Genomic DNA, 144,179 nt, shown 5'->3' with positions numbered 1-144,179 from the left:
ATAAGCTTGTAGGAATGACTTTCCATAAGGTTCATTTATTTCATTGTCAGGTTTTGTACATGCTAGATGGATCATATAATTAACTCTATGGGTATTTATTGATAACCTACCATGTGCCAAAATTTTTTCAAATACATCATTTTTTATATATATATGTGTGTGTATATATATATATATATGTGAGTGTATGCATAGTACATATGCTAAATTTACCTATTTATCTGCACATAATGGTTATTCATATATAATATATAGTGTATATTCATATATAATGTGTATAGATAGTTAACTATTTTCTATTTATCAGCTAGGAGAACCAAAGCTCAGAAAGGTATGATTACTTGTCTAAATAATAACAAAGTTTAGACCGGCGCCACGGCTCACTGGGCTAATCCTCCGCCTTGCGGCGCCAGCACACCGGGTTCTAGTCCCGGTCAGGGCGCCGGATTCTGTCCCGGTTGCCCCTCTTCCAGGCCAGCTCTCTGCTGTGGCCCGGGAGTGCAGTGGAGGATGGCCCAAGTGCTTGGGCCCTGCACCCCATGGGAGACCAGGGCAGCACCTGGCTCCTGGCTTCGGATCAGCGCGGTGCGCCGGCCGCGGCAGCAGTCGGAGGGTGAACCAATGGCAAAGGAAGACCTTTCTCTCTGTCTCTCTCTCGCTCACTGTCCACTCTGCCTGTCAAAAAAAATTTTTTTTAAAAATTAAATAACAACAAATTTCAGACTTTCCCATCTCCACATACATATTTATTTTATTTTATTTTATTTTTTATTTTTTTTTTAAACTTTTATTTAGTAGATCTAAATTTCCAAAGTACAGCTTATGGATTACAATGGCTTCCCCCCCTCCCCATAACTTCCCTCCAACCGCAACCCTCCCATCTCCCACTCCCTCTCCCCTTCCATGAATGAAGTTTCATTCCTGACTTCACAGCTTCTTAGCTGTGTGACATTATTCAAACTGGTAGACTCTTGTGATTCTGTTTCCTCATTTATAAAATTAAAGAAAGCAGATTCAGTTGGCTTATCTAAAAAATCATGCCCATTTACATGAAATAATGAATATAAAGCGCAAGCAAGGAAATTAATCACATTCACCACTACCAGAAGCAAAATCCATCTGCACTGGGAACACACTGAGCCAGCGTAGAAGGAGAAGCAGGGAAGACAGATTACTGGAAGGTCCTGGTGCTGTTTGCGTCGCTGCATCCAGTCACTCCTGAAGTCATCCCTAATCCTTCCTTTCAGCCACTTTAACTAGTGAATTTCCCTGTTTGACTTCAACTGGCAGGGTAGCGAGGCTCACTCTAGAAAGTGGCAGGGCTAGCAGTGAACTCTGCATTGACCTCCTTGGATCCCCATTGATGCAGGTCTCACCACACGGGGAGCCCTTGCTCCTTGTGCACCCCATGGGCATTTATGCAAGTGTTCCAGGGTCCAGGAATGAAACCTTGAAAAACACTGAGTTTCCACTTCCAAGGAAGTCCAACATTAATCTGAGAGCTAACATCTTAAAGACATGTGTGTGAAGTGCTATGAGGGACCAGGAGAGGAAATTAAGTTTGAAATGAGACCTGAAGGGTAAGTATGAGTTCTACCCCACCTCCCACCTCCAGTTTGCTCAGGTAGACCTCCTTTTAGAGCAATGCATTTGATACCTTGTAAAAATTTTAGATAATATCTGCAGGATAAAATATAAATGGCATTTCAGGCCAAATGATCATTTTAGGATCACAAATATATTTAAAACATAATAAATCTTCCAATGCTGCCTGTCCACATGTTTATTCCTCATTGCAGTGGTTCTTAATATGGGAGGGAAATGGCTTGTAGATATCTTGCAGAAGCTAGGATAGTCCTTTCCACAGAAAATGTGCTCGTAGAGAGTTTTCAATGCCACAAGTTTTATGGTGCCTAATTGAAATTCTCTGCCAATCAACCTGAACTACAGACCCCTTCAACTGACCTTACTTGGGATAAGAACTCCTCTGCATCCCTCCATAGTCAGGCACTAAGTGTTTTCTGCTCTAAAAATAATGGGAAAAATGGACAGTGACTTGTTAAGAGGCCTTGCACAGGTAATTTACCATCTATACCTATTTGTCCCAAAGTTACAACTCACAAGATAAAGCCTATAAGGAAGACAGGTCTTTGGCTGGAGGCTGCTTCCAAGCCTGAGCTATTCACTAAGGACCCAGTCAGCATCTAGCCCAGGACTCTCTATCTCTAACAAATATGAGTTGTACAGCCTCTACCTGTAGGGCATTGTGCACTTCCTCTCCCCTGCAGCACAAAATACTTCCTAGCCATAGTTATTGGACTAATCAATCAAATTTTATTTTTATTACTCCATTCTGGAAAATCCACTCATATCACTTTCCAGTAATACTGCAAAGAAAAACAATCCATACCATCCAATTAAGAATGAAACATGTCTTCCTGATGATGTCTGTGCAGTGGTGGTTACAATGGTTGTTGGCTCTTGAAGTTACTCAACATTAAAGCCCAGATAGATGACCAGGGTATACCTGTAAGCCAATAAGTTTCATTACAGCCACTAAAAATAGAAAAGAAAAGATTTAAAAAGTAAGGGGTCTTAGATGCCCTAGTGTCTTCTACAGCCAGAAGTGTTAATAACAACTTTCATTTATTGAGCACTTTGCCTTCTAAGAGTTCAAAGAGCTGCACCATGTAATGTTTAATTCATCTCTATCAGAGCTGTCTGATTTATAACTTCTCTAGGGCTCAGGACTTGAGTCAGGAAGATCACTCAGGCTTTCAGCAATGATCTTGGCTGCTTACATTGCTGAAGGCATACATTTCTTAGTATTAGAAGACAGAGACCTAAAATCCAGAATGGGGGAGGGGTGGATGTCAGGTGCTAACACTGAATCATGGCACAAAGTCAAAATGAGGCTGTTCCTGTGAGAAGAGAGCCCACCATGAAGATTCCTGGTAGTCACCGCCATGAGAATCGGCTCAGCCTCAGGGTGGCACTCTCAGCTTTTCAACTCCCTAAATGCCTCTTGTTGGTGGCCCAGAGTTGACTCAAGTCAGGGGACTTGCCTGATTGTCACCCACTTCATAAAGCAGATTCAAATGAAATAAGGATATCTATCAACATATTCAGTAACTCAGCAGCAATATTTGCTCACCAGATATTTTTCTGGTTTCCCAATATCGAGAAACAAAACACATAAACACACACAAAAAAACTTGAAAACCAAAGTAGTGAATTTTGGATAAATGTGGAATCGGATTAAAGGCCGTTTTTTGCTTTTTCCTTGTAGGCAATTACAGTCTTTGTCTTTCTCTTCCTCCTACTTCCTTCCTACCTCCCCCATTTATCTTTCTCATAGGATTTTCACCATGCAATATTCTTTCTTTTTTTAAAGATTTATTTATTTATTTGAAAGGCAGAGTTACAGAGAGGCAGAGGCGGGGGGAGGGGGAAAGGGGCAGGGCTTCTGCCTGCTATTTCACTCCCCAAATGGCCGGAATGGCCAGAGCTGGACAAATCCAAAGCCAGGACCCTGGAGCATCTTCCAGGTCTCTCATGTTGGTTCAGGGGCCCAAGGACTTGGGCCATCTTCCATTAATTTCCCAGACCATAGCAGGGAGCTGAATCAGAAGTGGAGCAGCTGGGACTCTAACTGGCATTCATATGGGATGCTGGCACTGCAGGCAGTGGCTTTACCCACTGTGCCACAGCCCCAGCTCTGCAATTTTCTCTGCTTTTAACACTATTTCTGAATACTTAAGCATACACACACACACACACACACATACACACACTCCCTAGCCAATCCCATTAAATCTTAAATACCAACTTCCTTCAAAGTGTTCTCTGAGACCTGTGTACTAGGCTAAGTTCTACAATGTGCTCCCACAGTGGTACACCCTTCTCTCTCATGCAACCCTTACTCATTAACATACATTTTCCATGAGACTATAAGTTGCATGCAGGGAAAGATCAGTAGCATCTTGTTTATCATCGTATGTGCAGTACCTAACCAAGGTACTTGGCATACTTAGCAAATATTGAGCTCTTACCTATAATATCTAACACATATTGAACACATAACAATATAAATCATAGCTACCAGGCTTGAGCATTCAAATGTGCCAGGCATTGTGCTTAGCACCTTGTGTGTGGTACATGATCTTCCCAAGTAGCATTGTTGTACTACAGTCAGTGTTTTCAGAAAAAGAAAATGACAAACACAGGGATAAAGTCATTTGTGACCCCAGAAACATAATTGGAAAATAAGATTCTAATGCAAGTGGTTTATTTAAGAGCTGCAACCAGCAAGCAAGCATGAGGTTAGAGAGAAAGGAAACTAAAGCGAAAGCAGCCAACAAAGGGTGTACTATCTACCAGATAGTGGGCAACTGGAATTGAATCTGACTTGGAAAATTCCAGTGCTCAGTCACTGCAGAGCACTTACCTGAGAGATATCCCATCAGAGGAGCAAGACAGCTGGGGTATGTGTTTATCCAGCACCTTCCACAGCCATGGGTTTAGATCTACTAAGGATGGGTTTCAGGGGCAGTATTCTCTGGGTCTTCTAGCCTGCTGTGTGCATGCTGGCAGAACAGCCTCCAGCCCTCAGAGGAAGCCCTGGGGCAGCTGAAATGCAGGGGTAGTACTCACCAGTCAGGCCACACAGGAAGAGAGCAGTTACCACAGTTACATACCCGAGGTTCCATTTCCGGTCAAGGATAACACTGAGACATGAGCTTGAGTCTGACTCCGAGGCATATATTTTAATGACTATTTTCATATGTAGTCACTAAAAAAAGTGAATTTTCAAAAGAAGGCAAAAGAAACTAAAGGGAGGCCAAAACATTATCATGAAGGATTTTTTTCATTAGAATCAAGAACGACTGGAACGTTCACCTTTCTGAGTTCAGGGTCTGTCCCCCTGAGAACTGCTGCACTCACTGCTCTGTCAATTTTCTCTCTCGTTATATTTCCTGTGATAAGGGGTCCCCTCCACTTTGGTTCTCTATATTCGTTCTTAAGAAATGATAATACACTGACTTGGCTACTGTCAAGTCTTGACCTATCCTGGGAGTCATGCTGTTGCTATGGTGATCACCTATGCATCAGCTCTCAGCTCTTATGCACTGATTTTTCTGGTCAAAAGCACAGATTACTAACACAGTTTAGGGTTGCCAGAAAACCCTGTATCCTGCCCATATGTTTCTTCTCTGTCATTCTCCTCCTTCCCTCATATTCATCCCCTTATCCCAAGCAGATTCCAAAAATCACTTTAGATACTCTAAGTTACCAATTTACTTTGTTGGTGAGGTACTGGGACACTTCTCACAATGCAATAGCTCTGTGTCAAGAAGTTAATTCAGGTCTTATCAATCAAGTCTTTACCACATTACCTTGTGAAATAAGGACTGACATTCAGTTCAATAAATATTTGTTGAGTACCTACTGTGCTCCTGCTACTGTGGTAGTGATCAAAAGATGCTCCTTGTTCTTAAAGTCTAGTGGGAGAGACAGGCATAAAATTGTACCTAATGATACATGCTGTCATATACACAAAGATGTAAAAAACCATGTGTAAGATAAACCAACATTAAAGAAGGGCAGTGAGTCTGATTACACAGGGATCTAATAATGGTGCTGTTGAGTGAAAAAATCAGCAATCCAACTCACACAAAGGACTAAGGTCTGAGTATATGTATTTCATTCAGGTTAATTCCCCACTGAGGAGCCTTATGGGGTATATGTGGACTCTGTCCCCAGGCAAGGATGCTGATCTTTGATAGGCTAGTGAGATTTCACACTGTGTTTCATAGACTACTTGGATTAGGGAGGGGCTATGAAACAGGGAGACAGGACACACAAGTGCTGTTTGGGTTTGCCCACTCCCACTTCCGTCCCCACTAAAGTAGCTGTGTTCACTGCTGCTACAACATGAGATTTCTGGGGCAGACTTTGAGAAATAGTGTTTTTCTACAACCTGCAAGGGAGGAAGAGACCGAAGGAGGGAACCCATGGCAATTTGGAGACATCAAATTTGAAAGGTTATATGGAGGGAAGTGAGATAGTCATGGTTGTGCTTTATACAGAAACTTCTGGCATAAGGGTAAAAAATTAACAGCAGATATGAAACTGAGGAAGGAAGCCCAGTGAGGATTTTAGTACTGAAATACTTCAGGTAAGAGGGGATAAGGCCTCATCAAGGACTGAGTTGAAATCCAGATATAATTAAGGCATATAGTCAGCAGTACTTAATGAGGCACTGGATTCTGGGACAACAATAATAACAACATGTGCCCATAGGTTTGTTCGAAAGGTCATTATTATGAGATGTGCTTGAAACTACAGAGTAGAGCAAATATTAATTACGAGTGTTATTTCGACTAGATCATAGCTCTCTTCACTCCTAGTCAGTGTTCTTTCCACAAGCCCCTCCCATGACTCATTATAAAGTGAGCTTTTCACTAATTGGATTTGCCAAAAGCGGCAGAGAATGCCATTTGGCTACTTCTTCTCTGGGAAATGTTGATATTCAAATCTCCAGGTCATTATTGAGAATCCCCGCTTCCAGCATGGGAAATTTAAAATTGGATCTCATGTTAATCTCTAAAGCAAGCTCTCCTTTGCCTCCAGGATAAGCAAATATTTGAACTTGAGAAAGCAGATTGTTTCTGCAACCTGTACACCTTTGACCAAATTCTTCTGTGGCAGTAGATTCTGATATTCTGAAGGGGTGTAGAGGAATCTTGGTTTATAATTTATGTGGCGGATAGTGAGGACAGCAATGATGAAGAGGCTGATGATGATGACTGTGATAATCATTAAAAAGCCACATTTCAACCCCTCTTCTTTGGCAGAAAATATGCTAGGCAACTTTGTATATTAATGGTCTTATTTCAAACTTATACCAATACTCCTTATTTTCATAACTTTACCATTCAGGAACTAAAGCTCAAATACTTTATGTAACCTCTCTAAGGTTACCCAAATAGTAAAACATAGAGTAGAAATTTATCCCTAGTCCTGTCCAACTAGTTCCAAATCTCATATTCACTGATCCTGGGTACCCAGAATTCTCTGCTTCTTTACCCAACCCCCACACCTGTCTCAATAACAGACGCCCCTGCTTTAGCTCCAAGCAGAAAGTATTTTCCCTGAATGTTTGGGCCTTGTACACACCAGACTGGGTCTGTCAATACACAGAGCAGGTGTTTCGAAGCAGAGCAAGTGACAGGGTCTTACACAAGACACACAGAATGGTGTTGTCTATCACGCACAGAGTGTTGGCTTCGTGTGTCAGATTAGTCTAACTGGACTGGTAGGAGGTTGGCAAATTCCTCTGGCTTGGTGTGAGTGTGGCATTTGGAAAGAGAAACCTCGTAGAAGAATCAAAGGAGACACTTGAGCTATTGAACTGTGTACTAAAACCCAAACATGCCCATTGTATCAACAGCTTAAACACATTAATAGATCAGCACCCCGTTTCAATACACAACCCTACTTCTTTTAAATTTTTTTATTTATATAAGGTGAACAAGTCTCTTGCATTTCATACACAGATTTAAGAGCATAATGAGACTTGCCACCCGACCCTCCCTCTTGCCCACACACCCACATTTCCACCTCTTTTTTCTTGTTTTTCCTGTAAATTTTCACCATGACATACATGCAGTTTATTTTATAATCACAAGCTTAAACCTCCACTAAATAAATAATTCAGCCAGCAGTAAGTAGAAAAACCACTGTTCCTCAAAAGTATAGAGAAGGGCTATAAGGATAATCAAATTTCAAAATGTCAGTTTCGCTCATACACATTACAATTTTTGTACTCTGTATATATGCTACCATAAATCAAGGAAAACCTATGAACTTCTCTTTTTGAGACTGGCTTATTTAAGCATAATAGTCTGTAGTTGCATCCATTTTGTTGCAAAAGACAGGGTTTCATTATTTTTTATGATGAGTAGTATTCCACAGTGTATATATGCCACATTTTCTTTATCAACTCATCAGTTGATGGACATCTGAGTTGATTCCATACCTTACCTATTGTGAATTAAGCTGCAATAATTATGGGTGTGCGCATAACTCTTTCATATCCTGATTTCATTTCCTTTGGGTAAGTTCCCAGGAGTGGGATGGCGGGATCATATGGTAAATCTAGTTTCAGATTTCTGAAGAATCTCCATGCTATATTCCATAATAGATGTACTAGTTTATATTCCCACCAACAGTGTATTAGGGTACTTTTTCCCACACATCTTCACCAGCACTTTTTTATATTTTTTTTTTTGGATGATAACCATTTTATTTGAAATAAGGTGAAACTTCACTGTGGCTTTTACTTGTGTTTCCCAGATGGCTGGTGATCTGGGCATATTTTCATGTGTTTTAAACATTTGAATTTCATCCTTTGAAAAATGCCAGTTCAAGTCCTTTGCCCATTTTTGACTGAATTATTTCTTTAGTTGTTGAGTTTCTTGAGCTCATTATAGATCAATTAATATCCTTTATCACTTGTAAATATTTTCTCCCATTCTGTTGGCTGCCTAATTGCTTTGTCTAGTATTTCTTTTTTTTAAGATTTACTTATTTATTTGAAAGGTTACACAGAGAAGGAGAAGCAGAGAGAGAGAGAGAAAGAGAGAGAGAAAAAGAGGGGGAGAGAAAGAGAAAGAGGGGGAGAGAAAGAGATAGAGGGGGAGAGAGAGAGAGAGACAGGGAGAGAGAGAGAGAGAGAGAGAAGGAGAGAGAAGGAGAGAGAGAGAGAGAGAGATCCTCCCTCTGATGGTTCACTCCCCAACTGGCCGCAAAGGCTGGAGCTGTGCCAATCTGAAGCCAGAGCCAGGAGCTTCTTCCGGGTCTCCTATATGAGTTCAGGGGGCCATCTTCTGCTTTCTCAGGCCATAGCAGAGAGCTGGATCAGAAGTGGAGCAGCCGGAATACGAACCAGCACCCATAGGGGATGCCGGCCCCCATTATTTCCTTTGCTATACAGAAGCTTCTTATCTTGATGGAATCCCATTTGTGTATCATTGCTTTGATCATCTGTGCTTCTGGGGTCTCTTCCAAGAAGTCTCTGCCTTTGCCAATGTCTTGCAGAGTTTCCTCAATGTTTTCCTCTAGGAATTTGAAGGTATAAGTTTGTAGATTTAGATCCTTGATCCATTTTGACTTGAGTCTTGTATAAGGTGTAAGGTAGGGGTCTTGTTTCATACTTCTGCATGAATAGATACAATTTTCCCAGGACCATTTGTTAAAGAGACTGTCCTTTCTCCATGGATTGATTTCAGTTTGTTTGTCAAAGAATAGTTGCTTGTAGATGTATGGTTTAATTTCTGGGGTTTCTGTTCTGTTCCATTTGTCCACATGTCTATTTTTGTGCCAGTTCCAGGCTTCTTTGATTATAACTGCCCTGTGGTAATTCTTGAAATCTGGTATTGTGATGCATCTGGCTTTGTTTTGTTGTTTAAGATTGCTTTATCTCTTTGGGTTCTCTTTTGTTTCCATGTGATTTTTTTTGACAGATAGAGTTAGACAGTGAGAGAGAGAGATAGAGAGAAGGGTCTTCCTTCCGTTGGTTCACCCTCCAAATGGCCGCTACTGCTGGAGCTATGCCGATCCGAAGCCAGGAGCCAGGTACTTCCTCCTGGTCTCCCATGCGGGTGCAGGGCCCAAGCACTTGGGCCGTCCTCCACTGCCTTCCCAGGCCATAGCAGAGAGCTGGACTGGAAGAGGAGCAACCAGGACTAGAACCTGGTGCCCATATGGGATGCTGGCACCACAGACCAAGGATTAGCCAAGTGAGCCATGGTGCCAGCCCCTCCATGTGAATTTTAACATCATTTCTTTCTGTATCTGAAAAGAATGTCTTTGGTATCTTGCTTGGGATTGCATTGAATCTGTAAATTACTTTCAGTAGTATGGACACTTTGATATTAATTCTTCCAGTCTATGGACATGCAAGATTTTTTTTGTCTTCTTTTATTTCTCTCTAAAGTTTTGCTATTTCCATTACAGAGATGTTTCACATTCTTGGTTATATTTAATCTAAGTTATTTTAATTATTTTTAGCTATTGTGATTGAGATTGATCTTACAAGTTCTTTTTCAGTTATAGCATTGTCTGTGTATACAAAAGCTGTTGATTTTTTGTGTGTTGATTTTATAGTCTGCAACTTTACCAAACTCTCTTATGCGTTCCAACGAAAAAAAGTTGCAGACTATAATATCAATATATGAAAATCTTTTAAAAGTTCTAACAGTCTCTTGGTGGAGTCTTTTGGATGTCCTATATATAGGATCATGTCATCTACACACAGGGATAATTTGACTTTGGCTTTCCAATTTATATCCCTTTGATTATTTTTTCTTGCCTAATGGCTCTGGCTTAAACCTCCAGAAATATATTGAATATCAATGGTAAAAATGGGCATCCTGGTCTGGTTCTGAATCTAAGTGGAAATGCTTCCAACATTTTCCAATTCAAAATGAAGCTTCTGGTGGGTTTGTCATATATTGCCTTGATGTGTTAAGAAATGTTCTTTCCAGCCGGCGCCGCGGCTCACTAGGCTAATCCTCCGCCTTGCGGCGCCGGCACACCGGGTTCTAATCCCGGTTGGGGCACCAATTCTGTCCCGGTTGCCCCTCTTCCAGGCCAGCTCTCTGCTGTGGCCAGGGAGTGCAGTGGAGGATGGCCCAAGTCCTTGGGCCCTGCACCCCATGGGAGACCAGGAGAAGCACCTGGCTCCTGCCATCGGATCAGCGCAGTGCGCCGGCTGCAGCGCGCTACCGCGGCGGCCATTGGAGGGTGAACCAAAGACAAAAAGGAAGACCTTTCTCTCTGTCTCTCACTGTCCACTCTGTCTGCAAAAAAATAAAAATAAAAATAAAAAAAAGAAATGTTCTTTCCATATCCAATTTGCTTAAAGTTTTTATCATGAAGGGATTTTATATTTTATCAAAATCTTTCTGTGCATCTATTAAGATAGTCATATCATTTTATTTTTCAATTTGTTAAGGTGATGTATCATGTTTATTAGTTTCCATGTTGAACCATCCCTGCATATCAAGGATACATTCAGCTTGGTCCAGGTGAATGTTCTTTCTTCTGTGTTGTTGGTTTTGATTAGCTAGCATTTTATTGAGGTTTTTTGCATTTATATGTTGATCAGGGATCTTGGTCTGTTTCTTTGTTGTATCTTTTTCTGGTTTCCAAACAATTATAGGCCCTATAAGTGTATCTGCCTCCTTTTTCTTTCAAATATTTATGAGTTCAGTCTCTGATATCATCCCTGTTTGACTGCTATTTAATTCCAATAAATTTGTTAACTTCTCTAAACTTCAATTTTCTCATCTATTCAATGAAAATGGTTATGTTAGCATGTTAATCATGAGGTATGCAAGCAAATAAATTTTTTTTCATACAAGGAAAACACTAGACCTAATTCCCAACATATATGTAATGAGAGCTCAATAGATGTTAATTACCAATATTAATATTGGTATATACACATAGATATGCACATGTATACATACACATGTACATTGTATATATATATTTTTTTTTAACTTTTATTTAATGAATATAAATTTCCAGTGTACAGCTTATGGATTACAATGGCTTCCCCCTCCCATAACTTCCCTCCCACCCGCAACCCTCCCCTCTCCCGCTCCCTCTCCCCTTCCATTTGCATCAAGATTCATTTTCAATTCTCTTTATATACAGAAGATCAATTTAGTATAAAGATTTCAACAGTTTGCACCCACATAGAAACACAAAGTGAAACATACTGTTTGAGTACTAGTTATAGCATTAAATCACAATGTACAGCACATTAAGGACAGAAATCCCTCATGAGGAGCAAGTGCACAGTGGCTCCTGTTGTTGACCCAACAAAGTGACACTCTAGTTTATAGCACCAGTAACCATCCTAGGCTGTCGTCATGAGTTGCCAAGGCTATGGAAGCCTTCCAAGTTTGCCGACTCTGATCATATTTAGACAAGGTCATAAAAGACAGAGTGAGGATAGTAACCAATGATCCTAAGAGTGGCATTTACCAGGTTTGAACAATTATACAGCATTAAGTGGGGAAGAGGACCATCAGTACACACAGGTTGGGAGTAGAGCCATTGGTGGTAGAGTAGAGGTTATGATTACAAAGGAATGAGGCCCAAGTGCACTAGACAGGGCCTAGAACAAAGGACAGTGTCATTATTAGAGGAGCTAAGAAAGGTGCTGTCTAAGCTACAAGTAATTTTTCTGATTGAGAGGCAAATAGAACCTGATAGAAGGGGCTTGACAATAATCTGGTGGGCTTTAGGCCTTGTAAGTTAAGAGGCCCAGACCTATCTATCTCTTCCCATGGGGTATATCCTAAGGGAGGTGTGAACCTCCTAGGGGAAGGCACTCTGTTGACTTTCATTACTTGGCTAGCCTGGGAGGAGAGCTGGCCAGGTAAAGGCAGGGGGCATCTCTAACAAGAAATGAATTTGATCATTGTATATATATTTAAATAGCAGAGTATGGACAGAGAACATATCAATTTGGAGTCATGTTTTGAAATTCTTCCTATTTAAGTTCCCTAAGTCTTCACTTTAAGCGTTTTTTTAACCACCAATAATGAAGATACTCTTATTATTCTCACTTTATAGATGAGGAAATGGTGACTAAGTGAAGTGAAGGAAACTGGCCAAGGATACTAGTCAGCACAAAGTGAGTCCTGTACTTGAGCACAGGAGCTTTGACTCCAAAAACTGTGGCATTACTCCTTCTATGTATTCTTTTTGCTGTAGAATTTATCCATTCACTCAAACATTCATCTTCCTGTTATTGAAAATTATAGAATGCCAGGTATTGTTCTAGGCAAAGGGAATGCAGGTACTAAAAGAAACAGCCAACATACTGAAGACAAATAGAGTGTTAGAACTACATGAGTCATGTTCTTTTTCAGTGGATCTTTTAACATTTATTAAATACCCATTATTTTAACAGCCCCAAGATAGATGCCAGGAGTATAAAGATGAAAGAACAGAATCTCTGTCTCAATGAGCTCCCAGTCTAGACCATGAAACACAATTATAACACATTCATGAAACCACCATGACCCTGTCTCCAAACCTGTTCCACTCTACAGGGACCTCGGGCAATGTGTCCTTCTGGGTTCTGATTCAGCTTCAGAATGCTTGCGACTCAGGCTTCAGTCATACACAATTGAGTTCTTGAAATCAAAGCTATTTGTTGCCCTTATTTAGTGAAAAGGCAAACATGGGGGTAGAGATGAGCTACAGCAGGAACTCAGGGGTTCGTAGACTTTCAGGGCTGATTCTTAAAGATCACCCTGTCCAACTCCCAACTTTTCAAACAGGGACATTAAAGCCAAGAAAATGAAATGAAAGTGAATTAGGTCCAGAACTCAGGTCTGCCATGACTTTTCTACCACATCCAATGTATTCCCTGTGACAGAAATGCACTGGAGAATGAAGTGGAGGAGGCTAGGCCTGGACTCCCAATGGAGTCAAAGGAAATGGGACCTGCACTGATATTTTCACATATCTGCAAAGCCTTCTGGGGACAGGAGGCCAGATGACGCTGGGGGCTGCAGGAGCAATTTTCTAGAGCCTGATACTGATGGTTTTATGCCACCTCTCTTAACATATCACTTTAATTAACATGTAAAAAAAATGACAGCTCTTTCAGGTCTCACCAAGTCTCTTGTACCTGTAGTGTGGCACACTGGTGCATGAACTTGCAATGTCTGTGAGCAAAAGTTCAAAATGCTAAAGTGGGAAGCATTAATGAGTGGAACCACCGTGTGTGCACTTACCAGGATCAATTTTCTACTTAGACAGCTTTTGCCCAGTTGTGCTAACTACTAACCAATCTATATTCCCTAATGGTTTAAAATGGAAAGGTCAGGAATCATAAAATCATCCATTTCCCACTCATTAATATTCAAGTATAGGTTCCTGAACCTGCCCAAGGCTCCATTACGGTGAGAATTTCTTCATAACCAGGTTACAGGGAAACTAGCAGCCTACACAAAAAGCAAGGACTTGTGTAGACTTTTCTGAATAATGAATGAATGAATGAATGAATGAAACCATTCATGAAGCCCAAATAATAGAAATGGGTCAGGACCAGGGTAAACTGAATGGAATACCCATTCAGATGCCAAATTTAAGAGCACATAAAAAAATAGGTAACTAAGACAAATAGCATTTTCATTCCATATTTTTAAAAAATGAAATGAATGCATAAGTATATGATAAAAAAGCAAAGTGTTAAATAAGACAGATTGGGTATGCTTGTAATGAAGAGATAGACATTTACGTGTTAGGAATATCAAGGGACTTTGAATATGATGAGACATTCAGAGCTAACAGCGCAGCTCTGGAAATCATTAGCTGTGTTGCCATGGGGTTTCATTTACAACTGTTGGTTTCAGTTTCCTCATTATCAAAGTGGAGATAGCAGTCCCCATACCCCAGAATTGTAGTTGGGATGTACTAAACTTAGAGTATAGATCATAAATTTATTTATTTCTGTTATTTAACCAAGTCTTATGCAACATTTACCATGCCTCAAGCATCCCATGCAGGATACAAAAAATCAAGGAAAAAAGAAAATAAAGAAGGACCTAGTTGACTGATCCTGTGTCAGACACTTTACTGAAGTCTTTGGGTTTGGAACAAAAGCAACTGAAGCAGAAGAGACTCTTCTACAGTGGGGCAGATGTCCTCTGGACCCAAGCAGAATGCACAGGGTTATCACCTAGGTGAGCTAGGAGCAGCTAACTCCATCACACATGGGTACTCGATAATCTAATGGAACCCTTGCAGTCCTCTGTGATGTGTCCATGTGACAAGTGAATGAAGAAAAGTCAGAACATTTAGCTAATTTCCTGATACCACACAGCTAATAAGGAGCTAAGCTGGGCTTCAGATTCCCAGTGGCCTGTTCTATCACATTCTTTCTTAAGAGATGGGAAATAGAAGTCTCAAAAGGGAGGAATTCCCACACAAACAGTGGAAATTTATGGAAATACCAAATAGGGAGATATTTGAATAAATACTGAAGATTTAATCCCTTTAACCTCTCTTTATAAGCCCAAGTAATATTCATATGTATTAACTGCTTCATTGAATTAAAAAGCATACAGTCACACCTGCACAGCCAGGACTTGGTCTGGGAGAAATTAAGAAAAAATTACAGAAACAGAAATAAAATGAAAATAAGTGAATAGTATTTCATTCTATAAGGAGGGAAAATCATTACTCCTATTGCAATGATTAAGTAAAATAGTGTGTAACAAAGTAACACATACAGATACTCTCTCTACCTTTGAAAGGCAGAGTGACAGAGACAGAGATCCAAATACCTACGACAGCCAGGACTAGGCCAGGCAAAGCCAGGAGCCTGTAACTCAATCTGGATCTCCCATTTGGGTGGCAGAAACCCAGCTACTTGATCCATCACCTGCACCCTTCCAGGATGTGCATTACCAAGAAGCTGGAATCAGAATCGGAGTTGAAACTTTAACCCAAGAGCTTCGATACGGCATGTGGGTGGCACAAGCAGGACCATTACGACTGCTCCAGGTGCACACCTCCATTCTTAATATTTTTCTTTGGAATCCTAGAACTGTACTTAAAATTTACATGTGTCAGTATATCTATCTGAGTTTTTATGTAGGTTGGGGATTTTTAATCTGCAAAATAGCAAAACATCAACATCTTAATTTTTGTGTATCATTGATATCTGTAGCCATTGGCTAAGTACTGAAACCACTCTAGAGATTCAGGAATTGGTGGCAGTAGTTGTCATTATTGTTGCTGTAACAGGGAAGGGAAAGTATAGCTTCACATAAAACCGGCTGTGACTGGTTTGCTTTCTAAGAGGAGAGGTGGCAGAAGTCACATCAGTGGGAAAGTAAACCTCAGAGTGATTTCAGTATTTTTTTTTTTTTTTGTAAAAAAAAAAATGAGCGAAAAAGAAGCCTGACATTCTAAGCCTCTTGCCATGTTCTGTGAGCAGTTAAAGGGTGACTGAGGTGTGGATGGACCTTTGTGTTAGCAGGGACATTAATGAGTTTGGGATCCACAATGTTGACAGGCAGTAGAAAATTCCTGCTCCAATTCAATGTAACCTTGAGACTGACAGTCACCACCTGAGGCATGTCTAGGTGCACCACGCATCTGGAGAGTCCCAAACATCTGGAGGCTGACCAGTGCTTTTTTTTGTTCACACAAACATTTGGGATCAATATCAGAAAATAGGGGGCAGAATAATGACTTCAGGGAAGCTGTCAAATTGAATGTCTATAATTGAAGTTTGGAAAAGTAACACCCGGATCTGCTATGTGACAGAGGAGCTGAGAGAAGTAAATTGCCTGTGAGCCAATGAGGAAGGCAGGTGTGATTGTGATTATGAGTGATTTTAGTCCCCTTAATTGTTGTCAGGAAACCTGTGAGACTTCAGAGCCAGGGGGAGGGAATGACTGACATCTAAATGATGAGTTCCTGGAGCCATGTGTTAGAGAGACCCCACTAGGGATGATTCATTTCTGGATCCAGCGATACCTCCTGTCTGGGACATAAGTAAATAAGCAACAGTTCAACCATTTGACCTCAAGTCCAGGATTGGAAATAAATGGTAGTATTTAGAATTCAAAATTGGTTGCCAGTGAGACAGGTATCCTTGATAAATAAAGTGACAAAGTCATCTGGAATTACATGCAAACCTTTGTAAGCATCTCATAAGAAAAAAAAAAAAAAGGCATTAACATGGCTGGCAACAGCCATGCTGTGGACAGGCAGCAATACTCCAAGAGCACCTTGGCTCAGACAACCACAGAGTGTAGGAAAGGATTTAAATTATCCCTACCAGGGGTGGCAAGCAGCAGCCACCAGGATGAGTTATTTGGTTAAAATATGGGTTTCCTTTGGTTTGCTTAGTGTTTGAGAAAATAAAAAGTTGTATGAGAATCTCTTGGGGCAACTCTAATTTGCTACCAGCCTCACTACTCTTTCCCATGTTCTAGGTGACTTCCCATGCCTATTTTCACATCACAAGGGCATTCTTTTTTTTTTTTTTTTTTTGATAGGCAGAGTTAGACAGTGAAAGAGAGACAGAGAGACAGGTCTTCCTTTTTCTGTTGGTTCAACCCCCAAATGGCTGCTATGGCTGGCGCGATGCACTGATCCTAAGCCAGGAGCCAGGTGCTTCCTCCTGGTCTCCCATGCGGGTGCAGGGCCCAAGGACCTGGGCCATTGTCCACTGCACTCCCGGGCCACAGCAGAGAGCTGGACTGGAAGAGGAGCAACTGGGACAGAATCTGGCGCCCTCACCGGGACTAGAACCCCGGGGTGCCGGCGCTGCAGGCGGAGGATTAGCCTAGTGAGCCACAGCGCCGGCCCACCAGGCCATTCTAAGCTCTTCAGTTTGCAAGCTTTGCAGCTCATTCCCTTGTTTTACAGATAAGGAATCTGAAATCCAGAAAAGTTGGTATCAACAGCTATTTCTGATCAGCCTTGTGTCAGGCATAAGACTGGATGGCTCAATAAAGCATTTATTCAAACACTTATTTTGTACCTGTTTCATGCCTTGATCTGTGTTTAATTCCTGGCTTTTCAAGATGGACACGATATCTGTACTTCTGGAATTTGCAATCTGGAATGGGAAAAACCTGGAAGGTACATAGTAGACAGCATATCCTTGTTGACAATCAGCTCCTGAAGCCCTGGGCCTCATTTTAGTATTTTTGTTGTTATGTCTGCTACTGGCCATTGTTCCACAAGCAATGATCACTTTTATTGGTATGAAGTTCAGGGAGCAAAAGCACCCAAATCTCTGCACAGATGATCAGAGATGACACTTGTGGCTTCCATAAAAGACCAAGAAATGTGATTGCACACCAAGAATTGTGGTTTTTACCTAAAGTTCACATCTGAATAGTCCGTGACTCTGGAAATCTGCACTGTGAAGGCTTGTGAGCTAAAATAATACTAATTATCACAGTGTTGTCGTCAGACGTGTTCTGAACATTTTTCCATGCACCATCTAATACAGCAACCTCATGTTGTGAATTTATTGGCATTTTCACTTGACAAAATAAAGCAACTGAAGTACTAGAGGCTAAATTTTTCACATCAGAAAGCTAGTAAGTGGTAGAGCTCAGATTTCAATGCAGGTTTGCACGTTTCCATGGCCCTGCCAGGTCTCTACTTCAAGGCCCTCTTCAGTTTTGCTGGCTAGAAGAAATGGCTCCTATAAGAATGGGCAGAACTAACAAGGCTATAGCTTTGTCTTTATAATACACATTCCAGGACCACACAATATGGGCCATGACAATGGTGTTAAGAGGCTGGTGAATGCTGAGTTGTTCAGTTACATCAAAGAAAGGCTAGAGCCAGAGCCTTGACAGTGTGTTCCCCACCCAGCGTAGCACCCTTTGCCCCGCTGTTTTTGGGGATTGCATCCTCTAGTTATGCAATGAGTAACTGCAAGTGTGGGAGGGAGGAGTACTTGGTTAACTTCAGAAGGAGTACCCCAAGGTACACGGATGAGTACTGTGTTTTAGTGTGCCACAAACCCTGGAGCTGGGCGTCCGGAGAAGGCAGTGTGGGGAGACAGGCAGATCTCACATGACCTTGGAAAAGTAGGACTTCTCAGTTTCATGAAGCTCAGACTGTCAAAGTCACCCATTGCCCCTTCCCCACGATGTATAGAACTAGTGATAGGCTTCTCCGTGGTGAAAACCTTCTACAGGACTCTCGCAAAAGGATGTTGGTCTGTCTTGGATGTAGGTGGTAGTATGAGCTTTTGTATTTTTTGTTCTAGTTTTGGTAGCTACTTTATTGCTGTGAAAGGAATGAGTAACGTCTGACAAACAGTTTTGGTCTCCTGCACTTTAGGGTACATGGTAGGCTTACTTTCTCTGGCTTCCTTATGTTAGGGTGAGGACAATTTCATAAAGTGAGTTGAGTGCTGATATACAGGGAGAACATTACAAAGCTCTCTCTTCCTTCTGCTGTCCTGAGCCAGCAACCTTAAAAAATGTGGCTTCCCTGTTAACATCAGAACCTGAGTAACTTTAATCAGCAAATCCCATCCCATCAGCACTCACCTGCAGCAGACACATAGAAAGGATACATCTTGATTTCTTTGAAGCCACTGGGACTTGGGAGTCCTTTATTACTGCAGTATAACCTAGCCTATTCTGTCTGATAAAATCAGGCCATTACACGAGACTGAGTGAGACACTAGAAATTCCTAATATGATCTTGAAGAGTATATGCTCTTTAATACATACCTAAATAAATAACAGCCCTGTGCCCTAAATGGCACTTTTATTATGTACGCTTATTGAGTATTACTAACTCTTACTGGACATCTAACTTAGAAGTGATTATCAAAGTTAACCTCAAGCTTCTTAGGAAATAAAGAAATACATCTTTTTAACTATGTATCTTATTTATTTGTTGAAAGATGCTCTAGTCATTGGCAGTGATATAGTTACTGGCTTTCTGTCATTATTGCCCACAGGCCTCTTGAACATAAGAACTGCTTTATTTACTGCAGTCCCCACTCCCACCAGCCAATAGTGTCTGGCAAACAAAGTGAGCTTGAGTACTCAGAGCAAAAAGCACTAGAAATACTAAATGGATTTGCCAACATATAGGGCTGTCCCCTAAGTCACCATTGTTCTTTAGTGAAAACATGCATCAGTACTTGTGATCTGTCAAAAATCAGCATTCGAGTCTATTGTTTCATGATGTAAAGAAGGCATTATCCTTTGACAAGAGAATTCAGGGAGGTGGGACCCTATTTCTTGCCAAATATGTTATGTTATTAGAAAAGAGAGAAAAATCAGTGAGTTTTTGAAAATGTGAATCCTACAAACAAAATGATTATCATTTTTGTACAAGTTCATGAGAGGTAGGAAATGGGGTATAAGAGGATAAGCTTCTGGAAAGCACCTTATTGTTCACCTGCCTTATGACAGTTTGGGGATACAAAAACAAAGTGAGGCCCAATTCCTGTTCTCAAGGAACGCAGAATACAATGAGAAAGAACAAGTTTACATGAGAAATCATGATCAAAGGAGGAAAGGGTGAGTGATAGATGGGAGACATAAAACATGACCAGTACAGTACAAAAAAGGAAAAGAGGAATAAAAACCTAAAACTAAGCATCCATTAAATATTAACACTTTTACAGATGAAATTTCATTTAGTCTTACAAAAGCATGCCAGAGTCATTTTTCTGAGATGAGTAATCTAAAGCTCAAGTAGTTTTGAGAGAAACCCACCCAAGGTTAACATTCTGGTCAGCTACACTTCTCAGCCTTTGTTGCATTCAGTACATCAGGGGTTCTCCAGGTGTGCCTGACGACCACTGTACTTCATTGTACTTCCTGAAGCTGAGTGTAAAAGTGAAAATTGTCAGTTTTATGGGTCAAACCTAATAAATCAAATTTCCCAGAGCTGAATTTTGGGAATCTGCATGAAAACAAGTCTCCAAGGACTTCTGACCAGACCTGACCAAGTCAGATGGATGGTCAGAGGGAGGTTTTTGTTGTACTGCATTTCCTCCTGTTTGAAGAGAATCCAAGATCATTTAGCCTACCAGAATACTAGACAACTTCAAAAAGCTCCTGCAAAATGCATATTTGACAAAACTAGGCTTGGATTTCAAAATTGTTTTTGCACCGAAATAAACCAATTTTTTCAATTCCATGTTTCCACTAATTTTTGAAGCCTATCATATGTTCCTTAGCTGGAGGTGAAAGAGACTAAAATTTTACCCATCAAGGCCATGAGCAAATTATAATCAGCATCCTTACTAATATAAATTAATATAATCACAATATTTTGCATTAGTGATTATATATTAAATATAATATAATTTAATATAAATGGCAATCAGGTTAGCTGCAATATTAATAATGAGGAGAGACTACTATTGCCTGTTCCTGGGGAACTAGGGTCAGGTCTTATTTGACACTAAATTTTATTTATCTCTGATTCCCAAAATAAGTAAAATTGAACTTGAAATAATGAGCACCCAATTAAAATTGGCTGGATGAATGCATGAATTGACCATGTAAATTGATTTCATCCAAACATCCCAGACTTCTACTTATGTTTTCCTGCAAATGAAGCTCTCTAAAGGAAGATGAAAGTCAATCATGGCAATGCTACCACTTCAGTCAGAATCACTACTAGAAATGGTGTGGGGTTTTGTTTGATAATAAATGCACTTTACCTCTTGCTTGCTTCCAGGGATCCCTAAGTTGGTAGTGATCTTTAATTAGCAGATGTCATACATTGAGTTCTCAGCAGTTACTCCACACACTCTATGGGTTTCTGCTACAGATAAGAAAAGCCATGGATTCCAACTGTGAAGCTGCAAAGTCCTTTAGCCTCTGGTCTGTACAAGGTAGAAGACACAAGCTGTGATCTTGATAAAGAATTGTAACATTAAAAAATGTTAACCTTTTACTGCCTCATGATTTGCAGTATCCCAATAACCTTTTGCAAGATCTAGCAGTATAAGCCATTGCTACCTGCACATTCTCACCTGTATATCTCACAGTATCTCAAAAGCATATGTCCAAAGCTGAACTCATGACACTTGCTCCTTGTTTTCTGTTCTTTTAATGTCTCTGTCATCCACCAATCCATCCCAGCCAGAAGCCAGGCAGCAGTATGCTACCCTCCTGACCACCTTCATCTAACCAGTTGCCAGCCTTTAAAATTTATATCTCCTCAGCTCCTCTCAAATCCATCTCAACTACTGTGCCCTAGTGCCATTATGTTCATCCAGTCCACCAGTTTCTGTCTAACTAGGTTTCCAGTTTTCCTATTTTGAGTCTTGTCATCTTATAATCTATCTTTCACAATCTATCTTTCACATTGCTCAATTTTTGTCAACAGCACAGTTCTTCATTTTTTATTAAAAGATTTATTCTACTTATTGGAAAGGCATGGGGAGAGAGACAGAAATCTCCCACCCATCTGGTTCACTCTTCAAATGAATGCAACAGCCAGAGCTGGTCCAGGCCACTGCTTTCCCAGGCACATTAACAGGGAGTTGGATTGGAAGCAGAGCAGTAGGGACTCGAATCAGCCCTCATCTAAGATGCAGACATCGTAGGCTGCAGGTTAGCTTGCTGTGCCACAACTCTGGCCCTTACAGCACAGTCTTAACCATATCTTTCACACTTCAGGTTCAAACCTGCAGCTACATTTTCTCTTTCAACAACAAAGAACACTTCCACCTGATAAATATGTATATACTGTTTCAGGTCAAACTGCTTTTGCACATACTGCTTTCTGTCTCTGAAATGCTCTTCCTTCTATTGAGCTAATTCACACCGTGAGCTCACTCAAAACACCACCGCTGTAGGATGTAGTCCTTGGCCACTCCCAGCTACCTCGGCCATCAGAGTTAGCTCTATTGTGGCTCTGTGTTAGGCAAGTTCTGTGGTGACACTTACTGTGTGGCTTTGTGACTGCTTTGCTCTTATTATTGACTCCCAAATACACTGTAATTTTTTCCAGGAAAGGCAGTAATTTTATTTCATTTTTGTTTCTAGTTAAATATCTGATGTACAGCAGCTCTAAAGAGATTTCCCAAATTCAAGCCATTACTTCAATAATACATCCTATCTGTCAGAGAAAAGCATCCTCACTCCCCAGGTCCTCAAGCAGTGGCATCTCTCTTGCATGACAGATGATTTCTTCTCTCTTGTGCTTAGATCCACATGTAGTTTCTCCTGTTGAATGGACTGTCAGCTAGTGAAAGCTGTAGGATAAATTCTAAAAACTTAAGCCGAAGATCATGCTGATACCCAGTCTGGTCTCAATTGAATTTCCAGGGTCCCAAGTCGTGTTCTTGGCACAGTAAATCCTTGCTAAGTCTGCATTGTGTGAACTTTGTTTTTCAAGAGTACTTGGCTGTCAGATGGAGTAAATGGCACTTCTTGTGTCAGTGATCAGTGGGCAGTACAGCTATAGAACTCACCCCTCCACCTGTGAGCCCCACGACTGGTCCAAGTATGACGCTTAGTTGTCAGGGGGAGGAAATTTAACGCTCCAGAGATTTTCTCATAAAATCCTGTGCTTCAGCTGTGAGGTACGGGAGGATTACAGCAGAACACGCTGTTATGCTGCCATGATAGGGAGAGTGTGTATGTCCTGAGACGAGTGAGAACTTGACCTCTCTTGTGAGAACTGAGTCGGACACATGCAACATAGAAGACTTCTCAGCAGTGAGTTCCAGAAAAAAGGAAGTGCTAAGGAAAATGAGGTGACAAGTGAAATAGCTACAAAGTGGTGTTTTATGTTCTTTGTCTCCCCAAATTTTCTTTTTAAAATCACAGTGTAAAAACTGATTTTATTTACATCTATTTGAGTGTCCTCACAAAAACTTGTCATGAGAATAGAAAGATGTTTTTATGGGAGTACCATTTGGAGTAGTAAAATGTTCCAAATGGCCTGAATGTCCATAAATGGTTGATTTGATAAGTTGTTGTATCCATGTAATAGAATGCTATATGATCCCTAAGAATGAAGACATACACTGACACATACCAACTTGTAGTGTTGTTCATAATCCTTTTAATTAAACATATAAACCTGCATATTTTAATAAAAATAGACATAATACAAAAATACTAGAAAGACAAAAATAAAAATTATAAAAATTGCTATATACCGGCAATAGGATGACAGAGAATTCTTATTTTCTTCTTTTTTGTATCTGTGTCTACATTATTTTCTGCAGTGAACATCTAATACTTTAATACTCTTGCATGCGAGTGCAGTTGCTTTTCAAGGGCCTATCTGTCTTCCCTTACTTTACTTTCTTCCCATCCTTTATCTTCTTCCCATCCTTCTAAATAAGCCTGATTCTTTCACAAACAACAAAAGCCAGCACAGAAACGAGTCATTTTGAAAGCAGCCATGTTTGTAGCATACCTGGCCACTTGGCAGAGGCCACCCATGCTTGGGCTATGCCAGTAGTTGTTCTTCAAATACATTCTGGGAGCTCCTTCCAGAAGTGCCATTTTCAGAGAAAGGAATCAAAGCTGCCAGTGAGGCATTCATGATCTCGGGCAGTCTGGCCCTGGTGCAGTCCTCAACTTCCAGAGCCCCAGCAAACCACAAATTCTCAGTGTCTTTAGACTTCTACCTCATGGAACATTTTTATACCCTGTTCTTTGTTCACCCTCATCCTCAAGGCCTAGCTGAAATGTGCTCAGCTCTTCATCTTTTCCTAGCTCCATCCCAGGAAGAACTCACAGTGCTTTCATCTGTACCATCTTCCCAGTGATAGGTGGAAGCCACGTGTGAGAGCTGATTGTTAAATATTCAGGACATTTGCAAACTGACTTCGAAATTCATGAGAGCTTTTAAGTTGGAAGCTTGAGATGATCTATGATAGAAATATTTTCAACGCAAAAATTGGAAAATTGGGGCTAATTTTTTTTTCTGGGAGCCTGTTTCCAAACACATCATTGCTTTGCACACACCTCTGGCATAGCACATGTTCTGTTTCACCTGTTCACGAGAATCAATCTCCTATGTGGTTGTGAGCCTGCTGAGGACAAGGGCAATCTCCTCAATTTCTATCCCTCAGAACCCAGGAAGATGTTTTGGCCTATGACAGGTGATCAATAAGTAACTGTTGCAGTAGATTGAGTTTCTTTAACAGTAATTTAGTTTCTCTAAATTGTATTTGAAACTAATGTAATCTTTTCCCCTCAATCCTTGATGTTCTTTGTTCTCATTTCCACAGCTAACAAGATTTGTCTAAATAATATTCATTTGTATTAGCATTCTTAAATATTATAAAATAATTGACTTTTTTCAGCATGCCAGTGATGTTGATTAGAATAGAAAACTCATAAATATATCTTTCGGTATTATATATGGATATGATTACTCTCATATCTTTACTTCCAATAGCTTTACTTAATAAAAAATCTAAGGAGAGCCTCAGGAAGGCATAATATGATTTTAATATACTTTGCTTCAGAGAACCTCTGATGGTTAATTAAGAAACTTTCATCTTTGAAGTAAAATTAGGAAAAAAAATATTAACTAAAAGAAGTAAGGTCAGTGATAAGACAGCTTTCCTTTTACGTATTTCATCTAATCAATCCTGTGAGACTTCGGACTATTATATTTTATCAAAAACACAGAAATATGAACCAACAGGGGACATAAGAGGCTTTAGGCATTTCTTAACAAAACAGTCTTAGAAAATGACCAGTACCTTCCTAACCAGATTCATTTTGTGAAATGACCAAAAAAAGATGGTATTTTTAAAATCACAAGAGTGAAAAGCATAGTTTGAGGATTCAGAGGCCCAATCTCTGAATTTGGAAAATTGTCATGTTAGGCCATTCTCTGACCTGAGAGAATATATACCATGTTTATCCAGTCATGCCTTCTTCAATTTGTTCATATACTAATTTTTCTTTCTGTAGGGCTAAGTAATAATGAATTCAGACCAACCTGGTTACAGTGTCAGTCCAATGACTTAAAAATAACTTAACTTCTATGAACCTAATTTTTCTCATTTGTTGACACATACGAGTTGACCTCATACAGTTGCTATGACTATTAACATGTTTCATAGAAATAATAGATGCTTAATAAATATCCCCTAAGCCAATGCCTCCTTTCATTCATTAGCAAATTTTAAAAATATTTTTCAGTTTTAACTGAAACATGAACGTTATATACACTTATGTGATATTTTGATACGTGTAAACATTATGCAATGTTCAAATCAGAGTAAAGGCATTTATCTCCTCAAACACTGATCATTTCTTCATGGCAAAATCACTTGAAATCTTTTCTTCTTGCTTTTTAAAAGAATATACAGCCAATTATTTTTATCTATAGTTTACCCTACTATGAAATAGGACCCTGGAACTTCTTACTCCTATTTGACTATAACTTAGTGCCCATTAATCAGTGTTTGCCATCCATCCGTCCCTCATTAACATATTATTTTTAGGAACACTTACAGTCATGGTTAATTTTACCTGTCAACCTGATTGGACTAAGGCATGCCCAGGCAGCAATTTAAACATTAATTCTGGGTGTTTTGTGGAATAGATTCACATTTAATTTTGTAGAAGGAGTAAAGAGGCTCTGTCTCATGAGCTGGCTGGCATCATCCCATCTGTTAAAGGCTCAAATAGAAGGAAAAGGCAAGAGAAATTTTTCTTCCTGTTTAAGCTGGGACAGCCATCATCTCCTGTCCTTGAACATGGGTCTTCATGGTTCTTTGGCCTGAGACTTATACCTTTTTGCTCTCTCACCTCCATTTCTCATTCCTTCAGACACAGGCTAAATTATATCACCTAACTTCTGGTACTCTGGTCTGCAGACAGAAGACCATGGGACTTCTTATCTTTCCTAATTGTGGGAGTCAATTCTTATAATAAATCTCTATCTCTAAAGTTTTATCTGTATAAATTATATCTATATATAAGCGTATATAGATATAAGGTTTATCTCTGTCACACAAACACATATATAGGAATTCTCAAAATATATGATAAGTTAATTTATATTATCTATATAGGATGCATACATACATATATGTACACACACATCCTACTGGTTCTGTTTCTCTGGAGAACCCTAATACTCTCATCTTAATAGACTATCTTCTCTTTGAAATGTTTTTAATCTGCTTTATAAATGAGCTCCGGACACAATAAATTAATAAAAGTCAACTCCTTAAGAGAGCACTGGCTTCAGAGAAAGGTAAACTGTGTTCTAACCCTAAATTACCAATGATTTGTCATGTAGATTAGAGCAATTCTCTCAATGGCCCTGACCCTATTTCATGCAGCAAAGATTTTTTTAAGTAACTATCCTTTTCCAGGCATTTAGCTGGACACCAGAGGTACAGAGCTAAATAAGCCATGGCTCCAGAGCTTAAGAATCACTGGACACGTTAGGAAAATATGCACATTACAAAAGAAGTGACATTGGATATGGTCCCTACAAAAATTGCCTACCAGGTCAAAAGGGGTGAAGAGCATGAACCAAGGTCTTACCCTCCTCTGTGATGGGCGATAAGACTGCTAACACATGCCTTGTTTGTCTAGAGAGCTTTTGTGAACCTCAGATGAAGCTATTCATGTAAAAATGATTTTTAACCTGCAAAGTGGAATAAATACCTCCTTTTAAATGTTAATGAGACCATGTGTTGTTCACCACCTATAAGTAGGACAAAGCCATGTGTTGCTACTTCTTTCATTTGTGATTACTTTTTAGTAGGTTTTTAATATATGATGAATGATGTTTACTGCACTATACAAATGTGAAAATTCATAAAAGTTAGAATAAATGGAGTGCTAGAATAGTTTCAGAGAATTTTAAGTATTTGGTCAATCTAAAATCAAGATTAAAGAATAAAAAGAGTTGAAGAGAAAAACAGTATTTCAACAAAAAGAACACAACCTGAATAAATATTTGTAAAATTATAATAGTAATTATGCTTTGGCTATGGAATAAAGCCAGCCAAGGTGGTTCATGTATCAATGTCACATTTAAAGTCTTTATAAAGACTTTTCATGTAGATATAATGTGTTTATTTTTCAGATTAAATGCAGGAAAATGAATTGACTTATGATAGTTAACACAAAGATGGAATGTTAGTGTTAGACTTTGAATCTGGCTCAGTTAGAATTAAGATCTAATGAACAGAGATCTAAATGGCTGAACAAGGGAAAGTTGAGTTGGTTTTGAATGTAGGAACATTCCAGAAGAACAAGGGAAGGATTCTGTTCCCAGGGACATTTGGACAGACGTTTTCAGTGGAAAACCTACAGAGCAGTGAAGATTGCACAAACACACAGCAGCTAACAGGATTCTACCAACAAATTCTGTGGCTGGCAGTGGTTCCATCTTCTCAGACCGAGGTGGGAGGAACCTGCCACAGCCTACATGCCATTGGCAATTTTGTCTGAGGAACAACCCCATGGTCCCAACTGAGCTCAGACTGAAGAGCTGTCAGGGGCAGGGTGCTTGCTTAGTTCCATGAAGGGAGGGAACATTATTCCCCTTACACTCACCCAGCAGACCTCTGTCAGGCAGGTGGCTCACTGTGAGAACACAGCAACACTTTCCTTGGATGGAGAGGCTCACAGGGCAGGGAGATGGCTCCCCTGCAGCCTGTTATTGTGGGAGTCCTATGACTGCATGCTATTTTAGGAAACTGAGAAGGGCATGTGGTGTGGCTCAGTCTTTGGGCAATCACTGGATCCAACTGCAGAAGCTCAGAGCTCCCTGAGTGCTGGGGAGGATGATTGTGGACAGCTCTGTGCTCACACTATGGAGCTCATAGATCCTTTATGTGGTTCATGTGCCTGAGTGGGTGGGATTTCAGGCACTGTGGGCTGTCCCTGGTCAGTTAGTTCATCTTGGCAGAGAGGAGCTAAGGTTGTGGACATGCCAGGTAGCGTGATCATACCTTCCCATCTGTTGATAATAGAGATCTACCATGCCCAACTGGGGTATCACTCTGGACTCTTCTCCCATCCTCAAGCTCTGGCCCTATGCAACACAAATCTTGGCCCTATGCAACACAAATCTTGGATATCCACTAAAGGAGTAGACATTCCACTAAGCCATAGAGGCACATTTCAAAGAATGAACTGAGATATAAGCAATTTTTCCTCATATGCATAAAAACAAATGAAATATAAGAAACATGAATGAGAAAGACAACAACTCCCCAAAAGGAACGAAGCAATACTTCAATTCCAGACTGTGAAAACAAGTAGATTGATGAAATTCCTGAAAAGGAATTCAAAAGAATGGTCATAAGATTACTCAAACACAAAGAACAAATATGTGAATTAAAAAAATCCATATATGACATGGATGAAAAATTCTGATGGGAGACAGAGGTATTAAAGAAAAATTTAAAAAATGAGAAATGAAGAATTAAATATGTCTAATAAAAATGTAGTGGAAATCCTTAACAATAGACTCAGTGAGGAAAAAGAGAATATTCAAGCTCAAAGACAAGTCTTTGGAAATAGACAAAAAAAAAGTTAGAACAATGGAAAGCAGTATTTGAGATTTATGGGATACTCTCAAACCACCAAATATTCATGTCTTAGGAGTTTCAGAAGGTACAGAAAAGCAGCATGGCTTTGAAGTGAAATAATAGCAAAAATTTCCATAATTGGAAGAAGATATGAGGCATCCAAGATGATTAAATAGGGAAAAGATGTGCTGATTTTGACCACAGGAAGATAACAGAAGAAAAATTGAGGTACCATGTGCCCAGAGGACAGTTGGAGAGAAGGTTGCAGTGGAAAATCCACAGATGACGCTGTGGAACAGTGCGAAGGTACAATCATGCAGCACCAAGTATGTCACACAGTGAACCCTGCAGCAGGTGGAGGGAGGACATGCCGTGTTCTTGGAATGAGGTGAGGAAAACCTTGGCAGCCTGTGCCACTGGTGATATTGCCTGAGGGAGGACCTTGGGGTCTCCACTGACAGAGTCTGGCCTGAAGCACTAGCAGCAGGCAGAGTGCCCACTAACCCTGTGAAGAGAGAGTGTGTTGCTTTCCTCCTCTTCCCCCACCAAAGTCCCCAGTGTCCAGCAGGGAGAAAGAACCATCCTGATAAGGCAGGCAGGGACCCCTGTGGCCTATGTGTGACTTGGGCGTCTTTACTGGAGGGATAAAACCATCATCTCCACTGATTTTGAGTATGATCTGGAGGGTGGAAGAGAGCAGGACAACTACTTAGGCCCTTAAAGTGCTCCCCTCCCTTCATTCTACCAAAGTTCCTGGACTCAACTTGCCAAGGAGGAACACCAAACAAACTCTGTCAGGCAGACTACTGGCTCTGGGAATGCCATGGCTCTCTCTCCGTGGATGGGGAGGCTCTCAAGGCTGAGAGTGTTTCCCCTGTTCATGGTGACTATGGTGGCATTGCAGACTGTGACTGAGGGAATCCTGTGGCTGTGGTAGGGCCTGGGATGTGGCTAGGTCTTTGGGCAATCACTGGGTCTGGCTTCAGAGGCTCAGAGTTAACTGAGTGCTGGGGTGGGCCATCACAGAGGGATCTGCACTCACAGTGAGGAGCACACAGATCATGTGTGCAATTCGTGCACCAGTGGGTGGTTGTACCTGGGCACTGTTGGCTCACCCTGGGAAGTTGGTTCATCTGGCAGAGAGGAGGTGAGGCTGAGATCACACCAACTGGTGTGATCATACTCTCCCCCTGCTGATTACAGGGATCTACCATATCCAACTTGGGTGTCACTGGTCTCCTGCTCCACCCTCAAGCACTGGCTGGTGTACCCTGGCCCCACCCAGTAGGTGGCTCTGGATACCCACTGAAGGATCAGACACTCCATTAAGCCATACATGCTTATTCCAAATTTAAAAACCCTCACAGGAGAAAACCAACAAGTGTTTCAAGAAATGCCTGAAAAGAAACATAGAAATATAAGAAACATGAGAGAAGACAATATAAAACAACACTTCAATATTAGAATGTGAAGATAAAGAGATTGGTGAAAAGCATGAAAAAGAATTCAAATGAATGATCATAGGAATACTCAAAAATACAGAGAAGCAAATAAATGCATTGAAGAAATTCATACATGACATGGATAAGAAATATGCGAAGAGATAGAAATATTGAAGAGAAAACAAACTGAAATATTAAAAAATAAGAATTCAGGCTAGTTCTGTGGTATAGTAGTTTAGCCTCCACGTGCGGTGCCAGAATCCCATATGGGCCTCAGTTTGTGTCCTGGCGGCTCCTCTTCTGATCCAGTTCTCTCCTATGGCCTGAGAAAACGGTAAGATGGCCTAAGTGCTTGGGCCCCTGCACCCACATGAGAGACCTAGAAAAACTCCTGGCTCCTGGCTTTGGATCGGCTCATCTTCAGCTATTGTGGCCATCTAGGGGGTGAACCAGAAAATGGAAAGCCTTTCTCTCTGTCTCTCCCTCTCTTGGTCTGTTACTCTACCTTTCAAATAAATAAACAAATTCTTAAAAAAAAAAGAAATGGAGAATTCAATATATCAAATAAAAAATAACAGACATGATGCGGCAGTAAAAAGTATATCTGAGCAAGAAGACATTTAAAAACTGAAAAAGAAAAGCCATATGATTATCTCAATAGATATAGAGAAAGCTTTTGCTAAAATACATCTTTTTATGATAAAAAATCTTAAGCAAATTTGGTGTAGAAGGAACATATTTCAACACAATTGAGGCAATATATGACAAACCTAAAGCCAACATCATATTGAATGGGGAAAAGCTGAAAGCATTCCCACTAAGATTGGAACCAGATAAGAATGCCCAGTCTTACCATTGCTATTGAATACAGTTCTGGACACTTAAGTCAGAGCCACTCGGTTCATGATCCTATATATAGGAGAAATAAAAGACTCCGCTAAGAAACTAGTGGAAATTGTAAGAGAATTCAGCAAATTTGCAGGTTATATAAATCAACACACAAAATCATAGCCATTTTGCACACCAACAATGCCATGACTGAAAAAAAAAAAAAAAGTTGTAATATCAGTGCCATTCACAGTAACTCCAAAACAATTAAATACCTTGGGATAAATTTAAGCATGGACAGGAAACAATGAAAATTATAAAAAATTAATGAATAAAATTGAAGACACAGAAAAAGAGGAAAAATCTTTCATGTCTGTATATTGGATGAATATAATCAAAATATCCATACTACTCAAAGGAATTTACAGATTTGATGTGATCCCAATCAAAATACTATGGACTTTCTTCTCAGATTTATAGAAAAAAGACCCTAAAATTCATGTGGAAACACAAGAGACCCAGAATAGTTAAAGCAATGTTCAACAACAACAACAATTAAATCTGGAGACATGACAATACCAGATTTCAAGACATATTACAGGCAGTTATGTTCAAAACAGCCTGGTACTGGCACAAAAATGGACATGTGGACATATTAAACAGATTAGAAATCAAGCCACACATTTAGAACCAACTCATCTTTGACAAACAAGCCAAAATTACTCCTTGGAGAAAGGACATTCTCCTCCCTCAACAAATGGTGTTAGGAAAATTGAATCTCCTCATGCAGAGATTCTACCTTATACCTGTACAGAAATCAACTCAACAATGGATCAAGGATCTGAACTTAAGATTTGAAACTATGAAATTACTAGTGGAAAACATAGGCAAAGCACTGCAAAACATTGGCCTAGGAAAAGACTTCTTGTATAAGACCCAAGAAACACGAGTAATAAAAGAAAAAGCAGAGAAATAGGAAGTTTCTTCACAGTAAAGGACACAAAGTAAAAAGGCCAACAACAGAATGGGAAAAATATTTGCCTATCATACTTCTGATAATGGATTAATATATTAACATCCAGAATATATAATGAGTTCTAAAAGCTCAACTAAAAGGTAAACCAACCAGTTAAGAAATGGGCTACCCATATGAAAGGCCCTTTACAAAGGATTAAATACAAATGGCCGACAGACACTTGAAAAGATGCCCAGGATCACTAGCCATCAGGGAGATGCAAATCAAAACCACAGTGACATTTCACCTCACCTCAGAATGGCTATCATCCAAAATGCAAATATTAACAAATGCTGGTGGGGATGTGGAGAAAAAGGTAACCTAATCCACTGTTCTTGGGCACATAAATTAGTACAACTGTTACGGAAGGCAGTATGGGGATTATTCAGAAATCTGAACATAGATCTACCATATAACCCAGCCATCCCACCCCCAGGAATTTACTCAAAGGAAATGAAATCAGCATATTAAAGAGTTATCTGTACCCCCATGTTTATAGCAACCCAATTCACGATAACTAACATACGGAATCAACGTAGATGCCCATCAACTGATGACTGGATAAAGAAAACTTGATGTGGTGTATATCACTGTGGAATACTACTCAGCCATAACAAATAATGAAATCCTGACATTCATAGCAAAATGGAGAACATTATGCTTAGTGAAACAAGCCAGTCCAAAAAGACAAATATATTTTCTCTGATCTGTGATAGCTAATAGAGAGAGCACAAAAAATGTAATGTAATGAGTTAAATTTACATTTTGAGAATCGCTCATTGTTTATAGACCTTGTCTGTTCTCCTGAGGAACATGTTCTTTCTACTTACTGCTTATTCAATTCTTTATTTAGTGGTGCTTTAAGCTTGTGATTATAAGGTAAATTGAAATTATGTCATTGCAAAATGTAAAAGAAAACTAAGAACGGAAAGGGGAGGGAAGGTAGAAAGTATCATGTTCTTAAAACTGCATATATGAAATACATGAAATCTGTTCCCTTTATAAAAGAAAATAAATTTTAAGAAGGTCTAAGGAATAAGCCAAGAATAGTATGCAGTCTCTGCTGGCTGAATTGGGAGTGCAAAATGTGACCTTCATCCTCCTAGCAAAGTACCCTGCTGGTTCACTCAGTCATGATTGAACTGCAACTCCACTGTCTCCTTTACAGGGACTTCTTATTCTATAATTTAAGTTTTGGTGCTATCCCAGAGAATGGCTCCAGCATTCATCCAAATATGTTACCAGGAACCTCAAAATCATTCTTGACAGCTCTCTGCTCCCCTACCTCCACTTCAAATGCAACATAACAGGCCATCCTAAAGCCCAATGGCTTAAAGCAATAACCATGGATTTCACATTTGAGTGAGAAGAGTATTGGTTTAAGGTTGTATTTGGCTGCATGGTTCATCGGGTCATGGATAGGCTCTCTCACATGTCTCAGGGTCCCATCCATGAGGTAATCTAGGCTGGTTTTGGCTGGCATGTCCTGGATTTTTTGGGTTTGCTTTGCATGGTCCAAACTCAGAAGCTCAAGCTCAGAGTCAGAAGCTCAAGCTCAGAGTCAGAAGCTCCTGACCTCCTGCCTCACGTTCTTCCTGCTCCCTGATTCTTTCATTCCCTCGGCTCCAGGTGCCCCTGTCCTCAACATGCTTGTAACCAAGCAGGGCTTTTGCACATAGTTAATCCTCCTGCAAGATGCTTTGCCACATACAGGTCTTGGCTCATTACCAGTGCTCCTGTGAATTTCAGGTCATGTGTCACTTGCTCATGGAAAGTGACCAGTACAAATAACTCTAAGAGGCTCTTGTGCCACTGTGTACTCCTCTTCAAGTCTCTTGACATGGCTACAGTGTTAGTTAGTTAGGTAGTGTTAGTTATTATTATTCAAATAACCTCTAGTGTTTCAACTAGACTTCACATTATTTGTAGGCAGGGATCACACCTGTTTTACTCTTTATATGGTCTGAGTCTATCTTTGTACCTGACTATCAATATTTAATGAATGAGTAACAAAAAAGAACATATAAAATTCACTTACAATTTTATTAAAAGATAGAACTAGTTCTTAATTCATTTCCAACTATATCATCTTGCCCTGTTCTCATATTAACATGAATTTCCGAAAATTTAAATCTCATCAGGTTGTGCCCGAAACAAGATTCCTCATTGGCTCCTAATTCCAGTAGAATATTAAGTCTTCTTAGCAAGCCTCATGGAATTTCTTTGCCTCTCTTGCTTTTATACCCCCATCCCCACCCCCTCATGGTTCTCCTAGCACACCACACCTTCCCTGCTTGGCTTCTGTCTGCACTACTGCCACTCACCACTGTTCCTGATTTGCCAATTCTGTGATCCTTTCAGCTGTAGTCAAATATCACCCTGGAGAAGCTTCCCTTAAAATTGCATCACTGCCCCTAAACTGTATAGGCCATTTCTTATTTGGGGTCCAAAGGTGTCTTTTAAACTTTCATTACATAGCTACTCACTTTGTTCTCTGCTACACTATGAATGTGCATTTGTGTGATCCCCTTGCTGAATGGGGAGGTTCCACAAGGGAGGGGAGAAACATCTGTCAAACTGTTAGGTTGGAGTCCATCTTTTAATGCTTAATATGTGGCTGAACGCATAACTGAATGGACTGAGGAGGAGCCACCATCTTGAGCGAGAAGCACAGATTCTTGATGCCAGAAAGAGGCAGTGTCACACTTAGGGAGCCCAGGTGGTACCAGCCAAGAATCCTGTTCAGGACTCTTCTCTTTCTCCTCTACATTTCTTCTTTTTGATTAAGGAGAAAAACTAAAAATCACTGACCCTTTTGATCATATAAAGACCTGAAGGTCACCTTCTACCAAAATGTTCATCCATGTGAAATATTCTGTGAGGGTAACAGGGGTAAAGATATCATCAGGCTGGTGAGGCAGGGACAGGGACCTGGGCTTTGAAGCTGGACTGTTCTGGCTCTGCATCCCAGGCCTGCTACCTGTTGGCACAGTGACCTTGGGCCATCTCCCTGTGACCAATGTGCTTCCTCTGTGAAATGAGTTTAATACTGTAACACCTTGGGCTTGTACAAGTGTCAGGTGACTTAATAATGGTGTACTACTGGGTGCCTTGCTGGCCTGCAGCTAGTACTCAGTGAATATTAGTGTGTGTCTTCCTCCCCCACCTCTTCTGTTGTGCTGTGTGAACTAAGATATCTTGAGTTCATTCTGGGGGAGCACCAAATTCAATGTCAGAGACTGCCCCTCCTCACCTCCCATCTGTTAAAAGGGCTTGTGTCAGGATTTTCTGATCTGTATTTCCATTTCATTGTGCTTCTCAAGAGGACCTTTTAGATGAATGAGGAAGAGAGAGAGAGAGGAGGCTTCACCATCCATTTTGTTATAAAAAGAAAGAAAACGCCTTAATTCCATTTTCTGCCAGAGAGCTGACTCAGCAGCTCACCACCTCCTACATCCCAACTCCACTTTTTTCCCTTTGTTCTAGGCACTGTTCTCATTATCTACAACATATCCCAGTCAGCAACTTTATCCTCTTCTTTTAAACAGGGAACAACCCTTTAATCCCTTTTACTACTGATGACCTGCTGTCAGTGTGAAGAAGGTTGCTCTAACAGGCCCAGGGATGTCAGCCCAGTGTAGCAGTTCTTTATGTGCCCAACATGGAACAGGGGACGCCTCTGCCTGCCCAAGTGCCGACCCATTCCTGAGGTGGCAATGACTCTCCTGATGCTCTGGGAAGATCCTCGCACTGAGCGAAACTTAAAGTCCAGAGTTCTTGTAGCTCGGGCGGTTTGAGGTATCTCTGGGCAAGCAGCAAGCTAACAGTTTTCATGGCTGCCTGATATCAGAGTCTTCTTCTATTTTGGTTCTGGACAGTGCCACCTGATGCCCTGACCCCTGCCTGCTCAGCTGCAACTGGAATAACCTGCCTTGGTCCAGGCAGAGGGATCACAGTGAATCTGGATGCCTGCCATAGTCGCCTGTCAGTGCGTGGCCTTGGGCAAGGCTCTATGGAATTAGTGCAACTCCGTTTTTCCTACGTGAGAATAGAGAGTAAGGCCACCTTCATAAGTTATGATTGAATCTGGAGAGGAAGAAAAAACTGCCAAGTCGGGTTCCTGATATGTGGTGGCTGCCATGGCCCCCAGGTCCCCTTCTCACTTCACTCCATAAGGAAGATCAGCCTTCCTTTGGCTTCCTCAGCTGGTGCTGTCTAGTAGAGTCTTACTTCAAATGGAACCTCATCAAACATCAAACACACATCCTGCTCTGCATCCTGTAGTGACAGTCTCTCAATCGTTATCTTTGGTTTCAACAGGAAATCATCAGCACCTCTGCTAACCCCAAAAGAGCCAGTGGGGCCAGTCGGTACGTCTCAGGGAGGAAGGAGCATTCCTGGATGCTCAGCCTGGCTGTTCCTTCTACCAGGAAAGCTTTGTGCATAAGAAGAGCTCCTGAGAGCTGCCTTTGGGGCTGTGCCATGCCTGGCACTTGCCCTTCTGACCTCTCAAGAATTCTAGCACAGGCTCCTGATCTGGCTTTTTGTGCTGGACTTTGTTCACAGTGTTTGCCACACAATTAAGGATGTTTACAAAGTAAATAGGTGGCATAGAGGACAAAGCGTAGAACTTGCCTGGGGTAGCTTGGGAAGGTGACTGAGGGTCTTTAAGCTAAGCTAGGAACAAACTAAATCTCAGGGAAGAAAAGAGGCTTTTATTTAACTCCTATGGTGGTCCAGGAATGCTGACTACATTTTGCGTTTTGCACGCATTTACCTCACTTAATTCTCTCAACTTTGATGGACTATTTTCATGCCCATTTCACACATGGAAAACTGAGGCTCTGGCAATTCAAGTCACCTTTGTAATGGTGCAGAGCTGTTGAGCAGATCAGAATTTCAGACTGAGACCCCAGATCTCTCACTGTACACCATACCACAGCTCAAGATGCTTGCTGCAAATCAGCCAAGCTTCCCTCCCGGAAGTCAGGGGGGAGACAGAATGCATCTTTGCCAGTGCTAACTGACAAGTACATTCAAGAAAGCTTTTACCTAATGTGAAAATAAAACATTTTATTGAGAAATATGTAATCCATATGTGCATTTCTATTTCAAAACCCAAAATTCACTAGGATTTCTCCAGGCTGTTTTTGTCAGGATTTGAAAAATAGCTCCCTGAGATTTTTTTGATGTGAGTTAATATAGTGATAAGTACCATAAAGTCTCTGGAAATAGCACATCATTAATTCACCTCAGAAAATAAGACTTCAGTGACAAATAAACCTCATAAGGGCTCTGTGGTTAAAGTGGCTTAGTGAGCAAGGGCTATTTGGATTGACTGAAATTAAAGGTAAGAAGAGTGTGGCAAATGTAACAAATAATTATTTTATGCTTCTGAGCAACACATAGTCTGTTTAATGAAGGGCTCTTGACTAAGTTGAAGGGGAAAATAAATTATTAGACACACTCCATTTTAATGGGAGGAGACATTAGGTTCCAAGAAGAGCATTCCATTCATAGGAAGCCTAATTTAAATCCTTGCCTGGCCAGTAATTAATGGTTTGACCTTGAGAAAGTAGCTTTCCCTCCCAAGACCTTGATATCGTAACCTGTAACATGTGAGAATTTAATTCTGAGAACTCTGCGACCCCATTGGAACCTCTTTCTCCAAGCTTTTATGTCGCACAGAGATTGGAAACAAGAACACAGGCTCAGAGGGGAGTGAGTCTCATGAGGCTGATAGGCAAAGGACTGGTGCAGCAGAGGGCATGAACTTTGGAATAAAACTGTATTAGACTTGAGTCCTTGTCCTTCCACTTACCGGCCCACGATTTGGGATTAATTCATTTACTGCTTTAAGGCTTTCTCATCCAAACATTGGTGTATAGGGCTTTCCTCAAAGGGTTGTCATCAGGATTAAAGCAGATAAAATATACAAGACCCCTTGCAGAGCATCTTTGATGTGGTAGCTCTGAAATACAAGGGAGTCTCCATTATAATATTCACAGCCAATCGGCATGGCTCCCCTGGTGGGGGTCATGCATGCTTGTGGGCTAGTGGGTGGCTATGAGAAGCTGAACCAGCTCCAGGGTAGTGATCTGTGGGGTCCAGGGAGTTCTCACCCCGAGCTGAAAAGCTAGTACAAGTACTAAACAAGCCAGGAGTCCATGGAAAGAGCCAGAGACGGGTGTCAGTGCTGGAGTCAGAGTTAGAAATTCTAAGGTTGGAATCATCTTTGGGAATCGGCAGTGTATGGATGGTGTTTTAAGCTGTGGGATGAACTGGATCACCCAGGCACTAGTTCTCAGCCTCAGCTCCACATGGGAACCACCTGCAGAGCTTTTCAAATGCAGTGCGGTGTCAGCCCTACCCTCAGGAATTTCTGTGTAATTGGTCTCAGGTGCAGCCTGCCCATCTGTAGTACTAAAAGCTCCTTGTGTTTCTCTAATATCCTGCCAAGGTTGTGAACCACTGAGTTAGAGAGAAGGTGTAGATAGAAAGGATTCCAGGACTGAGTCCTGGACCACGCCCCATGTCCATTACATCAGGGAGGGAAGAGCCAGCAGAGGAGACTGAGAAAGAGCCAGCATTGAGGCCGGAGAAAAAACACAGGATGCAAGAGAAAAACGTGGTTCTCAATAAGGAAAGACTTCAAATTTGCTGAGAGGCCAAGTAAAATCGGAAAGGAGAAGTGACTGATGGATGTGGTAACTTGGAAGTCCCTGGTGGGGACCCAGTGGGAGTTTCTATGTAGGGAGTCGTGAATGAGAACCATGTTTTGAATTCCCCTTCCTTTGAAGCCTAACACAGGGATGGGCATGTACTTGATGGTGGAGTTATTGAACTGACTCTGGGTGAACACTTGTTACACTTAAAAACTGTTTCTGGCATAGGTCCAGTTTTAGAGTACAATAAATCCATATGTCATGATTTCATTGAATGATGAATGGTTCACTTGAGAACTGCTTACCATGTTCTCTGCGTGCTCTGGTTACTGTGCGAGATTCAGAAATGCCATTCAGGTTGTTCCCTGAACAAGTGCAGCGTCACTACTCACAAAGGCTGTGATGTGGATGGCATCCCTGGGAGTCATGTGCAAAGAGCCTACCTAGCTGTACAGGGCACACCTGGCTAGGTGCTGACAGAGAAGGGTTTGGAGAACAATAAAAGGAAGTTTTATCAAGTGCTAATCGCATGCTTCCACATGCATATACTTAAACTTAATTTCACACTCTCCTGGATAGCAGGGGTTATTGGTTCCCTATTCCAGGCTATTAAAACTGTTAAAACTCTGAAGGTTTCTAGAATGCACAGTGGTGGAGTCAGATCCCATGCCAAGTTTGAAGGTGACTTCATTTAGTCCTGGTCCCTACCATCCCTGGGAAAGGCAGCAATGAGAATCATGGTTTGCTCTGCTGTGGTGTTATGGAAGATAACTAAGAATCTAAATTCAGTGAGTTTTTATTGAGCAATTACTAAATGACTAACGTTCCAGACCGTTGGAAAACATCACTAACTAACAGTTTCTGTTTGAAGAGCTCATAGTCTTGAGCTTACCATCACAACTCCTGGCTGATCCTAAGTGCATGTCGCAGACCTCGTTGTGAGTCCTGGCTCCGCTATGCTATCTCGGTGACATTAGTTGTTTCATTTTCTCTTCCTTAGTTTCCTCATCTGTTTAGTCTGGCAGGAAATCCTTTGAGTTTTCTGGACTGTTGTGTTTGAGCAAATAGAATTATCCCTGTGAGCCAACACCCCACGGGCAGCAAACAGGACTGGAAATACAATTTTAATGATAAAACACAAGTGCAGCACAGGGCAGGATGAATGCAAGCTGGATGCACTGGTGTGCTCTGGAGGGTAATAGGAAGGCCCAGGCAGTGCCCACCCTGGGTTGGTACACGGAGTAGCACCGCCACCACAGCATCCTGGCGGCCTCATAGACAAATTCTCTCTCTGTCTCTTTTATACATAGGACTGCTTAAGAAAGGATAATTGTACTAAGGATGGGGGAGTTAAAGGTAACATACTCAGGCAAATGAAATACACTTATGCAAAAAAGTTGCTATCTTTCAGCTGGAGACATTAAATGTTATTAATTACATAGGTATTCATTTCAGATTTGTAGGTAATCCCTAGAGCAAGCAGTAAAAATATGAAAGATGCATATTTAGAAAGACAGAAAAGCAACTAAAACAAAATACTAAAAAAATACTTAACTAATAGAAAAAGAAGGCAGAAAGAGGGAACCATGAAAATAGGTTAGATAAATCAAAAAAAAAAAAAAAGTAAGGCTACCTACAGTCACATTGAAATTGCATTGTAAGGAAATAGGCTAAATGCTCCATTCAAAAGAGAGATTGTTAGATGAGACTAGAAAAAGCAAAACGCAACTCTGTTATATCTATCACAGACATACTTTAAAGCCAAAGGCACAAATAGGCTGAAAGTAATAAGCAGAAAAAGAACTATCACCCAAACTATAAGCATGGATAGTATATTCATAATAATAAACTCCTGTTCATTTGTGCCAGCCTTGAAATATACATTGAATCTCGCACTTTAATCCAAGTGGCTTTTCATTTTCTTAGTAAACAGTAAGCACACTGACTTGTCTGAGGGGATTCGAATTCCCTGAGTGGTGTTTGATTCTACTGGCTCACGAAGGAATGTTCTTCTGTGGGTTCCACTTCCAATTCCAATTCAAAAGCCTTGATTCAAAACTCAGTTACAGGCCTAGATGTTAAGAAGGAAGTCAGATCATGTGAACATATGGGTGCGTTGTCCTCATGCACACTGTCTCCGGAGGCCCCATGGCATTCACCTCGGGTCCATATGTTCACATAAAATTGGTCTTTGTTGCTAACGCTGGCTACAGCCCTGCATCTCCGTGCCTTCACCTGGACTCTGGGAGTGAGAATCCCCAACTTGTGGGGTAATTGCAGGGTTTTCAACCTTGGCACTGTTGACATTTTGGAACAGATGATTATGTGTTGTAGTATCTATTTTGTGCACAGTAGTAGGTATAGCAGCATCCATGGTCTCTACTCACTGGATGCCAGGAGCACACCTTACTGACCAGTGGTGGTAACAAGAAGTCTAGACATTGGCAGAGTACCCTCGAGTAAAAATCATGTCCTCCTCTGCCTCTAACCCCTGTTGATTATCACTTGGTGGTTTTGAAGAAGCAACAATACAAAACTATGCTAGGTTCTTATTGTGTATGTGTAGTGTGCCAGCTCAGTTCTGAGGACGCATACACCATTGTGTGATCCTCACAGTGGTCCTGGAATAAATTGGGGGGGGGGGTACTCTTGCCATCTTGATTTTGGGAGCATGGAGACTGAATCATAAGGAGGCTAACTCTACTAATGTCAGCGTTGGACTCAGGCCATCTCTCCCCTCAGGAAGTGCTCTGAACCACGGTTACACACAGCGGAGGCCCCTGCATAGCAACACCGGCCTCACCTGGGGTGGCAGCAAGTGAAGACTCTCAAGCCGCTCTAGGGAGACTGAGCACTTTCATTCTGGCAAGATCCCAGTGATTCCACTGCAAATGAATTTCAGAAGGCTTAATATAAAGAGCGTAGTATACTCTAGAATGCAGCAGAGGCCTATATCAGGGTTCTCAGAGAAACAGAACCAACAAGATATGTGTGTATGTGTCTACACACACACACACACACGTGCACACACACACACAAACAAAGTGAATCCTCCCTGTCTGTGTGTTCTGCTTCTGTGGATTCAATCAACCATGGCTCAAAAATATTGGGAGAAAAAACTGTGTCTCTACTGAACACATATACCCAGCTTTTCTTGTCATTATTCCCTAAAAAATGTAGAATGCCACCTATTTGGACAGAATTCACATTGTATTAGTTATTTTAAGTAATACAGAGATGCTTTAAAGTATGTGGGAGGACATAGATATATGCATATGTATGTAAATATTATGACATTTATATAAGGAACCTGAGCATTTGGAGTTAGCAACCGACAGGGAGATAGAGAGAAATATACTTTAAGGGATTGGCTCACATGGTTGTAGTGATTATAAAGGTGCAAATCCAAAATCTGCAAGTTAGACTAGCAATCTGCAGACACAGGGAAAAATTACAATCTGAGGCCAGAGGTTGTCTGATGGTAGAGTATCTTTTTACTCATGAAGGTTTGGCTTTGTTCTATTAAGGCCTTCCGTTGATTGGTGAGGCCCACACCTTATGTTGAAAAATCTACCTTGTTTAAAGTCCACTTATTTAAATATTAATCTCAGGGCCTGTGTTGTGGAGCAGAGAGCTAAGCTGCTGCGTGCAATGCCAGCATCCCATATGAGGGCATCGTTTTGAGTGCCAGTCACTCCACTTCCAATCCAGCTTCCTGCTAATGTGAGTGGGAAAGCAGTGGAGAATGGCCCAAGTACTGGGGCCCCTGCCACCCATGTGGCAAACCCAGATGGAGCTCTGGGCTCCTGGTTTAAGCCTATACCAGACTCAGCTGTTCCACCCATTTGGGGAGAAATCCAGGCAGCAGCCTCCCTCCTTCCACCCCTCCCCCCTCCTTCAAATAAAAAAAAATAATAAAATAAATGCTCATATCACTCAAAAGCCATATCCATACATATATCTACAATAATGTTTGACCAAATATCTGGGCACCATGGCCCAGCCAACTGACACTTAAACTTGATTATCAAGGCTCAGTTAATAATAATTTGTATTGTTGTTATTGTTAAACAGATGCAGAGGCAAGAAAATCTTGTGTTTTTTTTTTTTCTAATCTTTCCATTTCACCCATAATTATTCTACTGCTGGAAAAATTGGAGAATGATTTCGCTGATTTCAGGGTTGCAAGAGAACAGCTTCTACTCACACAGGGAATGGGCAGTGAAACACCAAGTAAGGAGAATGTATCTGAGAGGCTAGTGTGATGAACAGAACTAAGTAACTCCTTGGATCCAGACAGATGTGTGTTCTAATTCCAACTTGGGGTTTCCATTGGTGACGGTAGACACAGTGCTGCACCTGCATGAGCCTACATTGCTTCCTCTGCGATGGGACATGAGAACCAACACTTGTCAGTGTCACTGTGAGGACTGAAGATGGCCCTCTCTGATGTACCCGGCACACTGCCCATCATGGATGCCATTAAGGCTTCTCATCAAAATCTTGGCTCTCACTCATTTGTCATTTCCTCCTTTCTTCCTCCATTTCCTCCCTCCCTCCTTCCTTCCTTCTTTCCTCCCTCTCTTCTACCCATCTTTAAAGAGTTAATGGACATTTTAAAAATTCTACATAATATGCAAATGTTTGTGATACCTAATGAGTGCATAAATAAACAGAAACATGACCCTATTTTCTGTAATTTAAGATCTAGTGGGGGAAAGAGAAAGGCAGACAGACAAGGGAATGTCCCATGTCCGGTGAGGTTTTAGCCACATTGGCAGTACATATGATTCAGTGAAGCCCTTAGTAAAGGACTGACAAAATCTGGAGCAATCAGTAGGATATTCTAGGTGTATGGTGTTTGCTTGTAGGATGCATCAGAACTTGTCAGTTCAGGGGGCAATTGAGCTTTCCAGGTGCAGGCTCTTGGAAGACTTTCCTGGAAAGGGGGTGGGTTCTTTGGCATGGATGAAGGGTAGGATTGTGGGGACAAAGAGCCAGAGCTGGAGTAGACAGGGAGAGTAGGTGGAGGGGTTGGGTTTGCAAAGGCTGGGCTTATCAGGCAGAGAAGTCTGGACCTTATCAGTGGTTAATAGAGCAGGGAAGGAACATGACTAATCATGTTTATGTTTTAGGACAGATCCCTCTGGAGATTAGTTAAGGAAAGGCCAGAAGCAAGGAGGCAATTTGAAGCCCTCATAGGACTGCCCTTTCCCTTATCTACCCCCATTTCCCCTTCTTATTATCCCATTCATTCTCTCTCTCTCTCTGTGTGTGTGTGTGTGTGTGTGTCTCTCTCTCTGTCTCTCTCTCTGTCTCTCTCTAGGTCTCTCTGTCACTCTTGCTCTCACTCTCATTCTCACTCACTGTTAGGATTGATCTGGAAAGGTCAGTCTAATTTTTATTTTATTAAGTAATTCTGAGTCTCTCATCCCAGAAGTAGTTAAAAAAAAAAAAGAAAAAACAGACTTGCAAAGAAAGGGCGGAAAGAGGCGATTTTCTTCTGATTTACCTTCTCATGTCCCAGGATCGTAGTATTTTTGATGCAGTGGAAAGGAAAAACTGCCTTGTAGATAAAGTCACAAACTCTATATTAAAACTCACCCAAAAGCCCCACAGCAAGACTCAAATTGTACAGAGGCAAATGGATGCCAAATTAATGGAGGTTGTAATTAATTAATTACTGTAATAATTCTCAGCGATGGAAACCACTCAAGTCAGCCTGGGAGGTTCCCCCAGGGCTAAGAATGTGGAAATACCATATACATGAGAGAACAATGAAAGATGGAGGCCATGGTGATAAAAGGATGTGTCTGTTCCCAGCTGTCCTGTAGAATCTGTGCTATGATTACCTGGCCTCCAGGAATGAATTCAGTAGAACCTGTCCATGTGGGGTACTTGGAGGTCAGGTGGAATAGGACAACCAGCCATTACAGAACAGGAGACAAGACAGAGTCATGGCAGGCAGGCAACAGTGGGGTCAGAGCCCTGACACTAATCTGGTCCAACCAAGTCACCTGACTCGTCTGAACTCATTGCCTTAGCTATAAAATGTGAATAAAGTATCCAAGCTGCCATGCTAGTTTGAGATGAAAATGAGATGAGAAATACAAAACTCATTGTAGACAGTGCCAAATCAATGTTTGTTGAGTAGATAAATGACTACAGGAATGGACACCAGTACTGTTTTATTACAGCCTCCCAGGACCAAGGACAGAGCATGTGCTTTAGCAGGTGAGTCCGACCTGAGAGCCAACCTTCCTGATTGTGGATGAGGCCTCAGGGAAAGCCCACCGGAGCTGGCAGTCTTCCTCCAGCCAAGAGGCTCACTCAGGATGCTTCTGCCCCTCTGGCTCTGAGAACAAGGGAGCTCACCCCATACTATGCAAGTGCCCTTCACATAACTTTGAATGGTGCCTGATAGCAAAGATGCCCTTTTCATTGGAAGTGGAGCTATTAAAAAACATCACTGAAGAGATTCCAAGGAATGTTCCAGTTAAGACTGTCCCCCATCTCAAGGTAATTCCCTTTCAAATTTGCCCCAGCAATGATTCTGAATTCCATTCTCCCCACTGCTGAGCAGCCAGTCCATTTCTTACTTCGTACTCTGTATTCTGAACAAATGGCACAGCCTGCCCCCTCAGTGCCCCTCATCTCTGTCTTCAAGCTGCTTCGCGCCTGTACCTCACCTCACCTCCTGCCCTTCTGCCTCAGAACACCTTGAGGATAGAAAAGGATGACAGAGACTCAGGGATATTGGCTAAAATTCCTCATCTATCATTCAATGCCCATGTAAAATGGAAGCTCAGTAATTTCACTTGTAAGGTGGGGAAATGAATAGGTTACCCTACTTTTCTCAAGTAGCATAATATACGTGAGCCTGCTAAAAGGTAGTCATTAATTCAGCACCTGCCTTCCATGCAGACCTATATCCATGAGTCCCTCATCTATGTACAGTTTAAACCACCTTTCAAAAGTATCTTTGTTGATCCTTACTCTAAGTAAAGTCACAAGTTTTTGTTTTGTTTTGAAGGAAAGGAAACAAAATTAATATATTTTCTGCATATTTTGATTAAAATGGCTTTAAAGTGACAGCACTTGTTGAGTGCTTCCTATATGCCTGGCACTGTAGTGTTCTCCACACATTATCTTGTTTAAATCCTCATAAACTCCTAGGAGGTAGGTATTTTATTATCATATCTTTTTAAGAGATGAATAAGAGAACTCCATCATATAGGATGACTTCCCCAAGTTCATATAGCTAAGAGCAAGCTAGACCAGACTTGAGGCGATGCATCTGAAGTGCAGAACCTCAGCCCATGATCCCTACTACACCGCCTTTCCATTATAAAATGTGTCCTCCTCTTCCTCGTATCAATCTTCACTTTGGGATAAATGGGTAATGGTCATGGACTTGAGGCTTACCAAAAGACTCATTTCTCTGTATTAATCCAAAGGATATGAGTGTATATGTATGGAAATTCAGAGAGTAGGAGGGCCACAGGGAACCCATTTACTCTAGAATACAGGACAAGATGTAGCCTCACTGTGGGAGTACTCGAAAGAGAGGGTCAAGATCAACTTTCATTCCAGTTCCAGACATGATCCAGTTCTGTTTGACCAGATATAGGACACCCACCAGGGGTTGACCTCAGTTTTCACATCTTTAGTACAGGAGATAGATGAGATCTAGTTCTGACTTCATGAGGAAAATATCTAGGGAATGGTGCATACAATTATTCTAAACTCCTATTTTTAACAAAGGGCCAAGCATTCAAAGGAAAGAAATCGCCTGGTTCTTCTACAAGGTCTGCAGTGCACCCTCCAATCTGGGCCATCTTCGAATTACAGTGGAGCTGACAGTCTCCGCTAAGGCAGGATTAGCAAGGTGACGTAGGGATGTCAGCCTGATTCAGAGAAGGAGGCAAGCGAGATAGGGATCAGACAGTATCTTTATCTTCACAAAAGTGATGTCTCACCTTGTCTGTGAGCGGCTGGCAACATCTCAGTTCCTGGGAACTCCAAATTCTGAATGATACCCTTGGTGAGACTCTTCTTCAAATCATCCTTGATGAGTATGCTGGTGGTTTTTGTTGTTGTTGTTGTTGTTTTTTGTTTGTTTGTTTTTTCCTTTTTTTGACAGGCAGAGTTAGAGAGAGAGAGAGAGAGAGAGAGAAAGGTCTTCCTTTTTCTGTTGGTTCACCCCACAAATGGCTGCTATGGCCGGCGCGCTGCGACAGTCCAAACCTAGGAACCAAGTGCTTCTCCTGGTCTTCCATGCGGTTGCAGGGCCCAAGCACTTGGGCCATCCTCCACTGCCCTCCTGGGCCACAGCAGAGAGCTAGACTGGAAGAGGAGCAACCGGGACAGAATCCGGTGCCCCAACCGGGACTAGAACCTAGGGTGCCAGCGCCACAGGTGGAGGACTAGCCAAGTAAGCCGCAGCGCCAGCCAAATATGCTGTTTTTAAAACCTACTCTAGGGATGGTAACTGATAAGATGCTCATGTCAATTAACACCTTCTTGATAGCATTTATCTAAAAACTGGAAATTATTGTTATCCCATCCTACCAGGAGAAAACATGTGTACAAAGTTATTATTGAGTCAGAGAGTTCTGTCTTACCATCAAGGCTTTTTGGAAGTGGAAGTAGGTAATTATTGTATTCATATTTCTTTAGCAAGCATTTTGCAACAGCACTCAGGATTTAGGCAAGAGGAAATACTTGGAGGTGATAAGCTTTAGCAAATCCTTAGGCTTTGTTGGATGGACCTGTGCTGAGAATTTACTGAGAAAAGCATCTCTGGGTCTTCCATACAAATTTTGTTAGATGGGGAAAGATGATTGAAGAAATGGATAGAAATGAAAAAAAAATCAATTAATTATTCTTTCCCTTTTCTCAAAGCTCTAGTATGTGGTGAGTGCCAGGGATGTTTATGCCTGGAGCTTCTACTTATAGCAATGTGGCACGGGCAGTTCAGGGAGGTGTGTCAAAAGAATGCACTTAGTACTCTCTCAAATCTACCTTTCTGAAAAGACCATGTTGGTAGTATTTGCTACTTGCAAAATGATTTTAGCAAGGAATACAAAATCACATTTTGTATCAACAACACTAAAACAATAATGGAAGTAAAAAATAATTCAAGAACACCACAATATATAAATAATATATTGTTTATTATATTATTAAGTCTATAGTATGGGAGTTATTCTCATCACCATGCCCATTCATCCAACAAGAACACTGAGACCTGAGGGGTAAAGTGACTTACACAGGGCCATATAGAGAGTAATCAACAGTGTTAAGATCTGAGCCTAGAACTTTCCAGGCTAAATCCAGAATCTATTCCACAGAAACACACTTGCATTTCACTCCGTTCTGTCTGTGCTGAGAGCCCAGGGCTGCTGACAACCTACCTGAACTCTGTTCCCCAAGCTGGACTACAGCCAGTTCAACTGCTGGCTTGAGCCAGTGATGATCCCTGAGCCACAGGCTCCAAAGAGACAGTAGCACCCACAGGGTACAGATATGGCAGGATTTGGGGCTATCTCCACAACAACTTTGACTTCTAAGTGTTGCAGGATCTTTTAAGCTACCTTAGGTGGGGGGGTGCAGGGTGGGGGGTGGGGGGCAATCCTACAAAAACCATCTTTAAATATATACATGAAAAAAATTGGACAACTTTATTTTGGTAGCCTCAGAAATCCAATAACTTTCAGATAGAGCTCAAACTTGTGAAAGACTTAAATATAGATCACAAATTATTGATCAGAATGAAATGAGTATCACTTCATGATACTTTACACAGGTCATATCACTAAGTCTCATAGCAAAGGCTTCTGCAACCGTAACCTGCAAGGCAGCCATCCTAAGACTCACTTACAAATGAGGAAACCAAGGAGAAGCAAGGATTTGTAATTTGGCACAAGTCACAGTTAGAATATGGGGTTCCCACTCCCACTCTCTTTCTGAAGCCATTATTCTGTTCTGATTTCTTTCCGATCAGTGAGGATGGGGGATCCAAATCTGAGTGCCATACCTTAGATGTTATAATGCAGACTTTTAGAATTCCCTCTTCTGGGAACAGATATGATGGGATTTGGTTATTATGGTCATTGAATCCAAAGGATATGAACCTTCTGCAACTGATGATTCCAGTTTGGAATGACATGAAGAAGAAAATGGCCACAAAACCACTAGCATCCACAGTGCTCAGGGGATATTTGTCAAAGTCTGGAGACACTTTTGATTGTCGCAAGTGTGGGGGAGCAAGCGAGTTCTTTGACATCTGGGTTGTTACTGAACATTCCCCAATGCATAGGACAGTCCCCCACGGGGATTGTTCAGCCCAAAATGCCAGTGGTGTTGAGGTTAAGAAAACCTCACTTTGTCTACCTGGGAGGAAATAAACAAGCAATGTTTTCATGTCCATGTTAGTTAAGATATCACCCTTGGTCACTAGTCCATTAGCAGACTTACTGATATTATCCTGTGCACACATTTGTATCTGTGGGTATTGTCTCTTTCTCTGATAAGGATTTAAGTATACCATAAGAGACAGGGTAATGGCCCAGAAAGAAACCTGGCTGTCCAGAGTCTACCTTATACATTATAGGCCATACCCCGAGAGTAGAAACTGAATAAATATCTGTTGAGAGCAAATGAATGAATGGGCAAACAGGATGGAGTGTGAAAACGAATGACCTCTCTTATAACTGAACGCAGGCTACTGCTCCCCACTTTCCTACAAAATGTGCTTTGAACTTTCAGAGTCTGCCCTGGCTACAGACCCCACTAAGTACCCCATGATTGGTCAGGTGTGCTTTAAGCTCTGAAATGTTCTGGACAATTTTACAGATCTAGATAGTTTGATTGAACCTCAATACTACTCTCTGGTTTTCTTAACTAACCACTTAACAGCTTCCTAGCATTTCATGATTCAACATGAGTACTGATATCTACAGGTGCTTCTTGCTTCTGTGGCTAAAAATTTCAGAGTCACATGCCTGGAGGAACTGAGATCCCTCTGAGAGTCAAGTGCGAAAGCTGGACACCTGAGGCTCAAGAGGTTCCAGCCCCAAATAAAAGGAGAATGAAGAAGGGTCACAGTCCTTGTCTCAGGACTGTTGGGTAGGGAAGCAACTCAGAGAAGGTGTTAAATGTAGGGTGGCATGAGACACTGGGGCATATCTTAGGTACACAGACTGGGAGCCCCTGGGCACTCAGAAAAGGAGCACATGTGAGCACAATGGGCCACTGAGAAGAGGAAGGCTCCAGGGAGAAACTGAAGTTAAGGGAAACATGGATCCAGGGGTGGATTTAAAATCAGGACCTGGGTGCCTAAGAAGCATCAAGCACAGAGGAGAGCCAGGGCATAGTCGACTGAGGGGGAAAGAGCAGGTTTCCAGACACAGAGCCAAATGGGTGGAAAGAAGTGAGTCAGAAAAGACTGAAGGAGAATTTACATACCACATGGCATCTGCTTTCCAGAACCCCTTTGCACAGTCTCAAATAGAGGTATACTTTCTTTCCTGCACAGCAATGTGAAGGTTTAGAGGGGCAACTGCATGTAGTCTGCTGGACTATGAACTCCATGAGGACAAGGATCAAACTAGGTCAACAGGTTCACTGCTGTATTCATGGTGCATAGGATGTGCTGGTTGCATGTAGTGAGGACATGGAAAGTTGTTTTTGGCTGACCTGAACAAGGTTACCACACTGGTAAAAGGTGCATGACGGGAAAGTAGCATTCAAAAATCCATCATCAGGGCACACCTCACCCTGCACTAGACTGCCTTCCTAGCCAAAACCAAGTCACATATCAGAACTCAGCTGAAGCAAAATGTTAGGCACCATTTTTTTTTTTTTTTTTTTTTACAAAATAGAACTGTTACTTCCATTTGTCTCCAAGCCTGAAAGATCCAGCACTTGGCTTTTGCCACCTCCCTGAAGATCCAGTTATTTCCCCATTCCTCTCAGCCTTAACAAAAAAAGAAAATATTATTTTAAAAAGATTTGGGGTGAGGGAGAATTAGATTGATTTCTAGCCAACTTAATAAAATGGCTGAAAGTGAGCATTCATTTCAAACTGTTCATACGTTGCAAGTTGACTTGTACTGCTTCCAAACTGCGTAGTATTATTTTAGAAGAAATTATCAATTATACTTATTCCATGTCAGTTTTTTAAGCCATCAAATAAAGACCTTACAGAATTTGATGGCATATAAATATTTCATCATTATAAACTAGCATTTTCCTTGGTTTTTAAATGTAATTTAATTCAAAATGCATTTAACAGACAGCTCCTATGGTCAGAGCCAAAGGCAATAAGACATGAAATTACAGGTGAATGGATCCACTCATCATACATTGTCTCATAACACCCAGGCAGTAGCAGATCCCTCACAAAGCAGCAGGAAGCTCAGAGAACCAGAAAATGGGAGCACACCTAGACCATGGACTCATGGACTCAGCTAGTGTTCCAGTACCTATATTAGTGTAAGCGCCACTGGTGTTTTCTAATCTACCAGTGCAAAGCCTGCAACCTCCTATAAAGCTTTAACAAGTATTAGAGGATCTGAAAAAGGGTGTGGGAAGATGAGTATAAAAGGTAAGCTTATTTTCATATAAAAAGTTTGAAATTCATGCATAGTTTCCCCATGAACTTTTTGGAGATCCCGTATGCATCAATTTCAAAAATTCTTGCACCAAAATAATCACAGCTTTTTAAAAAATGTATTTCTTTTTGTGGGGAAGTCAGAGTTAGAGAAAGGAAGAGACATAGAAAGATCTTCCATCCACTGATACCCTCCCCAGATGGCCATAACACCAAAGCCAGGAGCCAGGAGTTTCAATCAGGTCTCCCACGTGGATGGCAGGGCCCAAGCACTTGGGCCATCTTCTCTTGCCTTTCCAGTTCATTAGCAGGAAGCTAAATCGAAGTGGAACAGCTGGGACTCGAATGGAATTCCAGTGTTGCAGGCAGTAGCTTTACCTGCTATGCCACAACCCAAATTTTAATTGTATTTTTCCATGATGTTTTGAAAGGGTGCTTGTATTTGTGGAAAATGTCAATGTGTTTAGTAATTCTGATCAGCTAACCATTGCTATTGTTTTGTTGCGTCTGAGGCTGATGTCTAGTAGAGTGAGAGAGGATTCCCCTTTTCTCTTTCCTTTGTGTTCCCTTCTATAAGCAAGAACCTGAAACAAGGATGCCTACTGTGTTTCCCCAACCACTTAGAAAATTTCTGGAGAGATATCTCTTGTATTATCTTGTTTATTCTATTTTGGGGAAGTAGATAAGTGTATACATGTTGGGATCATACTTCCTAGGATGGTATCCTGGCTCCACTGCTTCCTAATCTTGTAACACTGATTATGCATCTATACAATGGGAATTATTGTAATGACAATTTAAGAATGCTGTGCAGATTAAAAATGAATGGAAAGTGTAAAATGTTCACAACAGTGCCCAACACATAGTAAGCACTGTTTGAGTGTTAACCATTATTAACATTAATATCATTATATATAAAATAATGATTAATCATAATTATGAATGGTGTAGCTGCATAAGTAGAATGCTTTCTAGTCCCAGTAAGCATGCCAGGAAATTTTTACTTAATCTTCTTGGTAGACATTGAGGCAGAAATCATCGCTATGCCACTTTCATTTCTGGGCAAACTGGGCATAGAGAGGTGAAGAGCTATAAATGCACATCAGTATTACATGGATTCCAATCCTGGCTGGCAAGCTAACACCAGAATCTGTGTATATTGACAGGGCTGAACAGGGATGGTATGAAATGTCAGTCATGTACAGAGTGCACAGCCTTTACTTCCCCCCAAAGACTACAATCTTGACACAAAGTCAAGCTCATTGCATCTTGAGTGAGATCTTTGTGTCAGAAAAACGTCTTTGCGTTGGGCTCAGGGAACATCTCAAGAGACTCAGGAAGTATTTCCTGAGCCACTAGATCCATTCATCCAGAGCACAAATCTTTCTTTTATCCAAAACTCATCCCAGGGGTCCTGATGATCCCACTGTTTGGCTTTCTCCCTCTCTGGATTTCTTAAAGATTTATTTATTTGAAAGATAGAGTGACAAAGGGAGAGGGAAAGACAGAGAGAGGGAGACAGAAATCTTCCATCTGCTGATTCACTCCCCAAATGCCAACAACAGCAATGACTGGGCCAGCCTGAAGCCTAGAACCTGGAACTCCATACAAGTCTTCCAACATGGGTGGCAGGAACCTAAGCATTTGGGCCATCTTCCACTGCCTTCACAGGTTCTTTAACAGGAAGTTGGATTGGAAAGAAAGTAGCTGGGACTCAAACCAGCACCAATAAGGAATGGGTGCATCCCAAGCAGTAACTTAATCTGCTATGCCAGGACGCCCACCCCTTCCTCCCTACATTTTGAGATCCCACTAGGCTTGAACAAATTCTAACCAATTTCTGTGTTTCCAGCACTGCGTTCAAAGTCAGGCATAGGGAAGTGGTGCGATACAATTTATTATATCAATGAATGACCCATGGAATCGTCACAATAACCCCAGGAGGCAGATTTTATTTTCCTCACTTTACAATGAAACAGACTCCCAAGCCCATTAAGAAATTTGACTAAGTTTACACAGTTAATGTTCCCATTCAGTAGCATTAAGACCATTTTCAAACAGGATTAGATTTATTATCTTTGGGTCCAGGTAAGAATATAGTAACTTCTGGGGTCTATCAAATGCAGACCTAGAAGGCTTCCCCTGCTGCAACTCTGGCTCCCTTTATGACTGAATTATACATAAAGTTTATGAGCGCTGAACACTCAGAGAACACTGAGGAACACTGTGAGATCGGAGACTGCACGACAGTGAAATGGGAAGGCTCCTGACAGAAGCATCAAGTAAATTCAGAAGGAGCTTGCAGCTACTTCACAGACGAATCCCTTTTCAAATCGAACTATCACAAAATATCCCCTTTAAATTTGACTAGCCTGTAAGCTCCAGGAAAAGGACTAGCTTCAAACCAAAACCGGTCTCAAATAGCTAACGATGGGATCATGCTTGCCGATCTGAAGCACCGAGGTAGCAGGAGCCAAGAGAACTCTGTAGGTCCCTTCCGGGAAACAAACTTGCCAAAAATATCTACTAAATCGAGATGGAAGTTCTTCAATATGGCTAAGGTTGGGTGCCAAGGACTGCTAAGAGGAGATGTGAGTGGAACAGGTGCAAGGGAGGTCCTGACTCTTCACAGGGAGTGTTGGAAAAGTTTCCCCTAACTCATCTACCTATAATGGAAACTTGCATGCATTTTGCAGGAGTACAATATACTGTATGAGACATCTGGGGAGTACTTTAAGGTATAAGCTGGAGAAAATGTGACAAGCAGAGCTCTGAACCTTCGAATGCTACTTTCTTTAATCCTCACAACATTCCTATGGAAGGCACATTATTATTTCCATTTTAAAAATAAGCAAGCAGAGTCTCAGAGAAGTCACCAAGTTTATACACAACAAAACAAAAACTGAGTCCCCCCATCCTTGCTCTATATCTTCATAGCACTAAAATGAAAAAAAAAAATAATTGTACATGAAACTCAGAATTCTGATTTTGACAGTGCTGAGCCCCAGAGACTACAAAGGTTTTTAGATATGAGGTAGATACTACACAAACAGAGCTGGAATGCACTACCTTTTGTTCTCCAACAATGCCTCTGTCTCTTTCTGTCTTTCCTTCCCTTTCTTCCACTCCCCCTTGCCTTTCCCACATGTCTTTTTCAGTATGCCAAAGATAGCTTCTCATTTTCTGTAACTAGAAAAGGAAAAGATTGAATTTGAGTGAGTGAAGCTTGCTAAATGCAAGACTATTAAATATAAGCTTTTTAAAATGAGGTATTGATGTTATGTTAATATGTTGTTTTTCATAATGCCTTGATGATGACACTAATTCATGTTGCCTCCCTGTTGAGTACTAAGTTTATCAATCAGCCCAAGGCCTGCCATTTCCAAAGTTGGTCAATTTAGTTAAGCAGACTAATGTTTTGAGTGGAGGTAGTTTGGAAAAAGAGGCCTCTGGGGTGTTCTAGAAAGATGGGCGTTCAGAGAATATGCATCTCAGTCCTAGTTCCTGTCCTGAGAAATCAAACATAAAATTGGGAACAAATAAAAAAAGGAATATTAAAAAGTAGTTTGTAGGCTGGCGCCGCAGCTCACTAGGCTAATCCTCCGCCTTGCGGCGCCGGCACACCGGGTTCTAGTCCCGGTCGGGGCGCCGATCCTGTCCCGGTTGCCCCTCTTCCAGGCCAGCTCTCTGCTGTGGCCAGGGAGTGCAGTGGAGGATGGCCCACGTGCTTGGGCCCTACACCCCATGGGAGACCAGGAGAAGCACCTGGCTCCTGCCATCGGATCAGCGCGGTGCGCCGGCCGCAGCACGTCTACCGCAGCGGCCATTGGAGGGTGAACCAACGGCAAAAGGAAGACCTTTCTCTCTGTCTCTCTCTCACTGTCCACTCTGCCTGTCAAAAAATAAATGAAAAAAAAAAGAAGAAAAAAGTAGTTTGTAAACTATAAAATGAGGGGGCGTCTGTGGCCCAAGCCAACCTGAAACCAGAGCCTAAGAGAAACTGCTAATGTGGCTGACAAAGGGCAGTAACCTGGGCCTGGGCACAGAGGGGAAAACAAAGTAGACAGAGGATGGATCTGCAAGGAGAAGCAAAAGATGTTACACTGGCAACAAAGGAAAGAAAGGGTTTCTTCCCTAGAGGCCTAAACAAGCAATGGAGAGTTTGCAGAAAAATAAGCGAGGATGGATTCCCAACCCCAAGCACATCTCTGAGAACGTGTTTCCATTTATCTGTTCCCTCATTAGACCTGCCCCGGGGGCCTCCTTTTTGACAACAGACACAGGCCCTGAGGACCCTCCCCAGTAGTGATGTGTAGTGAGATAGAATCCTTGCCCTCCAAGAACTCATTGCAAAAGACATCCAAGTACAATACACAAAGCCCCAAGATCTTCTTTCAAAGGAAGCTTCTTTCCAAGCATCCAAACACCCCTCTCGTAAAGCGCCATTACATCTGCCCATTTTTGCACATATTTGGATGGTAACTTGTTTGGACAGCAGCCTGTGTTCATTAGGCTAAGAAACTTTCCAAGTCAGCTAATTTTATTAATATCAGAGAAAACTCAATTAGACTTGTCAACTTATTGCATGTGACATTTATTATCTATTAAAATAATGTCGCCTCCATCAGCCATGGGCCTTAATTTCAGCTTCTTCAGACCGTCCACTTAAGAATCTAAACATTCCAATAAGGGAGACGGAAGGGAAATATATCCATATCAGTGTCTGCATTCTTAAAGCCAGTCTCATATTCTGATCTAAAAACAGTTTTCATGTTAAGTTGTCCCTTACTCTCATTTTGCTAGGAAACCATACTTAGAAAAAGGAATCCACAAAGCTAAAGTTTAATTGTCCAAATAGTACGAATGGGGAAAGTGGGGAAAGAGAATAATTAGGTTAGTAGATTTGGGGATTATTCATATACCTGGCCATCACCTCTAAACAGCTATACCGCTTCTAGGCTAAAATGAAGCTGTGAACTTCAGGCACACAAAAATATTATTGCAGTTCTAAAAAAAATAAAAAGGAAGACAAAACTCTATTTCTAGTGGAATGTCTTTATGTTGGATGCTTTCAAGCTGTAAATGGAATTACTACAAGATCTGACACACATGGAAATGTAACTGCATCATTTCAAAGCAGACAACAGTTTAAAGATCTCTATATTTAATGTCTGGGTTTATTTTGCTATTCTACAGAGACTTCTCATTCTTGTGCCTGATCCACAATTTACATCTGTCTATTGGGAAACTTAAATAAATGGCACTTAAAAATTAGTATCTATCATGTTAATTTGGAAGATTATTTTAAAGCTATCTATACTCAGTAGTGTGCAATGGATCGGAATGGGGCCTTGGAGGCGGCATGCTAAAACATGCGCTCTGGTCATTTTAATGCATCCTCAGGTTAGAAAGAATACACTAGAATGTCCCCAGGTATGCCATACTACACCTTTCTGGGCACCTTCTTTGGCTCTTCCATGAATATATTTCTGTTGTGTAGTTGTCTGCAAATGTGTAACATTTTTCTGAAGTCTAATAACTTCACTGAAACCTTTTCTATCACATAAGACAATGTATTACACAATCCTCTGGATTCTAATACATGCCTATTTGTTTTTTATTTATTTTATTTTTATTTGGAAGAGAGATAGGTAGAAAGATCTTCCATCTGCCAGTTCACTCCTCAAAGACATGCAACAGCCAGGACTGAGCCAGGCCAAAGCCAGGAGTCCAGAATGCAATCTGGGTTTCTCCCATGGGTGTCAGTGACCCAAATAGTGAAGGCATCATCTACTGCCTCTTGGTGCATTAATTGAAAACCAGATTAGAAGCAGAATAGCTGGCACTCAAATCAGGCACTTCAGTTGAGATGTAGACCTCTTAAGTAGCAACTTAACTGTTATACCACATGCTCAGTGCAAGATTTTTATATACTTTTAATATTTCCATTATTGCACTGTCTTATAATGCAATGGAACTTCTCTTTATACCAAAAGCAGTCTGTGAATTCCTTAGGGTAATTAATGAGTTCTATCTTTGTATTCCAATAGACACTATTTCTGCCACTGCTAGTACATGCTCAATAAATGCTTATAAAGCTGAATTGAATGGCTACTGAGTATATATGGGTCATCTATTTCTTGCTTGGCTCTGCTACTCATAATTATTCTACATTCAAGAATGAATTACAGAATACTTATAAATTTAGTGGACCCATATGGTTCAAGCTAATTGTGGCAATGCATTATTAGAAGGAAAGAAAACAAGAAATCCACTAATCACAAGCAAGTCATTCTAATTTTATTAACATCTGCAAAAGATGATAAATGAGATTCAACAGAACCAATGGCATAACTTGAAGGTTTTCTTCCTTTTTCTCCACTATCTCCTTTCTTCTAGCCGCCTGACACTTCTCCTCTCCCTAGCCTTCACTTTCCCTAATACCCCATCCCCTTAGGGGCTGTCTCCTTTTATCTCCTTCTCTTAGTGCCTCCAGTAGCTCTGTTGTCCTTCCCTCCCTTCAAATCTGTGAAGCCCAGAGTCACAGCTTCCTTTGACATTGTCTCCTTGTTAGCCCAAAACCTCTGTGGTCCCCATTTGTAACTTGTTCTGTGATGTGGCAGAGGCAGGAGGGGCAGAATTAATGATTCCTGCTTGCCTTGTTTCCTCACTAATAGATTATCCTCTGAAAGTTTGAGCTTTGGGGACATGTTTTAATTTAAAGTTTTAGAATGTGTCAAAATAGGGTTATAAAATTTGTAATTTTAAAAATTTTAAATATTTAATGAACAAACCCATGAACCCCAGGTTCATGTCCCAGTTGCTCCACTTCCAACCCAGGTCTCTGCTAATGAACTGGGAAAGGCCATAGAAGTTGACCCAAGTAATTGAGCCTCTGACACCCATGTGGAGACCCAGATGAACCCCCTGACTCCTAGTTTCAGCCTGATCGAGCACCAGCCATTGCAGCCATCTGGGGAGCTAACCAGTGGATGGATTCTCTCTCTCTCTCTCTCTCTCTCTCTCTCTCTCTCTCTCTCTCTGTGTATGTGTGTGTGTGTGTGTGTGTGAGAGAGAGAGAGAGAGAGAGACTCTCACTTTCAAATAAATAAACTTTAACAAATAGAATATATTTCACAATGCTTTTATGAGGATTAAATGGGAGATAATCCATGGGTTTATTAACTCAGTACCTGCATAGATAAATATTAAAGATCCTTGTGTTTGCCTTTGCTTGAGGACCTGCCTTACTCAGCAAGGATGAAAGAATGATAAAGGAGAATGTTGGAGGAAGGTTTTGGCAGCAAAAGCCAACCTGATGATTAGCCAGGCAAGACTGCAATACCAGTACATGAATTATGTTATAAGCTGTTTAAAAAGCATAATAATGACTTTATCTTTCTCTGGTTAGTTCATTAATATAATCCAAGTACTTGAAATATACCCAGCACATAGTAGATACCCACTAAATTCTTACTGGCTCTCCCTTGCTACTAACATGCCATCTCATGTATAGCATATCTTCAATGAATGTGTGCTGCATCAAAGGATAATATAATAACTATAACTGACAACACATCTTTGCATCATCCATTCCTGTAAGCTCTTTTTTATACTTTATTTTTGTTAATGGAATCAATACAAAGAGAATAGAATCAATGTAGTTCATAGATACCGTTCTAACAATATAAAGATATTCCCTTCCTTCCTCCCATTGTCCCTTCCTCCATTTGCCCTCTTTCCTTCCCTCCTTTCTTTCTCTTTTAGTCTTTGAGATAACCTATCTTTTTTAAGTAACATTACATCAAGGACTTAATACTCCCCTAAACAAAGTGATCGACAAGTAAAAGAAAGAAAACCCTAGTTCAGTGGTAATATAGGCAAGGACTATAAACAATAATCAAATAGAAAGATGACAATTTCACTTATAATAGACAGTTAACTTTAAAATAAGCACAGATCATTAAAGCTGTAGTAATATAACATGTTTGACCATTGGCATGACAATGTTATAAAATAAGGTATAACAAGAGCATATTTTCAGCAGTACTGATATGCACAGGCATTTCTCTTTTTTGTTGTTTTTCTTTTATTCTTTTTAATTTTAGTTTCCACATATAAGGGAGAACCTAGGTTATATTTGTCTTTCTGTGTCTAGCTATTTCACTCAGCATGATGTCTTCCAGTTGCATTCATTTGGTAAAATTTCATTCTTTTTTATAGCATAATAATATTCCTATGGTGTGTATATCACCTTTTAAAATCCATTAATCTGATGATGGACACCTTGTTTGATTCCGAATTTGGCTTTTGTGAACAGTGTTGCTATAAATACAGTGGTGGTGGTATCTCTTTGATGAAACATGTTCATGTATTTTGGGTATGTACCCAGTAGTGGGATTTCTAGATCATATGAAAGTCTATTTCTAGTTTTTTTAAGAAATTTCTGTAATGTTTTCCATACTGTCTCCACTAACCTACATTATCTCCAACAGTGTATAAGTGTTCCCCTTTCTCTACATCCTAGCCAGCATTTGTTACTCTCTGACTTTGGGATTTTAGTCATTTTGATGCGGGTGAGGTGACATGACACTGTGGTTTTGATTTGGATTTCTCTGTTGAGAGATGTTGAGCCTTTTTTCATATATTTTGTTGGTTATTTGTATCTTTTTCTTTGAAAAATATCTATTGAAATCCTTTGCTCATTCCTTGACTAGATTGGATGTTTTTCTGTTGTTGGGTTTTTTGCTGATATGTTCTAGATATTACTTTGTCAAGTACATAGCTACAAATATTTTTCTCATTCTGTTGGATGTTTCTTCATTCCATTGATAATTTCCTTTGCTCTGCAGAAAATTCTCAGCTTTATATAATCCCAGTTATTTTAGTTTTGCTTTTGTTGCCTGTGCTTTGGAGTCTTATTCAAGAAATTGTGACCTATACCAATGTCTTGGAGTGTTGACCCTACATTTTCTTACAGCAAATTTATTGTCTCAGGTCTTAAATTTAGGTCTTTTGTCTAGCTTTAGTTGATTTTTGTATGTGGTTAAAGGTATGGATCTAATTTCATTCTTGCTCAATTTTGGCAGAATCATTTATTGAAGAGATTATCCTTACTCCAATATATGGTCTGGCACTTTTGTCAAAAATCAGCTGGCTGTACATACATAGATTAATTTCTGGTTTCTCTTTGCTGTTCCATTGATCTGTCAGTTTTTATGCCAGTATCATGCTCTTTTAATTACTACCGCTTTGTAGAATGCTTCGAAGTCAGGTACTATATGCCTCCAGCATGATCCTTGCCCCCTCTCCTCTGGATTGCTTTGGAAATTCTGGGTCTTGTGTGATCCCGTATGAATTTTAAGATTTTTTTTCAAATTCTGTAAAAAAAAACAACAACAACAACAACAACAACAACAACCTGTCATTGATGTTTTGATGGGGATCATATTGAATCTGTAGATTTCTTTTGTTAATACAGACATTTGCATGATACTCATTCTTTTAATCCACAAGCAAGGAATATCTTTCCATTTTTTGTGTCCATACTGATTTCTTTCAGCAATATTTTATAATTTTCATTGTGGATATCTTTGACTTCTTTGATTAACTTGATTCCTAAATATTTGATTATTTTTGAGGTTAAATATTTGAAAATTTTTGAGGCAATTGTTAGTGGGATTTCTTTTTTAGTATCTCTTTCAGTGAGTTCATCTTTGCATATAAAAAAGCTAATGTATTTTGTAATGTTTATTTTGTAACTTGCAACTTTACTGAAGTGATTTATTATTAGTTTTTTTTAAAGATTGCATTTATTTATTTGAGAGGTAGAGTTACAGACAGTGGGAGGGAGAGACAAAAAGGTCTTCCTTCCCCTGATTCACTCCCCAAATGGCCTCAATGGCTGGAGTTGTGCCAATCTGAAGCCAGGAGTCAGGAGCTTCTTGCCATATTCCCATGAGGGTGCAGGGAGCCCATGCACTTGGGCCACCTTCTACTGCTTTCCCAGGCCATAGCAGAGAGCTGAATTAAAAGAGGAGCAGATTAGAATCGGCATCACAGGTGGAGAATCAACCTACTGCACCACAACACTGGCCTCAGTTTATTAGTTCTAACAGCATTTTGGTAAAGTGTTTAGGTTTTTCCTAAACATCTGCAAACCCAGATATTTTGACTTCCTCTTTTCCAATTTTGATGCCCTTTAATTCTTTCTCTTCCCTAATTGCTCTTGCTAAAGATTCCAGTGCTATATTGAATAAGAGTGTTGAGAGTTGCGTTGTTCCAGATCTGAGAGGAAATGTTTTAAGCTCTTCCTCATTCAGTGTAATATTGGTTATTTGTCACAAATAGCATTTATTAAGTGAAGGGGTAGAAAAACATATGCCAAGCTAATGGAAACAAAAAACAAGCCAGAGTAGCTATCCTCATATCAGGTAAAACAAACTTTAAATCAGAAACTAGGGGCCGGTGTAGCAGGGAAAGCTGCTGCCTATAGTGGCAGCCTCCCATATGGATGCTGGTTCAAGTGCCAGCTGCTTCACTTCTGATCCAGTTCTCTCTGGTCTGGGAAAGCAATAGAAGATGACTCAAGTCCCCTGCACCCATGTGGGAGACCCAGAAAAAGCTCCTGGCCCCTGGCTTCAGATCAGCACAGCTCAGGCCATTGTGGCCAATTGGGGAGTGAACCAGCAGATGGAAAACCTCTCTCTATCTACCTCTCCTTCTGTTTCTGTGTAACTCTGACTTTCAAATAAATACAAAAACTTTTAAAAAAATCAAAAACTAAAGAGACAAAAGGGCAATGTATTTTGATAAAATTTTGATTCAGCAAGGATAAGTGACAATTATAAACACATATGCACCCAACACAATACCACTCAGATAAATATAGAAAATACAATTACACCCAAAAAGGAGAGTAAACTCCAATGCAAGGGCTGGCACCATGGCCTACTTGGTTAATCCTCTGCCTATGGCGCCAGCATCCCATATGGGCACCAGGTTCTAGTTCCTGTTGCTCCGCTTCTAGTCCAGCTCTCTACTGTGGCCCAGAAGGGCAGTGGAGGATGGCCCAAGGGCTTGGGCCCCTGCACCCACATGGGATACCAGGACCCTACATTGGGAGACCAGGAAGAAGCATCTGGCTCCTCGCTTCAGATCAGCACAGCGCCAGCCATAGCGGCCATTTGGGGACCAACAGAAGGAAGACCTTTCTCTGTCTCTCTCTCACTGTAAACTCTACCTGTCAAATAAATTTTAAAAAAAGTTTATGGCTCCAAAGGGAGACTATGTTGTAATACAATAATAATGGGAAACTTCAACACCCCACTTTCATCAATGGACAAACCAACTGGACCAAAACTATGGGCCTCAAGTATTCTGTCCAATCTCTTTGCTTATGGCCTGAAGCTCAATATCCATTGAAATACTCTACTGACTTTGGAATACTAATGAGGCTCAATCAGCTTATCTGTAACTAGAGATCATAATACCCATCCCCCTATCAAAAAGAATTATTTGGCACCTCAATTTAACTAATGTGAACAACCATAAAGTATGTTTTATTTTATATTCTCTACCCTGTAATATAAGTGAAAGAACAATGATGTGGGAGTTCACAGACCTACACTCAAACATTGACCCCTTTTTATTAGTTTTATGGCCTTGAGCAAGTCATTCTGCCTTACTTTTCTCATCTTTAAAATAAGAAATATTATACTGACTTTGGGGTTATGATAATCACAAATTAGATTAAAGCATGTAATAAGCCAAAAGTATTGCCAAGAAAATATCAGTAGACAGAAACTAAGTGCTATATTTTTTATGTAGAATGGTTTATATGGTCAGTGCCAGTATTAATTGTCTCTTTAAATGTAGCAGAACACCTTCACTCTTTGCTTTTTGCAAACTGTTTTATGATGTGTGATTGACGTATAGAAAGCTGTAACTTTCAATGTGTACATATCAATGAGTTTGAGGATGAGTTTACATAATCTATAGAGTCTTCAGCACTATGCTATGCCTATAATAAACAGTACTTATTTATATAAGTATTTACATTAGATCTTCAGGAATTAATTATATTATACAGGTAAAACTTTGTACTCTTTAAATATCATCTCCCCATTTCTCTCTCTTCCAACTCCTGGTAACCACCATTCTATTCTCTGTTTCTGTGAGTTTGACTATTTTACATTCCAAATATAAACGTAATCATACAATACATGTCTTTCTCTGGCTCATTTCACTTAACATAATGTCCTCCAAATTCATCCATGCTGTAGCAAATGTTAGGATTTCCTTTTTCAGGGCTGAATAACATTCCATTGTAACTGTGTACCACAACTTCTTTTTTCATTCATCTATCAATGGATATTTAGGTTATTTTGATATCTTGGCTATTGTGAGTGATGCTACATGAATGTATATAGAAGTTATACTGTTGTATTGAATGGTAGTTTTGTTTAATTTTTTGAGAAATCTCCACATTGCTTTCTGTACTAGTTCTACCAATTTACATAAAGATTCTGTTTCACTATATTCTCACCAAAATGTTCATCATTTTTTAAATGATAGCCATCCTAAGAGATATGAGGTTGTATCTAATGATGATTTTGGTTTGCATGTTGGTGATGATTAGAGGTGTTGAACACTTCTGTGTGTACTTTTTGTTCATTTTATATTTATTCATATCCCTTACCCATGTTTAGATAGTGATATATATATACATATATATATCATATACATATGAAACTCAAATGAGTTTTGTTCATAGTTCAGATTTTAAAGCATAGATAAAGGAAATTAAAGTAGATATGATTAAGTGAAAAGATATCCCATATTCAAGGATTTGAAGGATTCATATTTTCAAATGTCCATACTGGCAGAAGTGATTTATGGATTCAGTGCAACTTCTCATCAAAATCTCTGTGGCATTTTTCACAAAAGTAGATAGAAAATCCTAAAATTCATATTGGCTATAAAATCTTCCAAATAGCCAAAAGAATCTTGGTGAAGAATGATAAAGCTGAGATACCAGATTACCTGATTTCAAAATATATTACTAAAACATAATAATCAAAAGATTACAGCATTGGCCTAAAAGAGGAAACATAGGCTAATGGAACATAACAAAGCTGTTAGAGATAATCCCAGTTATATATGATGAACTAATTTTCACTATGTCAGGAACACACACATGGGGAGAGTATAACCTCTTAAAGAAATGATGCTTGGAAAAATGGCTTTCTATATGAAGAACAATTAAATCAGAGCTCTACCTTACAGCATATGCAAACACTTAAATGTAAGAACTGAAATCATAAAAGTCTTGGAAGCAAACATAGATGGAAGAATCTCTTTTTAAAAAATTTATTTATCCATTTTGAAAGTCAGAATTACAGAAAGAGAGGGAGAGATAGGGAGAGAGCCCTTCCATCCACTGGTTCATTCCGCAGATGGCTGCAATGGGCAATGCTGGACCAGGCTGAAGCCAGGGGTCAGAAGAATCATCTGAGTCACCTACATGGGTGACAGGTGCCCAATCACTTGGGCCATATTCTGTTGCTTTCCCCAAGCCATTAGCCAGGGAGCTGGATCAAAAGTGGAGCAGCCAGAATACAAGCCAGTGCCCATATGGGATACCAGCTTTGAAAGTGGCAGCTTTACCCACTAAGCCATTACACTGGGCCCTGGGAGCATCTCTTGATCCTGGTCCAGGCAATGATTTCTTTGGATGACACCAAAAACTCATGTAACAAAAGCAAAAGTAAAAACAATTACATAAAATTAAAAAGCTGTGCAAATAAAGGAAATACTTGAAAAAAGTGAATAGACAATCTACCAGATGGGAGAAAATGTCACACCACACATCTGATGAGAGCCTGATAGAGGATCAATATCCATTCCCTTAGCTCACTTCAGAAGACCCTTCCTCGAGATGCTGTGCTCCCCATGCCCTAATCTAAGCAACCCTCGGTTTGCTTTCTGCCTCACCATCTGTGAAAGTAGCATGTGTTTCCAGACTTGTGTTTTAATGAATATTTATGGTATACTTTACACTGGTGTGAGGCACACAATGGCTCCTTTCTGCATTGTTAAAAGATTTGGGATTTTGTGTATAGGGGGACAGTATTAGTGTCGAGTTTCCCTGGTTGCCATTAAGAAAACGTGTGCTGTACAGTTTAGTGGAGTGGGACTCCAGGGCCTGATTCATGCAGCATAGAAAACCCTTTGCAGACTTTCATTTTTGTCTTTCAGTTTTTCATTTTGTTCTAAGAAAGTGCTGATCCCATTTGACTTGAATATTAACTTTAGAACATTTTAGCAACTCATTAAATCTCTTTTTTTGCACTTCACTTGCAGGTGGAATTCATTATCATCAAACTGGAGGGAGTTCTGTAATAAACACACACACGCACACACATGCACAATACTTGCAAGAGGTATGAAATAGAAATAGTATTCCATGTGTAGACCAGTGTTTCTCAAAGCAGGCCAACTTTACCCTCACCCCAGGGACACTTCCTGATTCTGGAAACATCTTAGATCCTGGCATACAATGGCTATAGCCTAGTGATGATGCTAAATTTCCTACAACACACAGGAGAGCCCCCACAACAAAGAATTCTGTGTGCCACTCATGCTGGATTTGAGAAACCCTAGTGTAGACAAAAACAAATGTGTTTTATCAAAAACTCTCCTTCAAAGGCTCTGCATGGGCCACCCCTGAAGAAAATTAGTGTCAAGGCTTCCACTTGCTTATTTTCTGGCCTCAAGGAGCTCAAGACCAATGTTGAATTAAGCGTATAGGCCGAAGCTTGAATGCTAGTGCCACTGCATTTTACCAGTGTGAACTTAGACAAAGTATTTCATTTTTATTATCTTCAATTTCCTCCTTGCAAAAATTATTTTAAATGTTTTAATAGATGATAATACCTACCTTAAAAATCTATTAAGCAGATTGAATAAAGTAATGTATGTATAGCCCTAAAGGTGGATGATATACAGCAAGCTCCTGACAAATAGTGTTGCTCTATCTTTGTGAGAGTTATAGACGCTGAAAGGATCACCAGGAAACCTTAGTCAAGTCGCTTCACTTATTGCATGCATTACACCCCCATGAAGACACAGGGATGCTCTCCCTGTTTACATTCAATTTCTCTCTACAAGGGGAGGACATTTAACACAAGTATACACCCAGTGTTGTATGAGCACCAAAAGAGGCACAAAACTTTACCTAGGAAGGGGGATAGGGGATGGAAAGACTTACTCAAAGAGAAGACACTTTGACTTCAGGTCAAATTTTTGTGATACTAAGCGAATTGTGCCAAAAAAATCTTTGCATTTGCTCTGCTTTTTCAGTGACCTCAGCTATTCATTCCTTCAACAAACTTGATCTTCACATCATTAGCAAGTGCATTGATGGTTTAATTAAAATTTGAGCATTCCATCCAATTGTAGCCACCTGCTGTCTTTTATACCCACTCATGTTACAAAAGCACAGAATGTTCTTTTTTTTTTTAGTAGTTGGCTGTATCTGCTGTGGTTGGAACAAGAAGCCCAAAAAGGCTATGATGATAGAGTTTGGCAGATGTCCATTAATCTGGGTTCATGGCATGTACCTGACTTCAACACATTCAAAAGTACAAGCTCAGAAAGGTGTTCTTATTTTCAGCAATTACAGGGAAATCTCTAGTTGAAAGTGCTTACTGTTAGTGATGTAAGGTCAATCATCTGATTAGCTGTGAATCTTTGGGGGTTCCGTTTAGCAGCTGAGTACATATTTACATCAGTGTACTCTTCCTTGGCATATTCCTTACAAAGATTATTAACCTAACATTGGAGGGGTGATTATTTTTTCAATGGGAAACTGTATGCCATCTATGTGGTCATTAAATAATGAGAGTGCTGATTTGCATATAGTATATAAAATTAAAAGAAGAGATGAAACTTTAAGCTGCCATAGGACACACCAAAAAATGGTGAGAGGCAGTTTGGAAACAAGTCCAAGGTTTCTATCTGAAACTGGAGATGTTATCGCTATGCCTTCCTGGACTTGTATCCAGATGATAGATGCTTGTCTGCTAGCATCTGCCTCTTGTGCTTCACAGTGAAGACTCCAGGAGCAGGAATAGAATCTGAATCATCATCGTGGGCCTAATCCTCAATACCTAATATCTAATGGCCATTTGTTGGATAAATTATTTACTTGTGTACTGTTATTAGAACCCAAGATACTACCAACTCTGGCCCATTATTCAGACTCCTCTTCAGGACTGAAGGACTCATTTCCTGTTTGCTGGGGATGTTTCTGGCAGGTGGCTCTCAGCTTTCAACCTCCTAAAGGTATTTCCTAGGTTAAAGTGAGCCACTTCTTCTAAATCCAAAACCATTCCCATGGCCAGCTGTATCCAACCACATTGGCTCATATCGGGTACATGGAGCCGGCCTTCTGGCACCCAAAAACCAATTATGAACGCTCATTCCCAGCTGCGGATTCTTGATGCAGTCTCTTATGAAGCCGTGCAGCCTTGTTCCTCTCTCTGATAGTTCTACTTTCCTTCTTTTACCTTAGTATCCATCCCAAGGACTTCCTCCGAGACTTTCCCTGCAGGTTCATATCCACCTCAGAGTCTTCATTCTGAAAAACTCATCAGGCATGAGGCAAGAGGCACCTCAGCAGTGCAAATGAACACATGATGAACTCACACGTGTTGTCACTTTCCACTCCTCATCTCACTTAATTCTGGGACCCCCATGGGCTTAGATCTTACACCCTTTGATTCACTGAGGAGAAATCTGTGCAGGGAAATATTAAATGATTCTGTCAAAGATCACACAGTTAAAAAGGGATGTATATTGGCCTTAGATTGTGATTTTCTGATTCCAAAAATGTCAAGCCTTTAGATTTTTGTCTGTGACATGTGTTGTTAAGTTTATTGAGAGGCCTCTTCCTCAATGAAAAGAAAAACAGAAACCTGGAAGTGACTGAATGAGTTTCGTATCCTTAGGGCAGTATGCAACATCAGTCCTGAGAACCAGACTTGCTGTAACAGAATCATGTAATGATCTGCTTACAAGTACATGTGATGAGAGCATTTCAAAGGTGTTTACAACACAAAAGTATGCATTTCAGTACTTGCAGAAGTTCCTTGACTCGGAAGATGAAGAATGAAGAGGTTTTTTTTTCATTCATGCAACAAGAATTTATGAACGTCTACAATTGTCAGCCATAATGCTAAGCAGTGAGGACAAAATACATAGTGCGATAAACAAGGGACTCTTCTCATGGAGCTTAAAGTCTGGCTAACAGACAATAGAACAGTAACTAAATAGCTAGAATAAAGGTAACTAGGGGGCAGGATACCTGCTGTGAGAAAAAAACAAAAATTGATCAGAAATTGAGAGAATTACCTGAGGGTGGGTGGCAAATACTCTGTCAGGATTGTCAGGGTCATCTCTCTGGTGGGATCGTCTTTAAGAAAAATCCTGAGGGGTAGGAGTTGCAGGCATGAACAACAGCTGGTACAAATGCCCTGAGGGAAGGAAGGAGGGTGGCATGTGGCTGTGCCCAAAGTCACACGTTGGGCGCGTTTCCTTGCTGCCTATCCTCATCTCCTTGGTGTCTTGGTCTACCTTCTTCACCTTGCACAGAGCTTACAAGTCACAATTCCCACATTTATCCATCTTCTGAGACCCACACTCCTATATATGACTCTTACTCAAATCTTTTACTTGAATATTTGGTGGTCACTTCAGAATTAACATGTCTGAAGCTGATTGCTCTTACCTCTCTCCTCTGTTTGAAAGATAGTCTTAGCTATTGTGAATACCAACCCAAATGCCCATCAACAGTAGACTGGATAAAGAAATTATGGGACATGTACTCCATAGAATACTATACAGCAGTCAAAAACAATGAAATCCAGTCATTTGCAACAAGATGGAGGAATCTGGAAAACATCATGCTGAGTGAATTAAGCCAGTCCCAAAGGGAGAAATATCATATGTTCTCCCTGATTGGCGACAACTAACTGAGCACCAAAGGGGAAACCTGTTGAAGTGAAATGGACACTATGAGAAACTTGATCAGCTCTTGTCCTGACTGTTGATGTACAATGTAATACTTTATACATTTTAGTATTTTTATTTGTTTTGTTCTAGTACTATTGGTTGAACTCTGTAATTAACATACAGTTATTCTTAGGTGTTTAAATTTTAACTGAAAAGTGATCCCTGTTAAATATAAGAGTGGGAAAAAGAGAGGGAGGAGATGTACAATTGGGGACATGCTCAATCGGACTTGCCCCAAATGGTGGAGTTAAAAATGTGCCAGGGGATTCCAATACAATCCCATCAAGGTGGCATGTACCAATGCCATCTCACTAGTCCAAGTGATCAATTTCAGTTCACAATTGATCACACTGATAGGTCTAAGAGTCAAAGGGATCACACAAACAAGACTAGTGTCTGCTAATACTAACTGATAGAATCAAAAAGGGAGAGAACGATCCATCATGGGAAGCGGGATACACAGCAGACTCATAGAATGGCAGATGTCCTAAATAGCACTCTGGCCTCAGAATCAGCCCTTAAGGCATTCAGATCTGGCTGAAGAGCCCATGAGAGTATTGTAGGCATGGAAAGCCAAGATACCATGGAAAAAAAAGAAGAAGACCTAAATGAAAGATTTCTGTGAGTGAGATCCCAGTGGAAAGAACAGGGCCATCAAAGAAGGAGGTACCTTTCTCTGAAGGGAGGAGAGAACTTCCACTTTGACTATGACCCTATCAGAATACGATCAAAGTCGGTGAACCCTAAAGGCTTCCATAGCCTTGGCAACTCATGACTAGAGCCTAGGGAGATTACTGACACCATAAACAAGAGTGTCAAATTGTTAAATCAGCAACAGGAGTCACTGTGTACTTACGTCTCATGTGGGATCTGTCCTTAATGTGTTGTCCAATGTGAAGTAATGCTATAACTATTACTGAACCAGTATTTTACACTTTGTGTTTCTATGTGGGTGCAAACTGATGAAATCTTTACTTAGTATATACTGAATCAATCTTCTGTATATAAATACAAGTCAAAATGAATCTTGATGTGAATGGAATGGGAGAGGGAGTGGGAGATGGTAGGGGCATGAGTGGGAGGGAAATTATGGGGGGGGGGAACCATTGTAATACATAAACTGTACTTTGAAAATTTATATTTACTAAATAAAAAAAAAGATAGTCTACCACATCTTGTCTGGATGGGCCTGGAATCGTTCTTCATCATTCCCTTTTCCCCATATTTCTGATCTACCAATAAGTTATGTTTGCACCACCTTCGAAAACAAACCCCAATCCATTGCTCCTCTCCTCTTCCACTGCTTCCTCTCCCATTCAAGGCACTGCTATTTCTCACCTAAGCTCCTTGAAGTGTCCCTTCTCATTGCCTTCATACCTTCCCCTAAACCAGAATGAGTCCAGGGCTTTTCTGCTCAGAGCTCCTCAGGGGTTTCCTCTCTCCATATCTATAAAAGCCAAGATCTTCAGAGAAGCCACAGAGGCCTGATATATCACTGCTTCTCCCTATTACTAATCCTTTTCCCACTACACTGACATCCTTGTGATTTTTTTGAATACAGGAAAGCTTCCCTGTCACAATACAGGGGCTTCTGCTCTCACTTCCTTCAATCACTATTCACAAGATGTCTCTTGGCTCAAACCTTCTCTCCACTCACATATCTGCTGAAAGGTCAGCTCCTCCAAGGGGTCCTTTCCACCTTCCTCTGTCTAGCGTAGGGTAGTCTCAATCACTCTTCATTCTCTACTGTTGCTTTCTTCTTAGTCTGTACGGGCTTTCCCCTCTGGCACTAAGCATTTACTTGTTTACTGATTGCCTTGCTAAAATATAAGCTCCTATATCAGGGACAGTTTTTGTTCACTGCCGAAGAAGAGTCTCCGGCAAAGCTGCTCCATCACTTGCTGAATGAATGAATGAATGTGCAGAAGCAGGCCAGTGAGCGCAGCCACAACTGAGCAAGGGGGAGGGTGGACCACAGGTAGGCAACAGGCAGAGGGCAGGTGATTTTGGTGTATAAATTGTGCTGTCATGTTTGGATTTTATTCTAAAGGGCAATAGGACATCTCTTGAAGGGTTTTATGTAGCATAGTGATGCAACATAAATTATGTCTTGAAATATTAACTACTGTGTAATAACATACATAAAATGAATCAGCAATGTTGCACAAAGTAGATGATAGGAGACCTGGAATGGGGAAAGGGAGACAAGTTAGGAAGGTCTTAACATAATGCCAGTGGGGCAGGCATTGTGGTGTAGCAGGTTAAGCAGCAGCGTGGGATGCCTGCATCCCATACCAAAATGCCTGGTTTCAGTCCTAGCTATTCACTTCCAATCTAGTTTCCTATTAATGCATTATGGGATATAGGAGATGATGGCTTACATGTCTGGGTCCTGGCCACCCACATGGGAGATCCAAATAGAGTTCCAGGCTTCTGAGTTCAACCTGGCCCAGCTCTGACTATCGCAGGTATTTGGGGAGTGAAGCAGTAAATGGAAGATCCCTCCCTCCCTCCCTACTCCCCCTGCTCTTTCTTTCTGTGTCACTATGCCTTTCAAGTAGGTGAAAATAAATAATAAATATTTTTTAAAATTTCAGCAAGAAGAGAGGACAGCATGAGCTAAAAGATAGAGCTGAATGGTCTTGAAGTCTATGCAGACACGACAGGACTTGATGTTGGACTGAAACTGAGGGTTTAGGGTGAAGAAGAATAGAATGGAAAGAGAATAGTAACTACTCTTCAGTTCTGACTTGGACAACCTAGTAAATTACAATGCTGTTTATCAGATTGAGGGAACAATCATTTTGTGTAAGGAAGTCAATGTTTGGACTTTTTTCTTTCAATATCTTGGAGTTTAGAGCACTAATAGATGTCTAAATAAAAATGGTCCAGAAGCTTTGGACATACAAGTCTAGAAGAGAAAGAAACCAGAAATGCAGTTAAAAATATTGGTGATCCTTAACCTACATATAGCTGGTACCTGAAATCACGGGGCCAGATGAGATTATACAGGTAATTCGAGAAGGGCTGGCCCTTTCCTCACCAAATATCAAATGAAGTAAATATCCTAGGAACCTTTGCCTCTTCCTTTTTTGTTAACTTCTAGTAGTTTTACAAAATGTTCATCCACAAATGATTGAATTTAAAAATCTTTCTTATGCACACACATTTGTAATGGAACACTATTGGTTGCGAGGGGCTGTAAGTGGGAGGAGAATGAACAGATGTTGGTTAAAAGGAACAGAGTTTCAGTTAGACAAAATGAATTAGTTCTGGGGTCTATTGTACTGCCTAGTGACTATAATTCATATATTGTAGGGGCTGGGTTGTGACTCAGCAGGTTAAAACTGCTGTTCGTGAGGCCAGCATTATATATCAGAACTTCAGTTCAAGTCCTAGCTTCCCTGCTTCCACTCTGTTTCCATCTAGCTGTCTGTTAATGAGCCTGGGAAGGCAGAAGAAGATGACCCAAGTGCATGGGCCCCTGCCACCCATGTGGGAGAGTAGGATGGATCCCCTGTCCCCTGGCTTCAGGCTGGCCCAGACCTGGTTATTGCTGCCATTTGGAGAGTGAACTAGCAGGTGGAAGGTCTCTTTATCCCCCTGTGTTTCTCTTTATCTCATTGTCATCCTGCTTTTCAAATCAATAAATGAATCTTTTTAAAAAGTATATTACATACTTTAAAATTATGTAAAGAGTGGATCTTAAATTTGTGCTGGAAATAGAAATACTAGTATAATGTCTAGATAAGTGAGGCTATGTAGCATTTAACCACTAATTTAGACATCTCCAGATATTGGGGAGAATTTTTTTGAAGGTTTATTTTATTTATGTGAAAGAGTTACAGAGAGAGGTAGAGACACATAGGAAGAGAGAGAGAGAAGTCTTTCACCCACTGGTTCATTCCCCAAATGGCCACACCAGCTGGGGCTGGAGCAGGCTGAAGCCATGAGCCAGGAGCTTCTTCCAGTTCTCCCACATAGGTGTAGAACTTAGGCCATTCTTTGCTGCTTTTCCTAGGCCATTAACAGGAGCTTCGTATCAGAAGTGGAGCAGCTGGGACTCAAAACAGTGCCCAAATGGGATGCTAGCATTGCAGGCGGCGGCTTAACCCACTGTGCCACAATGCTGGCACTAATTTTTTTAATAAGAACTATACTCCATAATAGTTTGATTGTTTTTATTGGACCAATGAGATGTATAGACCTTTCAACAAGTTAGTAGTGTTCATTCAAAAGCAACATTTATTGAGTTACCCACTATGAACCTGGCACTTGTCTTGGCACACAGGATAGAGTATGGACAAAGCAAAGTCTCATGGAGTTTACTCATGTAGCATACTCATGGAGTTTCCATTCTAGGGAGCTGGTTAATTTATCAGAAATATGACATTCTCAGGAAATTTACCTGACTTTTACATGGATAAAAAGATGCATAAGGTTGTATATTTGTACTAATAGACATTGAAAAATTGAAATTATTTTCTGTTTAATATTGACAGTGACATCTGTTAACCTCTGTCTGCCATTCTTGTTACATGGGAGTGATAGAAATTTAAATTTCAGACATGACCTGTGGCCTGAAAGTCCAGAAAGAATGACTAGATATTGTGCAAAGTGAAAATTCAAGCACAAGACCAGCATGTAGCAGGCTTCCATCAATGTCAGTTTATGTGTCCTTTCTTTCTTCTATTGCATGTTTTTTCTTATAAAGTTATAAATGATTTCCAATTTATTTAAAACAAGGGAAGCACACCCAAACATACACAAAAATATTGAGGAATAAGTTTTAATATGAGTGATTTTATTCAAGTGGATGACCTAGTTCAACCCTACTATAAAGAAGGCAAAAGAGAGGAAGTGATCCTCTTCAGACATGATTAACTGTCAATCATTTTTCTGCTAGTGGCTGAAGGGCAAAAGGAAGTGCAATGGTCTTGATCCTGCTGATTAAATCAAGAGCACAGGAGTTTGAAGGGCAAGGAAGGAAGATTAAGTTAAATCACAGAAATTCAAGCAGAGGAAATAATAATTAAGTTGATCAGCCTATATTCTGCCAGAGAAAAGGACTGTTTTTAGAGTGCTGCCTTGTCACCATTGTGGTGTTAACAATCCAATTCTGTAAGTCTGATTCAATTCATTCATTCAAGACATATTTATTAGGTACCGGCTATTTAGCAGTAACTGTTCTAGGTACTGGGAATACAGCCATGAGGAGTCAGGCAAAGTCTCTATCTTCATGAAGCTTATAATTTAGTCCAGGGAACAGACATTAAACAAATATATACACCAAGTGTTGGCAGTGATAAGTGTGAGGAGAAACAAAACCTAGACTCCTAGGTCCCACTGCATAGTTTATGTAACATTCTGTTGGCCAGCCAAGGTAGTAAGACAAGATTCAAGAGGTATGGAAATAAAATTAGACTCCACCTTGTACAGTTGACTAGACACTAATGTATAGCCAGCTTTAATCTATCACAGACACCTTTAGAGGCAATGAGCAGAGGTGGGAGATGGTCTCACCAATATTCTAAAAGGATCACTGACTCCTACATACAAGATCAACCAACGAGGGAAACGTGAAAAGGTAACACAGAAAGAATGACTGTGCACATTTATTCCTAATTTACTTAAGATTTTTGGGCCTCTTGACTCTTATTAGCAGAGTTACAGGAAAAAAAATATTATGAGTAGCACATGGCTCAGGATTATATGTGGGCTTTTTCTTAGGGGATACAACATGTTGTGCAATTCCATGTGCTTGTTCAACAAATATTTTATGAACACCTACAATGTGCCACATATTGGGGACATTGAAGAGTAGCAAGAACTCCTATATTCAGGAAATGTACCATATATTTGGGAAAGAGATAAACAGAAATGCAAATTACAGCATACTTTCTAAATGACATAGTGTATATCAAACTTTTGGTGCCTCAGCATTCATTGTAAAATGTTCAACCTATTCATTCCATTCATTTTCAAAATATAACTATTCACCTTTTTTTACTCTACAGAATATTTTCCACATTTTACATAGATTGTTATCTTAAAATTACTTTTACACTGAAATTCACAAAAGCCTGAATTAGCAAATTAGGTACCTGTCCAAAGGATGCAGTATCTCTCCATTATAACGGAATCACATGAATGGACCTTACCCACTAGAAGGCTATGTTTTATTTTGACCATTGTCAGCCTAGACCTTCTGCATTGCATGGTAATTGCACATCCTTAGCTTCTCCACTTAATGAAATTATGAATTCTTTAAGCTCCATATAAACATGACACCTGCTCCATAAATACTTCGTTGATCAATCTCAAACAACCACAGAGATTACTTATATCTCCGTGAAGCATGCATTTAGTTATTCATTCTTATGTAACCCATGTCAGTCATTAATAAAGAGGTTACAGAGCCATATTTTTAAGTACCTACTATGTGTCAAGTGCTGGGAAAGATGAAGTTTATGTTCCATCAGAGGTATCCATTTTATAATAAAGAAAATGAGGTTCAAAGAATTTAAATGATCTTACCTGGAGTTTCAAAGATAAGAATTTATCAAAGGGCCCATACTTCAGTTTCACTTCAACTGGCTTTTATAGTGTGTTCAATGCGACCCTCACCCTCCAGTAAGATCATGTCCAATGGAGCCTTCCATTGCAAAAAAGTTCTTTAAAGATATAATTAAATTAAAAATCCAGGTGACACCATATTGGATTGCAGAGTCTGAAGTCCAATGACCATTTCCTTATCAGAATCAGAAAAGGTTACTTAGAGACAGAAGGGAAAAGGCCATGTGGAGACAGAGGCAGAGGCTGGAGTTAAACTCCTATAACCCAAAAACTCCAGAGACTACCAGAAACTAGAACAGACAATGAGTGATTTTCCTCTAGATTCTTCAGGATAATTGTGGCCCTACTGACACATTGATTTCATATTTCTGGCCTCCAGAATTGTGAGATAACAAATTCCATTATTTCAAATCACCTAAGTTGTGGTACTCTGTGAGGGCAGCTCTAGAAAACTAACACAGCCTTAAAATTCAGGATCTTCTGGGCCGGCGCCGTGGCTTAACAGGCTACTCCTCCGCCTTGCGGCGCCAGCACACCGGGTTCTAGTCCCGGTTGGGGCACCGGATTCTATCCCGGTTGCCCCTCTTCCAGGCCAGCTCTCTGCTATGGCCTGGGAAGGCAGTGGAGGATGGCTCAAGTCCTTGGGCCCTGCACCCGCATGGGAGACCAGGAGAAGCACCTGGCTCCTGGCTTCAGATCAGCGCGATGCGCCGTCTGCAGTGGCCATTGGAGGGTGAACCAACGGCAAAAAGGAAGACCTTTCTCTCTGTCTCTCTCTCTCACTATCCACTCTGCCTGTAAAAAAAAAAAAAAAAAATTCAGGATCTTCTACTTAGACTTCTTCCAATTTCAGGATTCTACCATAATTTGTCTTAGGATTTTAGGGTAATTTTTTATCTTTCCCTCTAGACTTTCAAAAATGTTGTGACCACCCCATCAACCACTACTTGACAAAAGGTACCAATTAAAGAGAAATATTATTGTTTGCAAGGTACACTCAACTTAAACTTGTCTTTAGAAGGAGTCTATTGGCTCATATTACCAAATAGAAGAACAGTAGGGATGTAGAGACATTTTCACTATGCCAGGAACCAGGATTTGGAACTGCACAAAGTGCTTCCCTCCTTCTCCTATTCCCACTATCCTCTGTAGCTCATCTTCATCTCTCAGGACAAATGACAGTCAGGCAGCATTTGGGCCTCATGTCTTGCCACATTAGATGTCCTTGAAGAAAAAAGACACTTTCCCTATGTCCTACTTGAGAGAGTTACAGTTGGCCCATCCTGAATCCTATGCTTACACCAATTTATGCTTGCACAATGCTGAGATTCACTGTTCCTACCAGGATCCTATGGTTCCAGGAGGCAGAAGGAACATTTTCCCAGCAAGTAGGATGCTTTTAGCAGAAAAGAGGTATGTAACTGAGGCAAACATGGACATAGATATCTATGTAGTTGATTTCCACATAACTTACACTCATGCACATCCTTGAATAAGATTTTTGCTTGCAAAAGAACAAAAAAAAAATGAAGCCACAATACAGAGGCATTGACTATACTTTTCTAAACCACTCAATATCAGTGTCAATAAAGACGTTAGAAGTCTTCTTTACAAAAGGGCTAGTGGCTGCGAAGAACTTGTCTGAATAAATGTGGAAATACAGGCAGTAGAACTTTCATTACCCAGATTGTATCGCAAGGATTTATGTGAGAGAGAGAAGCTGTTCTAATAAATACCAGCGATGATCTGATTTTTTTTTTCAAATATTGCAGATTGTGATATCTTCAGAGCTAACTTACTCTGAGATTGCAAAGAAAGCACGGAGCATCACAAAAAAAGGAGTCAGGGGGAGGTTCTGACTGCTTTCCAGCAATCTTTGATCCTCCACAGCGTGTGGCAGACTGGTGGAGGGGCCATGAGACAGGAACACAGCCATGCAAAATCTACTTTCATTGGAGGTCTACTATAGTCTCCATTTTTGCCAAATTGAGGACAAATCCCCAAACACTCTCTTCTTGGGTAGACCTGGTTCTATTTTTAAAAGAAGATTGTATGAGTCCACCTTGGAAGGATCACTCCTCTAACACACAAATGTAGGTGCCCTGCGAGTGAAAAGAAGCAGTCATGGATAATAATCTTAGAACAGAATTGACATAAATTTGACATTTAAGTGGCAGCTCACATGTAGGCTCCTAATCAAAGCCTTCTTTTGTGATTGTGTAATATTTTGTAATATCCCTATTATAACACATTTCAAAACATAACTGCATGTTTTTGTTTCTTCCCATTAGGCTGTTTCTTTAAGTTAGGTATTTTCCCTTTGTGTCCCTGGCATCTGGTACCATGCTCTGCCCATTGTAGTGGCTCCATGAATTCCATTCAGTCAAAAGGTGAAAGAGAGGCCAGTGCCTTGGCTCACTTAGCTAATCCTCTGCCTGCGGTGCCGGCACCCTGGGTTCTAGTCCCAGTTGGGGCGCCAGGTACTACTCCTGGTCGCTCCTATTCCAGTTCAGCTCTCTGCTGTGGCCTGGGAGGGCAGTGGAGGATGGCCCAAGTGCTTGGGTCCTGTACCTGCATGGGAGACCAGGAGGAAGCACCCAGCTCCTGGCTTTGGATTGGCACAACACACCCGTCTTAGCAGCCATTAGGGGAGTGAACCAATGGAAGGAAGACCTTTCTCTCTGTCTCTCTATAACTCTTCTCTCTGTCTCTCTCTCACTGTCTAACACTGCCTGTGAAAAAATTTTTAAAAATTTTTTTAAAAAGGTGAAAGAGGCAAGAAAATGAGAGGAAGTGATGGGTGATAAATGGAGAAATTATTTTTTCTATTTCTCACTAGAACAGGGGAGAAAACATGCACAAAGAAGAAAGATTAATAGGAGATGATTGTATATCTCACTCCAGACACTTGGATAGGCAGTTTCCAATTTTGCCTCATTTAAACATCCCCAAAGTGCCTCTAATACTGGAATTCTTTCTGTAATAAGACAGAGTATTAATATATGTCTCAATAGGGTGTGTACTATTATCTCTACTTTGCAGATGAGGAAATTAGGTTTCTGAGAAATTAAAAGAACAACCCAAGGTCACATAATAAACATTATATTTTCTCTGTGTCATTCTACTAGGAATGGAAGACCACTTATAGGACTAAATTAAAAGTGCAGAAATATTCACAAATACTGGAACCTGTAAGTTGACCTTCGAGTCAAAATTGTGTTGGGCCTTCATGGGAGACCCTAAAGGTCCTGCTCTTTCTCCATCAACACATTTTGTCCTGAGGACATTGTAAATAGCTGGGTCTCCATGAAAAGGCCATGGTAACAGAGTGGAAGCCCAAACAGAGGCTATCAGGGGATATAGAATTAACCAGACCTTTTTCTTGTATTATTGATGCCTACTCAGGTATTTGAGGATTTTTTTAATAATTTTGGACAAACGTCAACATTGTGGGATGCAAATGTACTTTGAGCTTCAATCCAATTCTCCAGTGTGATAATTCAATCAACCATTTGGTACAGATTACCAGTGTATTTGGGAAACTGAGTCAGAGACTACCAGGAAGCTCTTTCTTCTACCAAGTGATAGAAGTCCTACCAATGGCAACTTTCATTTTTGGGAATGTTGGTTTTGGAATGAGTAACCTGAACATGTCACTGTGTATAGTTTCCTTCTAGCTTCAGGCCATTCTTCAACCACCTGTTGTGGGCATACCAGGGATTTTGGCACCTCTGGGAACTACTCTAGCTCAAAGTCTTAATCTAAAGTAACTTAACTCTCTTTAAACACCTCTTCTACTGCTCTGACTCCAGCATTCCCTCTCTACACATTCCCACTCCAGTAGGTAATGACCCTACACCAAATTCTAAGCTTATTCCTTAGATTAATGCTTGAGGACTTAGAAATTTCTGTAAAGCTGATTTGTAACCATACTATATAACTTCTTCAGTTCTTCAATTCTGTTTTTGACATTTCATTGAGATAGATGGTGGGTGGTTGCCTCATATATAACAACCTCATCCACTTATTTTTACACACATTTCCACAGCCCTTTCATTTCTTGCAGTAAGGTGAGTGTTACAGTGAAGAAGATAATACCACTGATCATAACAAGTGAAAATAGGAAAGTTATGGAACTTTTGCTCTGTACCAGGCAATGCACTAAAGCTTTTAATATTTTATGTCACTCAATCCCCCAGAAATCTTGTGAGGTAGTAATTATTATTCTTATTTTAATGATAAAATCAGAGGTTCTGAAAAAGTCACTTGCTCATGCTGACTTGGCCTTCAAAGAAAGATGGGGTTTAAATTCCTAATATCTAATTCTAGGTGTCAAATTCCCTCAGCATCCTCACACTTGTCTCTTTGCTTCTTTGAATGTTTTGAGCACTTTGTAAATGTAGTCTAGAAATAGAGCAAAGTTATTACATCTTCTCAGTGCTCATAGGAATCAGGCCACCGGGACAAGAGGAAGAGTTTTACAGAGGTCCTGACCATGTTTGGTCACAGAGTAGTCTTCATGTTGTGAGAGGGGACATGATGGTGAGCAAAAGCCATTGTCCCTGACGTCTGAAGTCTTGTTCTCTCTAGCTGGTGAAGCATGTTCAACAATAAATGCAAAGAATTCAATTGCAAAAACAAACAAACAAAAACAGAACTAAAAGCTAAGTGCCCTAAGGCAGGGGATGCCGATTAGATGAGAGGACCAGGAAAATACATGGATTTGGGGAAAGTAAATGTTCAAACATAGAGAATGACATGTGCATAAGAACTTACAGGTTGGAAGAATCCAAGCAAGACCAGAATGATTACTGTTCAGCAAACAAATTGAGGAATGTTTGAAGATTAGAGAAGATATAGGCAAGGGCCAGCTCATACAAGTCCCCAGGACTGTAGTCTCAATCTCAAGTTCATTAAGGAACCATTATAGTATTTTCAACAGAAAGGGGACATGATCTGATTTTTATCTTTTTTTTTTTTTTTTGGACAGGCAGAGTGGACAGTAGAGGGAGACAGAGAGAAAGGTCTTCCTTTTGCCGTTGGTTCACCCTCCAATGGCCGCCGCGGTAGGCACGCTGCGGCAGGTGCACCGCGCTGATTCGATGGCAGGAGCCAGGTGCTTCTCCTGGTCTCCCATGGGGTGTAGGGCCCAAGCACATGGGCCATCCTCCACTGCACTCCCTGGCCACAGCAGAGAGCTGGCCTGGAAGAGGGGCAACCGGGACAGGATCGGTGCCCCGACCGGGACTAGAACCCGGTGTGCCGGCGCCGCAAGGCGGAGGATTAGCCTGTTAAGCCACGGCGCCGGCCTCTGATTTTTATCTTTAAAAGACCACTAAGAGTTAGAGGCAGGCATTTGGCAAATTGCAGTGCCTGGGTTTGAGTCCAGCCTCCACTCCTAATTCCTGTTTCCTCCTAATGCTCACTCTGGGAGACAACAGCTGATGGCTCAAATACCTGGGTCCCTGCCATCCATGTGAGATCCTTGGGTTGATTTCTTGGCTCCCAGCTTCAGAGTGAACCAGCAGATGGAAGTTTTCTCTCTGTCTCTCCGACCCTGTCTCTCTCTCTTTCTCTCTCTCTCTCTTAAGACCATTCTGGGGAACACAGATAGGATCTAGATATTGGTAAAGTGGAGGCAGGAAAACAAGTTAGAAGGCTGTTGGCATTGTCTAGGTGAGATGATGGAGGCCTATGCTAATAGGATGGTCAGAGCAGGTGGATAGAATGCTTTTGTTTACTTCTGTGTTCTTGGCACTCTGCATTGATGTGTGGCCAATGTTTGATGAATCTATCAATGAATTAATTATGCATTTTAAGGCCTCAATAAGCCTGTTAGCTCTCAGCTTATCATGTATCTTTGTAATTGGGTTTGGTGACCATGTCATGTCAGCTATTTTTGTTATTTTTATGGTCACTAATATTGTAATGAAACATTTGTTAGGTGTTTGTTTTATATGACACATTATGTTAAGTATGGAACAAATGTGATTTAGCTTAATCACCCAAAAATCTATGTTTAAGACATTTTACCCACATTTTACAATTGAAAAAATCATAGCTGAGAATGGATTATGAGCAAAAATTTGTCAAATTAATCAGTAAATTAAAACATTTGAATTCAAGGAGGGTTTATTTTTATGGATACTAATTATGTTAGTAGAGATAGAACATAGGGGAATCACAAAGGACAGTGTATGAACCCAGGGGTAGCAGAAAGAGAGCTGTTCTCACAGTTCAGCTGATCAGTTTCCAGGGCTGGGATGGGGGAAGAGGTAATGAGAGATTGACATGCATTGGTGCATTGTAGAAAGAACAGTGACCCTCCAGCAAGCCAGCTCTGGTGGACATTTCAAGAGAAACAGCCAGAAGACACTCTGACCTCACTCTCTTCCTTCCCACAGATTCCTCCTCAGGCTCCATGGTGGTTGAACCTAATGAAAGCCAGAGGGCACAAGCGCCCTATTGGTGTGGTCCGAATGGGGCCTGCTCCTAGGGCAGTCAGCAGGGTAGCAGACGTTGGAGGGCAGGTATGGAGAAGCAAGTAGAAGATACCTGGAATACTCCATATAGTGAGTCCTGTGCTAGATCTTAGTGAGACAATAAACTGTCCCAGCACCTTTCTCACGAAGTTCTCTTGTTCATCCTGTGGTAAATCACGTGACCAGGAAGGCTTTATGAGCAGGAGGAGAGTCCTGATGAAGCCATGATAGGGACGATACAGAAAGAAAGGAACAAGAAAGCAAGCAAGGAACAAGCAGAGCATTCTTTCTGATGTTAACTCTGGGAAACCAAAGTTAGCCATTTGCAGAGCTAAAGGTTAGTACTATCCCTGATGGTCTAATTCCAAATCCTGAGTTATATTCACTGCTGCAACTTCTGCCCTCCTCTCCCAGGCGACTTCACCCTGTGCAGTCTGGGCTAGCAGATGATATGCCCAAACCTCATGAAATCTCTGCTGCATTTGTTATGACTTCCGGAGAGAGGTGCAAACATCTGTATCTAATCAATGGGATGATCACATCCACATATTTTTAGGAGAAGATTTCCCTGTATTCCCATTAATGTAAGCACAAAGGCTCTTATAGGTCATGCAGTGGGAACAGAAGGCTACCAAATCATTGCAGGCGATCTGAGTTCAAATCCTAACTGTGCCATTCCCCAGCTTTGTAATCAAGGGCAACTCAAATTAGCCCTCCTGCTCTGTTATAGTCAAAGACTATTGTGAAGGATGAGAGAACACTCTGTAAAAATTTAAAGTTCCTTGTGCATAGAGGTAAAAATTCATGTTAGAGGATTTTATTTCTCTTTTACTTGAAATTTCTAAAAGGCACTAATTTTCATATCTGAATTCTCTTCATTGTGCCATAAAATCACCTGATCCCAAAACATTGACAATTTAATTCTCAGAGGCCCAGGGTTCAACTGTGACTCAAAACTTTCAGGTGAAAATTCTGCTATAACTGTCCTCAGGCACTCTTTCCAAGGGTGAGTCTCCTGAACACCTTTGTCCAGTTAACTTGTAATTGGCTGTTCACCTGGGGTAACTTCCAGAAAAATGTTTGTTTATTTCTTCCAGCACTGAAGTGGGGCAGGCTGCTCAAACTGGTCTGTGGGGAAAGAGCAAGTGCTGGAGACAGCCGCTGAGTGTTAGAGGGTCTTCTCATACCTGGAACAGCTCCTTTACGAAAGAGATGGATGACTTTGTAAGACCAAGCCTGAGCACCAAAAGACCATGGGTCTCCAACATTCCTCACCAACTTTCCTCCCAAGTCACTCCTCCAGGGCTTATCTCTCTTTTTTTTTTATTGTATTTTTTCTTGTGGATATTCTGTTACCATTTTGGTTTTTTTTTCTTTTTTACATTTTTTTAAAAGTATGCACATTTCATATATACTCTCCCTCCTGCTGTGCTCCCATCCTTCTTCCTCTTCTCTCTCCTAGTTCCTTTCTTATTTTTAGCAAAGATCTATTTTCAGTTTACTTTATACTCCTAAGATAAACCCTATGCTAAGTAAAGAGTTCAACAAATAATATGAGGGGAGAAAATGCTATTCCTTAGAGACAGAGCTATAAACAATCATCGAACCTCAAATGTCGATTTTCTCCTCCCTCTCCCATTCCCACTCTTTATTCTTACAAAGGTCTACTTTCAGGTAGGAGGGAGGGTAGGGTGGTAAGTAGCACTATGGTCCTAAATTTATACATGTTAAATATAAGAAACTTGTATAACTTGAATGAAATTTTAAAAAAAATGAAGAACCTCAAAAAACTTTTTGGAAGTTTGACACTTAGTACCTGATAAAAAAATGTCAATTTCACTGCTATACATTATATTTTAGATACTCTGTTAGTTACCACAGATTGGGGATCTATATGGTATTTTAGGGACTGGTTAATTTCACTAAGTATAATGCTTTCCAGTTGCATCCATTTGTTGAAAATGACAGGATTTCTTTTTTTGTTTTTATAGCTGAGTAGTTTTCATAGTGTATATATGCCATAATTTCTTTATCCAGTCATCACTTGGTGGACATCTGGGTTGATTTCGTATCTTAGCTATTTTAAATTGAGCTTTAGTGAAAATGGAGGTACAGATAATTCTTTTGTATGCTCATTTCATTTCCCTTGGGTCAGTTCCCAGGAGTGGGATTGCTGAATCATATGGTAGATCTATTTTCAGATTTCTGCGGTATTTCCATGCTGTCTTCCACAATGGCTACAAAAGTTTAGATTGTCACTAACAGTAGATCAGGGTACCATTTCACTTATATCCTTACAAGCATTTATTGTTTATTTCTGAATGAAAGCCATTCTAACTGGGGTGTGGTGCAATCTCATTGTGGTTTCGATTTGCATCTCTCTGATGGCTACAATTTTTTTCATGTGTCTGTTGGCCATTTGAATTTACTTTATTGAAAAATGTCTGTTCAAGTCTTTTGCCTACTTCTTAACTGGATGGTGTTGTTGTTTAGTGTCTTGACCTCTTTATAAATTCTTGATATGAATCTTTTATCATTTACATAGTTGGCAAATAATTTCTTCCATTCCTTCAGTTGCTCTTCACTTTGTTGAGTGTTTCTTTTTTACAATGTAAAAGCTTCTCAGTTTGATGTAATCCATTTTGTCAATTTTGGGTTTGTTTGACTGCCTATTAGGGTCTTTTTCAAGAACTTTTTGCCTATGTGAGTGTCTTGTAGGGTTTTCCCAATGTTCTCTAGTAATTTGGTGGCATTGTGTCATAGATTTAGGTCTTTGATCCATGTTGAGTAGATTTTTATGTAAAATGTTAGGTAAGGGTCTAATTTAATGCTTCTTCACATGGAGATCCAGTTTTCCCAGCACCATTTGTAGAAGAGACTGTCCTTGTTCCAGAGATTGATTTTAGCTCCTTTGTCAAAAATAAGTTGGTTATAGATGCATAGATTTATTTCGGGAGTTTCTATTCTGTTCCACTGGTCTACAAGTCTGTATTTGTGCCAGTGCCAGGCTATTATGGTGATAACTGCCCTGTAGTATGTCGTGAAATCTGGTATTGTGATGTCTCCAGCTTTGTTTCTGTTGTATAAGATGGCTTTAGCTATTTGGATTCTCTTGTGTTTCCATATGAATTTTAGCATCAATTTTTCTAGCTCTAAGAAGAATATCCCTGGTATTTTGATTGGGATCACATTGAATCTATAAAATGCTTTGGGTAGTATGGAAATTTCAATAATATTAATTCTTCCAATCTACAACATGAAATATTTTCTCATTTTTATGTCTTTCATTTATTTCTTTAATGTTTATTTTTTAATAATGTTTCTTTAATTTTCATCATAGAAATATTAGACCTCCTTGATTACATTTATTCCAAGGTATTTAAATTTTTGTAGTAATTGTGAATGAGACTGATCTTACAAGTTCTTTCTCAGACATGGCATTGTGTGTATATATAAAGGCCATTGATTTTTCTGTGTTAATGTTATAACCTGCCACTTCACTAAACTCTTTTGAGTTTCAACAGTCTTTTAGTGGAGTCTTTTGGTTCCCCTATATATAGAATCATGTCACCTACAAATAGGGATAATTTGACTTCCCCTTTTAATTTGTATCCCTTTGATTTCTTTTTCTTATCTAATGGCTCTGTCTAAAACTTCCAGTATTATATTGAATAGTAATGGTGAAAGTAGACATCATTTTATGGTTCCAGATCTTAGCAGGAATGCTTCTTGCTTTTCCCCATTCAGTAGGATGCTGGCTGTGGGTTTGTTATAAATTGTCTTGATTTTATTAAGAATGTTCCTTCTATACCCAATTTGCCCAAGGTTTACATCATGAAAAGATGTTGTGTTTTATCAAATGCTTTCCTTGCATCCATTGAAATGATAATATTCTTTTTATTGTTCAGCTTCTTAATGTGATGTATTATATTAATTGAATTGCGAATATTGAACCATCCCTGTATACCAGGGATAAATTTCACTTGGTCTGGGAAAATGATCTTCCTGATGTTGTTGGATTTGATTAGCTAGTATGTTGTTGAAGATTTTTGCATGTATGTTCATCAAGGATATCGGTCTATAGTTCTCTTTCTTTGATGTATCTTTTTCTGGTTTAGGAATTAAGGTGATATTGGCTTCATTGAAGGAGTTTTGGGGGATGCCCTCCCTTTCAAATGTTTTTTTTTGTTTGTTTTTTAATTTTTTTGACAGGCAGAGTTAGACAGTGAGAGAGACAGACAGACAGACAGACAGAAAGGTCTTCCTTCCATTGGTTCACCTCCCAAACGGCCACTATGGCTGACGTGCTGTGCCAATCCGAAGCCAGGAGCCAGGTGCTTCCTCCTGGTCTCCCATGCAGGTGCAGGGCCCAAACACTTGGGCCATTCTCCACTGCTTTCCTGAGCCACAGCAGAGAGCTGGACTGGAAGAGGAGCAACCAGGATGGAATCCAGCGCCCCAATAAGGACTAGAACCCGGAGTGCTGGGTGCCGCAGGTGGAGGATTAGCCAAGTGAGCCATGGCACCAGCCCCTTTCAAATGTTTTGAGTAGGTTGAAAAGTGTTGGAATTATTGCCAGTCACTCTTGACCCCAGACTAACTAGCAGTTTTAGCTTTTGTCTTTGTGTTGCTCAAATTTATCATCATTTTAGTGCTTTGTTGCCTCTGATTCCCTTACTCTCCCTCTCCCAACCTGGGCTTCATGGTTTGGATTTCACTTTGGTTTCAGCTCTAACTACCTTTCCCTGTTTCACACTATGTGAGAAAGATAGGATACTGATGTGTGACCCAGGCCTGTCCCTGAATTTCCCTGGGGCCTTGCCCTCTTCAAGATGGAAGTAGATTCCTTCCATTCCCGAGACTTTGTGACTCGAGATTTACAATCATGTTCCTTGTTGCCAGACATAAAAAGGTCATTTTTTCCAATAGAGAGATCACAGATACTGAGTTCACAGGGAGCTGACACTGATTTCAGCTGCCAAGAATGTTACCTGTCCCATTCCCTGTACCTGTCATCACAGAGGAAAGCTCCATTTCTGACTCAACAACAAAACCATTCCATTTGTAACTATGCCAGACTAATGCTTATTAGTTTATCTCATTTGAATGAGGCACTTGTTTGTTTTGAAGCCAGGAAGGCAAAATGCAGGTAATAAAGAAGCCCCAAGTACTGCTGTTTTACATTTTTTACTGTATCCTCTGCCTGCAAAGTCAAAAGTGCATTAAAAAGTAATATTGTGCTGAGCTCAGACATATGCAAACGTCTCCAGATATCTTGTCTCAATAAAGTTTATAGAATGCATTCCCAAAGGTCTGACAACAAAACAGAATAAATCGCAAGGCTCATAAAAATATAATGCATGCCGGCTTTTTTTTTTTTTTTGCTTACATAAACACGAGCAAATCCAATGAGAAAGGAAACGTCTAGGAATTAGAAATAGCTCCTTTTCAGCCCTTTAAAATCATTAGCCCCAACACAGAAGGAATTAGCTCAGAAAGACACACAAACAGGGAGACATAAGGGAAAGATCAGGGTGTGAAAGCATTGCAAATGGTGTGGCTATTCCAAGGGTTTCTTGCTGCATTCATTAAATTACTTGGTCAAATCCTTATTCAATTTTTCACCCAAGTGTTTTTGATACTGAGTATGTGCCAAACATGATGTTAAGCACTCTGAGTGCTGAAGAAAACTGGACAGGCAGTTCTCAATGACTTTAGTCATATAATAAAGAAGCATGTGCAGAAGAACTAACCGCAATTAAATACTCTAATGGGAATATCATTGCCTCGCATCTTCAAGACATTGATCACATGTTCATATTTGAGTTAACTCAAGAACAGTGCTGCCCCATTTGGCTAGCTCAGATTTGTTTTCATATAGAGGAATAGCAGAGTCTAACACATAGGAAAACTAATTGCTTATGTTTTTTGAGCACTTGTGATGTGCCAAGCTCTATTCTAAGCACTACACAGTATTACCTTTACAACAACCCAAAGATTAGAAGCTGTTATGAAGAAACTCAAGTGATTGAACCAAAGTCACATGGCCTCTACGTGGAAGAACCAGTATTGGACCCTGACAGTATTGTTCCAGAAACTTAAGTTTTATCTACCACGTAGCACACTGCTACTTCTCCTGTAGAGCCTAAGCAAGACTGTGAGTTGGTAGGTCATATTTCCTCTTTCTCAGTATTTCAATTGGCTAATCCAGAGTTACAGCAAGATTTGTAAGGCAGCCTGAGTTGTAGAGAACATCATCTTATTTTGTACTGAACACCATGGAACTCTGGGAGATAGGTGATACCTTCTTTATTCACTTGCCTACATCTTTTTCTTATCAGGTTGACTCCCAGGCAGAATTCACACTGAAGCAGAAATACCATACAAGTTTATTACGTTAGCAATTGTACATCATGTTATATCAGGATCTTCCTGTATTAGTATTGCTTTTCTCTGAAAGATCACATTACTCCTTGTCTCCATCAAACTAAATTCTGAGTTTCCCATCAATGAGGTTTCCAGGCTGGTTGCAGTCTTTCTCAAGTGTGGCAGCCTCTTTGCAGAGGGATGTACCTGCAGGAAGCCTGGGCCTCTATTTCCCACACACTGGTTGCCACTTACAGGATCATAGACACTTCTGGATTGGAAGAAAAATAGAAGGAGAAATAAAAGAGCATCTGCCATTATCTCTATGCAATGAAAAGAAATTATTGTGCAATGAGCCCAAGGTACCAGATATAAGCACTTTATCTGCATACCTTTATTTTTTAAAAAGATTTACTTATTTGAAAGGCAGAGTTATAGAAAGAGAGGGGAAGACAGACAGAGATAGATAGAGAGCTCTTACATTTGCTAGATCACTCCCCAAATGTCTGCAACAGCCAGAGCTGGGCCAGGCCAAATCCTGGAGTGAGACATTTTATCCAGATCTCCCACATAGGTGTCAGGGGCCTAAGCACTTGGGCCACCTTACACTGCGTTCCCAGGTACATTAGCAGGGAGCTGCATCAGAAGTGGAGCAGCCAGGCCTCCATTCTTCCATATGGCTTGCTGGCATCACAGATGGCAGCTTAACCTGCTACCTTATAATACTGTATCCCTGTGTATCTTTATTTAATATAGAAAGTTATTTAAAGGGGTGAATTGGGCATAAGCATTCAACAAAGAAATGCATAAATGACTAACAAGAAAAATGTACAAACTTGCTTAATACCACACAGCTGTTAGGTAATAGTAGGTAATAGAGCTAGCATTCTATCCTACTGCTAGGACTATATTCTTTGCACGACTCTCTCTGTAACTTAGACCCAGAGTAACCTGACCTCAGGCAGATGTATTAACATAAACTCCAGAGTACAGGCCTGAAACAAGTGTGAGTCCATTGCCATACTCTTCAGGCTCAACAAATGGCACTTTACGATGACAAGCGAAGGGCAGGAGCTGCAGAGGGTGATGCCCAATATTGCTGGGCATAGGGAAGCAAAGACGTGTTAGAAGATGGGCTTTGCTCTTCCCCTCCATGAAGCCCTCATTCAAACAAAATGATTGAGTATAGAAGCCTAATCCTCTCAATGCTCAATTTTCTACCCTTCTGTGAACTTCTAAGAGAGGTTTGTGGGATCAGGAATAAGATGCATGCTGGGAAAATCAAAACCAGCACCTCAAAGCCCTCACCGCATGGAGTCCTGGCACCAGGGATACCTCTGATAACTCAGTAATGCCTTTCATTGGGGATAATTATCATTTGTTGCCCTTGTGAGTAATTTCATATGTCAGGTAGAAATAAATACGTAAAAGGGGAGATAAACAAAGGCAAAGGTGACAAAGTAAATTATTTTGACTCTCCAGAATAAATGTATGTGTTTTCCTGATTCAAATGGAGGGAGAAGGGAAAAATAAAGGAGTAGTATTTATTGTAGCTATTTGGCATACCATCCTATCTCAGGCTAGAAGCCGTGTATTTCTATAAGCTGTTGTAAGCATTGACTGGAGTTCACAGTCTCACCACTGCCATTATCATCAGTAATGAAACCCTTACAATGGAGGACAGAGTGATTTTTTCCTAAGTGGCTTAATTTCCATTTTCTATGTGACTCCCAGCCTCCTGAAAGTATTTAACCTTCTCAACAGGCTGGTCAGGACTTTTTTTTTTAACAATTAAGTGCCAAATAAGATATCCTGGCATAATTCTGTTTGTACCATTCATTCCAGAAATGCAAATGTACACATCATTGGGTCTGTAGATACACTGATGAATACTGTTTCATACACAGGCAAAGCCAGTTAAGGAACTATTGAAAAGAAGCTTAAGTAAAGGAAAGGAAAAGGGAGAAAGACCTTAATGTGTGTCAATGAGAGTGGAATGACTGGACAAACATAGCCTTTGGCATCCAAGAGAACTGAATGTAAATGCCAGATATGACTAACTCCAATTTCATTGTTCCAGATATTCACAAGTTATAAGCTTCAGTTTTACTGTCTTAAGAACTTTGGTTTATTTTGCAGCACATTTTGGAAAAGAAAATTGTAATGATGGACATTAGGAAAAGATTAAGAAGTAGTCTATTTCTTTCTTTAGATTTATAACTTAACTTTATATTTCCTCCCAAAAAAATATTGGTAAGTACTTTATCAAAGAATGAGCCAAAATTCTGGAGGACATTTGACTGACTTGTTTAAGACTGGGTTAGTAAGGCTTCTCTATGCTTTAGACAGGACCACTCCTCAGACTGGCAGGGGCTCCAGGCAGATAATTTTTGTGGAACCCCTGTATGTTAGCTTTCCATCACTGTCACAAAACACATAAGGTGGAGCACTTTTTTTAAAAAAAGAGTGTGATTGTGGTTCGTGGGGATCACTGGGCAAGATCAGGACAGTCTGATTGGTTTACTCTCTGATGCTGACTCTTGAGTAATCTTCTCAAAAACCAAAGCTGTGGTAGCCTAGCAAATGTGTTGAGTAACAAGAAAGGAGAATATGCAAGGGCCCCAGGGTGTGGCAACTGCTATCACTGGGCTGCCTCAGATGACCAGTGTCCTCTTCCTCCTCACAGCTAGTAGGGACGGACAGGAAGGACAGTCACAGAAAGAAGGAAATATGTCAAACTTTACGGACTTCTGCTGAACATTAACAAAATTATGATTTTCCTTATTAATTGAATTATTTAAATGTTTGTGTATTATAAAGCATCAATGGGATTTTATGCATTTCCTCTGCCTAAAGTAATTCTAGTTACCTTGCCATGTCCCTTCCTATTGAATGGAATACCAAACAGTAAAAGAGAGCAAGGAAGAGAAGGCAGGCGAGGAGAAACTAAGGTGTTGATTTTGGCCTGAGTGAACTTAGGCACAGAGTAATGCAGGAGGATAGCAGTGTAGACCTCCACTCTATAAACCTGTCCAAGGGTCCTTTCTCCCTGCTACTCACCAATTTTGGCTTTGACTTCTGAATTAACTGAGTCTGAGCTCTACCAGAGTTTTACATCAGGCTAGCACTCTTGGATTTGATTTTCAGCTTTTCTGGGTACCGTGCATGCTTTAGAAATCATACAAGGAATATTACTTAAAAATTAACTTCAAAGATGGACGAAAGTCTTTATTTTAAAAATGTAAGACTAAGAGCAGGCATTTAGCCCACCAATTAAGATGGCCCTTGGGACACCCCATTCCATATTGGAATGCTCAGGTTAGAGCCCCAGCTGTGCTTCCAACTCTAGTTACCTGCTTATGGGTCTAGCAGGTGATGACTCAAGTATGGGTTCCTGCCTGTCACCTGGGGAAACCTGGATTGAGTTCTGGGCTCCTGGCTTCTGCCTGGCCCAGCCCCATCTGTTGAGGGCATTTGGGGAGTGAATGAACAGATAGAAGATCTCTCTCCTCACCCTCCCCTGCCTTTCAAAATAGTAAATTTTTTTTTTTAAACAATGTACCAAGTAAATACTGAAGTGCTTGGAAAGATTTTAGGATTTTAAACTGAACTAATGGGAGCTTGAATTTTGACTACTATATCTTAATAATGACATTGTTGGATACTTATATTGGATCCCTGCACTTCATTTTCCTCATCAATTAAATAAGACTTACAACTTTATAGTATACTGGTGAGGGTTTAATGATAATTCATGCAACACATCTAGCTTTCCATGTATTAGGTAGAAGACTGTAGCTGTCTGCCTCCTTCTTTTCCCAGCTCCCTATACATTGGTTACATTTTCTCTTATGTTGGCCATTAACAACATACAACTCCTGATCATATGAAGTAAATCAGAAATTTGGAAAATTCATCTCTATTTTTATTTTTTAAGATCTATTTAATTTATTTGAAAGTTAGAGTTACACAGAAAGGAGAGGAAGAGAGAGAGAGAGAGGTCTTCCATCTGCTGGTTCACTCCCCAATTGGCCTCAACCGCTGGAGCTGCGCCAATCCGAAGCCAGGAGCCAGGAGCTTCCTCCGGGTCTCCCATGTGGGTGCAGGGGCCCAAGGACTTGGGCCATCTTCTACTGCGTTCCCAGGCCATAGCAGAGAGCTGGGTTGGAAGTGGAGCAGCCGGGTCTTGAACCAGCACCCAAATAGGATGCTGGCACTTCAGGCCAGGGCATTAACCCACTGTGCCACAGCACCGGCCCCTCATCTCTATTTTTAACCCTTATAGCAATCTTCATGGATCATCCAATCCCAATGCCTCCCTTCATTTCTCATTACCTCCTCTATTCCCTTTCTTCTATTTTTTCCACTTCTTTCTCTCATTCTTTCTTGCTCTCACCCTCAGTTAAAATACCCCCAAAAAATAATGGAGCAAGTAGTCCAGCAAAGGATTTTTAAAGAGAGTGTGATATCATGTCTGGGGGACTCCTAGTGCCTGCTGTCAATCTTGTGCCTGTTTCAATCCTGTTCTTGTTTGCGACATCAGTCAAGGCTGCACAGGCAGGAATTAATCCTACTCTTCCCAGCTCTCTGAAGTCCAGACAATCTTGCCTTTATCTCCCATCAATCAGTGCTACCTCTTCCTTGCTAGCTTGGAAGTACTTGAGACTCAACAATGTTTTCCATGCTAAGTCCTCTATATGCAGAAACTATGGAAATGATCCCAATGGGAAAAACAAAACCTGATGCAGTCCCTGGAGTCAGGATATAGTTCTGCAAGTCGCTATCTGGTAGACAGCCAGCCTCAATTTCCATTTTGGCTGTATTTTGGAACCTGCTATCCCAATGACTCTATTGCACCTACCAAAGAGAAAGAAATTGAGATTAAAACGTAGCCAAACAACCACCAGGAATTCATCTTTGTATGATGAATGGAATGAACACATTATAAAAAGCATAATTTTAATGAAAGAGCAATACATTTCCATGTGTTTAAATAAGAGTAGGTAGAATCCTTACTTTAAATTTTGGCAAACCCACAGTGAAAAAAATCAGTCCACATAATCTACAGCATAGGGAATATATCTAATTGTCGGATCGGGACCTGATCCTTTGGTACTGGGCCAGTGAATGATGAGCCATTAGCAGAGCCCAATGTTAATGTCAATTCCTAGATATTAATTTCTCCTACTTATATACAACACTAAATAAAAGATAAATTCTAAAAGATACCACCATGAAAGAGTAATACAGAGAAAAGCTTAGCACTATTCATTCTTATTCATTAAAAAATACCATTTGTATTATTTCCCTAAATAGAGGAACCACCTCAAATATTAGCCTTTTGTTCCTGCCAAAATGAAGTGGAATTATTATGCATTTGAGTATAAATAGATTAATGTTGCATTTTAAAAAACAGTACAATATTGCAAATGTGCATACCATTCTCCCCAAACTACAAACAACAAAAATAATGTTGATATAAGATTTTTTCTGCATTTCAGATAAATGGAATATCTTAAAATACATCTTAGACACTTATCCCTAATTTAATCACCAGCAACAAACTTCCACTCTTGGCCTCTGCATCTGTTCATTTTGCTTCTACCTAATAGTCTAATTTTGCCCTTTATCCTCTTTAATCCAAGTCACCTATACCTTGTTAAAGGCCTTTAGTATGATTTGTTGTAAGAGAAAAAAAGAGAACTTTGTAAGAAAAACAGGTTAAATTCCAAAGAAAAAGCCTCTCTGCTATTAAGAAAGTGAGAACACAGGAACCAATGATAGCAACTTTCTTAAGTGTCCTAAATTAAGCCACAGTGTTTAAGAACAGTGCATCTGAAGTAGAGACAGGAAATGTAGCAGAGGCTTCAAAATTGATGCCCACGCCCCTCCCCTCCCAGGGATATGCCTGTAGTGACAGTGAGGAAAGCCCACGTATAAGCACACAGGAGATGACAGGACCGAGCTGTGTGAGGCATAGCAGCAAGCAAGGGGCAAGGCAGGTGCATGGCCTTCATAGCTCAGCTCTTGCTGTCTTAGCACTGTAGGGTCTCATGGTAAATAACTTGATCTCAAATACGTTTGCACATGTCTCAATGCCACATGGCACTGGTGATTTGTTAGGCCAAAGTTCTCTCAAGAAGAGGCTAACAGAGGGAACGGACCTCATTCTCAAGCCCAGATGTTCTTTGCTCTGCAATCCTTTTCTGTCTTCTGGTGGCAAGTCCTGCCAGTTTTCATTTATCTGATATGTTTATTTCCATCCTTCTTTTGAAAAAGCTGTTACTGTTGCTTGTTTTTGGATATAGTTTCTCAGTATTGTTGGTCAAATTTCTTGATTTATATATTGTAGCAACTCTGGATTCAGTTATATTACTTTGAATATATTTATTTGTATTTTATTTATTTATTTGAGAGGCAATTCACTTGACTGAATGGAAACTCCAAACTGACTTCCTCTGATAGGCATCAACTACAATCTCCACTTGGCTCTTTCACTCATTTGGGAGGCATGCATCTACCCCTTTCCTGCATAGTACAGAAGTTGGCAAGATTTGGATTGAATTTATTTATAGACCTTAGCATTCTCCCTCAGTAGCTCTATCCTCTCTTGGATTGTCTCCTTTGCTTTTCCACTCTTGCCATTACAATAGTACCTTTCCACTGGTTCTTCAGGCCCTTAAGAGAACATGTTTTCCAGCGTTGTTTTACCCACCTGGTCTTCTGCCAACTGAGGCCTGCCCTTAGACAAAAAGCCATAAAAGATGGCTCAAGAGTAAATCCCTCCCCCAAGCCCCGCATATGTGACTCCTCTGAGTTTCTCTTAAGTGTCTTCTGGACTTCTCCCCCAGATTTTGTAGGTATTTAGTAACGGTGGTCTGATAAGCACTACTCTTTCATCATCATTGGGGGAAAATTCCCGTGACGAAGCTTTAATGTACATATGTCTCCCAGTTGTGTATTGAATGAACATTTTTCAACATGAAGGTAGTAACAAGAGAATTTCGAGTGTAGAGGACCAGGACATGTTTTTAACCTTGGTAAGATCAGAGGAGTATGTGTATGAATACGTGTCTAGCCTTAGGCCCCAAAGCAAGAAGGGTAGAGCTCTGGACTGGGGGCGCATGGGCAGTAAGAACAACATAGTTACAGCGAAGGCATCCAAATCAGCAAAGTTTCCTGGGTTACAGCACGGGGAGAGGGGAACATGTGATGAGAGATTTGGAAGATGAGGCTCACATGTCTCGTGAGCATTTGAGAAAGTTCACTTTGAGAGTTATGCCGTGTGAGAGAGACAGATTGAGAAGAAGACATTCATACTCTTTGAATATGACCTGTCCCCTGCCCTGAACCCATGTGGAAGTATAATCCTCAAAGTCTTATGTCAATGGAATTAAGAAGATGGAAACTTAATCCAACTATGATGTTGAGAGGTGTGGCATTTGAAGAGTGATTACATTCACTTGGGTCTTTAGTATTGAGCCCCTGTGATTGAATTCTGGTGGCTTTGTAAAGAGAGGGGAGAGACCACACAGATATAGCCAGATACGCACGTTCTCTGTCTCTTACCACATTATGCTTTGTTCTGCTCCAAGGTCCTGCTAGCTAGACTGTTATCACCAGATGGGGCTTCTAGACCTTGCACCTTCAGTCTTTTTCTTTGTGAAATTCTTCAGCTTTGGTTATTTCATTACAGTGATGAAAATCTGAAAAAATATGAAGAATAAGACCAAAGAAAAAGATGGAGCAGGAGGTGTTTCTGCTATGCATCCCCCAATAAAAGGCAAAAGCCTTTTTTAAGATATACCATGACAGCTTAAAGAATAGAGGTATTAATTCCAAGGTAACATCAAAGTTGAATTATGTGAAGTTAGGGATGGAATTGTGTCTTCCCAAAATACATATGGTGAAACTGTAACCCCTAATGTGATTTCATTTGGAGACAGGGACTTTGGGAAGGTAAGTCAAGTAAATTACTGTGACAAAAGTGGGGCTGTAATCCAATAGGACTGAAGTCCTTATAAGAGGAGGTGATACACCAAGAGCATAAGGCTACCTGAGGACATAATGAGCAGATGACCACCTGGCAGCCAAGGAGAGTGGCCCTGGGAGAAACCAAGTCTGTCCACACCTGGACTTTAGACTTCCAGACCCCAGAACTGTGAAAAAATAAATGAATCTCTCTTGTTTAAGCCACTCAGTTTCTCGTACATTGTTGCTTGGCTGCCCAGACTCCTAAGTATGGTTAGTTCTTAATTTTTAGCCTTCCATCGATCCATAGATTCTTCTGTGCATTCAATAATTCTTTACTGAGGAGCTCTTGTTTGCAGCAACTGTGCTTCCTGCTGGGGCACATAAATGAATAAGACCCAGTAGCTAACATATAAATACCCTGGTCTTTCCCCTTCCTCTTTCTCTCTTCATTCCTCTTCTTCCTCATCATACTACCAGGGACAATAGTAGTGGCGTTTGTGTTATCCCTGCTGTGATGGTAATCATTAGCACTGCTTGGGAGCACCACACAAGTGGAAGAAACCTCATTTAATTACCCCCAGCCTGCAATTCCTAGTAGTTGCCTTGTTCTATACATCTCTGAGAGCGCTTTGGAAAATGATCAAAGTTATACGTTGAGATAACAACTCACAGGAAGAGAGTACAATGGCAAAGCAATATCATTGTGTTTTCCTTTTCAGAAAAGGTGTGTGTTGAGGATGTTTATGAGAATTTGTAATCACCAGCCATTTTGCCACAGTCATAGCAGAGGGTCTTAATACAATGGCCACACAAAAAATAACAAGTCAAGGCTAGCATTTCTTTATTCCAACCTCTGGCTCTCTTATCAGTTAGGGTATTTCCAGGGAGTATGTATCTCTGTCAGTATTACTTAAAAACACTGGTATTTAAAAGAGTATCCACTATTTTTTCTGGCAGTATTTTATGGTCAGAGGACACAACTAGGGGATGAGCTCACCAGGCAAGGAATACTTTGATAAGCATCTGTTTGAGGGAGGCAGCCTATTGGGACATTCAGTGGACGGATTTTCTAATTGGGTAGATCTGGATTAAATATCTACTAGTCTTTTGAGCATGAATTTTCTTATCTATACAATGAGGATCAATGACATACGGTTCATAAACTGCCTTAGCTCATGGTTAGTGATTCAAACTTACCAGTACTCTTCCTCCTGCTCACCCACAAGCAACATCACTAGGTTCCTAGCATGTGCTGTGGTTGAGTCCATTTGAATTATGACAGAATTAGCTTAGGGGAGCTTTCTCACCAGTCTGATCAGCCAAGGACCCAAAGGGCTGAGGTTGACTCCATTTAGCGACATGTGTTACATTCCTTATAAAGGCATCAACCCCTTGAAGCTACCTCAAACCTCATTCTCTGCTAGAGAGCTTGATATTCATGCTGCTACATCAAAAGGTTGGGGCAGCTATTATGTATTAAAATGTGTCATTTTAAATTGCTTTTTTTGCTAGCACTAGCAATATAGATATTGAAATTTCTTCAGAAAATGCTTATCTCATCAAGACTAAAATTATAGTATATGAAATACTAATTACAGTATTATGAAGGAGGTTGAACTTTTCTGTGACATTCTGTCTATTAGAAGAATACTAATTTTCTCTCTTTCTTAAGGCAGATAGAGCCACCCATTATAAGAAATGTGACTCCCCCCTCACCTCTTCTATTCCCTAGTGCCATTTTCACATAATACATGATAAGAGTTCTGACTCTCAGTCTCAGTCTGTCATCTATACCTGTCCCCGTGCTTCCACGAGGGTTCCCAGAGGGTATCCCAAACTGTTCTAATACGGGAAGAAGCATAGACTGTAAGGAGCTCTCTCCATTGGCCTTATATGGGACTATTCATGCAAATATATGTGCCTGAATATATTTTAAATTAAAGGAATAATACTCATGCTTGCATCTTTGCCTGGCACTTCACAAATGCTCACTAAATATTAGCTGCTATTATTATTTACCTTTGTTACTCCAATCTTCCGTAATCCTAATGATTACCCGAAAACACTTTTGTCCCTGTTTGCCAATATTAATGACTTGTCTGAGGATAGACAGCTAGCAAGTTGAAGAGATAAAGCTTGAGCCAGGATCCTAAGGGACACAATTTTTATTTTAGTCATTCATTGAGTGCCTGGCATGTACCATACACATTTCGAGTGCTGTGCACACAAAGAAACATAAGATTTGGTGTGTCCTGTCATGAACCTCCCTGTCTAATAGAAAAAGATGGACCAGCAGTCACCCAGTGCATTGCCACCTGGCTGGAGCCACAGTGCAGCAGACCAGAGCACTGCCACAGCGTCCCTGCTCTGCGACGTCCCAGGTTGGGAAATGAGATAGCAGCCCTTTCTCTTCTAGATTAGGTCATCTTATGTGTCTGGACCTGTTGTGTTACCCAAAAAGCTAGGTTCCTGAGATGCTGATTAATATGGCCCTCCTTAAATCAATTTCTATGGAATGGGTCTGAGAAGCTTGATCAGAGAGACCTTGAAAATTGAAAAGTAGGGGGCTGACTTACTGTAGCTTCAAGCTGTGTTGGCCAAATGCTTTTGCTTCATGATTCACAGAGCTAATGATGTCATGTGCATGGAACATCTTAGTAAAGGAACAGGACTCCACCTCTCTGGTGTCCTTGAGAGCTAAGGAGCCCCAAAGCTGAACATATTGGTAGTCCATTGAGGCAGACGACTGTGGATGCTGGACTGATGTATGAACGTCCTGTATTAAAGGATGATGGGATGGAAAGACATAGACCTGAAAGACAGCATAACCAGGTGATAGAGTGCACTTTGAGCCTGTGTCAGACAGATATGGGAAGCAATACCTGCCCTACTATTACTGGTTGTGTCAACCAAAGCAGGTTATTAACTGCTCTGGTGTTCAGTTTCTTCATATCCAAAAAGAAGGTGGAAATTTGTCTCACAAATCTGTTGTAAGACAGAACAGGATAAGGCTGCCACATGGAAAGAGCTCAATGAGTGTTTTCTTCACCATTCTTCTCTCCAAAATTAAAGCGTGGCCAAGTATTCACTTAAACTACCTGCAAGCTACCAGTTTATTTTATTTCATTTTTTAAATTATTTATTTATTTATTTGAAAGACAGCATTTACAGAGAGAGGGGGAGAGACAGAGAGAGAGAGTGAGAGAGAGAGAGAGAGAATCTTTCTTCCATTAGTTCACTCCATAGATGGTAGCAATGACCAGACTAGGCCAGGCCAAAACTAGGAGCCAGGATCATCTTCCAGATCTCCCACATGAGTGCAGGGTCCCAAGCACTTGGGCCATCCTCTACTGCTTTCCCAGGCCATCACAGAGAGCTGGATCAGAAGTGGAGCAGCTAGGACTAGAACATGCACCCTTATGGGATGCCAGCGTTACAGGCTGTGTCTATACCTGCTATGCCACAGCACCTACCCCATACTTGATTTTAACTTATGGGAGCATGATTCCCTTTCAGCTCTTAATTTTTTTTATGATATTCCAAAAATCAAAATAAATAATCCAAAAGGGAGAAGCCATTCTGATTTGTACCCAGGATGGACTATCACAGTTTGAAAGCCCAGGGTTTTCACTCCAGTAACCTTTACCAACTTACTTCCCACTGCACAAACATTCCAATTGTGGAACATTTTTTCAGACTGCAAAATGCTCAATGGCCTATGCAGTCATTGTTTCTGGGCACATAATCCATGGCTCGTGTAGTGTGAAAAGGCTGAAGGCAACTCTGGTTTAATGACAAAGTTTTATAGCAATACGTTTTTTGCTTCTTAAATCCGAAGTATCTTATTTTTTCTGAATTCCATCTTATCATAAAATCAATGCATGGACATGATTTAAAAAGTTAAATAGGACTGAGAGGATAAAGAAAAGTTCTACTCTGCCTCACCTCTCTCGCAACTTTTGGACCTATGTAAACTAGAACTGTTCACCTGTTCATTTTGCTAGTATTGATCTCTGTATGTCTAAATCACTTATATTGCATTTCTTAAATTATTCACTCTAGATTTTTAAAATTTCCGTAATAGTAGGCCAAGTTATGGCTTTTTACCATATTCATTTTTCTTTCCTCATGCTCCAAACTGTCACAATTTTTTTTTGGTTTAAAAAACATCAAATGTTTGATAAAAAAATAACAGAAAAGTATGTAGTGTTCACTGCAATTTAAAATTCCATGTTATGATCTTTCATTTTAGATTATTTTAGTAAGTTTAAATTTTTGTGCATTTTCCTGTATATTCATCATCTTTTTTTTCCAGAAATAGTTCAACAGAATTTCACTCACCATATTTATTTTCTTAAAAATCTAAAACTCTATGATTTTCTTTTTCTGTATGGTAGCACCATCTTTCAGAGCCCTTTGATTTTCTACTCCAGTATCACTGATCATAGGCCCATCACCTTCAGCTTTCGCCTTACAATTCCAGGGGGGAAAGCCCCCATGTCGTGAATTACACACAGTTCTTTGTTTACTTCTCTATTTTTCTGAAGTGTATTCTTTAATTAATGGAGGATGCTTGCAGCTATTAAGCAATTTCCTAAGAAGGAGTTCATTTGCATTCTGTTCTCACATCTGACTGAAAATTTTGTCTGGAGGTGGATATCAGGAAACAAACGTTTCTTTGGACATTTGAGAATATTTCTTGATTAATCTGTAGAGTTTCTTATTGTCATTGAGAAGTCTGCCTCCTTTCTGACTCCTGATCCCTGGTAGGTGAGTGGGCTTTTGTTCTCTTTTCTGATCTCCCCTCTGTTCCATGTGGCCTTGCTAAGGGGTTCATTTCCTGAGCTGCACGTTCCGGGCACACAGAGTCTGGACATGCATGTTCATCACTTTCCTGGCAACTTTAGTCATTTTTTTTCCTAATATAGTTTTTTCTGTTGACAAAGGGAGAAAATGAACAATCTGGAAATGTCTGATTCCTGCCAGATCCCAAGGGGAGAAGGGCTCATCACTGTTCTTGCTGAACACTGGTACTGGGGTGCAGACCAGTTCTAAGGCGGTTGCTCTTCAGCTGGGATTGTTTTTACAGTCAGCAGAGTCTCCCTCAGTCACCTGGACTGGAAGCCTTGGTCTCTGCGTCTAGCTGCTTCAGGGAAAGCACTTCCAATCTCAGTGAAACACCTGCAGGATGGGTGTTAGCTCTCCACCATCTTGTTTGCTTATCCCTTCTTATGCTCACTTACCCAATTTACTTTTTAGTTCAACTTTTGGAAGATTTTTGGAACTTTATCTTTAAACCCACCTAATATTTCTTGAATCGAGGCAATCATAATTTTATTTTTCTAGAACTTTTCATTTTCCTCCAGTTACATCTTTTTATCATATCATGTACTTAAATATCACCTTCTATCTCTGTAAACATGTAAATTGTAGTTTTATTTGAAATTCTCTCTCTTCTTTATCTCTTTCTTCCTTTCTCCTTGAAGTGAGGGAATTCTTTCATTAGATGCTAATTCCATTTTAAATGTGAGACTCTGAAACCAACCGAGATGGTAGACTCTCTCTGGGAGGGGAAGTAGGGACCATTGCTCTTTGCTCTTGGGCTCTACTTTAGTGAAATGAGATGGGGAATAGGTTTCTGTGGTTTGGCTTGGTTTATTTTTTAAACCTACCCAACCCACTAGAGAACCTCCATATTTCATTATCTTTTCTTTATTCTTTACATTGAACTAAAGTACATTTATTTTAAAGAAGTTTTTATTTAAAAGGCAAAGCGACAGATGAGAGAGAGAGGGAGAGAGGAAGAGAGGGAGAGAGGGAGAGAGGAAGAGGGAGAGAGGGAGAGAGAGAGAGAGAGGGAGAGAGAGAGAGAGAGAGAGAATATCCCTCATAAACTAGAGCTAGACTGGAGCCTCCTGGAACTCCATCCGGGTCTCCTATGTGGGTGGCAAGGACTCAAGTACTTGGGGCATCATTTGCTGTTAGTAGGAAGCTGGATCAGAAGCACTGAGTAGCCAGGACTCAAATCAGGCACTCCAACATGGGATATGAGCATCCTAAGCAGTAGGTCAACACACTGAGCCACAAAGACTGCCCCTAATTTTATTTTTAAATGATACTCAAAAAGTGTACATGGTATTGATTATCTTTTTATACATGTATATCTTATGTGGTGTCCATATCAGGATAAGCATATGTATCTGTTTAACATGTTTCATTTCTTTTTTATGAAAGTATTCAAAATCCTTTTTTTCCCAGCTGTTTCTGAAAAATATACAGTATATTATTGTTGGCTACAGTCACTCTACTGTGAAATGGAAAACCTGAACTTCTTACTCTTAAATAACTATAACTTAGTGCTCATCAGTCAACTTTTACCCCTCCTTTGCTCCCCATTTTCTTTATTTTATTCAGAGAGGAACCCCCAGCACCCAGCTTTGGAGAGACACACCTGGCTCTTACATGTAGGCAAAGGAAAGGGAAAGAAGTTAGCGGTTCTATCATCACCATTCAGGGGATAGACTTCTGCCTCATTTCCCTCTTGTTTTTGGTCCCCTCTTCATTTCCATCCTTTCCTGTGCCTAGAATAGAAAAGTCCAGAGCCTCCTAGTTTCCTCACCTGGCAGTGTAAAGAGGGATGGAGGGAGAAGGGGAAAGAAGAGGAAAGAACCCCTGCCCCTAGGAGAACAGAAGACAGAGGCAATATGAACAGTTGTGCACACAGATTCTAACTGCCCCTCTGATTCCCTTCCCTCTCTTCATTGGCACCTTCCTGGATGCCATCAGCTGCAATTTTTTCCTGGATGCAAGTGAGGAGTCATTGATTTCTCCTCAATATATCCTTCTCCAGGTTCAGTGATTATAACGACACCCTCCCCACCACCAGTTATTATTCTTTCATGTACTTCCAAACTTCCAACACCTCATAGAAATCCTGAATCTGCTCTTGTCTCTTCTTCATTCTCTTTGTAATGTTGCTTTTTTAGCTACTAAAAAATTATTTTAATTTTATTTTAATAGAGTTTTTGGAGAAAGAGAAAATAAACTTCTACAGTCATTCCATTCTGTTATAACTGAACTCGTATATGATATTTATTATCTACTTATTTTTGGTTTTTCATTCTTTAAGACACATTTAATAGTCACTGAGTGACTACTATAAAAATAAAATTATAAGAACAACATTAATATCTTTCATTTCTGAAGTAATATAGTATCTTACAATTTTAAAAAGCTCTTTAGCATTTAATCCTCCATGTGGGGTAGGTATTTTTATCCCCATATTTCACAATATAGTTGAAGTTAATAGGCTATATTTCTATGGCTGCATAGTTAGTTAATGAAGGGACTGAAATTGAAACCCAAAACTCCTCACCTTACTCTGGTACTATTTTTAGGACATTGTAAAAGCATTTTGCGAAATACTTGTGTGAGGTTTAAGTATGAAGAATACTTCATTTTTGTCCTCAAGGAGTTCTCAATTTAAGTAAAAAACAAAAGTATGTGATTTTAAAAAATATTTATTTATTCATTTGAAGGCAGAGTTACAGAGAGGTAAGGCACTGAGAAGAGAGAGAGAGAGAGAGAGAGAGAGAGAGAGAGATCGATCTTCCATCTATTGCTTCATTCCACAGATGGCCGCAATGGCTGGAGCTGTGCTGATCTGAAGCCAGGAGCCAGGAGCTTCTTCTGAGTCTCCCATGTGGTTGCAGGGGCCCAAGGACTTGGGCCATCTTCTACTGCTTTCCCAGGCCATAGCAGAGAGCTGGATCAGAAGTGGGGCAGCCAGGACTTGAACCGGTGCCCATATGGGATGCCAGCACTGCAGGAGGCAGCTTTACCCACTACACCACAGTGCCAGTCCCAATATTTTAGACTTAATATAGAAAAGAACCAAATAGTGCCTCTATGTCAATAGACCATGTTTCTAAGATGTTCTGAGAGTGAAAGAAAAGGAATACTGGTTCTAATTAGAATGATGCCAGAAAGGGGGCATCTGCGCATGGACCATGAAGAAAGGTACAATTTCTGTAGACAGAAAAAGAAAAGGGCTTTCCTGGAGGGAGAAATGAATGAACAAGCACATGCAAGGCCAATCTGTCATATTACCAGGACAGATGAGTGAGCTGTCTATTGTTGCTGAATGGGCAGAGGAGGCTGGAAAGCAGATTTAGAACACTGGCATGGAAGTCTTGAATATTTTGCGAGGGAATTCAGAGATGTTTGATTTTATAAGAAAAACTAAATGGAATAACATGGAAAGACAATGTTTTCTACCAATTTTTTCCAAATAATGTCATGCTTTGTAGGTATAACTTTGATTGTATTAGGAAAGAAGTGGAAATTTTGTCTCAGAAGCACCTCCTGGTGCTAAGAGCCTTAAGATATGTGAATAGACAGAGTAGTTAGAGTGTAACTCACAACTGAGTCTCTCATTTTCCTTGTTCCCAGGTCTCACAGAGAAGGAAACCAAGGCCCAAGAAGGTTGCAACCTATAATTCCTTTCGTATTCATCACAGCACATGACTCTTACTTCTGCCCACACAATGACAATAATAATGTATTTAATAATGTCATATAACCCTTTCTTTCCAAACACTAGGATTAAGTTTATGAAAATGCCATGGAAGGATAGGTCATATTTTAGGAACTTAAGACATTACAAAAAAAATTAGACTTAGAAAGAAAATCAGGAGTAAAGCTATGGAAGGCTTTATTTTTCTGTTAACTAAACTAAGACAATAGCTACAGAACACTCATTATAGATAGAACTAATGGTATTTTATGTATCCTAAATTAGGAATAATGGCCTCTTTGCAATTAATTTTCATTTACTCCTTCTTCAAAGGGTCTTGCTCTCTTGTGGTTTCTGGGTTAGCCTTGCACATTTGTTTCGTGAATATGATGCAGAACAATTGGCCTTTCTTTCTGTGTCTTTACACTACACAAATGTCAATGTCTTTCTGTTTTTAATCACTATAAAATCTGAGTGACTTCCCGGAATTGTTCCATAGTTCTAAGAAATGATGGATCCTAGAGACGGAAAAAGTGTTGGGTGACTGGTAGGCATCTTTCTGAAAACCAGAGCTGTGTTCTGAACTCAGCATGTGAGAAGATTGCATCAACAGAAAAGCTTCAGGTAGGGAAAGTTTTCACTGGGAAGAATATTCCAATCTTAGTTTCTCACATCTTTGAACTCTAACACTTGCAGAGTGTTGGGTCAAGATTCTCAGTATTTTATTGCTTCAACATCTACTCTACCCCTTTCAGTAGACTGGGATCAAGCTTGGAAAACAAAAGCTTTGGAAAGTCTTTCAAGTTCCATAGGTGAAGAACACCTCTGACTTGAGGTTGAAAGCACACAGCTGGTGTAGAAGAGACCCTTGGGGGTCAGAGGAAAGTGACCACACAGTTAATTTCAGTAGGGTTGACCTTCACCCTCAGTCTCTCTTGAGCTGAGTTGTACCACTCTCCCAGAACAAAATGAAACCATGTCTCCAGAGTCTCTACAGGTAATAGGACATTGTAGGCACTCAGTAAATATGTGCCCAAGAGACAATTGAGTATCTCCTTCTGATTGAAGAAAGGAGAAGCCCAGAGAAAAGCATAACCTGCCAAGGCATGAGCTAATGTATACAGTCCCTGGGAACTTTGAAGTGAAGAACATGAATAGATAATGCAGGGACACATACCTCCTTACTTACGTTCTTCGCCAGATTTTCTCTTTGAACCAGAGAAAATCATGTATGTTGTGTTTTTTTGAAGGCTTTTCAAATCTGTGGTCTCTCTGAACCCAGCCACAGGCCTTTGAGTAAAACAGAACAAATATGACTACTAGTCTGTTTCTACGTGTGGAGAAAATAGAGTCAAGAAGAAATGGACACATGCCAGCATGTGTGTACAATGCTAACCTCCACTTGGGTGTTCATGTGGGCACCTATGCACAGACTAATGCTATCATTCTGCTATCTCTGCAGTAAAACACGGTTGTGGCATACGAAATTGTTCCAGTGTTCAGGGGAAGCAACAGACTGATACCCAATTATCTTGAGATGCTTCAACAGGTGAGACAGAGGACCTAAAGAAGGTATAAGCACAAGTCTTAGGAAATAAGCAAGAAGTTATTCCCTTTACTACAATTCTCACTTTTAAATATTCATTTGTCTTTTTTAAATATTTATTTGTTTGTTTTGAAGGGCAGAGAGGGTAAGAATCAACCTTATAGCTATGAGTTGACTCCCATAATGCCATCAGCAGGCAGGGCTAAGAAGTCTGAAGTCAGGAACCCAGAACACCATCTGAGTCTCCCACACGGAAAGCAGGTACTCAAGTACTTGAACTATCACCTACTGCCTCCCATAGTGCACATGAACGTGAAACTGGATCAGAAGCCTTCTAATGTGGGGTGGGGGTGTCCCAAGCAGCAGCTTAACCACTGTGCCAAATGCCCACTACCAAATTGTCTTTTTATTGGGGTATCATTTACACAGAGTGAAATATACAAACTGAAGTACAAAGTTAATAATTTTTAAAAAAAATACATACATGCATTTAACCTGCAGGCCAATCAAGGTGTGGGGTATGTTCATCATCCCAGAAAGCTTCATTGTGACTCCACCCAATCAATGCTCCCATCTCCAGGGACTTTCCTTTCAATGGTTGTGTAATTCTGAGTGGCCGAGATAACAATTTACATGCTTGCTTATAGTAAGTAAATACCACCAGGAAATTCATCATTAGTCTCTGAAAGGAACCTGTAAATTGGACTTCAATCTTTTTCTCTTGGACAAACTTCCCAGAAGCCATTTGCTCTAAAGACATTAGGAACTTTCCCATAATTATTTTTCTACTCAGTGAAGTATAATGCCTGAATGGAATGTACGTAGTATGGTTTCAAAGCAGAGATACTCACTGTACATGCTTATTAAATAAACATGCTATTTATGTAAAGAGCTATCTTAGCCACCCTTTTATTGAATCCCACCCTATAAATATGTGATGTATTATATGTTGTGTTTCTGTCATCAATGGTTTCATTAAATATTCTAAATTATTAATTTGATTCAGAATTAACCCTTCACTGTCCTGATCCTATTTTCTCAATGACATTTTGATAAACCTTTTAGCAGAAGTAGTGGATAAAAGTATTATGTTCATAGACTAATGACCACTTTGAAATGAATTTTCTTTTATTAAGATTTATTTATCGGAACACTTGTGGCTTAGAGGGTAAAACCGTTGCCTGGGACACTGGAATCCGATGTGGACACTGGTTGGAGATCAGGCTTCTCTACTTCCAATCCAGCTCCCTGCTGTTGTGCCTGGGAAAGCAGCAGCAGATGGCCCAAGTGCTTAGGCCTGTGCCACCTACTTGGGAGACCTGGAAGAAGCTCCAGGCTCCTGGCTTTGGCCTGGTCCAGCCCTGGCCATTACAGTCATTTGGGGAGTGAAATAGAAGATGGAAGATCTCTATATATATATCTATCTCTTCCTCTATCTGTGTAACTCTGACTTTCACATGAATAAATGAATCTTTTTTTTAAAAAATGTTTTATTTATTTAAAAGACAGAGTAGCAGAGAAATAACAGTGAGAAAGGAGAGAGAGATCTTCCATTCACTGGCTCACTCTCCAAATGATTGCAACAGCCAGGAGACATGGACTCCATTTGCGTCTCCTACATAGGTGGCAGAGACCCAAGTAATTGGGCCATCTGCTGCTGCCTTCCCAGGCACATTTGCAGGCAGCTGAATTGGAAGCAGATTACCAACATGGGATAACAGCACCCAAGATAGTGGCTTAATCTGTTGCACTACAGCACCAACTCCGAGGTAGTTTTCTTTATAGGGAAAACTTCTTAAGCATCAAATTGGTGAATACATTCTTAGAAAATGCTTTCTTAAATATGACTCTTTTTTTTTTTTTTTTTGAAAGGCAGAGTTAGACAGTGAGCGAGAGAGACAGAGAGAAAGGTCTTCCTTCCGTTGGTTCACCCCCCCAAATGGCCATTACGTCCGGTGCCCTGTGCCGATCCGATGCCAGGAGCCAAGTGCTTCCTCCCGGTTTCCCATGCGGGTGCAGGGCCCAAGCACTTGGGCCATCCTCCACTGCCTTCCCGGGCCACAGCAGAGAGCTGGACTGGAAGAGGAGCAGCCGGGACAGAATCCGGCGCCCCAACCGGGACTAGAACCTGGGGCGCCGGCGCCGCAGGTGGAGGATTAGCCAAGTAAGCTGTGGCGCAGCCTAAACATGGCTCTTAAGCAGTGGTTTTGCAAATGTCTAGATTTTGAAAGTAATTTGACAAAATGATCAAATCAAGTTTCAGAAATGTTTAATTCTGAATTAGAAATGTTGAATTTTTTCTCTCCACCTTTCCTATCATTATAAGTGTCTTGTAAATGTGTGTTAAAAGCTAAAAAGATGTGTGGGGATCAGTAAAAATCCCACATGAATCAGAATTGAACAAGTGTATGCCAACAATTGAAAGGCTTAGAATCAGCACCTCCAAAATGAATGACCCTCTTCAGACTACAAGCCGTTCCAGCAATTGTAGCTGTCTCGTTCACCCTGTGCTCCAAGAATCTAGTTTAGGTGCTGGCATAGAGCCAGAGCTTTATATATGTTGAATAAATAATCAGGGATTGAAAAGAAAAAAAAGACTGGTCTCCATCTGTCTTGGTCCTTTTGGACTACCATATCAAAAATATCATTTAGATCGAATGGCTTGGAAAAGAAACACTTGTTTATTATAGATCTGGAGGTTGAGAAGTTCAAGATCATGGTGCCAGAGATTCAGTGTCTAGTGAGGGTCTACCTCCTGGTTGGTTGAATGTAATTTTGCTGTGTCCTCCTTTGGTGTCTTTTTTTATAAGGATATTAATCCCACTTATGAGGGCTCCACCCCCAAGGCCTATTCAGCACCAAAGGTCCATAAGGTTCCTCTTACACTGTAACACTGGAGTTGGGCTTTCGACACATATATCCAGAAGGGACACAACATGCAGCCTGTAACACCATGCAACCTGTGTCCTGTCATCTGGCATGATGCTAGCTAGATAAAAGGTACTCAAGGCCTTATCATTGAATAGAATTACCCACATTTAAATGTCAAAGAGCTGAAGAAGTCATGGAAGAATTTCTGAAGTCATATCTCATAGATTTGGTTCAAAATGGTTTAATGTAATTTTGTTCAAGACGTAACTAAGTAGTTTGCAGACCAAGAAAGAGTCATTATACAATATGGCATATGTTGAATTTTGAGGCCTACCTGTCACATACTAACCATGGGACAATGGGCACATCCTTCAGCTCTCAGACATTTACATAATCTTATATGGGAAATGGAATTAAAATTCCACACCAATATACAAAGGTTAAATGAAACCTTCTATGAGAAAGATCCTATGTAATACTTGACACCAAGGGATTGGGATACTCTTTCCTTTGTCCCTTTTTCTGAAAGAGTGACTTCCTTCAAAATGTAGGATACTTATGAGATTGTAGAAGAAATGCATGAGGCTGTTATCTCCCTCCGACTTGAGCCTCTGTCTTCTAGTTATATTTTTTAATTGAAAAATGTGAGTCTTTTTCTAAAGATGTATTTATTTATATGAAAGGCAGATTTACATAGAGAGAGAGTGAGAGAGAGATCTTCCATCTGCTGGTTCACTGCCCACATGGGTGCAATGACTAGGGCTGGGCCAGGCCAAAGCCAGGAGCTTCATCCATGTCTTCCACATGGGTGCAGGGGCCCAAGTACTTGAACCATCCTGCACTGCTTTCTCAGGTGCTTTAACGGGGAGTTGGATTGGAAGAGGAGCAGCAGTGACTTGAACCAGCACCTATACAGGATGCCAGCATCACAGGTGGCATCTTAACCCGCTATGCAAAAAACGGGCAGCTCTAAATTATTACTCTTATTAGCACTGCGAAGATATTGCTGTCATATTGGAGCAAACTGGGCCCTCTGTGAATAGATTATTTAAAGCTCTGTTGTGGCAGTAATTGTGGCGCAGGTGGTTAAGCCCTGCTCAGGATTCCTACATCTCACACTGAATGCATGGGATTGAGTCCCATCTCAATCCAGCTTTTGACCTATTTTCTTGCTAATGTGCTTCCTGAGAGGCAGGAGATGATGGGTCAAGTACTTGGGTTCCCTGCCACTCTCTAGGGAGTCCCAGTTGGAGTTCCTGGCCCCTGGCTTCAGCCTGACCCAACCCTGGCTATTGAGGGCATTTGGGGAGTGTACTAGCAGTTGGAAGACTCTCTCTCTCTCTCTCCCTCTCTCTCTCTCTCTCTCTCCTATCACTATTCATTTAAAATAAACTAAATAATATAAATAAACTTTTAAAAAATAACTGTCCAGTTTCAGCCAGTGGGAGTCGTGAAGTACTACATTTAGTCTAGAGTCCTAGTCCAAAGTTATAGGCATGCTGATATGAGATTTGGTATCAATGGAATGAAAGATTAAGTTGAGATGATGTGTGTGCATTTACCCCACCTAAACCACTGCCAGGGAAAGAATATGTCTCTGATAAAAAACTGGCAATTTTCCCATCAGCAGAGGGACCTTAACCATGTCCACTGTGAAAACACTCCAGTTATATCGAGCAGTCAAAGGTAATAGCTTTCCATATTGCCTGAGTGGAGAGTGGAAGACAACAGGTTAGGGACCATGCTACAGTCTCAAAACACTCTCAGGTCCTGTTGTCCCTCTGTGATTATACCTATTTCAGGATCACATCAAGGTTTTTCTTGATGTTGCTTAATAGGACACTTCAAGTAAGTAGATGAGGGAATGAACACTTCTAGCTGTGTGTCCTGGTCTTCCTGACCTCATTTAACCAGTATCTTCAAGGCAAGGTGCTAGTCTCTTCCATCATATCTGTGCATGTAGCCCACTCCTCAGTGGAGCACCTCTGATAATCTTAAATGCAAGCCCATCAAATACTCCCTTAGCTCATGCATACCATTTTCTCCTGGGTCTTCCTATCTTTGCATGTGCTGGTTCAAAATCTAATGTCTCTACCATCTCCTCTTCCTAGGGATACTGACGCTTTCCTTGAGATTCTTGCCTCTTCCTTTGAACCCCTATAATACGGTCAGTTTATAGTTCAGAACAGCTTCTGTTTATTCTGCCTTCTTGGGTAGAGAGTTCTTACATGCCTCAATGAACACATTTGATGGTGAACAGAATCATAATAATATTCAATAAATATTTGAGAAATAAATTAGAGAGGTTTTGTTGAGTAGCCATCCAAGGTGGCTATTAGCATAATTTGCGTATCTGGGAAGGTAAAAGCTTAGTAAGGATTCTGAAGAAGTAAGGAGATAGTGTGACATGCCTGTCTAACTTCCTGGGGTGGATGGGCAAAGTGATCATTCTCGTTGTGAGGCTTTAACATAGGATAAAACTCAGAATTGACAGTGACATTGTCCTAAGCACAGTCTATCAAACTCTTACTAAATACATTGTTATGTAGCCTATCTCATTTTTAGCTCCTAGTTAAATCATAAATAATAATCCTATATTTGCCTACTTCATGTGAAATAGAATTTTAGGGGCACAAACATAAGTCTTTGCTGGATTCTAATGCCGAATCTGTCACTTATTGGCTTGTAACATTGGGCAAGTCTATTAACTTCCTGAACACCCTGTTTCTTTGACCACAAAATGCAGACAGTATATGCCTTATGGAGCTGTTGTGATTATTAGTGGATCTTGAGTGCATACTACATGTGTTACATTTGCTTTTGATTTGCAGGAAGCTCTCAAAACTAACAATGATGATGGTAATGATCTTTGAATTTCACATAACAATTCCTAGGAAACAAGAGGGTTGATTTTCTGTTTTACAGATAGAAAAATTGAGATTGAGATCATTAAACTTCTAATGCTTACATCGCTTTTCCCCCAAACCAGTTACAGCATGAAGGCACATATTTGAGTCCACATTTTTCAGACTCTGAATTCAGCTTTTTCCCACTGTAATAGATGCCATACAATAGTAGATAATGCTTCAGTCTTCTTTCTTTGGTTTTGCTGGTCTTTGTAGCATCAGACTTGGCTCACCTTTATGAAAGGCAAGGGTGGGAGAAAGGAGGGAATTGTGTTCAAATGAAATGCAGGTTGGACAAATTGAATCTAACCATTCATCCCTACTGAGCAAGTTTGAAGGAAAGCAATTTCCCTATTCTCGGCAAACCATTCCAAGTTATCATGAACACTCAGTGGGGAAAAAAAGTGTTGCTTCTCCTATTTTATTAGGCATCGTTTGAAAGGATATCAAAAGAGCTTAATTTATAAAACCTTGTAAAGGTACGAAAACACTACCAACTACAAAGATAGATAGTTGAAGTAAAATAGGAACTGATCTCTTTTTTTTCTTTTTTTGACAAGAATGTCTAGTCTGATAGCCCTGTTTTTCCCTTAAATGTACCTTCTGAGAATTTGCCATTAATCAAACCACATTTTAAATAGACTGTTACATTAAGGAAAGCACATTTGTCCTCAGAGATAATGCTGATTCTTTTTTATTCTCTATCAAAGCACATTTTAATTGACTGACAAATTAAGAAATACATTTCATGCATATTATATGAAGAAATATTTTCATAAAAATAAACATGATAAAAAGAGACTCAGACCAAAAGGATGTACCTTTATCTGGCTCCAGAGTTAAGCAAATTGGCATAGTCTGAGACTGCATCCAGTTTAGCGCTGTAGAAAAAGCACCAGGATTATATATATATATATATATATATATATATATATATACACTTATAATGTATATGTACTAATTTATATTACTATGCATTACAAATCTATACTATATATAACATACATTACAACAATTTTTTTTTTTCTCCAGTAACCAGGAGCACTGGATTGTGCCTGTACACTGAAATGCAGTGACACAGGAGTAGCTGAAGTCTGTAAACAGTACTCAACTCATTAAGGCTTGTTGTTCTCAAAGAGTTAATAGAGGCAAGGGAAATTATCCTTTAGCACAAGACTTGTGGAACAGACTCCAAGTTCAGAACATTGTATTCTGTGTAATATTTGTATTAAATACAGAAATGGTAAAAATAAAAAATTCTCTCTTCCATTCCTCAAGGATGAGGAATTCTAATGAGCTATTTGAAAGTTAAATCATGAATTAAAAATAATAGCATCAATAATTTAATTTTTAGTGTATTTATAATCATTGTTCAAGTGATTCTTACATGAATGTTGGTAAGTAGGATTTAAGTCACCACTACTTTGCTAGGATATAATGAACGAAGTAGATGCTACTCTTGGCTCCATTTTACAATAAAATTTGTAAAAGGATTTTATTACGGATTAGCTGACTTGCCCAAAGTCACGCTAATATGTGGTGTCATTTGAAGAATTCATTGCTTAAATCATTGCACAATGAGATTGTTAAATTCCACAGCTCTGATTGGCAGGGAAAGCCTAGAAGTCAGGGAAATTCATTTCTCTTGGAAGTTCAAATGGCACAGTCAGCTCCTGTCACTCTTCAAAATTAAACTCATTTCTCTGTTACTGTAGTATATTGTTTATTCTCTACTACGTAGCACCCAGAGTAGAGTGGAATATATTGTACTGAGTTAAATATCCAACTCTTTCCTTGAGATATGGATTTCTGGAAGGGCAGGATCAAATAATTTATCACTGTGTTCCTGCCACAGGGTCTTCTATAGTAACTTCTGATTCTTTTCCTAGTCTAAAGATGGTATCCAAACAGAAGCAGCTAGTTCCACTATGTTCCATCTGAGTCCCTGCAGTCTTAGACCTTGCCCTGACTTTAGCACGAATGTACACTCAGAATTCAGAATGCAATGCCTGTTTTCAAACCTGAGGACTCGTTTGGATTTTCCAGCCTTTTATTAGGGACAAGGAAACTCTGGGTTTTTATTGACTCCTGCCCATAACTCTCTCTCTCTTTCTATTCTTTTAAGTCACTTCAAGAATGAACACCTTACCATTATCCATTTTGCTTTTAGAATTATACCAATTGGTTATCCAGCTCTAGAACCCTGATAGAAATGTTCTGCCAACAGGTACCTCTACACATCCCATTCTAAATGATGTGAATCTCATAGTTGTTAGACAAAGAGGTAAATGCGGAGCTTATACCATGTCATTTAGCCATCCAAATTGCTGCTAATAGCTGGCATCTGGCACCTAAGTTAAATCTTTCTGATACCGTCAGTTTATCATTTTTTAAATATACTATCTTTTTTTAAGAAAAAAAGATTATTTATTTATTTGAAAGGCAGTTACTGAGAGAGAGAGGGAGAGAGAGAGATCTTCCATCTGCTAGTTTGCTCCCCAAATGGCTGCAACGGCTGGAGCTGGGCTGGTCTGAAGCCAGGAGCCAGCAGCTTCTCCCTGGTCTCCCACATGGGTGCAGGAGCCCAAGCATTTGGGTCATCTTCTGCCACTTTCCCAGGAGCATTGGCAGGGAGCTGGATTGGAAGGGGAGCAGCCAGGACTTGAGCAAGCACCAATATGGGATGCCAGTGCTGCAGGCGGCTGCTTAACCTGCCATGCCACTGTGCCAGGCCCCTCTGTTAATCATTTGGTTCCCTTTTTCTTCTGATTCTGTGTTTCTATCTAATTGTTAAAGTTATTTTCCACAGGCCACTGATATCTACATGAAATGAAATTTACTTTCATTTTTAACCCTGATCTGTAATTTCTTTGTTCATCTATGTAACACAGTTTATACATTCAAAATAATTTGATCTATTTTTTAATTGATGTACTCGGGGCAGGTGTTTGGCCTACAGGTTAAGCCACCAGTTGGAATGTTCACATCTCAAATCACAGAGCCTGGGTTGGAGTCTTGCATCAGCTACAAGTTCTGACTTCCTGCTAATGCAAACCCTGGGTGGCAGCAAATGATGGCCCACGTAGTTGGGTCCCAGCACCCCCATGGGAGACCTGGATTGAATTCCTGGCTTCCAGATCCAGCAGAGCCACGTCCTGATCATTGCAAGCACTTGAGGAGGAAATCAGTAGATAGGAGTTACTCTCTCTGTGTCTCCCCATCTCTTTCTTTCTGTTTGTGGCTCTCAAATTAAAAAAGAAATTGATAAACTTTAGCTTTAGGGAATATTTAGGCTCATAGCAAAATTTAGTACAAGGTACAGAGATTGCATAAATATCACCTATCCCACCATCTGAACACATACAACTTCTCCTAAAATATTATTTTTTAAAGTTTTTTTTTAATTTTAAGGTATGCAAATGTCATCTATTTCATATACACAGATTCAGGAATGTAGTTATACTTTCTGCCCTACCCTCCCTGCTGCCCATGCTCCAACTCTTCTTCTATCTCCCTCTCCTATTTCCATTCTCATTTTTTTCAAAGATCTATTTTCAGTTAACTTTATTTTCATAAAATTAGCGGCTGGCGCCGTGGCTTAACAGGCTAATCCTCCGCCTGCAGCGCCGGCACACCGGGTTCTAGTCCTGGTCGGGGCACAGATTCTGTCCCGGTTGCCCCTCTTCCAGGCCAGCTCTCTGCTGTGGCCCGGGAGTGCAGTGGAGGATGGCCCAGGTCCTTGGGCCCTGCACCCACATGGGAGACCAGGAGAAGCACCTGGCTCCTGCCTTTGGATCAGCGCGATGCGCCGGCCGCTGCGGCCATTGGAGGGTGAACCAACGGCAAAAAGGAAGACCTGTCTCTCTTTCTCTCACTATCCACTCTGCCTGTCCAAACAAAACAAAACAAAAACCAAAAAGTAATTGAAATCAATTGGTAATTTACAAACAGGAGTTAGATTTTGGAGGAGATGAACAATTTGGAACATGCTCAATCGGACTGGCCGCAAATGGTGGAGTTAGAAATGTGCCAGGGGATTCCAACACAATCCCATCAAGATGGCATGTACCAATGCCATCGCACTAGTCCAAGTGATCAATTTCAGCTCACAATTGATAGCTCTGATAGGTCTAAGAGTCAAAGAGATCACACAAACAAGACAAGTGTCTGCTAATACTAACTGATAGAATCAAAAAGGGAGAGAAAGATCCAACATGGGAAGTGGGATACACAGCAGACTCATAGGATGGCAGATGTTCTAAACAACACTCTGGCCTCAGAATCAGCCCTCAAGGCATTCAGATCTGGCGGAAGAGCCCATGAGAGTATAGCAGGCATGGAAAGCCAAGATATCATGGAAAAAAAAAAAAAGACCTAAATGAATGATCTCTGTGAGTGAGGATCCCAGTGGAAAGAACGGGGCCATCAAAGAAGGAGGTACCCTTCTCCGAAGGGAGGAGAGAACTTCCACTTTGACTATGACCCTATTGGAATAAGATCAAAGTCAGAGAACTCTAAAGGCTTCCATAGCCCTGGCAACTCATGACTAGAGCCTAGGGAGATTACTGACGCCATGAACAGGAGTGTCAAATTGTTAAATCAGCAACAGGAATCACTGTGTACTTACACCCCATGTGGGATCTGTCCCTAATGTGTCGTCTAAAGCGAAGTGATGCTGTAACTAGTACTGAAACAGTATTTTTATACTTTGCGTTTCTGTGTGGGCACAAACTGATGAGGTCTTTACTAATTATATACTGAAGTGATCTTCTGTATATAAAGAGAATTGGAAATGAAAAAAAAAAAAACAACCTGGTGTTAAAATGGAAATGGCATAGAAAATTAATTAATTTGAAAAAAAAATTATGTAGGATCTCTGTCTTTAATGTGCTGTACATTGCTATTTAATGCTATAATTAGTAATCCAATGGTAGTTTTTTCACTTTATGTTGCTATATGGGCAAAATGTTGAAATCTTTACCTAATATATACTAAACTGATCTTCTGTATACAAAGAGAATTGAAAATGAATCTTTACATGAATAGAAGGGGAAAGGGAGCGGGAAAGTGGAGGGTTGCGGGCGGGAGGGAAGTTATGGGAGGGGGGAAGCCATTGTAACCCATAAGCTATACTTTGGAAATTTATATTCATTAAATAAAAGTTTAAAAAAAAAATTAACCCCTACACTAAGAGTTCTACAAATAGGATGAAGAAAAAAAAAGTGAGCCCACATTGATACATTGTTACCACCCATGTGATATGTATTGGCTTTTATGGCATACCACACAGTTCTGATTAGCATATCTTTGTAGTATGCTTTGCTATCAGGTATTGTGATGCCTCCTGTTTGCTTGCTTACTTACTTATTTATTTTTGCTCAGGATTTCTTTGTCTATTCTGTATCTTTTGTGGTTCCATATAAATTTTAGAATTTTTTTCCTAATTTTATAAGGAATATTATTGGCATTTTGAGAGGAATTACATTAAATCTGTAGATTATTTTAGATAATATAGAAATTTTAATGATTTTAATTGCCCCAATCCATGAATAAGGAATATCTTTTTCAATTTTGTGTCCTGATGATTCCTTTCATCAGTGTATTATCATTTTTATTGTACAGATCTTTAATTCATTCCTAAATATTTAAATTTTTGTAGGTATTGTGAATGGGATTACTTTCCATTAGGATTTATTTATTTATTCATTTATTCATTTGAAAGTCAGAGTTTCAGAAGGGGAGAGAAATACAGAGATGTCTTCTTTCTACTGGTTTACTCCCTAAAGGGCCACAACGGTCTGGGCTCAACCAGTCTGAAGCTAGGTACCAGGAGCTTCTTCAGGATCTCCCACAGGAGTGAGTGCCAGGAGCTCTAGCACTTGGGCCATCTGCTGCTGCTTTCCCAGGCCAGTAGCCAGGAGTTGGATCAGAAGTGGAGCAGCCAGGATAAGAACCAGCACCCATATGTGATACTCGTGTTACTCATGGCAGTTTTCCCCACTATGCCATAACGCTGGCCCCTGGATTTCTTTATTGATTTGCCTTTCCAAAAAATCGTTATTGGTATATAAAAAGCTGCTGGTTTTTACATGCTGATTTTATGTCCAGTGACTTTACTGAATTGAATTATCAGTTCCAACAGCTGTTTGGTGGAATGTTTAGGCTTTTCCATATACAAATTCAAGTCATCTGAAAACCTAGATATTTTAACTTTCTCCTTTCTAACTTCGATGCCCTTTATTCTTTCTCTTTCCTAATTGCTCTTGCAAATACTTTCAATTATATTTTGTATAAGCATGGTGAAATGGTGAAACTAAACATCTTGTCTAGTTCTACATCTGAGGAGAAATGTTTTCAGCATTTCTCTATCCAGTGTGATATTGACTGAGGTTTAGTCATTTATGACCATCATAATTATGTTCCTTCTATAACTAATTTGTTGAATTTTTATCATGAAGGGATATTGAATCTTATCAAATTCTTTTTCTGCATCTCTTGAAAGGATCATATGATTTTTTTCTTCATTCTTTTGATGGGGTTTATAGAATTTATTAATTTATGAATGTTGAACCATCCTTGCCTCTCTGAGATAAATCCCATTTAGTTGTGATGTACGATCTTTTTGATGTAGTGTTGGATTTGGTATGGTAATATTTTGTTGAGAATTTTTCCATCTATGTTCATAAAAAATGTTGGTCTGTAGTTCTCTTTTTGTGTTATGTCTTTGGTTTTGGTGTTAGAGTAATGATAGCCTCACAAAATGACTTTAGCAGAGTTCCATCTTTTTCAATATTTTGAAATAACTTGAGAAGTATTAGAGCTACTTCCTCTTCAAATGCTGTGTAGAATTTGGCCATAATGCCATCACATGCTGGACTCTTTCTTTGCTGGGAGACATTCAATGACTGTTTCAATCCTGCTACTTGTTGATCTGCTTAAATTATTCTATATCATCTTGATTAAATCCTGGTAGATGGTATCCAAGAATTTATTCATTTTTTCAAGGCTTTCCAATTTTTCAGTGTATAAATATTTGAAGTCGTTTCTTACAATCATTTGATCTCCGTAATATTGGTGGTAATGTCTCCTTCTTCATCTCCAGTTTCCAATTCTGACTTTCAAATAAGGAAATTAATCTCTTTTAAAAATTATATTCATTTCTGGATATTCTGCAGTAAATTTGCCTTTTCATCTCTGGAAAGATATCTTGATTGATTCCAAATTTGGCAATTATGAATAATGACTTTTCAAAAGCATCTGGTAGGGGCTGGCAATCTGTTGGGTAGATTTCTACAGTGTATGTGCTGCTGAAGCAAGCACAGGTGTCACATATTTTTTACATACATTATCTTAATGATTATCAGAACTACTCAAAATCGTAATTGTTCAAAGGAACTGAGTGTCAGAGAAGTTAAACAGCATGCCCCAAGCCAGTAAACTGAATATACATACATACATATATATATGTATATATATATATAAAGATTTATTAATTTATTTGAGAGGCAGAGTTACAGAGAGAGGGAGAGACAGAGAGGAAGAAGGTCTTCCATCTGCTAGTTCACTCCCCAATTAGCTGCAATGGCCGGTTCTGGGCCAGTCCAAAGCCAGGAACCAAGAGATTCTTCTGGGTCTCTCACATGGGTGCAGGAGCCCAAGATCCTGGGTCATTTTCTATTGCTTTTCCAGGCCATTAGCATGAAGCTGGATTGGAAGTGAAGCAGCTGGTACTCAAACCAGTGCCCGTATGAGATGTCAGCATTGCAGATGGAGGCTTAACCTACTACACCACAGCACCAGACTGGCTACATATATATTACCACAAAGTCCACTGATTTGTGGACTACTTCCAGGATGTGGTACACATACCTATCCCTCAACAACTATCTTTCCTTGTTTGTGGCAAAAGCTGCAGCTAGACTATATTGTAATTTCTGTGTGAAGCCTAATTCAGTATAAGCTGCCAATATTAATCATTTTAGTTGGAATACAGGACAGAATCTAATTGACATCCTTGCCATAACAGTGTGTCAGATAGCTCCTTAGAGCATAAGCATTTAACCTTTGACCACATTTTGTTGATGCCAATGAAATTTAAGTATTATTATGATTCATATAATGGCCTGATACAAGAAGAACCCAAATATCTTTCTTACATTAGCAATGGAGCCTTAATTCTATTGAATTATTGAAATTCAGTCTTTACCAACCTTACTTCCCCTACCTCCATGCTTAGAAAAGAACAGACATTAATATAATTTCGTCTTATTTTTTCTTTGTACAAATGCTTCCCACATCTACAAGAAGAAGTTGAGCTCCACTTAACCATTCATTTAGAAGAAATTTCCTATTGTTAGAACTACAGACCAATAGATAGACCTCAGTAAGAATACATAGTATAGATGATTTTGTCTTGGACATATCACACATTTCTTTCTGAAGTTGAAATTCTCATTACACCAATGTAATCTAGTTTTGTATTTTTTGATTTTAATATATGAGTACAATGGCTGGTGCTGCAGCTCACTAGGCTAATCTTCCACCTTGCGGCGCCGGCACACCGGGTTTTAGTCCCGGTCGGGGTGCTGGATCCTGTCCCGGTTGCCCCTCTTCCAGGCCAGCTCTCTGCTGTGGCCAGGGAGTGCAGTGGAGGATGGCCCAAGTGCTTGAGCCCTGCACCTGCATGGCAGACCAGGATAACCACTTGGCTCCTGCCATCGGATCAGCACGGTGTGCCGGCCACAGTGCGCCAGCCGCAGCGGCCATTGGAGGGTGAACCAATGGCAAAGGAAGACCTTTCTCTCTGTCTCTCTCTCTCACTATCCACTCTGCCTGTCAAAAAAAAAAATATATATATATATATATATATATATATGTATGTACAATGATGACACTGGAAAAGATCATCATTTTGGTATCATGATTTATTAAAATCTTGGATATTTTTTATTGAAGAGACAATTTTTTAAAGACATTTATTTATTTGAAAGGCAGAGCTACAGAGAGGCAGAGGCAGTGGCAGAAAGAGAGGGAGAGAGAGGTCTTCCATCCTCTGGCTCACTCCCCCGATGGCCACAATGTCAGGAGTTGAGCCAATCTGAAGCCAGGAGCTTCTTTCAAGTCTCCCATTTGCAGCTTTCCCAGGCCACAGAAGAGAGCAGAATCGGAAGTGGTGCAGCTGGGTCTCGAACCAGCACCCATATGGGATGCTGGCACTGCAGGAGGTGGCTTTACCCACTATGCCACAGTGCTGGCCCCAAGGCAGGGTTTTCTATGCTCTATAACAAAGGACAAAATCCAGTGGTTTAAAAGATTATACATTTGTAATTTCATAATTTCAAGGGATCACAACTCCAGGTTCAACTTTTCCTTGCCCTTTGCCCTGGGCCCTTAAGCCTTGTTGTTGAGAGAAATACAAGTGGTCTGTAATAAGAAAGAGAGAGTCTTATATAATGTACCTCAAAGGAATGACATCTTATTCATTACGTTGTATTCTGCTAATTTGATAAAATCCACAGGTTCCACTCACTGAAGGGGAGAGGATTAAAGCAGACATACCAGGTGGAGGGGATCTTGCAACTTCTTCAGTCTGTCTACCCCTAAGAAATAATATAGTGTGGTAGAAAGAGAATTGGTGAGAATTCAGAAGACCAAGGACCTAATCCTGGCTCCCATTCAAAGTAACATTTGGGATTTGGACAAATTAATGGTGTAGGGACTTAGTGTCTCCTTATGTTGAATGCATGGCTGGTTAGAAAATCCTCAAAAGTTCTATAAATTCTAGGATTCTGTAGTATTTCTGTGTATGTACAGAATGGTAAAAAATTTGCCCAAGCTCTGTGACTGAGTTTTGATTTGTTCCTCAACATGGTAAAGTATTTACTAATTTTTGCTTACTGTACAGTTACTGAAGTTATATTTACTAGAACTTGTTTGAGCAAGATGGTTCGATTGAGCCTAAATAGCCTTCATAAACACAGCTGAGACAATACCAATAAGAATATTCATCTTTCATTGATTCAACATTAATTAATACTTAGTGTGAGGACTTTGAAGTAGAGAAATATTCCAAGTTGCTCCTCTTAGTCAAATCTTAGAAGCCAGTAGAAAATTATTTACTAACTCTTGTTCTTTCTAGATCATCAAAGAAAGTTTCACTGATTTCATTCACAATTGTAGAAGTGAATAGCTTTCAGTGAATGTGAATTCTTTGAAATATCAATGGTATTTATGATTTCTTTTATGCTGCTGATATATATATATATACATATATAACACTATTAACTTATATTCATCTTTCCTTGAACCACTTTTCCTTCATCCTCATCATGATAATTAGAGAAGAAGCAATAGTATGCATTTGGAATGAATATAACCTGGCCTCTTGGAAGAGAAAAAGGAGCAGCCAAAGTTCTATGTCTTATCAGAAACTGGATAATGCAGCAGGCTCAGATCTAGCAAACAGCCGCTATCTAGTCCTGGCTCTATACTCGCACTGTGCATCCTTGGGTAAATCTCTTACCTTCAGTTTCTTCATGTGCAAGTTAGCCAAGTGATTTTCAAAGGTCTCTTCCAACTTAGTCACTCTGGGACTTGACTAACCTTACGTAGGCAAGGTTCTGGGCCATTATTTCAACTTTGTTGTTGTGCCATGTAAGTGGAAGGAGGAATACTAGTCTACAGTGTAGAAACTGGTCCTCTGCTATCAAAGAATGGCCCCGTCCTCTGCTATCACTCTTGTATTTTTTTAAAGGTAATTTATACAAATGAAATTGACACTTCGTGATGCATGATTTTGCAGGTTTTTTTTTTTTTTTTGAGATTTATTTATTTGAAAGGTAGAGTTACAGAGAGGTGGGGGAAGTCTGGGGAAGTCCCAGCTGTTCCTCTACTGATCCAGCTCTCTGCTATGGCCTGGGAAAGCAGTGGAAGATGGCTCAAGTCCCTGGGCCCCTGCACCCATGTGGGAGACCCAGAAGCTCCAGGCTCCTGGCTTCAGATAGGCACAGCTCCAGCCATTGTGGCCAATTGGGGAGTGAACCATTGGATGGAAGACCTCTCTCTCTCTTTCTCTCTCTCTCTGCATCTCCTCTTTCTGTGTAACTCTGACTTTCAAAAAAATAAATAAATCTTAGAAAAAAAAAAAAGAATCAGAGAGGAAGGGAGGTATAACCAGTCTGAGGGCAACCATAATGAAAGTCTTCCTAGAATATGTAACATGAGGTCACATCTTCAAGAACTGAAAAAAAGGTAGCTTTCTAGGGAAAGTAGGTCTGTGTGTGTGTGTATGTGTGTATGAGAGAGAGAGAGTGAAAGAGAAAGAGAGAGAGTTTCTCTTATATAGAATAAGCAAATATAAAGTAACTAAAGACAAAATGAGGAACATGAGCTAGAAATAGTAGTAAAGTAATAATGCCTTCAAGGAAAACCCATAATCAATGCCCTTAAAATACAGTGTGTTCTAGAAAGTGAGACATAAAGATTGAAAGGCAATGGATCTTGGAAAGAAAGAGATATATAAGAATATTCCCTGCCCTTAGTATGGACTTCTTCTGTAGGAAAATGGAGAAGTTATAAAGCATTTTAGCAGATTAAGTATATATTCTATGTATTCAGTATCCTCTCAGAAACTTTCTCTCCTAAAAATTATCTTAAGGAAATAATTTGGATAGTGCATAAAGACATTGATGTAAAAATGTTACTGACATTTTTTATGAAATGATAAAGTTGAAAACAAGCACATAGGGGGTTTTAAAGTAAAGTATGGTGTATGTATTGCATAGACTACTATATACATCTGTGTTGATTTGAAAATATATCCATAATATACCATTAAATGAGCAATGCAGATTGTATAATATGATGAGTACAATCTGCTCAATATAGCCTTGTATAATTTTATGTGCATTAAAAATAGTTAAAAATAATATGCAGTATATTTTCTTCAAAAACCTTAAAGAATGATTTTCAATGTTTTAACCAAAAAGAAACAAATGTTTGAGAGATAACGTTTACCCTGATTTGAACATTACATGATGCATACATGTATCAAAGCATCACATGATAACCCATAATTATGTATAATTTGAATGTATTGGTTAAAAATAAAAATTTAAATAAATTGAATGATAAATTCCAAGCCGTTTGACATCCTTGGGACTTACATCTTTTTACACATTTCTATTTGGCTAGAAGTTTTAACAAGGAGACTAAACAAAAATGGTATTTCCATTTTGAAAAAGAATTTTATATCAGTAAGATCATTATAGCATATTGTAAGGACTGATGTGGAAGAATTTATTGGTTGAGGGACAAACTTAAGGGCAGGGCATTTTACGAAAGATTCTCATGGTACAGTGTTTCTGACAAGTTATAAATTCACTTTCCTGTCTTTGATTCACGGCAACCCAAAGTTGGAGCAGTCCTGCTCTGTGTCCCCAGCTACCAGGGACCCATCCTAGCAGGACAGGGATGCTATCTATGTATTCCCATACTTGGGATCTGAGATTTCCAGTCTTTGACAGTTCCCAAAAATGAGAAGTAAATGGGGGAAGAGAGACCAGGACCAGACCCTTTATCAAGATGACTTGTGAACTGCAGATACCACTTCTTCTTGTGCCTCCTTGGTGAGGATTTAGTTACAGAATGAATTCAGGGTTGGAGGGAGGACTGTCAGTAAACAATCTGACAGAAAGAACAAGAGCCCTACATGGAGAGATTGCTTTGTGGGCTGATGGATGAGGTTAATGGGTGAATTTTTGGTTTTTTTGTGGTTACTGTTTGTGTTTAAATTAGCCTCATGTACATGGAATTGGATTACTTTTACTCCTTGTTTCACATTACACACTCTCATCTTTGGATCACACAAGGTGCTCATTTGTTTATTATAAAATATATCACTCCTACATAAAAACAAAATATAATTTACTCCAAAACTCAGTGGCTTAAAGTTACAATAACTTATTAGTTTCTGCTTCAGTTAAGGTCAGCAATTTGGCTGTGCTTATGTAGGGTGGTTCCACTGGCCCTGGCAGGTTTGTCTGGATGGTCTAAGATAGACATAGAGTTGTCTGTAGTTTGGTGCTGATTGTCAGCTGTGGTAACAGGGGCAGCTGGGTCGTGTTTCTCTAGCAGACTAGCTGGATTGTATTCACAGGGGCTGCAGTGTTCTCAGGAGCAAAACGAGGGGACAAACTCAGTGTGCAATCACATTCTAATTCAGCAGCTATTATGTTTGCTCTCGTCCTGTTTGTCAAAGCTTGTCATTCAGCAAGCCCATAGTCAACACCGGAGAAGACTATCCAAGGCTATAGCTACAGCTGCATGAACACGTTAAAACTGCTTGCTACTATGGCAACTTATCATAGTGGGTAAATCCTACATCTTCAAGTTTGATCCCCCTCCTCCTTCCTTCCATTCCCCTGCTTCCCACCACCCAAGATAATGCAATTCTAAAACCTGTATTTGTTAATCGATTTTCTTTTGTATAATTTTCTTTTGCTTTACTTGGTTTCAATTTTACAGAAAGAAATTCTTTGGGAATTACTTGTTTGTACATAATATTACTAAAATATTATGTTGTTCCGTATAACCATAAGTTATTCACTTGACTGATAACACTGTACTGCATAAATATACAGTCATGCATTGCATAAAATAGTTAGAATATGTGATAAAATGTATTATTAGGCAATTTCATCTTTGTGCTACGACAAACTACAGTAAAACTAAGACAACTACAGTGCTTCTAGAGAATATAATCTTATGTGGCCACCATTGAGTGTACAATTCATTGTTGACCAAACATTATTATATGGCACATGTTTGTATTTTTATCTATATATTTACTCAGATTGCTGGGCCATCTTCAAAGTTTAGCGAGTATATACAGTACCACAATAAACATTCTGGAACATGTCTTCCTTTATCAGTACATAATATCTGGGAGTGATATTGTGAAGATTCCATGTTGCAAAGGAATGTCAAATTATTTTAAAAATTGTTATACTGATTTTCATTCTCACCAGAAGAGTATAAAATATCCTCTTGACCCACAGCCTCTTCACAACAATTTTAATAATATCAAAGGGCTCCTTAATTTTTGCAGTTAGATGATATAAAGTCCTATCTTGTCATGCTTTGTGGCAGTAATTCTGTGAACTTTCCTTAGTCCTGGCCCTTGACTGTGGGAACCAGAGGCTGGGCCTGTCCCATTCTCTGATCCAAGTTCCTCTATAGCTCAACCCCATCTTTTCCTGTTTCTCTGAAAACCTGTGATTAAAGACACATTAGGCTCCAGGTTGCTCCCAATTCAGTTATAACTTAAAGTTACTTCCAAATCTGAATTTCTACTTCAAATTTTCTTTTCTTGAAATACATCTGTGGGAGCTGGTTCTGTGGTATAGTAGGCTAAGCCTCCACTGCAGTGCCAGCATTCTATATGGATGCCAGTCCATGCCCCGGCTGCTCCTCTTTGGATCCAGCTCTCTGTTATGGCCTGGGAAAGCAGTAGAAGATAATCCAAATGTTTGGCTCCTTGCACCCTTATGAGAAACCCCAAAGAAGCTCCTGGCTCCTGACTTCAGATTGGCCCAGCTCTGGCCATTGCTCATTTGGGGAGTGAACCAGCAGATGGAAGACCTTTCTCTCTGACTCTCCCTTTCTTTGTAATTCTACCTCTTAAATAAATAAACAAAATATTTTTACAATAAGTCAATAAATACTTTTTGCTCTGGCAGCCAGTAGAAGGAAAGGAGCATCAAGTTTGGAACTAGGCAAACTTGGTATGTAAGGTAACCTCCAATACTATCTCACTGTGTAGCCCTGGACAAAATACTTGACAGTATGTCTATGCCCCAGCTTCCTCATATGTAAAACAAATATAACAATTCTTATTTTGTGAGGATTAAATGTGGTGACATAAGCAAGGAAGTATGTGTTGCTTGGTGTCTAATAGCTGCTGACATTTGGAGGCGCTGCTGAAGACTCAGCAAGCCATCTCTGTGTTCCCAGGGGAGGGATCCAGATTATTGCAGCCTCAAGATTACCTATATTAGCCCTGCTTGAGGTTCAATAACTATTTCTATATCCATTCATGTAAAATGACATGATGATTTCATTGTGGCTCATAAAACCACAGTCAGATCTGACAAATTCAATCAGTTAATTTTTAGGCAAAGTCTCAATGAACATAATGTGGATCATTAGTCACTAGTCTACCTGCACATGAAATATTACAGTTCTCAGTAGCAAGCATTTTCACAACCAGCGTTAGCAACAGGGAAAAGAAGGCAATGAAGGCCCCTCCATACTACTTTACTCCCAGAGAGAGGAAGTAGTGCACAAGGATATACCAGGCAGGGTACAGCCCTGAGGGTCAAAAGGCTTTTTTTTTTTTTTTTTAAATAAACCTGGCACTTCCATAACCAGATTGGGTGGCTACATATGTGATAAAAGTTTGCTGAGTTCAAATGAATCGGCTCTGAAAACTGCCTGTGTTGCCCTCCATCATCCCCAGTGCCTCTGATGAGCCTTCGCATATCCACCACATCGCCAAGGAAGCAGCAGCCGGGCCTGCCTGCAGTCTTCTCTGCCTGCTCCACGCTGGTAAGCCTCTCTTCACCAGATCACAGCCTCTCCTTGAAGACCTTTTCAAAGGACTCAGGACCATGATTTCCAATGGTGCTTAGAGAGTCTGCAGGTTCCCATTGTAAATGCCTTTGGAGACTTGGAATCTAGGAATGTCCTGAATCTTATGAACGGATCACAGTGAGTGAGGTGAAACCTCTCGGTTATGTCCCACAGCTCCTTTCCTGGTGTCCCATGGGTCTGCTTTATGGATAAGTGGTCCTTATAGGAGTAATCTTGTTATCTGAAGCCAAATCAGACATGGCTGCTGAAGCAACCTTGACTAGTGTTCAGGATTCCTGTGCTACAAGAATTGTTTGAAGGTCTCACATTTCAATGCCCTAATTCTTTCTTTTTAAGGATTTATTTTTAGAAGATTTACTTATAAAAAAAAACTCTGCCTTACATGAAAGACAGAGTTACAGAGAGAGAGAGAGAAAGAGAGAGAGAAATTCTCCCATCCACTGGTTCACTCCCCAAATGGCTGCAACAGCAGAACCTGGGCCAATCTGAAGTCAGGAGCAGGAGCTTCTTCCAGATCCCCTACATGGGTACAGGGACTCAAGCACTTGGGCCACCTTCCACTGCTTTCAAAAGAGCATTAGCAGGGAGCTGGATCAGAAGTGGAGCAGCACTGCCACACTATAGGTGGTGGCTTTACCCACTATACCACAGTGCTGACCCCTCAATGCCCCAATGCTAAGATATGTATGAAACAGATATTGAAGCACAACTAGATCTTCTTAATGCACTGCAAGGCAATAAGGATCTAAATATGTATTCCAAGACTAGAGTCTTCATACCAGCTCTCTACTGGTAGACATGCTGTATGATTTTCAGTGAATTGTTTCTGTTCTCTGGACTTTAGTTTTTCCTCATTTAGAAAACATTAGGGGGCCGGCGCTGTGTCGTAGCAGGTAAAACTGCAGCCTACAGTGCCAGCATCCCGTATGGGCACCAGTTAATGTCCTGGCTGCTCCACTTACAATCCAGCTCTCTGCTGTGGCCTGAGATAGCACTAGAAGATGGCCCAAGTCCTTGGGCCCCTGCACCCACTTGGGAGAACCCGAAGAAGCTGCTACCTCCTGGCTTTGGATTGGCACAGCTCCTGCCATTGCAGCCAGTTGGAGAGTGGTCCCGTGCATGGAAGACCTCTCTCTCTCTCTATCTTTCTCTCTCTCTTTCTGCCTCTCTTTCTCTCTCTGTGTAACTCTGACTTTCAAATAAATAAATAAATCTTAAAAAAAAGAAAATATTAGATAATAATATCTGTTATGCCCCCTTCTATAAAACCGCTTAGGCTCAAAGGGATGATGTGTTTGGTATTGCTGTGGTGTTGCATTGGAGGTTATTGCTGCCCTGGGCCGCCTCCATCTGTTTCTGCAGTGGCTTTGGATTTCCAGCTCTCCAGAGCCCTCTCTTAACCTTAGCTGATGGGATGCTGTCATAACCGTCATCCGGATACTTTGTGTTTACATAGCACTTACTCAAAGGAGCTGGAGGCAATGGGGCTTCTCTTCTGTGCCATCCCTGGGGGGACTCTCATCGTGCAGCAGCTCAGACTTTGGACATATTTTGCAGGATAATCAGTTCAAATTATCTTCTGGTTGGTTTCATCCCATTTCCCTTTGCTCTATTTCCAGGAACAAACTTCTGCCTCGAGCAGTAGGGGGGAGCAGGAATAGTGCCAGATTACCCAGAAGCTAAGACTATTTCTGCTGTCCATGGTACAAATATGTTTTGATCAGAGTCCGGATACTGATTCCCATGATGTTGTCTTATATTCCTGAGATGCAACCTTTTCTCCATTGTGTGCCAGGAGACATCACTGTCTCTTGCAGTGGAACCAGTGAGGATGCAATTGGGCTGTGACACGAAGGACACTTGGGTCCTTTGCAGCTGCAATCACATTATCATAGTGAATAGGAACATGTATTTTTGGATCCCAAGGGATATGAGATTGAAATATATCTCTGCTACTTATTAATTATAGGACTTTCCACAAGTCATTAAACTTCAATATCCTTATATATAAAATAAGATAATGCTATGTGACCTCACAGGGTTTTGGTGAGTAATAAATGACCAAATTTGCGTGAAGTGTTTAATTCTGTGCTTGGCACATAGAGCTCAATATTATTAGTAGGTACAATTGCTACTACATTATTATGTACTCTATAGGATCTTGTTCACAGCTTGGGTTTCAATTGTATTCAGTTTGTTTTTCCAGTTAATTGAATGAACACATATATGCCTTCTTGACTATATTATCTGTTGAGTTCTCTTCTGATGTTCCAGAGTTTGGGGTTATTTGCAAACCAAAAAGGGACCTAGAGGTCATCTGCCATGACCTCTAGCTGCCACATTGCTGCTGTGAGAGATTGATTCTGCACAACCTTGTCCAATGCCATGGGGACGAATTCTCTTGTGTACCACTCTTGGGGTTGTTGTCAACAACGACATGCCTGCTCTTTCCCTTCCTCTGCTAGAAACTGCCGCATGGAGGGGTTGATGACAGCAGGTGGAAATTCTCAGAATTTGTGTCACCTGGCTTCTAGCTGGCATCAACCAATGCGAGGCACCAATGAGAGATGGAGGGAATAACAAAGGAAGAAGCCAGGGCGTTTCACCCTGCCTTAGTCCCCTTGGTCAGATAATAGCTCTCATTCCTTTTCTTGTTTATCCTATTGTTCCTAATCTTGAAGTAATCCTACATGTTTCACATGACTCTTCTATTACACATCACTACAAAACAAACCAACATTAAATTTCCTCTATCAGAAAGACTTGAAATAAATTTTTGTTTTTCTGCTTCCACCCTGATTTACACAATTTGCTGTAACCCTGCTAGTGCCGCGGGCATCTCCTGAATTAGCTCCAAGGTTATTGCTTTCATTTTTCACATGTAGATGCCCAAATGTTGCCACATGAGCAGGACACTGAGTCAGGGCTGTTGAGTCCTGGGTGGCTTCCAGTCTTCTCACTACATCACTGAGAACATCAGCAAAGAGCTTTTCTAAAAAATTTCCCCTGATTCTGGCTTCTGAAAATGGAACCAGAACTCAGCTCCTACCTCCTCCTTGAAGCCTGGTCGGTGTTGAATCCAAGGCCATGTTTGATCACTTACTCCTCCTTGCTACCACAGTTTCCTGCTCATGTTTCTGTTGTAGCACTTGACACATGACTTAGAGTTGTGTGTATGTGTCTCCTCCCTTACAGAGTGAACCCTGTGAAGATTGGAGTTGTATCTGTATCCCAAGTGTTTAGCACAGTGCCTGCCCCAGATGAAGTATTCTTTGTGTTTAACAAGTAAAGGAAAGAATAAATCATTGTCTGAATGAGGCAGTCATTAGCAAATGCTTACATGAGTGAAAGAAAGGATGAATGAATGAATGAATGAAATGCAAGGGAGTAAATTAGAAGGGGCAACAGGAATGAATGATGCCTACAGAATTCAAGGCATGGAAGGTCCGAACTTGAGACTGTCCATGCTTGTGTTTGAAACCCTACCCCAGCAGCTTGCGTTACAGTTCTGTTTTTGAAAGAGCAATTGAGAAATATGCAGCCTTTTTTAGACATTCATGAAAGCTTTCCAAAAGCATAAAACTGCAATTCATACCAGGCTCCACCTCATTGCCTTCCCTGCTGGTTCCTTCATACTCACCCTCTCTCAAGGAAGGAGGACGGCGAACAGCACCTAAGGATCAGGCATTTAGCCCTCCCAACAGCCGTGACTCAGAAGCTTCCCCTGCCTGCATTATGGATGAAATAAATCTGTCATAAATCTGTCCAAGATTCCCCAACAGGCAACAGTCTACTTTGGGTTTACATCCAGGCCTCTGCAAAGCCCCTAGAGTAGCAATTTTCTACTCTCCCAGGCTCTCTTTACCATTGTGTGTAGGGATGGAATTTATCTGTGCAGCTCAGGGAGGGATGTGGCTGCTGACCACATCTTTCTGGACAGGGGACAATGCTTTAAAAAACATTGGTTTACTGAAATTGAAGACAGGAAATATCTACATCTCAGAGGTTTCTACCAGCTAATCACTGAAAGCCCAGCAGCAGAAATGTACAGATTCACTGTCTTTTAAGAGTTTAATCTTCTTTTAGGGTTTGTTTGTTTTTTGTTGTTGTTGTTTTTTTTTTTTTTTAGATCAGTTGATTTTTTTCCCCCTTAGAAGCTGCTGAGTTCCATCTGTCACTTGATGAATTCTGTGGCAAGTCCAAGCAGCTGGTCAGGAGGGTGCCCCATGCCTGCCACTTCTCAAGTTTGCCTGTGGTCACAGGGCATGAGTTAGGGGACCTGTGCTTAGTCCACTGTTAACACTGCAATTCATTTCTTCTCTCTGAGCCTCACTCCTACTCATTTGCCCACTGTTCAGATCTTGCAGCAGGCTTCAAGGGTGGTGAAGCCAGTTGGTCATTCTGTTGCTTCCCTCACCGATTCGTTCAGGTTTGCCATCAAACTCTTCCTAAGACCGGAGGTGCATGATGCCAGGTGTGCTGACATCCTGTACAGAGATAATCACAGTATCACATCCTAAGAATTTTCACAAAGGTAACCCCCACAGAACGTGGGATCACATGAGAGGGGACAGCGAGCCTCATCTAGTGGAGGGGAGGAAGGTATTATCAAGGAAGAAATCTTCCGATCGGTCCTCAGAAATGAACTGGGGATGCACTGGCATAGTGGTTAGAGAGAAGCAGGGTGACCAGGAACCTCCTCCACACTCTGTGGTGACAGGCAGGGATTTGGAGGCTGGAGAGTGTACCTGTCAATGCTGCAGTGCTGTGGAAGGAGGAGGCTGACCTTGATCCCCTAGACAAAGGAAAGCCATCAGAGCAAGGTGCAAACTTGCTTAATGATGTGCCTGAAATGCTAAAAGACAGGCCCCACCCCTAGTTCTTTTTTGTTGCATTTGGAATTCCTGCTCCCTATCAGTTGCATTAGATACACGGGCCTTGGAGACCAGCCGGCCAGGGCCGTATTCCCAGCCTTATCCCTGGTAACTGCAGCATCCACGTGAAGCCCAGATGCCCAAAACAACACCTGCTTTAGATACAGTAAAGCACAGATGAAGAGGAAGGCTAAGTGGGGTCCGCTCAGCTTGTGAGAACTAACTTTCTCTCTTCAGTCCTAGCCATCCCATTGGATATTTCTCCCTTCTCTTTTTGATCACACCCCACCCCGCCCTACCCAGGAATGCTATTCCTTTAGCACATTCTTCACATTCATATATAAAAAAAAAATCCAAACTGTCCTCATGGTGTGATTGTGCCCTCTTCTTTAAGCTTCTGGGTCACTTTATCTGTGGAAGTCACTCTGCCTGGATAAGTGGTCCTATATAATAGAAATAATACCTAGCCTTGCCTGGAAGGCAAACTCCAGGTACCAGGATAACCACATCTCTGCATTCCCTGTACCTGACTTTCATGGCTGCATATAAAGTGTGCGGTGACCCAAGCACAGTCTCAGGATGTACTCAGGGCTGGGTTCCAATCCTGGCACCAACCCTAAGTGTCTGTTAGTCATGTAATTTAAGCTGTCAGATTCTCAGGTAGCATTAACAGGTCAGAGCTTAGGGAGGCGAAGCTCCCAGCCCAATTTGGGGTATAGTGGGTGTCACACACATGGTCCTAATGAAAAAATGCCCTTTCTTTTCTTTCTCCTCTCTTTTCCCTTTGCAACAAAGGAGCTGGTGTTTTTGCTGCTAAACGGGATGGCTGTAGGATAAAAATCAAAAAATCAAAAATCTAAATAAACTAGATGGCAGAACTGTAGCAGATCTCCTTCCTCCCCATGAAAAACGATCACAGGGAAGAAAAACACATAATCGGGGAGAGAGACAAATGTCATGCAAAATTGCAATCTCACAATAAAGGTGAGCTGCGCTGTACTCTTCCCCAGAACCGCATCGTGGCAACATGTGTAGTGCCAGACTAAGCCTGGAGTATATTATGAACCCCTGCAGACACAGAAATCTTGCAAGCCGTAGGTTGCAGAAACCCACAGAGCTAGGAAAGCAGAGGTTTAATGGTATTTTAAATGTTTTGACTATACAGAAGGCAGAATCTGCAGTCTAATCATTTTCAGAATACTTGATGCGCTACAAGCAGCCACGGGAGCAGTGCATTCCCCAGCTGCCTGAACTGAGAGCAAGGCAAGTTAGAATGAAAGGGAAAGGAATAACAGATGAATAGAGAGCCTACTATGTGCTGGAACGTTCCCTCTGTGACTTCCCTTCATCCTCCCAGCAACCCTGGTAGTAAATGTTCTGAGCTCCTATACCCCGGGGACTGAAAGGCAGCTGATGCCTTCAGTTCTGTCTCCTGCCCCTGCTCCGTAAGGGTCCCTGCCCAGGGGGTAGACAGAATGCCTGGACTTACCTGTTACATATTCAAAAGAGACATATTGGAACATGAGTATCTGAGAGCTATAAGATAAAATAAGCCCAAATCTCATTTATGTGTTGAAATCTAATAATTCCATATACCAAAGGTCATAGCAGTATTATTCTCAATAACCTAAGGATAGAAGCAACTCAAAGGTCTATTAATGCATAGATGAATGGATACAAAGCATAAAATGGAATGCTATTCAACCTTAAAAAGGAAGGAAATTATGATGCATACTGCCATGAGGATGGAGACTGAGGACATTATGCTAAGTGAAGTAAGCACTTAAATGGCAAATACTTTTTTTATTTGATTTAATTGAAAGGCATTTATTTAACTGAAAGGCAAAATGACACAAAGGTATAGACAGAGAAAGCAAGAGAGAGAGAAAGAGAGAGAGAGAGATCTTCCACCTGCTGGTTTATTCTCCAAATGCCTGCAAAGGGCCAGGATTGGGGAAAGCCAAAGCTAGAAGCTAGAATTTCATGCTGGTTTCCCATGTGGGTGGCAGGAACTCAAGTACTTTGGCCATCATCTGCTGCCTTGCAAGTGCTTTAGCAGGAAGCTAGATCAGAAGTGGAGAAGCCAGGACTCTAACCAGGCACTCTAATATGAAATGTGGGCATCTCAAGCAATAGCTTGCCCCACTGTGCCATGATATCCACCCCAACAGCAAATGCTTTTTGACTCCACTTGTATGAAGTGCATAGAAGTGGTAAAATGAAAACCATAGAACGGTGGTTGCCAGTGCATAAGGCTGGAGATAATGTGGAGCTGTTTAGTGGCTAGAGAGTTACAGTGTTGCAAGACAAAAAAGTGCTAAAGATTGGTTGTGCAATAACATGAATATACTCAACACTACTGAAATATATACTTAGGCATGCTCAAAACAATAAACTGTGTGTTGTATTTTACCATAATAAGAAAAAAAAGCCATTCAAAACTCTCTCTTTTTTTATGTCAAGATCATTTAATGAGATATTATTTGTTTTGTTGCCCCTGTAGTAGAAAAACGAACAGAAAGAATGGAGGCTGACACTGAATGTCTGCCTCTGGTTCTTTATCCTCAAGAGAAGGTCAAAACTTTCTACTTCCTTGTACCAGGGAAACCTGTTCTTCTTAGCTTTAAAGTGATTATACTTATTTAGACAGGGACAAAATCAAAAACCTTTGATGGAAAGTGAAAGGAAAGAGAAAGCCAGAAACAAAATTACAGCATCAGAGATAAATTCCAGAAGGCCAGGAAGGAAGGACACAAGGGTTGGGGTCTGCCAATCATGTCTTATCCCAGGAAACTCCCTGCCTTTCATCTGGGGTCCTTCCCACTTTGAAGGTGGCAGAACCTTTGCCAAAGCCAGGAGATGAAGAAGATCAGACTCAAGGTACCAAAACTTGGCAAAGGTTCTGACATACAACATAACACAAAAGCAGAACCACTCTACTCAAACAGTCCAGAGAAGCTCGGGCAGCCACATTTTAAAGCATGGCTGATGTGGCTGGATCCTAAGAGCCCTCTGCAGGGGCTGGGCTCTGGATGTGGAGCCCTGAGGGCAACAAACTCAGCATTCACTGGGATTGAATTTTCCATTAGCTCTGTGAGATCAGTGTTCAAAGTTGTGTTTAATTTAATTTTTTAAAATTAAATGATGTTACTTTTTGTGCTCTTCAGTTTGTGAAGACACTAAAATTGATTTTATTTTAAATATTTTTAAAATTAAAATATCTTGTAAGAGAGAGGAAGAGTGAGTGGGGGGTAGGTAGGGAGAGAGAGAGAGAGAGAGAGAGAGAGAAAGTACCATCTGCTGATTCACTAACCAGTTGGAAATGGCCAGGGCTAGAAACTCCCTGCATAGGCAGGAAACTGAAATCTGGAGCCAGAGCTGCTCTCCAAAAGTATGATTTTTTAGATTCCATACGTGAGACCACATGATAGTTGTCTTTCTGTGCCTGGTTTGTTTCACTTAGCATAATGTTTTCCAGGTTCATCCCTGTTGTCACAAATTATAAGATGTCCTTCCTTTTATAAAGCTAGACAGTATTCTCCTGTGTATATGCACCACATTCTCTTTATCCATTCATCTGATGATTAACACTTAGGTTGATTCTATTTCTTGGCTATTGTGAATAGTGTGATAATGAACATTGGATTGCAGGTAACTCTTTGAAATACTGCTTTCCATTCTTCTGGATGTATATGTATCTAGATACCCATCTAGATATATATATATATATATATATATATATATATATATATATATATATATACATATATATATAAACATATCCACATATCTCTATATATGACATCTATATAACTATATTATTGGATCACATAATAATTCTATCTGTAGCATATTGAGGTACCTCCATACCTTTTCCCATAATGGCTATACTGATTTATATTCTCACCAACAGTATACCAGGATTTCCTTTTTCCTACATCCTTGCCAACTCTTGGCTTTCATCTTTCTGATAATAGCCTGACAGGTTTGAGGTGCTACCTAATTGTGATCTTAGTTTTCATTTCCCTGATGACTAGTGATCTTGAGTAATTTTTCATAAACCTGCTGACTGTTCATCTTCTTTTGCTAAATGCCTATTCTGTTTCTTGGTCAACCTTTAAATCAGGTAATTTGTTTTCTTGTTATTCAGTTATTTGAATCACTTATGTATTTTGAATATTAGCCTCTTATCAGATGTATGGTTAGCAAATATTCTCTTCTAACCCATCAATTGTTGTTTCCTGAGTAGTACAGAAGCTTTTTGGCTTGATACAGTCCTAACTGTCTACTTTAGCTTTTGTTGCCTGTGCTTTCAGGATCATTTCTAAGAAACCATTGTTCAGACTGATGTCATGGAGATTTGCTCCTATATTTTCTTCTAATAGTTTTATAGTTGCAGGTCTAAAATTGAATTTTTAATCCATTTTAGTTGATTTATGTACACAGTATGAGATGAGAGTAGAATTCTATTATTCTGCATGTGTTGATCTAGAAGTCCACACACTAACTGTGTTTTCACCATTGTACCTTCTTGGCATCTTTGTCAAAAATCAGTTGATCATAAATGTATGGACTTACTTCTGTGCTCTCTCTGTTGTTCAGTTGGTCAGTGTGTCTGTTTATGCGTTGGTATGATGTCGTTTTGATTACCATAGCTTTGTAACAGTTGTATTCTTTTATATCAGGTAGTGTTATGCCTCTAGCTTTGCTCTTTTTGCTCAAGACTGCATTGGCTATTCAGGTGCTTTTGTGGGTACATTTTAGGATTGCCTTTTTCTATTTCAGTGAACAGTGAAATTGGAAGTTTGGGATTGTATTGAGCTGTTAGATTGCTTAGGGAAGTATGGGCACTTTAACAATATGAATTCTTTCAATCCATGAGCATGGGGTGTCTTTCCACTTAGTTGTATCTTCTTCAGTTTCTTTCATCAGCTTTTTATCCTTTTCCACCCAGGTCATTCATGTCATTGGTTAAGTTTATCCAAATATTTTTTATGTTATTGTAAATTAGATTTATTTTGTGAATTTCTTTTTTTAGACTGCCTATGCTTAGTAAAGAAATACATCTGACTTATATATGTTAACTTTATCCTGCAAGTTTACTGAATTTGTTGATTGGTTCTAGCAATATTTTAATGGGTTATTCAGGGTTTTCTACATATATTGATACCATCAGCAAATAGACTATTTCACATCCATTCCTGTTTGGATGTTTTTGCATAATTATTCTGGCTAGGACTTAACAATGCTGAGTTGGATAGAAGTGGTAAGAGTGGGTAACCTTGTCTTCCTCCTGATCATAAAGGAAAAGCTTTCACTTTTTTATCAGAGTACAATGTTAGCTATAGGGGCCGGCGCCATGGCTCACTTGGTTAATCCTCCGCCTGCGGTGCTGCCATCCCATATGGGCCCGGGGTTCTAGTCCTGGTTGCTCCTCTTCCATTCCAGCTCTCTGCTATGGCCTGGGAAGGCAGTGGAGGATGGCCCAAGTGTTTGGGTGCCTGCACCCGCGTGGGAGACCAGGAAAAGCTCCTGGCTCCTGGCTTCGGATCGGCGCAGCTCCAGCCGTAGTGGCCACTTTGGGGGTGAACCAACAGAAGAAAGACCTTTCTCTCTGTCTCTCTGTCTCTGTCTCTCTCTCTCTCTCTCTCACTGTCTGTCAAATAAATTTTAAAAAGTTAGCTATAGGATTATGATGTATGGCTTCTATTATGCCAAGGAACATTCCTTATGTGTCTATTTTATTGAGTAGTTATTATGAAAAAATACTGAATTTTGCATTGTTGAGGTGATCACAGTTTTGTCCTTGATTCTATCTATACATTAAAACATTCTTTTTTTAAATGGCACATAATAATCATATATCTTTATGTGGTACACTGTGATAATATTGATACACGTATACAATGGGTAATGATCGCATCAGGCTAATTAGCATTTCTCTATCCTTAAATATTTATCATTTCTCTATGTTGGAAATCTTTAAATCTTCTATTTATAAATTAGATACTAAAGTATTATAAATGATGAGGGATCTTCGCAAAGTTCATGGAAAATGTATATTCTATAACAAGATCCTGTGAATTAATTTCAAAATATATTTGCACATTATTTACAATTCCTTTTTGCCATGAAATTTTCAGGTATCTTTTTGTAGTTACTTTGCCTGCTGTGGAACAGTAGAATTTGTCCTTCCTCTCTAGCTACATTTTGGTACCTATTATTCAACTTCTTGCTATTGCCAGCTACCCTACTAGTGACCACTCTTTTTCTTTCCACTTTTACAAAAATTAACATTTTTAGCTTTCACATGTGACTGAGAACAGGTGGTATTTGTTTTTCCATGCCTGGCTTTTTAACAAAAATTTATTCTTAACAAATTCACATTTTTCTTTCCTATTGATTTCCAAGATATACCCTAAATCTTGATACTCAGGTTATTGAATCTTGATACTTTTCATACTAAATAAATGTATAGGCACCAACTATCCACCCACCACTCCCACAGCCTCCCCCCTCCAAAAAAAAAAAAAAAACACCCATCAGACTGCATTTCTGTTCCGATGAACCCTGCTTGCTGGACCACAGCTGGCTAATTCCTGCATGTTCAGGACCTGGCTTTTTTTTTTTTTATCTTTGGGACTCGCCAGTCACACAGGTTTCTCACTGACCTGCTGCTCCCCTCTTTGGTGATCGCATGTGAGGACTCCCTGCTCCAGATCATACTCAAGATTCCTCAGGAGACCCTCTCTCTCACCAAACATCCATCTGAGACAGGGGATAGAGCTCAGAAAGGCAATCAAGGATTGGGGCCTGCACTGTGGCTCAGCAAGTCAAACCGCAGCCTTGCAATGCAGCATCCCAGATCAGAGCCCCAGGTCGAGTCCTAGCTGTCCACTTTCTAATAGGGCTCCCTGCTAACACACCTGGGAAAGCATACTTGGACCCCTGCCACCCATGTGGGAGATCTTGATGTAGTTTCAGGCCACTGACTTTGGCCCGGCCCAACAACCCTGGCTTTTATGAACACTTAGGGAGTAAACCAGCAGATTGAAGTTCTCTCATTCTCTCTCTCTCTCTTTCTCTCCATCCCCCTCTTTCTGTCTCCCCCCTCTTGATCTTAGTCTCTCCATCTCTGTTGCTCTGCCTTTCAAACAAATGAAATAAATCTTTGAAAGGAAATCGAGAATCATATCCGTTTCCCAAAGACAGTGGGAAAATCAGGAATATACAAGGTGTGTCTGACTCCAAAGTTTATACCTTTGCTTATATACAACACTCCTCTAAAATCCAGCGCTTTATACAGAACTACACAATCAATGTTGATTAGATGGCTTTCTGTTTCTTAAAAGTAAAATGTCTGTGTAAAGAAACATAGCAATACTAACTTCATAAAAATTGCATAGCAGGTGTGCTGGGTGCCTTCGTTGTCACTGAGGAAAGCATTCTGATACACAGAGTGTAGGCCTTTGTCTGACACTGACCAGTAGTGTGAGCTTAAGCAGGTCACCCAGCTCCTCTGGTTTTCAGTGATTGCATCTGCATAAGGAGTATTTTTAAGTAAATGGGCTCTAAGACCTTTCCTAATTTGTTCTTCTTGTAGCCCTAGATCTGCATAATTTCTGATCGCTGAAACCTGGAAGGTTTGTTACCAGCACAAAGCTTGTTCTATTGCACTCTTCTTCAAGGCTTTTTTTAATGAATGGTGCTTCTACAGATCAATGTCAATTTTGCAGGAAAGGACTGGCTTTGTCAGACTGCCACCCAGTATACTGTTTATCTCCTCATCTGCATGAGCCAAACAAATCAGTCTCTGTCACACAAATATCGCTTCCCTTCTGGACATCAGCCTATGGTGATTATGAATTTTCTGCTCCTTTGTCACAGTCCAGAGGGGCTCAAGCATAACTCAACATTTGTTGTCTGGGCCTGGTGCAGCATCATTTAAGCAGTAGCTCATAAGCTGCAGTTTGAGTCCATTTTCTTCCTCTCTCTCTTCTTTTCCTCCAACTCCCTTCCTCTTATTTTTCTTTCACTCTTCATTCAGCCTTCCTATTCATTTACCCTCAAATGTCTGCCAGTGCAGGGACACAATAATTAAAGTCTGCCTCTCAGGACTTCTGCGTTTGGACAAGAAGTGCCCAGTGACTACCTAGGCTGGCGTCCCTCAGAGGAGGGCGGGATGAGTTTTGTGGTAGATGCTGAGGAACCGGAATACTCACGCGGGTATAATAAAGGGTAGGCATTTGCCAGATTGATGTCAGGTGCACTGGAGGTAGAATGGGTTTCCCAGGGAGAGGGTTAGCCTGCACCCAGACACAGAGTATGGACCAGCAGGAGAAAGGGACAGAAACAGGGGGTCCTGAGGAAGTGAGCCGAGTTCACAAACGGCAGCCCACCAGGGATGTCAGGGCTGTACCACCTTGCTGCTCTTACAAGTAAGGTCAAGTCCCTTAGTCTGCCATGTGGCACACTGGCACACACCCATGCAATGTGAATTCACAAGCATAAATAAGCTCTTATTTTAAAAGAAAATATAAATAAGTGAAAGGGTTTGGAAACAGATTTTTCCTTCTCCTTTAGGGGAGAGCAGCAAGGCAGTCACAAGACAGGGTCTTCATTTTACTTTGCAGATGAAGAAATTCCACATTTTCCGCATAAGGGTCATGTTCATGATGAATGATTCAGTAAGACTGAATAACATAGATCAGAATGTCAAATTTTGTGTCCTAAACAAGAGGGACATTGAGCAAATCTTCAATTTGCTAATTGCGGAGTATATGTAGTACAAAAAGGAGAGGAGAAGGAGGAAGAAGAAATAACAGAGTGGAAAGAGATCAGGTTTTATAATAATAGATGTAAATAGTGCTGCACTAATTGCTTTACTGAATTAATAATTATGAGGTTGATGATAATATGACAATAACAAAGAACGAGAGGCAGCTAACATTCACTGAATGCTTACTGAATATCAACATTTCTGCTCAGTATGGTATTTTCCTTCTCCTCACCTCAGCCCTAGGAGAGAGTCCTAGGTTCTCCTCTCTACTTTGCACAGGAAGAGATTGAAACTCAGAGGTGTTAAGTCACTTACCCACTGTCACACAGGTAAGAACTGGTACAGAAAATATTTAAACAGAGATCTGATTCCAGAATCTGAATGTTATCCAGCGTATGGGACTGGAGGTATGGTTTGTAACTGACTATGTGGATAAGGCACATAACCTCTCTCAGCTTCAATTTCCCCTTCCACAATGAAAATTTCAATCCTCTGAGGCTACTTCAAAAAACTTCATGGAAAATGGGATTTAAAGATAAGCTTATTTTTGTACAAAAAAATTGAAATCCATTCATACTCATGTTTCCCTTCCAGGATTTTGTAACAACTAAAAGTGTTGTTGGATAGAAAATGCTTCATGACCATAAAACACTTTCTAGAGGCAAAATGCTGGGATTATTGAGGTCACTGGTTAAGGGGTATTTTTGTGGAAAGAATCTGTGTATATTTTGTATCAAAAAGATGCCACTCTTATGTTTATGGGCTCTCCTATATCTTGAGAGAAAAGAAAAAATGAAAAGGTTTATTACTGCATGTTTACTGTATTACCATGGGCCAGCCACCATGTCTAGCACCTTATACAACTATAGTATTTTGCTGCTAAACATCTATTATCCATGGTTGCACTCTCTGTAGTTTCGGTTACCCATAGTCAAACATACTCTGAAAATACTAATTGAATAATTACAGAAATAAACAATTAACCAGTTTTTAAATACACACTATTCTGTGTCGTCTCACGAAATCTCATACATTTCTTCTCCATCCCGCCTGGGACAGGAATCATTCCTTTGCCCCGTGTAGTTGCACTGTGTAGTCGCCTAGTGGTTGTCTAGGTTATCTGTTTGACTGTCAGAGTACTGTTATGCTTGTGTTCAAGTCACCCTTAGTTTACTTAAGAATAGCCCCAAATTGCAAGAGTAGCAATGCTAGCAATTTGGATGTGACATTGAGAAATCATAAAGTACTTTCTTTAACCGAAAAGTTGAAAGTTCTTGGCTTCATAAAGAAAGCCAAAGATTGTATGCTGAAGTGGCTAAAATCTACTTAAGAATGAAATCAGAAATCTGGGTTCATTTGGTTGTCACACCTTGTACTCTAAAAGTTACCATCACAGTGAGAGAGATGTTTAGTTAAGATGCAAAGTGTATGTAGGTTCTATATTGGAAGACACAGCATGTGCAGGTTCAGCGCTATCCCAGGTTTCAAGCATCTACAGGGAGTCATGGAGTCTATACCCTATAGATAAGGGAGGATGACTATACCCATGCTTTTTAAACTATAATGCTGATCCTGTTGTTATCACCATTCTGCAGGTAAGGAAACTGAGGCAAGGCATGGGGTGGTTAAGTAACTTGCTCAAGACCTGAGCACTAGGAAATAAGACAGGAAACTTCAAATTAGAGCAACCCCGGAACTCACCCTTAATTACTACACCGCCTGCTTCTCTAATCAGCAGAACAACAATTAAGCTGTTAAGATTTTTGAGTACTGTTTATCCTTTTTAATGCAATTCACCTGACACCCTTAGATAACCCATTGGAGGAACCAATTTAGCCTGACAAAAGGACAAGTAATTAGTTATTGACAATTGATTTGGGGCCCCTCCATCAAGCACAGGAGACTGCAA

This window comes from Lepus europaeus, chromosome 7 (genome assembly GCF_033115175.1).
Source record: "Lepus europaeus isolate LE1 chromosome 7, mLepTim1.pri, whole genome shotgun sequence".
Classification (NCBI taxonomy): domain Eukaryota; kingdom Metazoa; phylum Chordata; class Mammalia; order Lagomorpha; family Leporidae; genus Lepus; species Lepus europaeus.
Note: the sequence above shows the minus strand (reverse complement) of the source record.